Genomic DNA, 144,179 nt, shown 5'->3' with positions numbered 1-144,179 from the left:
CCCTGAGGTTTTGGAGTCAGGCATACAGAGGATCCGAGGACTGCCATACTCCAACCGAAAAGGAGATATTGGCAGCATATAAAGGGGTCCGAGGTGCTTCAGAGGTGATTAGGATTGAAGCACAGCTCCTCCTGGCACCCCGACTGCCAGTGCTGGGCTGGATGTTTAAAGGGAGCGTCCCCTCTACACACCATGCAACCGATGCCATGTGGAGTAAATGGGTTGCATTAATCACACAATGGGCTTAAATAGAGACCCCCAGCCGTCCAGGAATACTGGAAGTGATCACAAATTGGCCAGAAGGAAAAGATTTTGGAATGGCTCCAGAGGAAGAGATAACACGTGCTGAAGAGGCCCCACCATATAATAAACTACCAGGTAATGAGAAGAGATATGCCCTGTTTACCGATGGGTCCTGTCACATTGTGGGGAAACATCAAAGGTGGAAGGCAGCTGTGTGGAGCCCCACACGATGGGTTGCTGAAGCTGCTGAAGGAGAAGGTGATTCGAGTCAGTTCACAGAAGTGAAAGTTATCCAGCTGGCCTTGAATATCGCTGAACGAGAAAAGTGGCCGGTGCTCTACCTCTATACTGACTCATGGATGGTGGCAAATGCGCTGTGGGGGTGGTTACAGCAGTGGAAACAAAGCAACTGGCAGCACAGAGGCAAACTCATCTGGGCTGCTGAATTATGGCAAGATATTACTGCTTGGGTAGAGAATCTTGTTGTGAAAGTACGCCCTGTAGACGTTCATGTACCCAAGAGCCGGGCCACTAAAGAACATCAGAACAACCAACAGGCAGATCAAGCTGCTAAGATTAAGGTGGGTCAAGTAGATCTGAACTGGCAACATAAGGGTGAACAATTTGTGGCTCACTGGGCCCATGACTCCTCAGGCCATCAGGGAAGAGATGCAACATATAGATGGGCTCGTGACCGAGGGGTGGACTTAACCATGGATGCTATTGCACAGGTAATCCATGAATGTGAGACATGTGCTGCGATCAAGCAAGCCAAACGGTTAAATACCATTTGGTATGCAGGACAATGGTCAAAATATAAACATGGGGAGGCCTGGCAGATTGGTTATATCACGTTCCCACAAACTCGTCATGGCAATCACTATGTGCTTACAATGGTGGAAGCAGCTACCGGATGGTTAGAAACTTATGCCGTGCCCCATGCCACTGCCTGGAACACCATTTTAGGCCTTGAGCAAAAAGTCTTATGGTGGCATGGCACGCCAGAAAGGATTTAGTCAAATAATGGGACACATTTCCAAAACAACCTCATAGACGCTTGGGCCAAAGAACATGGCATTGAGTGGATATACCACATTCCCTACTGTGTACCAGCCTCTGGGAAAATTGAGCGATACAATGGATTGCTAAAAACTACACTGAGAGCAATGGGTGGTGGAACTTTCAAACACTGGGACGTGCATTTAGCAAAAGCCACCTGGTTAGTCAATACCAGAGGATCTGCCAAGCAAGCTGGCCCTGCTCAATCAAACCTGCTACATACTATGGATGGGGATAAAGGCCCCATAGTGCGCATTAAAAAATATGCTGAGGAAGACCGTCTGGGTTACTCCTACATTGGGTAAAGGTAAAACCATGCATGGGATTACTTTTGCCCCAGAACTGGGTGCACTTTGTGGGTAATGCAGAAGGACGGAGAAGTCTGATGTATGTCTCAAGGTTTGATTTTAGGTGAAAATAGCCAATGAATTGAACTGTCAAATAACCCTGTTATTGCAATTGGTGCCTCGCAACATCCTCCTGCCACCTCCAAAGCCTCCTGCTCCACTGACTGAGTCAACTCCACCTCATTCCTCCAGCCTTAAAGACTGTCATGACAGATGGAGCCCAAAGTTATGGACTAAATGAACTCAGTAGACATTTTGGAAAGATGGCTCATAGACTGAGGGAGTGATGTCTGTAAGACCCAAGAAAGGTGTGGTGATTCCTTTGAATGTATTTGGAACCTGAGCATAACGTAAATGGTATGGAATAAGGGGTGGAGACTGTCCTGGTTTCAGCCAGGATAGAGTTAACTTTCCTTGGGCTGAGAGAGAGCACAGCTAGAGGGCCGGGCCTGGATCGGTCATTGGATTATTCCATATCATGGGAAGTCATGCTCTGTATATAAGGGGACACATGCTCTTTCATTTTGGTTTCCATTTTCTGGTTGGTGGGTGGGACTTTTGGTGTGGTTGGAATTTCTGCTGGGGGCTGGCTGCATACTGATCACTGGTCGGTGAGCAACTGCATTGTATATTACCCATTTGGACTTAATATTATTACTGTTGTTTTGCTATTATTACTGATATTTTTTTTTTTTTATTAAACCTACAAATTTCCTTTTTTTTGTCCCTTCCCTATTTCACCGTGGGGCGAGGGGGATTAAACAATTGGCCACGTGGTGATTGGCCACTGACCGAGTTCAAACCATGACATGGTAAAAACATATATATTTCATTTTAGGATTTAATACTAGTTGCCTTATATACGCAACAAGAGCACCTAACAGCAGTACATTTCCCAATATCAGTATAAGGAATAACATTCAGCAACAGCTCTGTATTTGCTTGTTCAAAGCCTTGTTTTACGTAAGCAGGCTGGGTGACTTGTTGCATAGTTGATTTTTGGAACTAAATAGTCTAATATCAAAAAGAAGTTGTGCAATGTGGCCTAACTGGGCAGGGGGAGATGGGGAGATAAATGTTTTAGAGTTTTAGACTCTGGAGAGTTTATACCCTTTACGATTTAGTCACCTCAGCTGAGGACATCAACAGGAAAAGGATGGGAAGGCTAGATCTGGTAAAGTGATATGTGCTGTCCAATTCTAAAACAATTGTATCTTGGAAAGTCAAAAATGTCTTTGATTTTTCTTTCAGTCCTACTGCAAGTCATTCTACTATAAATTAAGCTTAAATGAGAGACCAAGACAACCCAACTCTTTCCCTACATTATACCCTTGTTGCCTCTTATGCTGTCACGCCCTTATTTTGCAATCACTTTCACAAGTACCTAACTGAATTCAGTGGGACTACTCTTGCTTAAGTTCCAAACTTTTGCAATCCTTGGTTAAACCAGGATTGAAGTATCATACAACTCCCTTTGCAGTATTATCTCACTGTCTTGGAATAACATATCCAAATCTTTTGCCTAAACAGATGTCTGGTAGGTATTTGACATGTTCATTTTTCTTAACATCATGTAGCATTTGGACATACCAACCAATTCATTAAACCTGAGTGAGTTGCACTGTTACCACTGTAGTTAATCAGGAAGCATAGCAGTTAAAAATGTTTTTTCGCTTGGACATTTTCTCTTTGCTATGATTACAAAGAGAATCTAGGTGATTTTCTTATACTTTTAAATAACTAGTACTAGTTGAGCTGATGACACCAAGTTGTGTGGTGTGGTTGACATGCTGGAGGGAAGGGATGCCTTCCAGAGGGACCTTGACAGGCCTGAGAGGTGGGCCCATGTAAATGTCATGAAGTTCAACAAGGCCAAGTGCAAGGTCCTGCACATGAGTCAGGGCAATCCCAAGCACAAATACAGGCTGGGTGATGAGTGGATTGAGAGCAGCCCTGCAGAGAAGGACTTTGGAGGGTGTTGGCTGACAAGAAGATCAATGTGTCCCAGCAATGTGTGCTCGCAGCCCAGAAAGCCAACCGTATCCTGGGCTGCATCAAGAGACGTGTGGCCAGCAGGTCGAGGGAGGTGATTGTCCCCCTCTGCTCTGCTCTCATGAGACCCCACCTGGAGTAGTGCATCCAGCTCTGGGGCCCCCAGCACAAGAAGGACACGGACATGTTGGAGAGGCTCCAGAGGAGGCCATGAAGATGATCAGGGAGCTGGAGCACATCCCCTATGAGAACACGCTGAGAGAGTTTGAGTTGTTCAGCCTGGAGAAGAGATGGCTCTGGGAGGACCTTATAGTAGCCTTGCAGTACTTAAAGGGGGCTACAGAAAAGGTGGGGAGGGATTTTTTTAGAAGGGCATGTAGTGATAGGATGAGGGGTAATGTTTTTAAACGGAAAGAGGGTAGATTCAGATCAGACATAAAATAGAAATTCTTTACTGTGAGAGTGGTGAAACACTGGAAGATGTTGCCCAGAGAAGCTGTGGATGCCCCCTCCCTGGAAGTGTTCAAGGCCAGGTCGGATGGGGCTTTGAGTAACCTGGTCTAGTGGAAGGTGTCCCTGCTTATGGCAGGGGGATTGGAACTGAATGATCTTTAAGATCCCTTCCAACCCACACCATTCTATGATTCTCTAATTTCCATATGGCATATAAATTAATTAAGGCTACCTCTAATCAGTATTAGGGTTTGGAAGTCATTGCTGTTTTTCAGGCTTCATGATCTGGCCATTATTATATTTCTATATGTTCATTAAAATATTTCACTACTACCTGGCATGGCTGCATTTAAATTAGTGATATGCTGCACAAAACATTTGATTATATGGAAAATAACAATTTAAATCATTCCAAATGCCATAACTTATTCTTTATATCCAGTGGTTTACTTCTGCAATAATGAATGAGTAAATGATTGAATGAACTTAAGGATGTTTAATTTTTCTGTACTGGAAAATCTCTATTGCCAATTTTATGTCATGCACCTAAGTCTGTTCTTTAGAAAATAAACAATATCTGTTGAAAGATAAAAATAGATCAAAGGTCACTTTGGCTTAGGAGTCTCAGTGACATATCATTTTAGCTTCATGTCAGTATAGAGAATACCTTGACAAGCAGGACACTGCAAAGACCTATTAAAAGTTTTGTGCAGCTTTGAAGTATTACAGAAGTCAGATCTGGCATGAACCACAATCACTAAGATTCATTCCTTTTCAGTACTATTTTCCCTTTTCAAGGAATGACTACTAAAAAACCTTTCCACAGCAAAAGTTGCAGTTACTGAGGTTCATTTCTTGTGAGCAGTAGAACAGGAGAAAATGATAAAGAATTGAGATAAATGTGCAGAAAACTATTCTGCAGATGCTGATCTTTCTGTATTAACGGTCAATTTCTTTGAGGGTATTATATATACTGTGCTGGCATAGAGTTTTTCATTTGTACTTTTACTGGCTGTAACTTCACAGTTCTTCCAGTTTCATCTCACTGACTCTTCATTCTCAACTCTTCCGACAGAGTTTATTTGAGAGCAAGAGAGGAAGAAAGAGAAAAGACAGCTCAGAAAGAAATCAGCTGGTAAAAAAGTGCAGGAACATAATCTGAAAATATGATTCAAACTGTCATCATGATTAATATTTCTTGCCTTCCTCTCATCTTCTACTTATCAAGACTCTTTTTGCCTGTGGTCTTGGAACCAGCAGTATCACTGACTCTTGATTCTACTTTACCTCCAGGTCTTTTACTCTTTTGCTTCATCTTTCCGATGAAGTTCTGCCTTGCTCTTTTTCACTCTCATGCTCTCCATCTTTCCCTTTTCATCACCCATAGGCCATCCTGGTGAGTTTGTTCTTCAGCACCATTCACCTGAGAGAAAAAGGTGGCTTGAGCTAGTCACTTGCTATCACCAAAGACTCTCTGCTCAGCCTGGTGACTGTTTCCCTGCTTATGCACAAAAACCACACGACCCTCCCCAGACTCCATTTCTGCAGAAAGCTGATCCTGAATGTTTCATCCTAGCCTGAGCAAACTTCCTCTCACCAACCACAATACACTTAAGACTAAACACAAAGCTGAACAGAGGTTTTGGGGGTTTAAATATAATTTCCCCGATTTTTATCCAATTACTCTAATTCTACTTTGGTAAATGAGGAAGATGATAGAGAAGAAAAGATTCTGATCAAGTGTAAGTGATTTGCAGATCTGCTCTACAGATATAACCCAAATCAGGTTTCAGAAAAACAAAAGCAAAGTTCAGGCCCACTTTGAGAACAGTACAAGAGGATAGAATAGCTTGACTGAAGGAAGTTTTCCTAACGCAACTTTTTAATTTTGGTTGGTTATAACATTTATATTAGAATGATATATCAGAGTTTGGACATAAAGGAATCATAGCTGATTATTGCATTCCAAATCAGAGAGTGGAGAAATGTCATCTTAAGGATATACTTTTTAAAATTTGTTGATTTTAATTATCTTAATTATTTCATATCAATAAACCATGAAAATCACCAATTTGCCAGCCTGTCCTCCGAGGCTTTTTAAATCTATCAGCTGTTGTAACGTAATGTAATTTCTGATCAAGCATGCTACAGCACAGCTGAAAATGTGGATGATCAAATGATTTCATCTACCTGAATCCATAACTAGCAGGTTAGGAGTTAATCTCCTAAAATAATTCAACAATAGCTAGATAGAAACATTCGTCAGAATTCAGTATTGTTACTAATCACTACAGTATTTATAAAGGACTAGGAAAACAAAAATGGAATAACATATGTAAAGGACAGAAATTATAAAAATAAACTTCTGTCTGTGCTATGCACTTCTTACAATCAATTTTTGCTTTGTCTCTAAGGGATTTTCTTCTTGACAGATCTGAAGTCTATCTAGCAAGTTAAGATGTGGACAGGCTGGAGGGCATCCAGAGAAGGGCCACAAAGATGACCAAAGGACTGGGAAGCCTGTCATATGAGGAAAGGCTGAGACAACTGGGGTTGTTCAGCCTTGAGAAGAGAAGGCTTAGGGAAGACCATGTTCCAGTATTTAAAGGGTGGCTACAAAGAAGATGGAGACTCCCTTTTTACAAGGAGTCACATGGAAAAGACAAGGGGCAATGGGTATGAGTTACACCTGGGGAGATTCCTGTTGGACACAAGAAGAAAATTTTTCACAAGATCAGCCACTGGGATAATCTCCCCAGGGAACTGGTGGATTCCCTAACATTGGATGCTTTTAAGACTCAGCTGGACAGGGTGCTGGGCCATATTGTCTGGACCATGCTTTTGCCAAGAAAGGTTGGACCAGATGATCCTTGAGGTCCCTTCCAGCCTGGGATTCTATGATTCTATGATTCTATGAACTGCTAAGGTTATGTTCTACTGCTGAATCATCTGTGGCACCATTTCATCACAACTGCACACATCTGGCAGACTGTTATACAGTTCATATAGTTTATTTGCTTGCTAAGGTAGCTAAAAAGCAAGTTTTTACTTGAAGGCATTATCTACAGATGTTCCCTCTGATACAAAAAGTGTATGTGTTTCCCAGGAGCTTCTCATTACTTAAACAGGGCTGTATTGAAGCTGTGAATTGAAATCTGAGTGCTCAGCACTAGACAGGTTATTCTGGCTGGAAAAAATGCTACCACCTGTGCTGAATAAGGCTACAATTGAATACTAGCTAGTAGAAGAAACAGGAATTGGTTTTTTTCCTTTTTTGTTGTTTTTAGGGTTTTTTGTTTTGGTAGACATCCAACCAAAATAAGTTTCTTAGATCTCCCTATATTAAAGATCTTTCCTTGACACTAGAATAAGATATAACTGGACCAGTTCCATAATGTACTGTTTTCCTTATATTCCAGGAAGATATTCTGTTCTGTGAAATCATGGTGGTTCATACAATGCATCCATCTCTCTCCATACTTCTGTGGCTGAGTTGGTACACCAAACTTAGCACAGACTGGCATACTCTGGCATAGTGGGAGCCAGCAGAAGATGACCCTATTGCCTGCAGTGCCATTTCTATCTTAGGTCTTAAAGTCAGGAGGTGAAAATTAGGGGTAGGATCCCATTTGAATAGTTCATGTCTCAACTTTCAATATGGCTTCATGCTGGCCTGGATGAGGGGAAGCAGAAAATCTGTTTTCCAACCCTCCTCAAATAACTGTCCAAATTCTTGTTCAGTTACTGGAGAAAAAAATTTAGTTGCAGAAGGTCCAGTCTGCCTTATAGACGGGATGCTTAGGGATGTGGTTTAGTGGTGGACTTGGCAGTGTTAGGTTTACAGTTGGACTCAGTGATCTTAAAGGTCTTTTCCAAACTAAATGATTCTATGATTCTATAAAAAGGGTCTCTCTTCTTCAGTGAGTTACGTGACTTAAGAGGACAAATCCTTTTGCTTAGATTTGCAAACTACTACTCTCACTGAGAGTACAAGTGACTCAAATGGAAATGTGAGATATCTCCATCCAGTCAGCATCCCATTCAAAGGGCTCCCTTACAAAGGTAACTGGAAAAGAGCAAAGGGGATGATGGTAGGGATTGAAATTTCCCCAGGGAAAGAGTCTCTTTAGTCAGTCTGAGGACAACTGTGTCCACATGCCTCCAGTTCCACATGAGTATCAAGGTATAGGATATGCAGGGTGAGAGCAATCTTTCCCTGCATCCCTGAAGAGGCATCGCTAGGCAAAGAGAATCACATACCATGATAGCAAAGAGTCAGAAGGGATGAGGGAGCCAGAGTCCTTCTTGGGAGACATCTACATGATTACAGGAACCTTCATAATTGTTTCAAAGAAAAAAAAAAAATAGGAATAATCTTGGGTAAAGGGAGGAAAATCCTCCCTTTGTCTTCCCTGCCTGTTCCTAATTGGGTATTAAAACTAGCATTGATTTACCTATTAGCTGACCTCTCTCTTTCCCTGACATTGACATGTTTTTAGGTATACATAAAAAGATGTTAGGTGTAGGAGAAAGAAACTTCAGCCTGTAAAACTTGCCTGGCAGAAACAGCTCTGAGGGAAATGCCAAGGAAGTTGAAGAGCACCTGTGGTACATCAGGACTAGGGCAGAGGAAAGAAGCTGTTCATGGTTTGCTCCACAACAGTGCTGGTACCTCTGGCCAAAATAGATCTGAAGGGGGCATCCTCTTTTAGCAGGTTCCCCAGTCTTTTCACTTTGAGTATGCAGCTGCATGCATTTTGGTTCTAAATGGATGCCTATGTTTTGATTCCCTTGCATTTTCCATTCTAGGCCTCTTGATTAGTTATTTGAGGCCAATATGTTTATGATTGTTGCAGCTCTTGGCAGCAAAATTTGCTCTGATACCTAAAATCTTTTGGAATTTAGAGAGGAGCAAATGATAGCACTTCACACTTTCTGGCTAAACTATGATTCATGAACAGTTAAAATAATAATCCTTTAGATATGTGCAAGTATTTAGTTCCCACAATACAGAAGTGAAAACTGTTTCCATTACAATGGTATTCAGTTTTCTCTCTCATTTGGGTAGCTGAAATTATCACCCACTCAGCTTTCCTGTTCAGATAAATAATAATCCTTGTATCTACTACAGCTATTCACCACTACAGTGTTAAGGGAGACCTGGAGGCAGATGGAAACTAGAGAAAAACTGCCTTTGTGGGAAGAAAACAAAAAAAAAAACCAACCTAAAAAGTATTTATTTTACACAAAGCTTTTGATCTGCTTTTATTCAGCATGACAGGACAGTAGAAAACTACAAGTTCCCGCTGCCCTTGAATTACAGACCTTGGCTCTGCTGCCATGCAAGAAGATGAGGCTGCAATAGGTGGTCTTATGGCAGTAGGGTTAAAAAAGTTGATTCAGTCACCTGTGCCTGAATAATTTCTGATGCATTCTGATGCATAGGCCTAAAGTGGTCCAATACTTCATGTTTCTCTCCCTATCCTAGGCTGCTATAAGGTCTCCCCAGAGCCTTCTCTTCTCCAGGCTGAACAACCCCAACTCACTCAGCCTGTCCTCATAGGTGCTCCAGCTTCCCAATCATCATTGTGGCCCTCCTCTAGACTTGTTCCAACAGGTCCATGTCCTTCTTATATTGAAGGCCACAGAGCTGGACACAGCACTGCAGGTGGGGTCTCATGAGAGCAGAGTAGAGGGGGAGAATCCCCTCCCTCGACCTGCTGGCCACACTTCTCTTGATGTAGCCCAGGATATGGTTGGCATTCTGGGCTGCGAGCACACATTGCTGGGTCATGTTGATCTTCTCATCATCCAGTACCCCCAAGTACCAGCCTGTATTTGTGCTTGGGGTTGCCCTGACCCATGTGCAGGACCTTTCACTTGGCCTTGTTGAACTTCATGAGGTTTGCACAGGCCCACCTCTCAAGCCTGTCAAGGTCCTTCTGAATGGCATCTCTTCCCTCCAGAATGTTGACCGCACCACACAGCTTGGTGTCATCAGCAAATTTGCTGAGGGTGCACTCAATCCCACTGTCCATGTTGTTGACAAAGATGTTAAACAGCGCTGGTCCCAACACCGACCCCTGAGGAATGCCATTCCATCGCTGGTCCACTTGGACATCCAGCCATTAACAACAACTCTTTCAGTGTGACCATCCAGCCAATTTTTTATCTACCAAGTAGCTCATCCATCAAATCCATGTCTCTCTAATTTAGAGATAAGGATGTTGTGCAGGACAGTATCAAAAGCTTTGCACAAGTCCAGCTAGACGCTGTCAGTTGCTCTTCCCCTTTCTACCAATGATGTAACCACATTGTAGAAGGCCACCAAATTTGTGAGACATGTTTTGCCCTTAGAGAAGTGCATGTTTCCTCATGTTATGCATTGCTATTTTCTTATTTAACACAAAAGGCAGGTTCTTTAATTTTTTTAAACATACACCATTTATCTCATTTATTTTATCACCCATTACAAACTGTAAGAACCTCTTCTGAAGTACCACTGTTTAATCAGGTACCTCATATGCCATATCTGCCTATTGACCCTCATGGTACTTCCTTGTGAAATTTTTGGAAAGAACAATTCCTCTGCTGAGATATTGGTACGAGACAGATAATCACACAGATGACCAGAGCTGGAAAATTATTCATAATTCATCTTATACCCTATGAATGTAATTCCTTTTCCTAAGCCTCCTTTTATTCTTCGGCTTTATCTGACACTTGAGCAGTATGATTATGTATATCAGCATACATATTTAAAGCTCAGTGAAATCATAAGACCCTCTCCTCTATCTGAAGTGTGCATTGGATCAGGATTCACATGGGTCAGCAGAAAACCACCAAGGGATCCTTTAGTTATGTGCAGACTACTATCACATGATCTGACAACAAAAGTGAAGAATAGCACTTATGGGGTAAAGCTCTACTCACAAAGGAGATTAAATACTTCTATTTATTGTTAATGGGCAGGGTACATCTAATCCATCATACATAGCATGGAGCAAGCATCCTTACAACACTCTTGGTTGGGAATCTTTCCCCTCTATTTCAAAGGTTTCTTGAGTGTCCCTATACCAAAATGGATCTGGAAAACCACTGAAGTTCTTAATGCTGTTGGAAAGGTTCTGGAGCTGACTGGTGGGCTGCTCACGGTATCTGTGCATAAAACAGGCTGTCCTGCCATAGGCTGACAGCTGTAGAAACTGCATCTGATAAGCCGTAAGTGTTTCTATTCTTTCCTGTTTTCAAATTGCTCCTTATTCTCAAGACTTTTGCTTCTGGGAGCACATGTTGCTCTCTGTCAACTATGAAATTAATCAGAACTGCTGCCCTGAAAGAATGGGCAGTCTAAACAAATAAAAGAGAGTTAAAGTGCCTGGACAGAAATCACCCAGAAGGCTGGTCACGGGATTCAGGTTGTTTCAATCCTACACCACTGCCCAATACATTATACTATTTTGCCTTTCGTCATTAGTGCTCCCAAATCCTCATCTGTTCGAAAGAAAATGCGACTCATCTAACAAGTTATCAAAGTTCAGGCTGCACAGTCCTTAGTGTCTTTACATACACTTCCCTCTAGTGTTAAAAGGGAGCAACTCAACATGCCTCCTAGAGCAATTAGCTTGCCTTTGATTATTATACTTAGTGTGAACTCCAAGTTTCTCTCTACAGTGAAAAGACATCAAAATAAATAGTGCCTTAATTATCACAGGGAAAAAGAAAAAAAAAAAAAGTAAGATACTATCATCTACTGTCTTTCCAGAGATATTGCAAGTCATGAAAAGAAACACAAAGTCAAGGTAAAAGATTCAGAGCCATAACATATTCATTAAATTCTGTCAGGCATTTGTGCAATACAGCTGTGTGTTAATGTTGGACTTGACTTTCAATCATCACCTAAAACAGCACTGTGTCTGAAGATCAAGAAAGGACATATTGACAAGTAATACCCTTCAGCATAATAACCTTGGCGAGCCAAATTTAGAGAACACATTTTGCAAGTCTTTTATTCTAGCTGTGGTCAAAGAGGTCACTGAGTTTGTTAAACCATATCCTGGCTTAAAATTTGAAATACTCTAGGATAGCCATGGTAACTTATAAACAAGAAGTGAAAAATTCTTGCTAACCAAAGACTGAACTTATAAAGAAATTTGAATATTGTGAATAGAGCACTTGCTAAAAGAGCATCTATCTGAAAACAGTCATATCTTCTGGTGGGTTAGCAAAATTCATTCAACAACAAGACCAAAATTTTCTCAATATATAAAAAAAAATCTTTATGCCTGAACCAGTGGGTGATAGTTTGGCTGGTCACTTCCTGAAGCCATTTCTACTTAGGAAATGTATTTCAAGTAACTAACATGACAAGGGTATCACCTTAGCTACACTATCCTTATGCAGTTTTTTATATCTTTTTATGTGTTAATAAAAAAAATGTTCTAGTTAAACCCATAAAAAAGTGTCTATGAGTGCATTTTAAGCAATATGAAGGCTCCTGAAATTCGCCATGGTAGTCAATATGAAGTTTTCAGTATTCTGCTTCTTTCTTATTCATCTTTTCAGCTCCTATTTGGATTCCTTTATTGTCTTGCATCCCTGCAGACAATCATGCTGATGCAAAAGAATGCAAACTATTACTATTCTGATTAGCTAGTCAGATTATTATTCTGACTAGCTAATGTTGTGGAGCAAGCAAGTGCTTGCTCCACCTATCTCATATAGCTGTAAAATCTAAAGACCAAAAACACAGGAGATTTATCTTTACTATTCACAGGACTGTGTTATGATATATTCAGGAACCTGAACACAACAGCTGAGTAATGCAATCACAGAAAAAGTCTTCTGGGATTCATTTAATTCATAAGGCTACAGCCCTGAAATTGTCTCTGCATAGATGCACTTGTTGCAGCTTTAAGACTTTGGGAAGTCACATATATACCATTTATTAGGTTCATAGTTCAAAGTAGGCAATGAAATATACATGGTCAGGTCTTAAATTTACATGATTTACCTCATGTGAAAAGCTGAAATAGACAACAGCTAAATCTGGATCTTCTGAAGAAAGGCTGGGCAACATTTCTCGGACTGATAATTTGTTGAAAAACATTTTCAGAGAAACTGAAGCTACTAGGAATTAGCAAATAGTTTTGGTCATAAAATGAGTGAAGGGAGTTGAAATATTTCTTTTCAAGAATTCCTGAGTTAAATATGTTGACATCAGCATGTGTCATGGTTTGATTAAAAAAAAAAAAGTCAAAAAGAAGAAAAAAAATAAACCTTCTTGTCTTCCTGTCACTTCTCTGGGTTTTTCTTTTGATCAGAAAGCCAAATGCACTACTGGGCTGTAACCACACAACTCTTCTTGTTTCTAACTTTCTTCTGCTTATGTGGCCTTCTAGACTTCCTCAGTAATTGGTACCTCCAAACAGATAAATCTGCAATTTTTGCATAAAATACAAAATTCTCTTGAATTCTGCAAGTACAGAAAGCTGCTTAGAGAAAGAAGGCAGAGCTAGAAAGACTTATAAGATATATTTATACTTTTATATGCATATTTATACATGAAAGTGGAAAGGAACTAGGTGACTAATGGATACGGTGGTATCAGCTGGACAAAAATGGAGATGTTCCCTCCTCAATCACTTTTATGAATGCTGTCTAAAAATGCTGCTATTGTTTCATAGTTCTCTCTCCTTATGCAAATTCTGTGGCATTTTACTCCTTGAGTAATTATCTTCAGAGGAGCATCACTTAGAGTAAACAACTCAGCAATATGACCCAAAGCATAACTTTTAACCCGCTGCACATACACATTAACAGTCTGCCAATAAAACTCCTGGTGGCAATTCTCCTGCAAGAGCTGAAATCTCTAATTTTAAGTTTAGTAGTAAAGCAAAAAATCTTTGGGTGGGATTCACTCCTTCTAACTGAAGTCCTCTAGCACATGTCCTAGCCTTGCTAATCACCCTTGGCTCTGTGTAACCAATAGAATAAAAGTGCTTTCAGCAGATGACTCATGTCCTGTCTTCCTTATGAGGGCTAAATGAAATGACCTTCTGGAGGTTAATATTTCTCTCTACTGAATGTAAAAGGACTCAATGGTAACAAACTCAGATATACAAGTCTAACTGTTAGATGACTAATTTAGGGCAGATGAACCCTCCCATCAGCTTAGCAATGACAGTGGTTGTTCTAGCCAGATGACAGACAACTCAGAAAGGCAGCATCTCTTCCTTGTGATGCACCAATGAGTTTATGCTACAGTGGTCAGTCTAGCTGAGAAATTAAGTCACAACAGACCTAATAAATCCCAAATAAATTATTAAATAATTAATAAATTCACCTGACAACGTGTTCTTTGGTGGCTAGGGTTAACTTCTGGAGAAAAGTTGCTGGTTTTTACAGGTAGGTTTTGGGAGAAGGGGTTAAACTGTTTGCTTTTTAACAATCTAAAAGTTTGGATAGAAACAAAGATAGCAAAGATCTTTCAACAGTACAATACATCTGCTTGTGATGTGAGTTGCAATGATTATAATACAGATTTTCTGTTCTGTTCATTCAAATTGAATAGCAGAGAGCATTGCGCTGTTGATACAATTACTATTCAGATTCACTGCAGATCTTCTTTTCCAGTTAACCATAAAAGTTTTGGCCTTCACTGCAACTGCCTGAGTTTTATGTGATGTACTCTGAATTTATAATTTGTGAACTGCTGCACATAATTGGGATCATCAAAATTCCAAAATATGTTTGATGCATCTCAAAAAAGGTGATTTTTTTATCTTTTCATGTTTTTTAATTGCATTCAGGAGAGGTTCAGAGAAGCTAGATGTCAGTCTGTTTTTATCAAACTTGTTCAGAACATGTCTGCAACTGCATTTTTCTTAAGACATTAGTATGCTAAAAGTAAGGGATGTTTCTGGGTAACAGGGTATAAAAGTAGGTCAATATACAAAGACATCCTCTCAGTGACAGTTTTATGACTTAAAGCAATAGAGCATCCCAGGCTACTTGTGTTTTGAATTCTAATATTGAATTTCCAATTAAAGATATGAAATTAATATGTGATCTTTCAGCATTTAGAAGTAGTAAGTTCTCTTCATTTAAATCTGTCAATGGAAATTTGAATTCTAGGTTAAATTTTTCCTAAAAATTCAAAGTTAGTGGAATCGCTGGATTATCTTATTCTTTCTTTTCATCTTAAGGAAAGTTCTTGCATCTTTACATTGTACTGAATGGTGCTCTCTCTACAACATCAAAGAGTTGAAAATGACAGGTTCAACTATCTGCAAAAACTGTCAGAAGTACAATTTTGGGGCAATTAATGAATAAGTTCATATTCATTAATGTAGACTTATACATTGTGTTGGACTTATACAGTGTTGGAAAAGGAAACAATGTTTCCAGTTGTTGATCTGATCCCAAAGTCTGCAATAGCCTCAGTAATACAAGTGCTTAAAAGCTGGGGCCAATGGAGAGCCAAATAGTTAAATTACTTACTTATTAAAGAATGTTGAGTTTTATTTCACCTTATATTTTCTGTTTGCTAAAGCTTTGCAATGCCATCTCTTCTCAGCACCTGTGGCTTATTTGGAAGCATTACTAAGGGACTAGATTTTGAATTTGTTGAAATCATTCATTTTAATTATACATTATGCTACCCAAGCGTGTTGGTATTGTTCTTATTTTCTGCCTGTGACTAAACTTTTTTTCATGTTGAATAATGAATGACAGGCAGAAGTCCAAGATTTTAATCACTAGCAGAAAAATAACACTGAAATGTTTGAGGGATTCACAGACATTTGCATACAATAGACTATTCACAGTGACTAGACACAGTGACAATGGACCACAAGACCCCAAAAAAGCCACAAACTTAGGGCAGCACCAGGTATGGGAAAACTGCAGTCTCAGATACTTCTTAGAGAAAACATGTTTCTTGACATTTCTAGGGAGTGTTACTCTGGTTGGTCACTTCACCTACTTTTTGAATCTTTTCAGATCAGTGGGTACTATGAATTAAAATATCAGTAGTAGAATACCATTTTTCTTTCTATGAAACATTCATTAATTGGTTTTCTTGCACAGTAGGAGAAAACTGAGACCTCAAGAAAGAGCTGTTGTAATATCCATGGTTATTTTTTACATTGCATCTGGGTCATGCAACTAGCATGATCTGTTTTCATTCATTATCTGTAGTACAATAAGTTCTCAAGGCTTGAAATAGAGTGTAATCCCATGGTGCTAGGCATAGCACAGACACAGAAGACAATTGTTTCACTGTAGAACTTACAATATGAAGAGGAACGTAATTGTAAAAAAAACCTCACGAAAGTATGATACAATCAGGCTTGGCAAAATGAAGTAACAAAGACTCTTAGAAGTTCAGGCAGCATAAAGTCATGGAGACACCAACTTTTGAGTTCTTCTGTGATCTATTGAACAATTTCAATTTTGATTTCCTACTTTAGAAAAAAAATGTCAATAGTAAGATATTCCTCCATTAAGAACCTTAAAACTTGAACCTACAAACTTTACTTCTGGAAAAAAAACAGGAATAAGTCATACTACAGTACATAATGTGGTCCTTTTTCTAAAAAAAGAAACTTACACCAGCTAAGGTCTCAGCTGGTGCACCCTGTCCAGTGTGGGCTGCACAATTCTTGGGCACAAGAAATCCAAAGATCACTTAGAGAGAGTCCAGTGATGAACAGTGAGAGTGAAAAATGTCTATAAAACATTTTTGGTGAAAGCTAATTCTTTACGTCAACACTGATAATCATCTGTACTGTCAAGACACGAGAAACTCTTTTGTGAATTACATACCGGCTAGCATATGTCCTCATATAGTGACCTCCCCAGACTGAGGAAGTACAACAAAATGAATGCACAGAAAAGGAAGCAAAGAAGGCAGGAGGGCAGCAAGCTGTTTCTTTCCAGAAGAGAAGAAATAGGCAAAATGTTACATTGTGAAATCCTAGTGGCTCAACTTGCTTGCCCAAGGCGTGCAGGAACAGGCTCTGGAGACAAGAAGCCAGAAGAAATCTTCATAAAAAATGCATTGAACTGTGATACCATAAGATGTGGAAGTGAAAAAAGATTAAAAAGACAAGGCTAAGAGAAAAAAGGTTTTCTTGCATGCCGTCCATTGATGAGAACATACTCTGGTGAACTGAAAGTCTCTGAACTCCAAATGTTTTTTTCCTGTAGAATTGTATATGTCTACTTCTGAATCAGACAGCAATAACTGATCAATAATATAAATGCAGCAAATAAAGTAATTAGGTTGTTAGCAAAGGCAAGTTGATTTTCAAAATGGAAGAAGGGGGTCAATGTGAGCAGAATCTGAACAGTTTAGCATTTGAGGAGTACCATGTGAGGCTGAAAAACTTCTTGCCTGAAGCTTTTGCTGAGGATGGTCTTGGGTGAAGAATTACAGAAAAGAACATTGGAAGGGACATTGGGTGGTCACTTAATTTTCTCTCTGTAATGCTCAATAGCAGGGTCCACAATATCACATTCCTCAGAGAGACTGGTTTAATATGTTCTTTAAAACCCTCAACAAACAGTGATTTCACAGCCTCCTTATACAGTCTGTTGAGTTCTTAACTCTCTGGCCTGTTAGATTTTGCTCAGTATCTATCCCAAATTTTCTTTGCTCCTGTTTAACCTTCTCAAACCTTGCTCTACCTCCAGTGTGTATGAGAACAGTTTATTTGCGTCCCCTTTGCAAAACCTTTAAATATTTTCAACTATAATCATGTCTCAAATTAGTCTCTTCTCCATATTCAACAAAACTACCTCCTTCATTCCTTGCCTTCAAGTTTTGTTTTCCTGATTTTTCTGATGATTTCCTCTGAAATTTTATCTACTTTTTCCATGTTTGTCTTGACCTGCAATACCCCACATGGACATGATACTTCAGTTGAGGTGTTATTTGTTGCAGACTAGAATGAAAGAAATATTAAATGGGCTCTACACTACTTCCTATTAATATAGTCTGCTACAATTCTTTTTCTATTTTTCCTGGAGGACTGTGATTCTTTCCCTATTTTGATTTTGTGCCATTGATTATTCCTACACATATCTAATATTTTTCAATTTTCCCTGTTGAATAGCCTCCTACATTTTAAGAATATTTTACAAATTTGTTGAGATAATTTTGAATTCTAGACCTCTCCTCCAAAGTGCCTGTGGCCTCTCCCAGCCTGAAGTTGTCTGCAGATTTAATAAGCAAACTCTCAATTCCTTCATCCAAGACTTTAATGAAAATATTGAATGGACTCAGGACAGAGTTCCATGGAACTGTACTCAATATGAAAACTTTCCAGTCTGACAGTTAACTATTGACAGCTGCTCTCTGATGACCTAAATAATTTCATTTTAGACAAATTATCAGTCTGACCATTGTAGGAAGAATTATTGAGGAGATGCTGTGAGGAAGATACTAGCCTAAAATTTTAGAGATATGGGAAGAAAGTTTTAGTAAGCAATGTAAGTTGTTATTTATAATGCTCTTCTGTATATCTATGGTGTCTTATTTGCAGTACAGTTAATAAATAGCACTCTGAAATACAAGGTCTGAAATGCCACTGAACCACCTTATTTTTATGCATTTGTACACTGCATATATGATAGCCAGACTTTTGATTAATGACCCTTTCTTTGGTGGGTGCAGCTCTGCTGAGAAAGGAGCTCTCCCGTTACTGTCCTTTCTGTCAGACCTATCTCCAGTGCCACAGGGTACAACTCTCACAGGTCACTTAGAAGGTGGCAGTAAGGTTATGAACTAGGAACTGCACTTTTTGAGAGAGTGATCTCTGCGTAGCCATAGTCCTTGCCTGACCCTCTAACTCATAAGGGAGTCTCTCTGCCTTGTTATAGTTTGACAAACTTGAGGACACAGAATGGATGAACACAAAAAAGTTGAAAGACACAAAATCAATGGACACAAAAAAGCCAGACTGAAAGTTGTTCAGTATCAGTAGAGGATTCTCAACCCCAGAAGGCAGTACTTTCCATAAGTCCCAAAGCTGAGTGCTGCTGGGTACCCCTGTCCTCCCCAATCTAACAGGCCTCAGAGTGGTAGAACTTTGAACTTCAACTCTTTCATCAAGATGCATAGAAAAGGCCCACAGGAAAATGCAACTGACACAACTGAATTTTTCTGAGCATGCATTATTCCTCTGTGAGGTTTTTCTTCCTGCTAGGAGAGAATATGGATGAACAAAGCTGATCAGAATTCAGGCTAATCAAATCACAAGTTCAACTCAGCTGTTTCTCCTTTTCCTTCATATGGCTTACTTCACTATAACATTTGACACACAGATATCCTTCTTTTACTCATCTGACACTACTCCTCTAAGAGAAGACAGTACTATTGTTCCCACTAACAGATAGGAACCGAGGTAACTATCTGGAATGGGATTAGGTTGAAGTGCTGAAAGCTGCAAGGCTCTTGCAATTTGCTTGGATCCCAGATAGAAATTTGCTGCTCAGAAGTTTGTGGGGAAAGTCAAGCATCTCCAAATAGGGTTGACAAGACCCATTATACTGAATAAGGGAGCTGCCTAAGATAGCCATTAAGGAAATGCTAAAGAGAAAGGCTTATCTAAACTCCAACTCTTTCTAGTTTTGATGCCTAACTCTAGGCTGAGGGCAGGGACTTAAAATCCCTCCAAGCTGAAGTATCTATGTCAGAACAGCATTTAAGATCTGGAACTCTCTTTCAAGGGACCTGTAGATAAGAACAGGATGACAAGGATTTGATGCCCTCCTTGACCAAGGGACCCCAGTGATTTGGGATAAGCACCTGCCAGAGCAGGACTGTAGGGGCCTGGGAAACTTCATAATTGAAATCTGCCTTTCTGAGGATTTACCTAAATGTTTTGTAGCTCACAGTCTTAAATTAATATTGAGGCTTAAAGAACCTTATATTAGTGCCAGTGGCATTGATGTAACTTGGTGTTTCTGGGTGTATGTGTCTAGACCAAAGCCACACAGCACAACCTAGAAACGATTGAAGTGAGTGTTGTAAGATCAGCAACAGTTCACCATCCCGACATTAGTTAATACCAGATAGCTCTTTCTGGGAACATCCTAAGAGCTGTCACACACAGTGTCTCTCAAGTCAGGAGTGTTGAAGCAAGGGTCTGCCTACAGACAGACAAGGTCCTGATCTGCCCAGCACCAAGCTTTCCTCCAGAGATGGAGACAACTGGAAGAATTCCACAGGCCTCGTTTTGTACAATTGCTCTTCATTAATGGAGTTGGTTTGCTCCCAGATACTTTCCACTAAAAGACTTATTGAATAAATAACAAAATGTACATACATGAAACATAATGGTAAATAGTACCAGTCCAGATCATGAAGCACCAATTAATGTGAACACAACATCCGCCACACATGGTTTAATGTTGGCTGGAGATAGGCATACCTCTGGAAGCTCATATTGGTGATTTATCTCCAGGTAATGCCCATTCTTAATTACCAGTATAAAGTACAGTAAGACATACATGAAAGTACCCTTCATGTCCAAATAGATTCCCGGTGGCTAGATGAAGGTTAAAACTCCTTTTGGTTAATTGCCTCAATTTAATACTGTTAGCAGATGCATTTATAGTTTTAAAACCCTTTTTATGATGTCTAAGTAATTGCATCAATTTGGCAACCATCTACTTAATTTTAAACAGCTTTAACATAATGCCTGCAGTTGAAAACAATTCTTTTCAATGCTACATAAATTGGCTCATTTTAACTGTTTTTTTTTTGTGAAAAGGGGCAATTTGAACAATTACTCTGCATTGAAAACAGCTTTTGTCACTGCTAAATTGAGTCACTTGAACTGTTATTTACATGTGCTATAAAATTTTATTTACTGTCAGAGGACTTTTCTTGCAATTGACTTTCCATTGTAACTCTTAGATTTTGTTTATAGTAAAATGGTGAATTTATTGCCTTTTATTATGTGCTCCTCATTGGCAGCAGAGTTATTAGAAATGGACTTTTTTTTAATAAAATTAATCTCCACTCAGCACTACTCAGGTAAAAATCATTACCATTATTTACTTCCAGACATAAAAGGACATTTTTTGAAAGCTGGGAGAGTCACTGACTGAGTTTTCATCATCTTCCATCTCAAAGCCCAGCTTCCCTCAGCACTCTGTAGACATTTCCGTTATATTCACTGGTTTTGACAGGTTTTTGTTATTGACAGAACTGCCAGGGTAGCTATAGATGCGGCAATTAATCCCAGACAAGATGCAAAATATCCACTGCTCATTAGCAACTAGCTAGTCATGATAAAAGACACCCCCATCAGTACTGACATCAGTTGTGTCACTGATATCTTGCATCTTCACAGATGAATCCAAGTGGTTGTTAAAAGTGCCAGCTTGCAAGCTTTGGTGGGTAAAGTCTTATTTGAGCAGAAAAAGATGTGACACAGTCTGTTTTCCCTGCACTGCCCTTTCAGGCTGTGTCGTGGATCAGTAGAGAGCTCACCTGAGATGAACAGTTTGTCCTCCAACAGCTTGCAAGGTCCTCTGACAGAAGGAATCAGCTCGTGTCAGTCATGGCGGGGCTGTGCACATGGGCACAGTGAAAGGTCTTAATAAAAAGAGGACTGCTGTAGTTGTCTGACATTTTAAAATATCAGCTTGCCTCCACAGTAATGCAAAACAAACGTACTTGGTTCAGTGAAGGAGTTTGGATTTCATGTGGATTTCAGCATCCTTGCACCCACTACAATGAGGCCTTTTTCGCTTGCCCTGGAGGGCAATGGGAGGAAAGCTTGATCGTGCCTTGGGCTAGTGGGTGGATTTAGTGACCTCTCTAGATCCCCTTCAACCTGATTTTCTGTGATAACTCTTCAGATTATTCTACCTCCATCCTCTGTACTGTACCCTGTCTCTCGCAACTTTTCCTCAGTCCTAGGAGTGCTTTGCCTTGAATGTTCTGTGAGCCTACCCAGCACACACATGCTCTACTTCTGCTTCTGGTTGACAGTTTCTTGGTTTGTTTCTTGCAGATCAGCAAGCTGTTTCATTGATTTTCTGATCACACACACGTTCTTCTCACTCATATTATAGGTGCAGCTTGTGGAGGGTATTGTCAAGGTCCTTTGTCCTCATCTTCTTGAGGCTGCTGTCTCAGGGTTTCACTGCAAATTAAGTACAGATCTCTGTTTGTTTTCTTCAATGCCGTGGTATGAATGATTCTCTTGTGCTAATGGCAGAACTGTCACAGGCAGAAGAATCTGTTGTGTTTACTCAACAGCAGTGGTAGCAAATTGCTGTTATTCAGGACAGTTTTACATTTTTAATGACATTATCTGTTTTGCTACCAGAATCCCAAATGTTTTTTGTCTTGGTTCCAAGGACTTCTTTGACTTTCTTTGTCTTTTTTTTTAATCTGTTTTTGCAACTGTGGCAGCAGAAGAGCCAGATGCCATCTCTTTCCTTCAGTTTAAAGAACTACAGCTTTTTCCTCTGTCCCTGCCTATGCACGCTCACTGTGTAAGCGTTCAGAGACAGGTATGCTTAATTTTTACAAAACAATGACTTACTCTGCACATTTGGGAATTTTCCAATGAGTCAGACTGATTTAAGGTGGGTTGGTTTTTTATAAATCTCTGTTTACTACCAGATCAGAACTCAGTCTTAAGCTGTACTATACATTAAAAAAATGTTCTCTTCATAGCCGTCCACTGAAGCCACCCTACATAAAACAGTGAAGCTAGTTGGCATGGTAAACCAACCCATTAATTCTGAGTCCTTAAAATGTTTTGCAGTTCTAGACTTCTGAAAATCTGGTCCACATTTGGGAAGCCTTCCTATACATCATAAAGCTGCTGTCCATTACAAGGTACCATGTAGCCCATCTGCATGTCTGGACTACACAGGCTCACAGTACATATTCAACACATACTGGTTTCAGCCAGAGGCTGATTAACCTCACATCTGGTGTCAGACAGAAGGCCCACAGCTGAAGTCTCTAGGGGATGACAATTAAGTTTCTAGCTTCCAAAATGTGAAAGGTGGTTCTATTTAATATGAGAATAAAAGAAAATCTTTCAAATATTTTGCTAAAAAGAGAATTGTACTGAACTATCCCTTGAGGTGGAATATAACAGGCATAGTCATATAGCCATAATATTGATTCAAAGTAATTTTTCTTTTACTGCCCTGATCACTTTCAACCAGGGAGGGTAGGAAATTAAATCAATTCTCCCATCTCTTCCCCTAATGCCCAAATCACCAAGCTCAGAGTCTCTGAGGAAATTTTTAAATGCGCTTCTACATTTTCATGAAACATTTTGGCTTAAATGAAACATACTTTGGAGACATTTTATCTAGCAAAAATGTTCTGAACTGCTCTGCTCACCTGGTACCCCCATGACTGGAGCTCATTCAAGTGGGGAAGCTTACCTTCCTCTTTCAAATGAGCAATAGCGTCTCTGAAACTCAAGAAACTCCCCTAGCCACCCTGCTGCTAGTTATCAGCTCCTCTGTGTCATGCCTTCCACTCCTAACCAAGCACTTACAAAAGCTACCAGTGCTCCTCTACTCAAATCTAATAACTTGTGTTTATGTTTGGCCCTATCTGGATGCAGGCTGGGCAAAACACTCGAACAGTTTTGGTAGCATGGGAGAATAGTCTGTAGCTGTCCACAGATATTGTGCAGAGATTCCTTTCCATCCTCCTGGTCTTCTGCACTGTTAATTCCATGAGGATATCTCTGACTGCCATGAGAATGATTAACAGATCCAGGTATCACAGGCCATTCCCAGTGCAGCATACATAAACATCGTCTAAAGCCAGTATGTGTTCCTATAAGCAAAGACTGAACCACATCTCTGAACAACTGGGAGTGTATATGTATCCCTGACACTAGCCACTTTGGAGTGCTTAGTTTCATAGCTTAACACTATTAGAGTATTGCTTTGTCTTGTATGATTAGCTCTAATTTGGATGAGACCCTTTTTCATGAGATGCTGTGGTTATCCTTAAATCTTTAGTGAAGTGGTAGTTTAATTTTTGCAGCAGGTGCATCAGTTTAAATTTTGGCAATTAAGCATGGAGCCCTTGTCAGACTCATGAGGCTGCATTTCAAAAACAGCAGATAGCTGAAAGATGAGAAATGAAAGACTGATTATTGAATGGTTTCTCTGTGAGCATTTCCATTTGTAGCACCTATATTTGAAAGCCACTTTAGCCAAACAAGTAATCTAAGAATATCCTGGAAAATTCAGATAGGGACTGAAAAGCCCAAAGTAAAGGGCAAAGAAGTTATAGGAATAGAAGTCCTCTCTATGTCCTTGTCATAGCCTCCTTAAATGGTAAATGCTTTTACATCTGCATGAATGGATTTTAATTAAATGTATTCATAAATAGAATACTGAGATGACACATCTTGTTGCAAATACAATCTGTCAGCATCTGGAAAAGATGGTGCTCTGTCAGCTAAAGCAGATAGAGGAAGCCTGAGTCTGTTCCCCTGTGAAGATGAGAGAAGTGCTACCTCTGTTAACTGAAGATGATCCACGTGGTCCCTTATTTCTCCAAGTTACAATGAAGGCCTGAACCTCAGATTTTTTAGACCCAGGCTGATTGGATTCTGGTAACAAATTTCTGAAACCCCATGTTAAAAACTACTCCAGGAGAGAGTCCATCTATCAGCATCCATCAGCTGAGGTAGGAAGCCTATCCTCCCTTCATCCTTCTCTAGAAATGCCTTCATGGAAAATAAAAGAAGATGCAGATATATGCCAACAATAAAATAATGTGGACATCTGTTGTGGACTTACTTGCATTTTAACATCATGGGCACCTGTTAAAGAACAGGGTCATTTTGAATAATAAATTTGAACAAACGAAAGGATGGCACATAAGAAGGATGGAGTGTGTCAGTACCATCACTGAATGCCACGCTGTGCACACACAGCCACCTGCCATATACAATGGGGGTGTTTTAAGCATGCCAAAAGCAACTTATTTTAAATTATTTTTTTCTTTACATTTTTTCATGCAATTTTTTTTGACTGACTGCTTTAAACCATCTGCAAAATATAATGCCAACAACTCAGTGTTAAGCACAAATACTTCACTGAGATTTTCCCTCAGTTTACATATCTGAGACAAAGTAATTTACATATTAGCAAGCTGTAGGTGTTCACCTTGGTACCTGGTGTGGTCTACAGTGCACATTATCACAGCAGGTCTTGCAGACTGAGGCCTCTCAGCTCTACTGTCCTGTAATAACAGCACTCACCACATCTGCATGGGTATAGGAGAAGAGAAGAAAAGCATAAACCTGGGCCCAGCAGGGATCTGGCAGTTTTTTGTGTAAGACACTAAGCAACAACTAGTGACACAAGGGTTTGGAAGATTACTTTGGTAATAAAAACAACTGCAGCTTTTGGTAGGTATATTTAATTAGCACAAAGTGACACAGGCAGTAGGTATACATTTTCCAGGAGAGAGCTATTTACTAGGCACACCAACTGTTTCATGTTATAGTAAATCTGAGGGGAAGTTGTCTAGGCTCAGCAGTACATTTCTCCATTCATTAAGACCAAGCAAGGCCCCTCCTGAAGTCTGACTACCTCTCAGTATTTCCTTTCTTCCTAAGACAGTGAGTTTACTTATCATCAGTGCTTCCACCTCTTCTTAAAAATAGTCACTCTCTTCTAAACCCTTTTGGACTTTACTCAACTACCAGCTTCTTGGAATGTCTTTCCTAACAAAACAAAACAACTAATTAATTTTTTTAAACTTGTATACACCATATAGCCAAACCTTGAAAAGTTTGCCATATGTTTTTGAAAGCATACACAGACTAATAAAAGCCAAAGCCAAATACACAGGGAAGGCATGAGAGATCCCAGTCTGTTATCAGTGTTGGGAGAGAGATAAAACATAATCCCAGAGACTGTGAAGTATTTTAATGAAGAGCATTTCTTAACAGTTATAATGTTTGACCCTTAGCCCTTTATTAGTCTTTTATTATCCATTTGGAGTGCTAATTACCTGTAACATTACCTTGAGTCTTAAATACTTCCAGCTGATTTGTCACTGTCTCAGAGCATATTCTTAAACAAAAAGAATCAGAAAAAAAAACAAAAGCAGGAACCCTGAGCATTATTACATGAGTGCAGTTATGTGTGGTTATGTTGTGTCCATACTTGCAGTGTGGCACAGTGCAACTTAGTGCTAGAGTAAAATGCAAGAGTATGTGCTGTAATTTTGATATATGTTACTGCTTGGGCCCTGCATTGCAGAGCTACTGACCACATGAAACTGCTGAATTCAGCTACAAATTCAGTATTAATGAAAACTGAACCTCAGAATGTGTATACTTATTCCTAGATATCTAGGCATATCCTTGGGGAACTGGTATCCTTTTTTATCCTTTGTTCATCTGGTGAGCTGCCAATTAGGCTTCTGGTTCCTATTAACAATTGCTAAGTGGCATATGTGATGTTTCTCATGGAAAAGACTGCAGCAAATACAGCCTGATTAGAGAGGTTCCTTTCCACAAATTTTACATTTTACCAGTAGCTATAGATTTTCAATCATATCCCTGTTATATTTCACTAAAGGCACAGAAAAGATGTAGTTGGACAAAACTGCTTTGGACATTAAGATGAGAGAGAGAGACACATCAGTTTCTTAATGTATACAAAACTAAACAACTTCCATACACAGTGTTGTCATTTCCATTTCACAGGTGGAGAACACAGGCACAGTGAACCTGAATTGGATTGCACTCCACCCCAAGCTTATGTCCAATGTCTTGCACCGGGGAAATCATAATCTAGGAGTGCAGCACAGGCTGGGATCTACCTGGCTGGGGAGCAGCTCTGTGGAAAGGTACCTGGGGGTCCTGGTGGACAACAAGCTCAATATGAGTGAACAGTGTGCTGCGGTGGCAAAGAAAGCCAACAGGATGATGGGTTGCATCAACAAGGGGTAACCGGCAGAGATAAAGAAGTCATTATCCCACTCTACTCAGCGTTTGTCAGGCCACAGCTGGAATACTGTGTTCAGTTTTGGTCTCCACCATGCAAAAAAGCTGTGGACAGGCTGGAGGGCATCCAGAGAAGGGCCACAAAGATGACCAAAGGACTGGGAAGCCTGTCATATGAGGAAAGGCTGAGAGAACTGGGGTTGTTCAGCCTTGAGAAGAGAAGGCTTAGGGAAGACCATGTTCCAGTATTTAAAGGGTGGCTACAAAGAAGATGGAGACTCCCTTTTTACAAGGAGTCACATGGAAAAGACAAGGGGCAATGGGTATGAGTTACACCTGGGGAGATTCCTGTTGGACACAAGAAGAAAATTTTTCACAAGATCAGCCACTGGGATAATCTCCCCAGGGAACTGGTGGATTCCCTAACATTGGATGCTTTTAAGACTCAGCTGGACAGGGTGCTGGGCCATATTGTCTGGACCATGCTTTTGCCAAGAAAGGTTGGACCAGATGATCCTTGAGGTCCCTTCCAGCCTGGGATTCTATGATTCTATGATTCATCTTAAAATTCAGCAACTGTCCATTCAAATGTAATACAAGCTGCACAGAAAACATGCCCAACTGCTTTAAACGCACAACAGACAGAACAAGACAGCTCTGAACACCTCCAGAGAGCAGTTTAGAAAGCCCAAATGAGGAGTTTGCATCTCTCAACTTCTCAGTGTACACAAAGACTCAAAGTGCCACTTGTCCCTACACGGCTGAGCAGGCAGCCAGCTAGAACCAATCAATAGCAAGCATTAAGCACAGGCCCTCAGCCCTTCTCTTACCATATGAAATGCAGCAGTGCCACTGTCTGTCCTCCTGCATGGCAGCCTACTGCCCAGGGACCTTTGCCAAGCAAAGGCAAGCCCTGAATCTGGACTGCTCACAGTCTGGAAGAGTTTCTGCCTGAGCTCCCTGGTCTGGAGAGGGTACCCACACATTGGAAGATGAGGCATTCATGGTAGGAATACTCCTCTGCCTCCCTGCTCAGTCCAGACTACTATAAAGCTGGGGAACATGAGGCTTGGGCTGAGAGAATGGCAGCTTCAGAAAGTCTGATTTTTACCTAGAGAATTATACTTTTAGAAGACAGCAGTGTCATGTGATGTCTTGCACTCTGTGTTATTTCTGATTTTGTCCTACAGATGTCAGATCCTTAAATACTCTTACGGGTGGGTATGACTGACCTGCAAGCGTATGCATGAAGTAACCCTATGCATCCAATTGCTTCTGCCCGGTCATTGGTAACATGACTTTCTTTGACATATAACATTACTTCATTGGTTGTATATTTGCAGTATCTGGGTCTGTGTGTCTAAAGATCTTTGTTTATGCTGTGGTACAGCAAGACCAGTAAGGGCATAAAGATCTGATGGCACTACAGAAACCTTTGCTTTGCAAGCAACAGTAGATGAGGTAAAGGCCCTCTATTGCATGACTTTAAATTTTGCTATATTAGCAGCTATTATGAAAATAGTGGATGGAGACACTGTTTTTCCTCTCCTGAACATTGTGATTCTCCTGCTGAAGGGATTACCCCAATAGATGGAAACATAAAGGAAACCAACACTTGGTTCCTTTTTTTTCCAGACTACTGTAGCATTGTTTTCTTCCCTTTACCACACAGCAGAGAGCAATTCATCTCTTTCAGAGGCTATATTGGTTTTGTTTTCTTTTTTACACACTGTATTGTCGCAGGACTTCAGTTTTAGCAGAGGATGCTCCCTGTTTAACCGGTAGCCATAACACCTCTCTGGAAATATTTCCTTCATGCAACAGAGTGTTTGACTTGCATTTTTAGAAGCTCCACTGAAGATGGAATTGTAAAGAAAGCCACTTTGATAAAATAAACAGTTACTTTCTCATGATCACTGCCATTAAACAGAGAAAAAAACAGCTGTGACTATTGCAGAAGAGCACAGATAGATAACCAGCCATTCCTTAAAAAGTAAAGATGAAAAGTAAAACATACTGGGCCAATTGAACATGAATTGAAAAGGAATCTGGTTGCTTTTCAAAGCAAAGTCAGTACACCTTAACTTGGGGGTTAATATGTATCTATATTTAGAATTCTACAGAATGGCAAAAAACTTACCAGAGAGCCTACCTGATTTCTTTACTGATAAAAAAATATATTGATAAGTTAATAACCACTTGATTAATATAATAAGACTGGAGAACTTCATTTATCCTGTACATCTTTCTCCTGTCATGGGAAACTTTATCTCAAAAGTTACTGCATGGTTCATGCAGTATGGTTCACTTAGTCTAGTTCTTTGATGATATTAGTTTACATAATGGCAAAACTGTGAACTTCGGTGCATACCTTTTTGAAATGAGATTTGTCCCCTCTTGCAACATTAACTTAGTGTCACTGACTTCTCAGCAAAGGCAGAAAAGTTAATTCCTCACTCACAGGACTTTAAAATATCCTCTTCTGTCTGTTGGTACTTCACTGTCAGTTCATCTGGACCAAAAATAACACAGTGGTATATACTGTATTTTCTGGATTGGAGCTTAAGTTATTGGAAACCTGGGAAGACTCAAATCCTATCTGCTAACGTTAATTATTCTGTAAAATATCTTGCTATAATATTAGATTATATGAATTAATTCTGAACAGCAGTTTAGGTTTCGCTTCACTGCACACAACCTGATGTACAGATTAATGAAAAAGGGTGCATGATGATACTTCAATATAAGTCAAAATTTCAGCAGTATTTCTGGCACTGATAGGCTAGCTGATTTTATCTCATAGGCTGATCACTGGATATAACCACCAGTAGAAATTTTTTTCCCCCCAGTTAATTAGCTGTATAAAACAGGAAACATATTTTTTAATATATATGAAAGACTAACTGAAGACGTTTCCCAGATGGAAGCTTCTCAAATTCTCTGATGTCTCTTAGTTATTGGCAACTTGTCCATTTTCCATTTTAGAACAATTTCATGTCTTCCCACCCACAGCAAAGAACTGATCTCATTTTGCCACAGATTATTAAAGATGTTGTGGATGAAATCCTGGCTTTATGGAAGTCAGCAGGCATTTTGCCAGTGATTTAAGCAGAGTCAGGATATTACCTGCCTGTCTATAATGTCTGGAGCTTTATAGCAAAACTAAAGTTGTTCATTTCTCCCATCAGAGATAAATCTGCTCCCCTACTCAACAGTCCAGGTCTTTGAACCATGCAGTAACTTTTGAGATAAAGCTTCCCATGACAGGAGAGAGATATACAGGTTTTTAAGGGCCCTTCCACATACAACGTTAGTTTGTGGAACTTAACCTTACAAGGCTTTGCTGAAATTAAGGAACTTACTGAATAATTATGAAGTCAATATGAATGTCCATAATAATTTTAATTAAATAAGAAAAGTGTGGAAGAATCGAAGCTTTCAGGCTGTGGATTACAAAGAATATTGGCAAGGGTTATTTGATCACAGTATAATGCTGGGTTTCATTGCATCTTCTTGAGAATCTGCCCAACTGGGAGGATTGTAAGTAATTGAAAAAAGTACTAGAATTTAAATCTACAACAATTATTCACCTATATTCCTATTGTTCTTACTTACCCCCTTGAGGTTTAATATCCTTCACTGGTTTCTTGAAACAACACATTGGAAACACACAGATTTGAAATATGTACTGGTCTCCTGAAACATGATAATGACACAGTTGCTATTACTATTCCTAATAATATATTTTTTACTTCTAATAAAAACATAAGGAGATGCAAAAGCTCTTGTCCTGTAGGGGAGATTGTCAGGTAGAGGGGAGTGGAAAATTGACTAAAGCAACAAAAGAAATATGCCTAAGACAGCTGAGTTTCCTCCCTTCTTCAGTCTCCATGCAGGGTTTATGTGGCAGGGTTTTTGGTAGCAGGGGAGGGGGTACAGTGGTGGCTCCCTGTGAGAAACTTCTTGAAGTTCCTTCGGCTCCATGTCGGACCCTCTCTGGCCAAGGCTGAGCCAGTTATCGATGGTGGCTGTGCCTCTGTGATAACGTATCTAAGAAGGGGAATCTGGGAGGGGGTTGGGAGTTGTGAGGAGGAGTTGCAAGGAGGACATGCATACAAACACTGAAATCAATGGAAGGAAGGAGGAGGAAGGGGGGAAGTGCACCGGAGCAGAGACTCCCTGTATCCCATGGTGAGACAGCAGGGCCGCCAATCCCAGCCACCCATGGAGATCACCGGTGGAGCAGAGATCTGCCTGTGGCCTGTGGAGGACTCCACACTGGAACAGGCAGCTGCACCCAAAGAAAGCCAGGATCCTATGGGAAGAAAGCCCTGCTGTTGTAGCTCGGCGCTGGGAGGACTGCAGCACGTGGGGGTGACCCATGCCAGAGCATCTCGGGAAGACCTGAAGCCTGCAGGGAGGACTTACAACAGAGAAAGTTTGTGGAGAACTGTCTCCCGTGAGAGGGACACCATGCAGAGCAGGGAGAAGAATGCAGAAGAGTGCTTCCCCCCTGAGGTGGAAGAAGCAGCAGACTGACTGCACGCCTCATCCCCTGCCCCCTGTGCCACTGGGAGAAGGAAGTAGAGATATCATGAATAAAACTGAGCCCAGGAAGAAGGAGGGGTAGGGGGGAGGTGTTTTTAAGATGTAGTAACACCTCCCACTGTCCCATTCTGTCTGTTAAGTGGTGTTGTTAGTGTTTTGAATTAAAGTGGTGTTCTTTTTTTAATTCCCCTAATGAGTCTGGCTTTTGCCCATGACCATAATGGGTGAGGCATCCCTCTCTGTCCTTATCTCAATTCCTGAGCCTTTTTCTTCATTTTCTCCTTCCCAGCCCCAGGGAAAAAGATTGAGTGAACGGCTGCATGGTACTCAGTTGCCCTCTGGACTCAAACCATGACAGTCTCTGAATAAAACAACGATCCCTAGGAGAAGACTTGTAGAAAGAGACACTGAGGCCAGGCTCCCATGACCAGGTAACTTTCAAGAATGTCTGAATATAAATTGGTATTTCCCTCTATCATGTTAACATCAGTTAACCTGGCTCAGGGTGCCTATTATGCTAGACATCATATACACAGATAAGAGAATGCTAATGCTCTCTTTCGATATAAAGCTGAATGCCTGCTTGGAATGGTCACCAGGACACATTAATCAGTACCAGAATGGCTGTTCATCCCATCTAGCATCTTACATGTAATTCCATGGCCATACTCACTCTGGTGCATCTCAGAAGCGGCTGCTGCACATGAACAGATAAATCACCCCATTCGCTCCATCTGTGCAGGCAGACAGTTGTTGCTATGCCATATGTTCAAAGACTCTGACTGGATTTTACTGTGGATGTTGCATAACCATCCTGTGCACATATAGGGTACCTATCTGGGATGATGGAGACCTCTCCAGAAGTATTGTGCCCAGGGCCTCCAAAATCCTGAATGCAGTCCTGACAGCTATTCAGAGAATCTACAGCTCTCTGTGCGTAGTCAAAAAAAAAAAAAAAAAAAAAAAAAAGATGATATGCTGGGGTAGGGAGCTGAAATTTTTAAAAAAGCAATGGAATTTAACAGAAAAATGAATCTTTGTCCAACTTGTTTCCAAGTAAAGGATGCCAATTTTAACATGATACAACAGGTGGAGGGAAGGTTGTTAGCTTGAATACATTGGTGACTATTGTCTGCAAAATGGCAATAAAGAAGATACCCAACACTTTTTATTTGTGTTTATCCAAAATGTGTTAGAGGTATTCTAAATAAATTATTAACTGCTTTGTCTGACACAGCGTGAGCAGAGACAGTATTGATCCATCCCAAACCTGTGGGCTTTTTCATCCCATTATGCCTGAAGCACCAGCAGGATCAGCCTGGTACCTGCTCTATAAAGTCTGTCTCACAATCAGTTACATCCTACACCAAACTTGTGTGTTGCTCTCACACTGCAAACAAAGCCAGCTCTATTGAAAGCTATTCTCTTTCCCTTTTGTGGGATGATCCTAGTTAGTGTTGCAAGAAGGGACATCTTGCATTTTATAAAGGTATTTCCTAAAAGCCACCATTCTAAGATCACGTATCAAAAAAAATCTATTTTCATGGAATTGTGAAGAACTAACAAAGTCCTTGTTTTCACTGCTTTTATCCAATTCAGTTAAGAGAGGAATAGAATTTCCATAGAGTGAAGAGTTAAAATTTTTCTCTGTTTTTTCCAAAATTTTAAACACAGGACTACAGAATGCTGGTTCCTGTTCTTTTCTCTGAAGAGGCAGCATTTCAGTAAACTTACTGGTCTGTCCAATGTTGGACATAATGTACACTCTAACAAACTGCCAAGCAGAGTCCAGGAAAGCCTACAGAAAAAAAAAACAAACAACCTAGCCCCCGGTCTTACCACAGATTTATGTTGTTTTAAATAGATTTATCTTGTTGCAGTACCTGAAATTCAGCTCAGGGTCTTTCACAAACACAAAAGCAGTGGCAAATCTCACTATTAGTCTCAGGGAAGAACAATGAAGGTACATCACCTGGTGGTGAACAGAACAAGTGAATAATTCTGGATAACCAGTTTATCTTTCTGCCACTCAACCCTTCTAGCTTGCAAATATATAGCTGTTGTATCCATTCTCAATGCTGACTGTATTATCAAGAGCAGGATGAAATTTCTTTTGGTACCTATATATATATGTATCTCTCAAAACACCTTAGATTATTCTCCTCCTGAAAGAAGAACAGGGCACACATTGTATTGCTTACTGGTTTTGGTATAGTGCATTTATCAGGAGAATTTCTTCAGATTACGTTTTGCATTACATTTTTCAAATATTCAGCTTCTAATAGAAAGTGGAAAATAAAAACAAGCAATAACACTAGCAGTCATTGACTTAAAAGGCAAATTTCATTTCTCTGTGACTGCAAAATAATATCTACTGAGTTTTCTTTGATCTGCTGTCTCTACGTGTAACCCCAGCTAGAGCAAATGAGTGCTAAAAAATATCTTTGGTACATATCCCCTTGTTACCCCAAATCTATCTATTTCAGTAATATCTAGGCCATCAGTTTAATAAACACAGCAGGACATAAATGTCTCTAGGTGCCAATGAAAATAAGTTTCTCCAACAGACAGAAAAGAGTTCTTCTTGGCTATATCAGCTCCATGTTATATGCATGTTGAAAGGATTATCACTTGTTGAAAAAGAGACTAAGTGGATAATATTCATGGGACTGTCAGATAACAACCCAAATGTATAAATAACAGCTTATGCTGAGTTGCTGAAGCTTCCAAAGCCAAACAATTATTTGATTGTAAAAAGCATGTGTAATTTATGCACATTTTGGTTTTGTAATCTGCAGATTCTGAAGTCTTTTTTCCTTGAGGTAGACGTCCCAAGGACGCAGGTAAATGTTTTTCCAGACATGCAGATTGTTAATGTTTCTGTTTCTAGGAGAAAAAACTGTGAATTTGTTGAGATTAATGAAAGAGATCTTTTTTCTGTGGACGGGTGGGTTGGTTTTTTTTGCACCCACTCAGTATTTACAGAAGTCTTTGCAAAGAGAGTGGACACAAGTCCATAGAAGAGTTTGGAGGTCTTTACTGTAGACCATGGCAACATTCGCTTAAAATATTTTTCACATTCCCAAATCTTTTGTGAACATGGACAAACTCTTGAAGTTTTTTCAATAGAGGATTTCACAAGCCTTCTCGAACATCTAGTGGTACGATTGCCATAATACCTTGAAAACTCTTGCACTTTACATGCATGCCTCACACACTGCTATAGGTCAGCCAGCTTCCTTATGCTCTGCCCATGACAGGAAGACACATCTAACTGTTGGATTTCCACATCAGTAATTTTCAAACCAACCTATGCAGCTAATATGAAAACATGTCCATCATTCTTAAACACTTCCCAATCTGGAGTAATGCTCTGAGGAGTCAGGGAGTTAGGTTTCCCAGTCTCCTACTTCAAAAGGCGATAACATACACAGGGAAGGGATGGCTCGACATTTGAAAGTGACCTTAAAAACAGCTTTATCTCATGGCAGGCTAAGGTGAAAGCAAGTAAAAGTGAACACAAAGCAGAAAACACCATTTGCAAAATACAAAGCCACAAATGTACAGAAATTAAAATAAATGTGCACTTATTTGTAAGTTATCCCATATTTGAGTAAGGAATTTAGCAAGTTATCTAATTTTGATGTTTTTCACCACAACAGCTCTTCACACTGTGCTGTGAATAGCTCAAACTTCAGGCAGAAGTTAACTAATACATTATATATTATATTTAAATAAAAAGTGCATCAACTATCATACTATATATATGTGTGTGCATGTGTGTGTGTGTGTGTGCCTGCACATGTATTTTTTACGTATGTTCTGCCACTTTAGATTAAGAGCAGATAGGACAGTAACCAATCACTTTGGAACAACATTTGGGGTGAGCTGTCCCTGAACCCTGTCTGAGTGGCAAGGGGACAGTCCTCAGTTCTTTTCCCTTTCCCTCCCTTCTGCTTCATTCTTTTCTCAAACAAGCCCGGCTCAGTATCATTATCTTCAGAAAAATCCACCATCCATCTCACTTCATCAAGTAGGCTGCCTGTTGCCAACTGCCTCTCATACTCAGGGAGTAGCTGATGGTACCACTCCCGGAAGGAAAGAAAAAGCTCTAGAATTAAAAACTCTCCAGTTAAGTGCAGAAAACACATCTTCTGCAACATACTTATTATCTCACAACATTCAAAAAGGCTAACATCCTGCACTATAAATGGAAACCCAGGAGCTCTATTCTAAGAAGCTGGAATCTCTTTTCAGATGCAGTAGAGAGGAGATGATTGGGAAGGACTGTAAGAAGGAAGATGGAAGTAGAGAAAGGTGATCACATCATTTCTCGGCAGAGATTTGTGTACAATGTGGCAGGACAGAAGTGAGGGCTTGACCCATGTTTTGATCAAGTGGATCTCTTTATTCTTTGTAATTATCACAGCAGAATTGAGTCTTGTGGATAATGTAAAGCCAATGTCCTGTTTTCATTAAAAGCAGTAGGAATCTTCCCGCTGATCTCCATAGACTTGGGCTGAAGCTTCATCATCTTGGCTCTGCCTCACCATTTCTGTCAGGTTTAAGCCTGGAAGGCAGAGGCTAGCCAAAGAGGCAGTAAAACAGTTCACCGATGTCTCAGTCACCTCACATCCTGGTACATTAACTTAAATTGCCGCCCATTTCTGTTGAAGGCAACATCGAGACTGGCAGAGCAGTGGCATGAAGAGATGGGCAAAAGACCTTCCTCAGCTGCAACAGCTCAACTGCCATCAAAAAAAAACCCAGTGGGCATTGAGAATGAGAGGCCAGGAAGGGGTAGCCCTGTGTGAGCCTGGCATACAGGAGCGGCATCGGGGGAAGGGCAGGCAGTGGTAAGCGAAGCAGACAAATGAGCATCATTAGGGAACTGTACATATAAAGGAAGCCAGATGAAAGGGATGAGGGAAACAGTGACATAAATCTTCACCCCCTTTGTGTATCATATTAATTTGCATGGTTGTTATTTTTGTGAGGAGATATTTTTTTCCTCGAGGAGTATTCTGTCAGTTTCCATTAGCCCCTGGACCAGCAAACCTCAGCCAGCAATGATGACCTTCAGTTCTCCTCCCCGAAAAGTGCCATTCCCACACTTCAGGTTTTACGCAGCATGTTTTGTTGTTTACACTGTCTCATAGACCAGATTGGCTGCACTTAACACAAAATAAGGGACTTGAGCCTCAAACAGTATATCTATGACTCCAGTGAGTTCAGTGGTGTTTCACTGATTTATAACAACTTGGCATCAGGCATTGTATTGCATTAAAAACTAATGGCAAAGATTTTACTGTGCCCATTAAAAATCCTCTGTTAAAGGCTTAAAGTACAACAATTAAATGTAATTAAAACTATCCACTACATCAATGCGTTTTGTTCTGTACAGTGTGTAAATATCTCTTGTTGTTCCCTCATCTTTCATCTCTTGTTTTAAAGACATTGATTTATTAGTTTACAGCTTCAGTAAACTGAGAAAGCCTGATGCTCAGACATCTTACATGTGACTCCTAAGCCTCATTTCTCAAATGTACTGCATAGTTTTTTTGACAGTTTTGCTAGATTTAATCAGGAATCAGTTTTCCAACAGTTATGCAACATTATTTTGTTAGTGTTTCCCTTTTCTATGCTGAGTTCAACATAGACTGAACTACAACTTTGAATTTTGTTTTGGTACACGTAAGGCAGTGTGACAGCTTTGACTTTATTCTCAATAAAAAACAATTAATACGCATTAGTAAGAAAATTCTTAGAAAAACAAAGTCTTTTTGAATTATAAACCCTCCCCTCAATAAAGTCTTCCTTGTTCCCTAATTAATTTAATTTTTCTTCTTCACAGAGACCTATAAAGATACTTGTAAAATATTTCATGATGATCATATAAACATAAAGGCAAAAAGAGCTGTAATGACCTTACTATAATTTGACTTCAAACAAATAACTCAAAAGGAAGTTTATAAGCAACAAAATTGCAAATGTGTGTAGGATTAATTGCTAATCTCTTTAGTAGTATCTTTAAAATGTAAGTCATAAATGTATTCCACGCTCTTTGTCCATTCCTGCACCCTCGGTAAGTTTGCAGATGAAACCAAGTTGGGTGGGAGTGTTGATCTGCTCGAGGGTAGGGAGGCTCTGCAGAGAGATCTGGACAGGCTGGAGCGATGGGCTAAGGCCAACTGTAGGAGTTTCAATAAGGCCAAATGCCGGGTGCTGCACTTGGGCCACAACAACCCCCAGCAGCGCTACAGGCTTGGGGAGCAGTGGCTGGAGAGCTGCCAGTCAGAGAGGGACCTGGGGGTGTTGATTGACAGCTGGCTGAACATGAGCCAGCAGTGTGCCCACGTGGCCAAGAAGGCCAATGCCATCCTGGCTTGTATCAGAAATAGTGTGGCCAGAAGGGACAGGGAAGGGATCTTATCCCTGTACTCGGCACTGGTGAGGCCGCACCTCGATTACTGTGTTCAGTTTTGGGCCCCTCACTACAAAAAGGACATTGAATTACTCGAACGTGTCCAAAGAAGGGCAACGAAGCTGGTGAAGGGTCTGGAGCACATGTCGTACGAGGAGCGGCTGAGGGAACTGGGGTTGTTTAGTCTGGAGAAGAGGAGGCTGAGGGGAGACTTCATCGCCCTCTACAACTACCTGAAAGGAGGTTGCAGAGAGCTGGGGTTGAGTTTCTTTAACCAAGTAACAAGCGATAGGACAAGAGGTAATGGCCTCAAGTTGTACCAGGGAAGGTTTAGACTGGATATTAGGAAGCATTTCTTTACAGAACGGGTTGTTAGGCGTTGGAATGGGCTGCCCAGTGCAGTGGTGGAGTCCCCATCCCTGGAGGTGTTTAAGAGTCGGGTTGACATAGCGCTGAGGGATATGGTGTAGTTGGGAAATGTCAGTGTTAGGTTAATGGTTGGACTAGATGATCTTCAAGGTCTTTTCCAACCTAGATGATTCTGTGATTCTGTGAAAGTAGCTGCATAGGAGTTTGGAGTTGTGCCTGGATCAAGATCTAGTGTGTGGATTTGGGTTAAAGGTTTAAAAATAAACGTAAAATATAAGTCTTCAAACCCCAGTTTGCTTCTCTCTTGAGACTGAAAGTAAATTATTGTTTTCCTAAAGGTATCTTTTTGGCTATATTTTGAAGAATCCACTTACATATTGACCAACAGACATCAAGAAATCCTTTTTGCCTATAACTGATCTACATTCTGTCACATCATGCACTTGTATATACCCTTCTGTGCTGTCTTCTGAACTGAAGAGGCATCATATCAGTTCTTCATTAGCCAGAAAATTGTGTTTCTGGGTACAGAAGCAGCTCTTTATGTGAAATGTACTTACTCCTAGGATTTCTGTGTCCATATGCAAGTAAAAAAGGGGAAGAAAAGCAAGCACACAGTATCTCTCCACTAGGCTTCACCATACCTGTCAAAACCAAAATGCAGCTACTTGACTGTTTTAAAACTTTCCATTCAAGTCCTACTGCCATAAACTTGAGGGAGAAGGTGGCAGCTGAAGGAAGGTACAAGATGCTGCATCAAGGCTTGACTGCCTTGGGATCTACTCCAATCTTCTACAGATTGGAGGACAACCCCTCCGTAGCATGTAAGGGAAAGAACCTTGCTTAGGAATTACTTGTAATGCTATCAGAATTAGGGTGGACAGTCTGATTCAAAACATGGAAACTCTTTTATCCTTGAATCTCTGTAACAAGGCCTTGGTCCAATATGGCTGTACTGTGAAGCCTCCAAATAAAGTGACATGCTGGAAACTTGCATTCCTTGTCCTTTAATTGATAAATAACTTTAAATATCGGCAGTGCATGTGTCTGCTTTTACAGTGAAGGATGGGTTAGGAAAATGTATTGACTTGTTTTCCACATCAGTAAAAACACTTTCCACACAATCTGTAGATAACAGTGAGCAGAGTCTGGAAATGCTGCTTAACAAACCCACTTACTTTAAGTGCACTTATCTGTAAATACTTTATTCCTGTTAAAGTATACTGCCTACGTAGATGTATCACAGTGCTTCAATTTTTGAAACTGGAAGGCAGATGAGCTACCCTCCTTAGGGACCATTTTGTAAAATTATGTGCAGTAGGTGCAATCTGGTCCACTCAGTCAAAAAACAAAAGCATTTTCTAAATGCCTGTCTGTGAGCCCCAGGGATGACTTGTCTCTGGCAACAAGTATTAGGTATTCAGAGAAGACAGAGAAATCATCTCTCTCATTCTTCAACTCATGAGCGTGGAGCTTTGACTCCATCACAGGACGTGCTGGACCCCGCGGCACAGCCCATGAAAAGCGGAATCATGCAAAGCAGCAGTTCTCAAATGAAGGCTTAGGTGCCTGAAGAAATATTTGAATTGATACAAGGTCTCATACCCTGTCTACGCTATCATGGCCTTGGAGAGCCACCGAGAAAATCTATGCAGAGGCAGTTAACGCTTCTGATTTTTTCAATGCAAATTATAACGCTTATGCTGACACAGCCGCCTCTGGAGGGGCCAAGGGCATAGACCACAACCAACAGCAGCAGGGAAAAGCCTGTACCACTGGATACCACAGGACTGTTTGACCACCCCCTTAAAATCTGTGCTTCTGCAAAATCTCTCAGACACAAGCAGTGGTCCCAGACCTTTCCTTCACCAGCTTGAGCATGCTCCCATGCCAGCAACAGGCACCTGCAAGATTACCAAACCATGCCATGAAGAGCCTGGTACCCGTCTCACCCCAGGGGAGACTATATATCAGGGCAATAGCCTTCCTCATCCTGCTCCCTTTTTCCCTCCCAAGTGAAGAGCAGAGACCCACAGATGGCTGCCGTGAGCTCCGCATCTCCTGACCTTTTGCCTTTTCAAGCCAGCAGGCCTGCAAGTCTCAGCAAGCCTTAAGCCTTTGTCCTGGTTTAACCAGGATAGGGTTGTTTCCCCAGCAGTTGGGGGGGGAGCTCTAACCTGGTTATTCAGATACCATGCGGACGTCACATCCTGGGCACGTCACATTTCCTGGCGCGGGAGCGCGGTGCACGCGTGGTTTTGTACATCTGCTCCTCTCACTGCTGTATTTGGTAGCTATTTTGCTCTGTTCATTGCTATCACTATTACTGTTATTGTTGTTGTTTGTTGTGCTGCTATTGCATTACTGTATTAAACCTTTCCTTATTTCAGTCTTGGGGCTTTGTATTTCACTCCCTTTGTGGGGGAGGGGTAGTGGCCAGGCTAAACCACCACAGCCTTGAAGGGCCAGCTGGCCCCAGTCCTCTTAGCTGCCATATGGCTGTGGTGGCATCAGCCTCCTTCCCTTTCCCACTGACCAGAAGACACCTGCTCAGCAGGCACAACTGGAAAGGCAAGAGAGGCAGCATTTGCCAGAGCCAGTTGGCACAGAAGACACAATCACACAGGTAAAGAAAAGGCTAAGAAAAGTGGTGGGTTTGGACACTGTATGCAGCACACAGGAGCTGCTATTGCCTGCTGCTTGGCTTTGCCCCAGCTCTCAGTCTGTTCTTCCCACCCTGCTCCCACTGTTCTCCTCCAGGCCAAAGTTGCTGACATGCTGGGCACTGGCTACAAAGACCATGACCATGAACAACCCCCACAGAAGTGCTCTGTTTCCAGTCCAGTTTCAGACCACATCAGAAAGAGAGGGCAGAACAGTTCAGGTCATCAGTGGATGGCTTTATGTCCCTTTTAGAGGAACTCAAGGGATGGGAGCCAGCATAAGACACCTCTTCACCTCAAACATTCTACCTGCTGCCTTGCACCTACCTCCCCCCTGGCTTATCCCAGGCTGATTTATGAGAGTCTTCCTCCACAGAAAGTCCACTTTCTAAGAAACATTTGGCTACTCAGCTTGAAAATGCTCATACTGCATGAATAGCTCTTGAAATGCATCTTCTTGTTCAACTGATCATGCTGACCAAGGCAAAGGAGACAAAGAAGTGCTCTGTATTCAGGCTGAGAACATCCATAATCATCAGTTCATGCCATGGGTCAGCTGTGTTTCTCTTGCTTACCCATTCTGAGATTGCTGTGACAAAATAGTGCTACTAAAACAGATCTGTCGCCTGCCCAATCTTCACATTCTTCTATGGTAGATGTATCTGCAAAATACTCATGTAATGACCTTTCCAGCATAATGCTCACGTTCTGGAAGAGAGCTAAATTGCTGCAGGCCATGTCATGAAGTACATCAATAGTCTTCGCAGAACTGAGGGCCTTAAAGAAGTGGGACATGATGTTTTCTTTCAAGGAGACGTTAGTGCTGAGAAGACTCTGTGCACTATGCTCATTTTGCCAGGAAATAGTTAAGTGCAGAGAGAATGAGAACAACAGAACAGACTGTTCATTTTGCGCAAAAACCACACCAAAATGAGTCCAAGACCTTCCCAGACCTACCTTGGAATTGACTAAGTCTGAATCTGGCTCTCACATGTGAAATGTGCTAGATCCTGCTAGTGCTGCAAACAGCTCCTGAACAAGGGTTAAAGTCAGAATGAACAAATATGAGGTCACTTGCCTGAGTTGCAAGAGAAGATGGCTGTCTTGGCAGGGGGCTAATCAAGAAAGGCAGAGCTCAGTATTTTTGAGGGTAACACCATTGCCAGTAGGTCACAAGTAATCTGGAAAGGCTTCTGTTGAAAGCTGAAAACAGGACAGCATCCAGTCTGTCCAGACTTGACATGGAGTCCATGAGAAGCTTCATCTTTCATGGAGACTTTGTGTCTGTGCTGAGGAAGCAGTGTGTGACTCCTCACAGATGTCCCCTTTCAGTGTCTTCTACAGTGGAGGAAGAAAGTTTTTCTACCCTGTCCCATGACCTGATGGCTTTCAGATGACCAAAGCTTCCAAGAATCTGGAATACTGTTTTCTTCTTGTTTACCAATGATGGTCAGTCTATGCATCCAGCCTGACTGCATGATGACGTGAATCATTTGATTTGGACCATAATGCAACACCACCTCTTGTCAGGGACAAAATTTGATCATATCACATTTGATGACATATGATGTTGTTCTCATTCATTGCCCCACAGATCTTAAAACTATCCTTCCCCGTAAGTAAGGAGGATGTAAAGACATCTCTCCTCATACTTCTTTGCTTTCAACAGCCTGTCCTGCAACACTCTACACCCATGACCTCTGGCTCTAGGCCAGGTTTGCAGGCACTCCCTGTAAGAGAGTGTGTCAGTGTCTTAGGTCCCAAGCACAAAAATGTAATGGAGAGATACCACGTCTCCTGTCAGTGTACCCCAGGATCTTTGAAGGGAAAAATATAAATGTGTCTTGCTCTTTTGAAGGCATTTGAGTAAGACAAATTCATGGAAGAAGTGCTGCACAGACATACTGTATAGACTGCCACATATTTACTCCAAGGCATGGACTGGCCTGGAAACCATGGTGCAGAAAACTAACAGCCAAAACCCAGCCCTTCACCCATATCCCACTTTCCTCACATGCTTTTAAGCCACTACTTTATGGCCTGAGCTAGGCAGAGTTTGTTAGGCAGGCCCTTGCAGGATCACAGTGTGCATGCTACAAAACAGACTGGGTCATAGCAAGAGGTAGATGAACCTTGCTGGAGACGCCAGCCAAGGGTACAATCTGTTCTGTTTCACAAGCTTTAAAATTTTGGAGTCACTATACACAATTCTTGTATATGTTCCATCAGTCTACTCAAAAGTCCCATGACAGCCGGTATGTACACCCTGTCCTAAAGCATGGAACAGAGGCATTCCATTTAGTATGCTGCACAGGTGACTGAAGTACCAGCATTTTACAAAATAGCTTATTCAGGAAAAAATTATGTATGTGTCACTGCTCTCTGCAATAAATGTAGAAAGTTTTATAGTGCATTTGATAAAAACCTTGACTTTGATTTGGGTTCTTTTATATAATTTAACTAAACTCTTATGTTTGTGATTGCTTTTTACAATACATAATGCAAATGGAAAAGAAATATGGGGAAAATTAAATTGCTAGCAGAAAAAAAATTAATAAATAAATTACGCTGGAAGTAAAACAGATGGTTGGCACCTGGTGGTTCTGTATAGCCCTGGGTGACAGCTAAGCTGTTCCTATGCTTGGAGAAGGAAAAAAGGGAAGGGAAACATATCTGTATCACTGTTGCACTCATGCTATTTTATGCCTCTTGACGTTGGAGAGTCTGGGGTTACAAGCTGTGCCTAAACTGAAGGTTAGTCTTAGAGTTCTAGTTCCTCCACTGTCCACGTGCCCCAACACTGCTGTCTTCCCATAGCCAGGAGGATGTGGTGCACATAGGCCAGATTACCACCATCACAGGTGCCTCGGGATCAGGGCGGCTGAGCACACCATTGCACTTGCCACCTCCCAGCAAAGCCAGAGCACAACAGCAGCCTTTGCTGCTCTGTCCTGCAGTCAGCTTCTCAGGGGTCCTGAGAAGAAGAAAACAATCCCAGTGTGGTCACTCCACTTATCTCCATGCCCTCCCTGCTTCTGAAACACATCTAATGTGAATCCATGCAAGGCACTGCACTATATATTGCTGTCTGAGCAAGGGGACGCTCCCTGCACAAGAGGCTCCTCTGCAGAGAAAATCTGTGTCCTCTCCAAATAACGTTGCTGCAATACTGTCTCCAGAGGACAAGGCTTCTGTAATGCTTATGGCCATATGGAGTCTCAGAAATAGGACGTTGGAGTTGTCAGTCAGCTACAATTCATCTTTCCCACAAAGCTATTGAGTGTGACAGTAAACACTCATCTTCAGCTAAGCCTGTTTTGAAAAATTACTTGAAGGCAAGCTGTTGAAAAACAGGCTGTTTCAAATGGGAACAGTGAGGCCAATGCCTGTGCTGATTTGCCTTAGGTTTGGATACAAGGTCACATAGTAGGAGAAACAAGGAGAAAAAGCAGAATATGCTGTATAATGGAATAATTTTAATAACAAAATTGCTCATTCTCATCTCTTATTCACATAGATTCATTCAGCCAACCTGGAACCTAACCTCCTCCCTCCACAGGTTGTCTTTAGCTTGCATTGGTATTTGGTGATGTGTATACCACATATATGAAGTTAACTTTTCTGGCTGTCTCCCAGTCAGCCTGCAAAGAGGCTGCATCCACCCCCACAAACTGCCTGCAGCAAAGGTGCAGGAGAGGTCCAGGTTAGGAGTGATGAAGTAAGATTTAATATGGAGCTCCTATGTCAGAAGCATGACCGTGCATGCCATGATAGTAGGTTGGAAGGATTGAGGCCCTACTGTCAAAAAGTACAACTGCAGGAAGGACATTGAGACCACTGGTACAGAAGTGGCTCCTCTCTTGTGTTGTATGCATAACGATTGCAATTCCAGTAGCTTTTACAATGGCTTTACTACTTCAGAAGTGAGCAAGAACAGTGTTCAAAATTCATCACCTTAGCCATCTAATACTGTTTTTTCCGCATAAAAAAATGTCACTAGATGGATTAAGTGTCAGATTTTGGAAGAACATTTCCAACATCTCAATTCAGGAACATCCACTATTTACTTATTTACTGAGCACTCAGCACTTAACACAATCAGATTATTTTCATGTACCCACAGAAAAATTAGCCCCTCTAGCTTGACTTCTGTAGGTGATACTGAAAACACTTATGAATAAGTGCTATGACCTGAGACTATCATCCTTGTAGTAGCATTCCCGTGACACTTGAGAAAGATTTTACTGTGTCTGTTCAGCATGTTTTAAGCAGCTTACCAGAGCCACTAGCCGAAAAGCATCCTCAGACTTGACAAAAAATGTTGCTATCTTTATAGTTCACACACTTAGTTGCTAGAACTGCATAAACTACTTATAACTTTCTTAATACTATAGCAATCAGTTCATTTACCATAGCTTTAGACCAGCATCCCAGAACTTCTCCCTCCTAGATCTGCAAACGTCCTTGAAACACTTGGCCACTAAGCATCTATTCTGCATAAGTTTTAAGTCTCTCTACTATTTCTTGACATGAACTTTTGATATTTAATAGAATTTCCAAACTCTCAGAAGAATTCCCATCAGAGTGTTTCTAAGTGAAGCACTTGGAAGCAGCTATCTGTAAGATGTTAGCAATGCATCAAAATTTAAAAAGTGAATTGCTCCTTTAATCTGTTTCAAAAGAATTAATCCTACTTCAGAGTTCAGCTATATTAGGCTGCACACTCAAAAATTCTGAAGGTTCAGGAATAGAAGTAGTCCAGAAGCACCATGAAAATTATTTCATTCACAAAAATACTTAGGAAATCCATGAATTTTGGGGGTAATAATGTCAGAAAGGATGCACATGTTCTCACCTGCTCTCTCTCTGTATTTCCCTCTCTGTTTAAGAGAGAAAAACATCCACTACAATTCCAGACTCTTTCCTCTCCCAACAGAGAAGGACAGGATTGTCTAGAATTTATTTTTGAATTCCCAAAGAATATTCATATAAATTATTTACATTAGTGACTAGAAATACTAGGTAACTACAGATACATGACTTTGGAAATAACTTCTCACCAACCAGAATATTTGAAAGTGTTGTGGTTAACAGCATTTTGTTCAAACAAGATGCTTTTATAATTATGGTTTTAATTTACTATTGATAATTAACTATTGGTGTTTACAGGGAAAACATTCTGTATGAAAAATTATATGATACGTGCAAAAAAACCAGTCATATCCATTTCCACTGTGCAGTTTATTCAGTTTCAAATTAGAAAAAAAAAAAGTACTAAGTATTTGACAATTCACATGCATAAACTCAAACATTTCAGCCCCAAAAAAAGTATTGATTTCTTTCAGTCTTGTATTAAGGCATTCAGGAATTTCACCTAGGCAGACAAGTATCTGAATTTTTAAAAAAAGAACCAAGATAGAGGGACAAGCTATAACTTAGTTTTACTTCTGTTAACAAATACAATCAAAGTGAGTCCTGGTAGTATGCCGCTGCATTCTTTATCTTTTCACTTGTGTATAGCTGATAGGAGTCAAAGTGATTGGGAAAGAGTTATCTTCAGCAAAAGTTTTCTTCAACAGTGTCTTGATTTGGAGTGCTGAATAAGCCATTGTAGTGTTATGTCTGCCAGGATAGATAAAACAAAATTAAAAACTGAACAGGCTATTTGCAGAGTGTAAAGGGACAACAGACCAGCAGGTTAATACAAATAAAAACCCTCAAACAAACACAACCCAGAAACCACAGGTTCTCACACCTAATTAAAAATTCAGTACTTGAGACTCCAAGCGGGCTTTTTTTCCTGTTGTTTTTTGTTGTTTTTAAATTATGTGCATTTTGTATCCTTGAAATATGATGACTGACATCAAATTCTCTAAGCCACAGATGAAGAACTGTTGGAAGAGCAATGATTTAAGATGACCATAAAATGAACTGTAAAATCCAGACTGGAATCAAATGCAGTGTGAGAACAAAGGCAGAAATACTGACCAGAAGGAAAAAGAAGGACAAACATCTGACAAAGCATTAAGCAGCTGTTTAGGTAGGTTGTAGGGAGTCCAAGGTCTCTGAAAGACATGCAACACTAGACTAAAATTTGGTAGCTGTAATTGGTACCCCTCCTGATACAATCTAATGCATTGGGCTGAAAACTGCAGCACTTCACAAACTGATTCATGAGCAGATTAGATGCTTTTGCCTCAAGCCAGTAACATCTGTCAGGGAGGTAGGAAGGTTGTCAGGGGGCAGCAATAGCTCTAGCCCTCAAATTTAAATTTGTTGCCACATTTATCCTAAGTTCAAGACGGCACTTCGATGAGTATCTTGGCAGCCCAGCTAAGGCACTGAGACAAAAGTAGGATGCAGACAAAAGCATTCCACGGCATCTAAAGCAAAGCTAATAACTATATGCTAATCTTCCACAGTTTCTCAAGACACAGAAACTGACAACCTTACACCTACACCTCCTGGTGAGACCAGTTAGCTGGGCTGTGGTTTGCACTGAAAAATGACTATCATTTCGTTCAACTGCATTGACATCAATCAAAAATGCAAAGAAGACAGCTCCCAGTCTTCTCCTTAACAGCCTAGTAGTTTCATCACTTTAATAAGCTAAATATATTTTCATTATAGTTTTTCATTATAAATTATATTTTCCAGTCCTTTGATCTCCCTAGGTTCTTGCCCAACTTCTTTTTAGTTTCTCAAGGTCCTCCTCAAAATATGGCACACAGTGCTCTAGTAATGCCCACACAGTGCCAAACACATGTGATATACACAGTCTGCTCCCATTTGTTATTTCTTTGGGCAAACATTCAGGAACCAGGTTACCCTTTCTAGGCACAATGTTACACTGGAAGATACTTGACTGATTCTCAAGTTAGGATTTGAGTCTTTTTCATCACTACTCCCAGGACTTCTACAAGGCAAGTGATCTACATGGTTCTGCATTAGTGATCATTCTTTTCATTATTTTCCCATTTGCAAATTTTAGCATGCTTTTTCTGCATGCCTTTTTCCTCCAGGCCATCCACACAAATGAACCAGGATCAAAACCTACTTTCTCCAGGATTCTTCCAGAAATTAAGCTGGTTTTACCAGTTTCTAGTTATAACATCACTTTTGAGATGCTCCACTGCCGATTTGATGAGAATCAAGCACTGCATTTCTAAAACCTCAATCACCTTCACTGCCCTTCACCTACACAGATTATCCTGACTATGTTGTCTTCCTCAGTCCTTATACCCCAGTCTGATCTTCCCCAGTATTTCCCTCACTCAGAAATAATTGCTGCACTCCAAGCTGCAGCAAACTTAGGTCTGGCCTCCTTCAAAGCAACATACCCAAATGCTGTACACCATTTCTAAGAGAAGCCCTCACTGCCTAACACATCCCTGCACACAGCTGACATCTCCTCCAGCCTCCTGAAGCCCAGGTGTAACGGTATAGTCTCCTCACCACCTCTCTTACCTGGTTCTCTCAGCCTGGGATGGAAATTTCCCCTGCTGCTGGGAGAAACTGGCTTTCCTCCCATCCCCTCACACTGTCTCTCATTCAGCTGAGCCCTACAGAGCTGTCTAGCTCTTCTAAGGAGTCTGACTTCCTCAAGAAGCAGCTATAAATATCTACCCAGGCTGTACCCCTCCTATTCAGCACCCCTTGTCTTAGCAGTGTGCAGGGAAGAAGGGTGGCACAGAGGCAGCATGTCCCCAGGCAACTGCTGCTGCTGGCTCAGCCTGTGCATTACCCCTTTCTCCTGCCCTGTGGAGGGAATGGAAGGGGAGAACATGTTAGAGGAAAGGGACGGGAAAGTGAAAGAAAGAGGGGACAGAGAGGAAAGGGCAAAAAGCAAAGACAGATGGCAGACAATTCCATAGGTCCTCACTGACTTCAGGATACACTCTGTGCATCTCCAGTATCTCCCGCATCTCCAGCAAAACACTTAGCAAAATTTTTTAAGTATCACCTAATAATGGAAGGCCTTCCTATTCAGTTACTATTTTTTTCAGAAGTAACACAGTTTTTGTGAGGGATTCCTTTATTTTAGGTTTTAAATATGCTTTTCCAAGGCCCCAAAGAATTAATTACTTAACTTCTCATGGAACTAAATAATTCTACAAGTGACTTTTAAATTACCTATAATTCTATATTAAAACAAATATTATTGCATGCAATATTTGCAACAAAAACTTTCAACGTAAATTGAGATTTCCAGTTATATGTTAGAGTTAGATATTCAAACCTCATTAAAATTTTTAACATCTGATCTAAAGTACGAAGTATACATTGATGATGCTGTAAGAAAAAGCAGCTTACCGATGTTATCCTTCTCTTTACAAGAAATAGAATAGCAACAGATTTCTCTGTCTTGAATAGCCGAAAGGTTTCTACAGAAAACAAACAAACAAAAAAGTAGTGTTACAACTCCCCAAAAACTGACAACAGAAATTTCCATTAAATTACATCTTCTCTGCTTTTTACTCAGTGGGTTCAATTCTATCCTCAGATATTGAATTTTTTAAATATGCTTTCTACTGCACACAAAAAAACCCCACGTTTCTTAAACTATAAGGATTATAAAGCCATTTCACAAAAATTAGAATTTCTCATTAAGTCATAGTAATGTGTAATAGTGAATAATAAGACCAAAGAAATCCATGAGCTGAAAATAACATTTTGTAGTGGCAACCAAGTAACATTACCATGTCTTAGCATTCACCTTTTACTCTTTTCACTTAGAATTCACTTGGAATTCTTATAATCAAATAACAGTATTCAAATGATCACAGCATTAATCTTCAGGATTTTTACTATATCATACTTAAATATACCAGATCTCATTCCTACTGAAAGGACACCTCTACATTTAGGAAGAAACTGATTCTTAATTAACTTCTGTTTCTTTCTGGGAATTTTCCTATCCCCCTCAGAGTTTCTGAGCACTTTGTTTTTTCATTTATTCATCCTCACACAAGTGACACAGACATGCGGGAGACAGATTACATTCCTGGAGCAGATGGGGAGAGGAGGCAACGAGAAGGAAAGAGTCCTGAGGTCACATAAGAGACTCTAATATAAAGAAGGGAACTAAATAGTGACCTCCCTGGACTTCAGGAGAGCAGGGCTTCCTTCAGGGATCTGAAGGGAGAGTACCATGGGATAAGGCTCTGTAGCAAAGAAGGGCCCAAGAAAGCTAGTTAATAATCAAAGATCATCTCCAAGCTCAAGAGCAGCCCATCCTAACGAGTCTGGAAAAAAAGCCAGGAGGCATAAGTGGATGAATGACAAGCTCCTGATAAAACCCAGTCTGAAAAAGGAAGCATACAGAAGGTAGAAGCAGGGACAGGTAACCTGGGAGTTGTACAGAAACACTGTCCAAGCATGCAGAGACACAGGTAGGACAGCCAAAGCCCAACTAAAATTGGATCTCTTGAGGGATGTCAAAGGCAACAAGAGGGGCTTCTATAAATACGTGACAAATGGAAGACAAGGGAAAATGGGGGCCCACTGCTCAATGAGATGGAGGACCTGGTTACAGAGGACATTTCCATACACATGGAAGAGGCAGATGTACTGAATGCTGCCTTTGCCTCCATCTTCACTAGCAAGGTTAGCCTTCAGGAATCCCAGGCCCCAGAGACCAGGGGTAAAGTCTTGAGCAAGGAAGTGGCACCTTTGAGGGAAGAGGATCAGGTCAGGGATACATAAGCAAACTGGACATAGAGAATTTCATGGGTGCTGATGGGATGCACCTACAAGTGATGAGGGAGCTGGCTGATGTCATTGTGAGACCACTCTTGATAACCTTTGAACGATCATGGTCATTGGGAGAACGATCATGGCCTGAAGAGTGGAGGAAAGCAAACATCACTCCTATCTTCAGAAAGAACAGGAATAAAAACCCAGGGCCTCACCCTGGCCCCTGGGAAGGTGATAGCGAAACCAATCCTGGAAACCATTTCTATGCATGTGACGGACAAGAAGGTGATCAGTAGTCAGCATGGATTCACAAAGGGGAAATCATGCTTGACCAACTCAATAACCTTCTACAACGAAATCTACAGCTTGGTAGATGAGAGGAGAGCAGTGGATATTGTGTACCTTGACTTCAGTGAGGTTTTTGACACTGTCTCCCATAATATCCTCATAGATAAGTTGAGGAAATATGGGTTGGATGAGCAGTGATGTGGATTGAAAACTGGTTGAACGGTCAGTCCCAGAGGGTGGTGATCAGTGGCACGAAGGCCAGTTGGAGGCCAGTAACTAGCAGTGTATCCCAGGGATCAATACTGGGTCCAATCCTGTTCAACATCTTCATCATGAATGAAGACCAGTATAAAGGTATTTCTAATGAATATATCAATATCTTCATAATGATCTGGATGATGGGGCAGACCGTACCCTCAGCATGTTTGCTGATGACATAAAACTGGGAGGAGTGGCTGATAGACCAGAGGCTGCGCTGCCATCCAGAGGGACCTCCACAGGCTGTAGAAATGGCTTGACAGGAACCTCATCCAGTTCAACACAGGCAAATGCAAAGGCCTGCCTGGGAGGAACACCAGTACATGCTGGGGGCTGACGGTCTGGGGAAGCAGCTTTGCAGAAAAGGACCTGGGGGTCCTCGTGGACACCAAGTTGAACATGATCTAGCAGTGTGGCAAAAAAGGCTAATGGTATCCTGGTCTGCATTAGAAGGAGTGTTGCCAGCCAGTTGAGGGAGGTGATCCTTCCCCTCTACTCAGCCCTGGTGAGGCCATACCTGGAGTGCTGTGTCCACTTCTGGGCTCCTAGTACAAGAGGGATGTGGAGCTACTGGAGAGAGTCCAGTGAAGAGCCACTAAAATGATTAGGGGACTGGAAAATCTCACATATTAGGAAAGACTGAAAGCGCTGGGACTGTTTAGCCTAGAGAAGAAAAGGCTCAGGGGGGATGTTATTAATGTGTACAAATATCTGAAGGGAGGCTGTAAAGAAGATGGAGCCCAGTGACAGGACAAGAGGCAATGGGCACAAACTGAAACCTAGGAGGCCCCCTCTGGACATAAAGAAACACCTTTTAGCTCTGAGGGTGACTGAGCACTAGCACAGGTTGCCCAGAGTGATTGCAGAGTCTCCATCCTAGGAAATACTCAAAAGTCGTCTGGACATGATCCAGGGCAATGAACTCTAGGTGGTTCTGCTTGAGCAGGTGGGTGACAAGATGACCTCCACAGGTCCCTTCCAACTTTAGCCGTTCTGCAATTCTGTGTTTCCTAAGTCCCGGTTTAAATGCTTAGCCTTTGGACCATCCTTCTACACTGAAACCTCACTTCACTTCACTTGCACCTCCTACTGATTAAAATTATGTGATTTGCGACAAAGAATCCTATTCTGCAAAATTATTGCTATACTGGCCATTTTTACAAAATTGTGTATTTTCTTTACAACTACCCTCACAATGCATCAACTTAAGTTAGTTTCAGTAACCTATAAATATATGCTTTGGATATATGCCAAAAATATCTGAATTGCTTAAATTTACAGACAGTAGTTTGAAATGGTTCTGTTCTAATATCATTCGAGCATTTAACTGCCACTACAATGTATTCTGAAATATGTAAGTGAGCCTATTGCTGTCTATAGTAGTTGGATCTTCATTGATGGGAAAACAGGATTATCTGAAACAACTTTATACAACTGAAATAATAATCAAGAGAAATTCAAATCTACTGCAGTCAGTTATCAGCCTAGATTACTATTTCAACTGTCAGCATAGCTTGAAGTGGAGTATCTGAGAATGTAAAATGGAATCTGTTATAGCTGGTTATTGCCATAGGCTACCAACGATTTTCTCTTACATATCGATTTTTACAGTGTTTCAGCTTTTTACACAGGCCAGCTACTTACAATTTCTCAATTAACTGTTTTTCATCCAGTGCACCTGGGAGGTCTCTTTTATTTCCAAGGACTAACACCTGAAAGAAATGATTCATATTCATGTTAAATCCAGTAGCAATAAAAGTTTATTTTTGTCTTTAACCATTTGTTGGCATTATTTTGGATCTTGCAAACAAGTATTCAGAATGCAATAGCAGACATATTCAAAATGACCAATGATGAAATTCCACTCCTACCTAGGGTCAGATGCTGGATGCACACCCTCTGAAAACTGGATCAAATTATTTCTGAGTGTATCAGTATCAGAAGTCTCCTCTGGAAGTGAATCTCTCCATTCCGGATGGCATTATGGGATGGTGTCAGACTGCACTAAGTGGATTCCTTTTTCATGCAACTAAACCTAGAGGACAGCATGCACCAGGTGCCCTAAAGTCACCAACAGACATTCAATTCATAGGACCAGACTAACGTTAATCAAAAGTAGGCCCCAGAAGTAGAGGCTCAGTCCTCAAGATCCAGACATGCTTCTCTCTACAGTTTTGCTTCCCTGCTTCTTAACGTTGACATACTAAACAGCCAGGCATCCAAAACATATATCACCCAACCACCAGCCAAATGGTTGATTCCTCTCCCTCGCCTTTGAACATCCCTGGTGGAAATCAGAAGGGCAGCCATTAGGAATTAAGTCTGAGAAATGCAGAAAATTTAATGAATAGATGCTGGAACTTAAGAGTTCCTACGCAATACTTAAGGCTTAAAGTGTAAATTGAGATGAATGGGTTGAGCACATTCTAACATAAAGTAAGCAATGGAAGGTTTTTCTAATTATGACTGCATTATTGTTTTCCAGATGCACTACAATTCTGAGTCAAGATTGTCCCATTATTTCCCGTGACTCTGGAACACATTAAAACTCATTACTTGCAGTCTCAGATTAATAAAGCTACCTTAAAATCTATAATACCAAAGCCTGAGTACAATAAATTGAAGGAAGATCAATAGTAGTTACTACCTATGAAATAAAAATAAGTAAAAAATACATTACTGCACCTTGGAAATTACTCTGCTGGTCAGGCTGAGCAATTGGAATGTGATATTATAACATATAAAAGGAAAGGAACTCAATTAAATACTTCTGAAGATATGAGCGACCTATCATTTCAGGAAGGAAAAGTGCAAAGTAAAACAGGATATGAAGACAGTACAAAGGACAGACAATATCACTTGCTGTGAATAGTGTGACTGTAGATTTCCATAGGATTTGTTCAACATGTACTTAACAAAAAAATACAACAGCAAACCTTATAAAAAAGGAGAGTCACTTGAAAAATTTTCCTTCGAGAATGCATCTCTGAGAACTTTATTCTCACAATGATTTCATGTTGGCTGTCTGTCTACTCATCCTCAGATGACTTTGATCACTTACACTGGCCAAACGTCCAAATATCTGCTTATAAAAAAGGGGCCAAGCAAGAGCCATCAAGTTGTGAGTAACTTCCTCCTAGTTTGTATGTATCATTGTTTTCTTTCTTGTGATCAAAGATACATACTCTTGCTTGGTGATCTCAGCATCAAAGATCAATGCTAACTCGATTGATTCCTGCTAGCTCTAAATTGGCAGATTACATTTAATTAAACAACATTAGTCTCCTACTCCATAATTCTGCGCTAGATTTTCAGCAGAATATACTGTTCTTTGACACTTCCTACTGGAGAACAGATGTGTATTTATGTTTTTTCCATACAGTTTAGTTTGAAAAACTAAAAAGTCGAGAAAAAGTCAGGACACAGAAAAAGTCAAGCTCCTCCACAATCTCTGGAAGCAGAGGACACTACTTGATGTTAGTGTTCTGACAGCCTTCAGAAAGACAAATCTCACATGCCTTAAGATACTGACAGAAACAGATCTAGGTCACTGGTTCAAACCCAGTCAACAAGGGGACTGACTGGAAGTAATTACTGTCTGATAATGCCACATGTGAAAATTATTTTTTTCCAAATCTATTCTGACCTTTAGACTAGAAAACATACAAACACACTGAAGCACTAATAAGATGTTGAGTACTCTGAAAAAATGTCACAATAATTTTTGCAAGAGAGCTCAATGTATCAAGGCTGCATCATATTAAAACTAGTATTTTCAAGAGTCCAGAGGAACAAATTCATGAGGATTTAGGCTACACTGTCTACATTCAGGTAAGAATAATAATCAAAATACTTACTGGAATTCCATGCAATTGTGGCTTATCTATCAAACTGTGTAGCTCATTCTTTGAAGCTTCGACTTTCTCTAAGTCTGCTGCATCTACCATGTAACTGCAATGGGAATATAGTTATTTATGGTATTGTCTATTACTTGCAGAAAGTTGCATTAAAACATCTGAAATGTGAAAAATGTGTTCACATTGATAACAGCATTAAAACAGCCCTGAGTTGTATAAGCCCTGCATTTATTAATACAGGAAGATACACAATTAAATACAGGCAGTGGGGAAAAAGTGGCCTGGAACATGTAATTACTTAGATACCTGAGTTGCTGGATGTGTAAAACACACTACTTTTATTGTGCTGCATCTTCTTATGTGATGCAGATGGACAGAAAGAAAAGCATATCTATATTAATAATACATATTTTAAAATACATTTTCTATGGGCATAGATGAGAAAACTTACACAACTGCATTGACTCCTCTGCAATAACGCTCCCACATGCTTCGAAACCTTGGCTGCCCTCCAATGTCCCATACCTGGAAAAGGTAAGAACACCCCAATCCCAAAACATTTTTGAACTACACAGTACTAACAGAACAGAACAAAAGAACTCTTACATGCAGGTCGTGTTGACAATGCCTAAATGTAGGCAGTTTTTAAAGTGACCTTCCTCAAAAGACTGGTCTTCTCAGCCCCTTCCAGTCAATGGAGGGGGAAAGGCATATTCACAGGGCAAGTCAGTCCTGTGTCCTTAGCAGCTGCAAATGTCCATTTGGAGAACTGTACCCTTTCCCACTCACTGCAAGAAAAGCCTCACTCAGATACCAAAGTGAATTCTGCAAAAACACAGTCTAAAACCCAGAAAGAATAGCATCATTGTATGAAAAGTTATGAAGCTGCATTTTTTATAGGGCTAGGGAGACCTGAGTTAAGAATGCATCAGGCCTTCAGCTGGATAAAGATGGCTATTAAGTAAACAAAGAGTTGGTCAGAGAGCAGACTGAGTCCATGTAAAGAATTATATACTCTAGGGAGCTCCAATACCTCCACAGCTCTCCCATTTGTTCATCAAATGTGCCTTAAAAGACACATGGATTAAATGATCAGAACCAGAAAGGAAACAACAGTGTAGGGTAGGCCTGAAGTGATTAATCAGTGAATCTTAAGGAAAGGAAGCTCAAATTCTGCTTGGGATTTTATAAAGCTCCAATCCTGCAAATATTTATGCATGCTATTAGTGTCCGGCAATTCCACTGAATTCCTTATCGTTAAAAGGCTGACACATTATTTCTCTGTATAGGAGTTACTTGCTCTGCTTTGCTTGCAAAAAATTCAGTATTTTTGGTGGATGACAATAATCCTGTTTCAAAACTGTTTACAAGATCAAAATACCGGGGAAAGGATCTAAAATATGCAGGCAAGGGCCCTGTGATGATGTAGCTCTTGCAGCTACATCTAAAGACAGTTGTGTTACAAGTAACACACCTATTAAAATAGTGATGAACACTGAAAAATAGAAGGAACTGATTTGTTCTTATGTCAAAGACAAAGAGAAGTAATTATTTCTTATTTTAATCTCATTTAGCTGTCAAAACAATAGGTACTGTATACCAAGATCTAGGAGGCATATCCATTACAGCACAAACTAAATTTGGAATTAACATATACAGAAGCAAAATTTTCTTAAGAGTTGTTTTCATTTTTGTAAATCCAAACATATTAAACCTGCTGTGGCAACAAAGACTTGCACAAAAGAGCAAGACTTATAGACCCTTGGGATAAGGCCTTTTTCAACTAATGTGGACTATATTTTTAATTCCACAAGCCATAAATCATATTTATGTATCAATTTCTCTATCATTTTCAACACCTTTTGTTAATATTTTAGAAATAAATATTTCCCAATTCACCATTAAAATCAAGCTCTGATTGATATCTTACTGTTCCTTCTGCCATAAAATTACTATATCACCTAGATGTAGATTGCTTTTGATCCCCTTTAGAAGATCAAGAATTTTACACATTAAAGACAGTTGAGTGAACTACTGACCATGAACTGGGTATCAATTATTATCTGCACTGACATTCGTAGAGCTGTTTCAAAAGTCTTAATAAAATAAACCTTTTATTTTAAAAGCTTGAAAGAGATGAGTAGACAGTTCAGTATTATAGTTAGATGGCAAACCTCACACCAACACTAATTATTCCAATAACTCATCAGGACCTTGAAACTATCAGTAACCATCTGGTGCACATCTGTGTGTCTGGAAAAAGAAACCAAATTATTTTCTTGGTAGATCAGAGAAGAAAGAAGGGGAAAGAAGACAGGGAAGGCCAATAGTAAGGTTAGATTTTTGGAGACTAACAACAATTATTCCTGGTAGCCAGAAAAACCTACAAGATGATGTAGCCTGGACTAATCACAAAATAAGTAACACAAGATAAAGAAATACTGGTTTTGTCCTTGTTTGATGATATACTATATCTATACTATATTAAATTGCACTGCAGAACAAGTATTATTCTCATTAGCAGAATCACCTTGAAACAATGGAAAGATAAGTCATTTCCAGTCAGTTTCCCTAATAAGGATTACAGCTATTCATTAAAGTACAGCACAAAGGACACAAGATAGACTAGGTGTTTTTAATAGTGCTTGGGAACACAGTTTACATCAATATATTAAGTTATAATTATCTGAAACAGGGAAAGAAAATAAATGCATTAAATAAAAAAAATCTTCACCTCTTTGCCTATGAAATTAAAATGATGCTAGTAGTAACTTTCTAATACTCTTTATTATATTGAAAAGCCAATGACAGAGTTAACTACTTTATCCAAAACACAAATCTCTGCCCCAATCCATTTGTGCTGTAAATAACTGAACAGAGAGAACTGCGAGAATACAAGAGGCACCCAGGAAGGAAAGCAGAGAGGTCTTAGCATTAAGGAAGTTTTCTTGCCTTCCATGTTTTGTACATCACCTATTTTTGTACCTCAGTATTTAATACACAGGTAAACAGTATATTCTGGGTGTGAACTGGGAGAGGCAGGAGACTAAACCTTAACAGCAGAATATACAGCTAGCTATAAAAAGTTTGCTTTGTCTGGGTGTTTTTAAAAAGAGACTGGACTTCAAATTGCTCTCGTGGCTTTTGTTGCTCCCTCAGGAATAAAATTTTTTAGTATTTAAGTGGTAATTTTATCTCTAGAAGACCAGCTGATCTTAAGAATCAGAAAATGCATACAGAATGACCAAACCAGAGAAAGTTTCTTAGATGTACAGTACCATTGCCTCAGAGATTAAAATCTCAAGGAGCTGTTGTTTAGGCTCAATTTCAAAGGCATGCATCTTATTCCTCCTGCATTTTATAAATCACTGTTTTATTTGTTCCTCTCTAGCCCTATAGAGTAGTAATTCTTATCATGCTTGCCCATCCACACTCACATAAAACAATGCAATGTTTTAATTTGTAAACTAGATTAATCACTATACTTTGGAATCATCATTTATCATACCTGTTAAATCAAATTCTTCTAAAACAAGAATCTCTCTGGATATGTCTCTTGTTCAATTTTCATACTTCATGTGGCTCTAAGGGTCCTTCTTTAGACTGCAGCTATCAGCTATGTTTAAGGAGCAAATCTTTTTCTTTTGCACAGAGGTATCATGACAGTTGAGCAAAAATGCAGCTGGGGAATACGTTCAAAGGTCTTCAAAAGCTTTCAGTTACAGGAAGGCTCATTAACACTCTAGTTGCATTTCTTTTAATTAGCTTATATTGTGGGAGGGCTTGACAGTAAGAAAGCTGCAGGAAGGGAAAAGTAGTATTTTCTAGATGTCAGTTTTACATGGGTTTTTTTTCAGACATGCTGGGTAGGATATTTCTTGTGGACAGAGATGTGTACAATGACACATTTGTATCTCAATGTCAATGCATGGGTGCAGTACCTAAGATCTCACCATAGTCAGTGAAGCCTAAACAGCTATTCAGCTGACCAGATACAACGTCTTCTTTAGGATGACAGCATTATCCTCTAGGCTTGATGGTACAGACTAGAGCTCCTCTGACTGTTATTAAAGAAGTTTAACCCTCACTGCAGACATATAGCTGTTTACATTTAAGCATCTTAACTTGCAAGCAAAATCCAACACTACAAATACCTGGACTCAGAAATATATCTTTCTGGTTAGAAATATTCAGAAAATACCAACCATAAAACCTAACCTGAACAAACACATGAGGAAATTCTAAACACAGAAAAATATCTGGGCAGGATAAGGCAGCACCAGCAACGTCCAACACCATGTTCTACACAGACAAATCCACATACACTGAGATATGACTAACAAGCTCATGCATACACAGCAAGCACAGTCATAGCATTCATAGCCAACTCAATCTGTAATGACAGGGAGTAACTGGAAAGCATGGGATTTATTTCCCTCAACTTCAGCCACCTAAAATGCAGGCATCTGATCCAAGTGATTAAAATTTCTCTGTGGCTACTGAAGAGCTCAGAGGGCACCCACAGCAGGAAATAATTCCATCTGTCTTACCCACCTTGTCTACCAGGTGAACCATTCTTGCAAAGCACGCACTGCTCTCCACCGAATTCAGACAACTGGCTCAGGCTGGCTTCCTCATTTTCACCTTGCTAAGCTCAGGGGAGACAAATCCTAAGTAGTCACCTATTCTAGACTGGAATCTTCAACCACTAATGTTCTGCTTCCCCATCTAATAAACTGGAATAATAAAAAGCGCTAAATCAAATAACCTTACATTTTTTAATAAACTGCCCTGTGGATACAAAACTATAGAGCCTTACTTGTAGTACCAGTCATGTAACCTATTATGGAAGTCAGAAAACCTTACTACCTTAGAATACTTACTACCTATCTATTATCCTATATTTTGGAAATGGCTTTACAGTTGCTCTTAAAGCTGAAAAAAATATGCCATATGGCTAAATTTTCTGCAGGTAATACTTCCCAGATCACTATGTTCTTTGAAATCAGTCTTTGTCCTTTAAAGAACCTATTGTTACCCCTTACTGGTGATAAAGTCCAACTTTCGAACATTTTTGCAACTAGGTATATTATTTTAGACATGACAGACAAAAAAAAATACTATATGCACACTTCACAGTTTATAATTATTTAATTTAATCATAGAACTTTCACTGAAGAACAGGAAATGGACTTAGATGTGCAACACAAAATGGCTGAGTATCTTCAACTCCCAAAAACAAGTCCAGAGGCTTTTTAATGGGAGGGGTTATTTCTCAATGACCAGGGTATACCTGTCATTTTGTCAGAGACACAAGGTACAATGCTGAAAGGATCAACACGTGGATTTTAAACATGACACAAAAGCAAAGTCTGCTCTCAGAAACCATTTTCTGAACCTTGTGCTGCTTACCTCCACATTGTGTTCTAAGGCAGAAGAGTACCTGGGAACCCATCCTTCAGTTGAGACATAACACACCTCTAAACAGAAGAAGCCAATCTACCCTAGCCTCAATATTGTGTCCTCCCCAAAGTAGAATGCTCTGATTCTTCATGACCACGTGCAATCCTTTGTACTCTCTTTTCATATGATCATGAATCAGTCTCTAGACATCAAAATCCAAGAGATTCTGGTGAAAGCAGGTATATAGAAGTTGTAGGCAGAACTTGCATTTGGAAGACTGAAGGCAAAGAGACAGAGGCAAGGACACTGATAGTTCAAAACAGACAATCAATAACTGTAGTGATTACTAATTTTGCTTGTCCTTGAAGAACATATAACCTTGAAAGCAAAAATTAGTATTTGCTCAATAGCAGAGAAAAGCCAGGAGGATGTGCAACAGTGTGTATGCTGGGAAAAAAAAAATCTAATACTGGTAGATTAGACAAGAAAAGGACATTCTCTCATGACAGATTTAACCCCACAGAGCAGCTCCCTGGCATTCTTCCCATGTGTCCCCCTTGGCCTCTACCTCTCAAGTCTGGGCAATCCTGACAGATTCCCAGTATGTATCAGTGAGGCAATGCTGCTGAGGACAGAGCTACCCAGGGGCAGCATTTATGGTTCCCAGGTGGCCCAACAGGATATTGGAATAGAACATATGTTTATATAAGCTGCAGATAACTTCAAGCTAGGAGTGGATAAAAAGAAAAGATCAGAATCCTGAAGTATCTAGACCAACTAGAGGGATGGTCTGAAATAAGGCAGCTGAAATTTAACACACCCAAGTTCAGAATGCTACATTTGCATCGAAGGAGCCAAATGCATTAGCACAAAACGGATAATAACCAGGTGGAGATGCAGGACAAAAAACATGAGCAGTTCACAGACTAAATATGTGTTTCAACAGTGCTGCATATCTTAAATCAGTATGTACTAGCAGAAGCATCTTATGTACTATTCCGGAAGTATTGTACTGCCCTGTCCTCAATGTTAGGGAGGCTCCTACATTGGTTTTGAGCATTACTCTAGAGAACAGACACAGGCAAATCTGAAAAAGTCCAGATAAGAAAAGAGAGGGTGAGATGTTTAAAATATGACCTATAAAGAGGGGAGAGGGGAGAAAAACCATGTTTCCCAGGAAATGGCTGCCAGATATAGAAGAGAAAAAAAAAAAAAGCATCTCAATTTGTGATGACAGCAACTCATGTCAGATATTAGGAAAAAAGCTTTCTAACACTTAGAGTGAAAGAACAATGTACAAAACAAGGGATATTGTAAAACCTTCTTCATGGAAAAACAAATTTTAAAAAACAATTACCCAAGATATTTGGGTAAATATCTGATTCACCTCAGAGCACAAGTTTGGTTTAGACGACTCCTTGAGATCAACTCCTGGGCCTCATTTTTAGGAGTCCCAAGAGTTACTCCGAATGACCAGTGAGACACTCAGCACTGACTGTTCTGACTGAGGACACTGGCTTCTGGTCCCATGTTTTTGGCCTGACCGCTGTAGAGGTTCCTATCTAATGCACGATCCTTACACTGCAGCACACAACTCCCAGCACAGATACAGTCTCCAAGGCTTCTCTTCCCAAGCTATCAGATGGGAGAGTGCTTTCATACTTTTCCTTCTTAGTTAATCATTGGTAATTCTGAGTATGCTCCATACTTACTCTCTGAGCCACTTTGTAACCCCAATTTAACTCCTTTTCACAGAATCACAGAACCACTGAGGCTAGCAGGGGCCTTTGGAGTTGCATAGTCCAACTCACACTGCTCAAAGCTGGGTCACCTAGAGCAGACTGTGCCAAGGATTGAGACTCCAGAACCTGCCTGGTCAATCTGTTCCAATGTTCAATCACCCTCACAATAAAAACAGTTTTTCTTATGATTTAAATAGAACTTCTCATATTTCAGTTTGTGCCCATTGCCACTTGTCCTGTCACTGGGCACCAGTGAGAAAAGTTTGGCTACATCTTCTGGCTACGTTGATGAGCTCCCTGAGCCTTCTTTTCTCTCAGCTAAACAGTCTCGGATATCTCAGCATCTCCTCATATCAGAGATGCTCCAGTACCTTAATCATCTTCATGGCCCTTCACTGGACTCTCTCCAGTTGCTCCACACCCCTCTTGACTGGGGAGCCTAGAACTGGACACAGTACTCCAGGTATGGCCCTACTAGTGATGAGTAAAAGGGAGGGATCACCTCCCTTGACTTGGTGTCAGAGCTCTTCATAATGCAGCCCAGGATGCCATTGGTCTCTCTGCTGCACAGGTACACTGCTCACCAACAGTCAACTTGGTGTCCACAAGGACCCCCAGGTCCTTTTCTGCAAAGCTGCTTTCCAGCCAGTCAGCCTGCGGTGGTGCCTGGGGTTGATTCTTCTCAGGTGTGGGACTTCGTACTTACCTTTCTTTAACTTCATACTGGTCCTGTCAGCCTGTTTCTCCAGTCTGTCAAGGTCCCTCTGGATGGCAGCATAATCCCCTGCTGTATCACAGCCACTCCTCCCAGTTTTGTATTATCAGCAAACTTGTTGAGGGTGCACCCTGTCTCATCATCCAGGTCACTAATGAGGATGCTAAACAATCCCTGGGGTATATCACCAGTAACTGGACTTCCTGCTGTGGATCACAGCCCTTTTGAATACAGCAGTACAGTTTTTCCTTACAGACAACTATCATAAATTACTTGGACATCCCACAAAAATTCTTCTTTATAGAAATAATCACTTTGACTTGAAGTCCAGATACGGCACAGCCTTTTCAGAGTGAACCAAGCCATATGGACTACCCAGTACTTGCTGAAACACTGCTGGAGCTATAGAGGCCATACAGAGAGAGGCTTGTATTGCTGCATGACACATGAGATGACATGACAGGTAGGATGGTTTTTAATTGCTGCTGAATGGCAGGATGAAGCATTACAAAGCAGGAGATTTCTGATTCTATGCCGATGTTTGGAGACTTGGAAACTCTACTGTCCAGAGGAGGGAGAAGTGCTGCAACGAAGGAAGCTGGAAGAGGAACGCAAGAGCCGGGATCCTCCTTCTCGCTCTCTGCCACATCAGAGCAAATAGCAATTAGCTCAGCTTCGCCCCCCCGGCAGACTGGCCTGCGCTGGCCGGGCCGCAGTTCCCGTGGAGGGACGCTGGCCTCTAGTGGTGACAGCCGGGGTGACCGCAGTCCGACCTCGGCAGCTCCAGCCCCGGAGCTGCTCCCTCCGGACTGCAATATCCAGGGGGGTGCACAAACTGGCCGGCGGGGCTATTTTAGGAAAACGAAGTGCAAGAGCAACGAAAACGGAGCTGCTGCATTGCCTGTGCATATGCGTGTCTTGTGTTGCTCTGTTTCTTTTTTATACCTGAGACTATCCTAAAACCATCACTGCAAGTATCAAAGGTTGATTAGTTGGAGCTTCACAATCATTTAAATTAACAGTTGGCGATGCAGGTCTTCGGAGGCTCTCAAAGTCTGGTTTGTTAAAAAGAAATTTTTTAGCGACTGTCTAACTTTCCTAACAGTAAATCTCACTAAAGCAAGACAACTACCAATACTGAGCTGGATCCAAAAATAGAGAAATTCCATCAAAATCCAATCACTCAGCAAACAACAAAACTTGCTTGGAATTAAACCCCCAAATTAATTCATAGATTTTTTTGCCAGAAAAAAAGTGATAGCCATCAGTTCTGTTATGAACTTCATCAATATAGTTTTAACAGATCCCTAAGTTGTAGTACATTAGATATTTTGATGCTGGAAATCATACTGTAATTTAATACCTCAACCACAACCTCTAAATCCATAAAGCTTCCTGTTTAGATTTCAAATACTGCCTGGTAAAATCTTTCCTCTTTGCCTCCTCTTTTTTTTGGAAATAACAGGTGACAGGTTTTATTAAATACATTGACAAGCCAAACTTGACAATTCATGGTTAAAGCTTTACATTTCTGATCATGCTCGACTTCAGTTAAAGAGCATGTGAAATCATCATCTTCCTACAAAATGTTTTGGCTTCCATAAATCAGTGTTTTTCTTTCAGAGTGGTTCAGATAAATATTCACACACACAGGCATGCCAGTAACCATACTTTTACACACTAGGATTAGAGACTAAACATGAGAATAAATCCACTGGCTTCTGGAAATGACTGCCAAAATTGGAAGATAGTAAAGAAGACTGTGGGATCCTCAGTTCTTGTTGCCTTCTCGAATTGTATGGAATCTAGAGATAGAACTGTAGTAAAGAAACCAGGTGGTGATGCTGCACTAGCATAGTACCTTCTTCTCAGCGGCCTACTCCAAAATACAGAAAAAAACAGATAAAGGATTAGTATCACCTACTTCCTGTTGTAACTTAGTATGCCTAAGGTCATCAGTCTTATACTTCTGGAATTGTTTTCTCACTTGATGACTTTGTTGATCCAGATGGTTTCTCAGCCTCGCTCTACTAGTAAGTTTAACCAATTCTGTTTCACAGCGTCCTCTGAGACCTTTGAAAAAGGTCAGACACAAGACCTATCTGCTTAATATGAAGATCACTCCTGCCATGTTTGAAGGACTTCACAGGTTCAGTAATATAACACTTTATCCAGGAATTTTAATAACAGCTGACAGTTGGATATCATATATTTCTATGATAAAGGTAACCTGCTTTGTTGGATAGAAAGGTTAAAGAAAATTTCTCTCTAAATCCTTTTTGACTAGGCTGCAAATAATCATCAAAGGATTCTAGCAAGAGGCATCCGCTTCACCACTCTTCAGTCATCAATGTGTCAACAAATGATGTCATTCTTCCCACAGTAAAATAATTTTGGAAACTTTACCTAGAAATTAGGCTGTAAGATTTTAACAGCTTACCTTCAGGAATAGTGACATACAAGTATTTCATCTTGACAAGCTTTTAAGGGAATAAGCATCTATACATAAGAGCCACATTCCCCTACACCTCTTACTTTCACTGTATGCTGTTGTAGCAGAGAGACCATGAGAACTGGTTAAGATAAATTATCTTCCCGTGCAGACTGGCTTCCAAACCAAGTATCATTTTTGAAACTAATAAACATACTAATAATGTTAGCATTATCCCCTTATTCTTAACAACTCTGTTGTAACAACTAGAGTATAACATGACTTTTGAGATCAAAGCATAAAACATGGCACAGTTCCACAGAAACTCACACACCTCCTCCCTGCATGAACTTGATCTTGCAGTATCATTTGTGCAGACAACTCCAGTACAAACTTATTAGTAATTTCCTTCACCTACTTGAACTATCCCGGCTCAAAAAGTACTTTTGAAGACTCTGTCTACTTGCAAATGACTTTTGTTTGTCTAGGTGAATGAACCATCAATAGCTTTCTCATTTTCTTCCACATCTGAAAATTCTGGAGCAACATCAGTATAGCACTCCAACTATCCTTATGACTTCTCTATATATAGTCTAAATCATGGCCTCATTGTTTCTATGCAAAAGACAGAAAACAAGGGAACTGAAAGGTAGTTCCTATTCCTGTGGATTATTTATGAACTGTGGTTGAATGTAGTAACTTTTTTATTGACTGTGGCATTGTCCTGGGTTTGGCTGGGATAGAGTTAATTTTCACAAGAAGTTGGGAGGAAGCACAGCCAGGGCAGCTGCCCCAACTAACCAAGGGGATGTTTGGTACCATATGACGTCATGCTCAGTATATATCTGGGGGAGCTGGCCAGGGATTGTGGCTCGGGAACAACAGGCTGGGCATTGCATTCCAGGTGGTGAGCAATTGCATTGTGCATCACTCACCTGATATATTCTTTTATTAGCATTATTGCTATTATTATTTCTTCACTCCTTGTGTTGTCCTAATAAACTTAACTCATTTTTTTCTTCTGATTCTCCTCCCCTGCCCACCAGGGCAGGGAGGACTGAGAGAGCGGGCTGCATGGTGCTTAGTTGCCGGCTGAGCTTACACCACGACAGGCATCTATGGACTTCTTTGATCAGTAGTAAACTAAGGCAGATGCAATGAAAAGTGAAGTTTAGGAGTAACTACAATAGAATTCTCTCCTGTATAAATTAGGAAGCATTGCTAAAGCTCAAGTGGAAGGTACTGCTTCAGTACAAATGTACTCTTCTGAAAGAGAAGGGAAAGCTCAGGCAGGAGGACACAGAACACCTGCATGCTGAAATAACAATAAGAAAAAAATACCCCTTTGCATAAGTGAAAACTTACGACAGTTTGACTATTTAAACTGAAACAAACAGCTTTTGCTTGTGAGTCTGCATTTGCTGCTTCATAACACAATGGTAATCACAATTTTGTCACTGGTCCTGTTCTACACACCTACCATTGATGTATCAGAGGTCAAGAAAGCATGGGATAGCCTTAGGATGCATTTACACTTGCAAGGCAGTACCTCTGATGTCCTTGTGGTAAATAAACTATTTGATTTGCTGTCACAGCTAGTGTACATGTTAATTTCGGTATAATAAACAGAATCTTGAGGGAGAAAATCTATACAATTAGCACATCAATCAGACTGTTCCAGTATCAATGCCTATTGACTTCTCCATAAATTCTCTTTCATAACTAATATCAATCATGAATTAATCATAAAGGCTAGAAAACACCATCCAAAGTTCATAAATCCTAATAATACAGCATTAAACATTTATTGTTTTTAAATATTGTCACTGGTCCATCCGAATCTAAAAGCAGCCTATGTGTGCATACTGAACACGTAATTCTGGCAGCCCTCTAGCAACAGGCAAGGGTAGTTGTGCTTAAAAGTTTGCAGCTACCAGAGTGGAAGGATGAAGGAAACATTTTTTTTCATCAAATAGAGACTGCTTACTTCCTGGCCAGATTCTGTCCTCTAAATACAGTGTTTTGTAGCTAAGTCAATCTACCCAGGCTTCCCCCAAAATGCATCATTTTGCCTGTGTCTGTATCCTGCTTTCCCACACTGTGGTGGCACCTGCAATCACACAGCTGTTTTGGGAGCACACTGCTTAGGTAATTTGACTGGGGAGAAACTATCATTGGGGCAGGTTTGGTTTGGTTGGTTGCTGGGTTTTTTTTAGAGGATGCTTTCATCTAGATTGGCTGGCTGATCTGACCACCACTTTGCCATGGGATCACTGGCGCTGATGGAAAAGGGGTGCACGGGTGCACAGCCAGGCTTAAAGCAGACTGTAAAACCTCACACCATGATCTACTTAAGCTGACTGTAAAAGCTGATCTTTAATCTCTGCCACCCTCACTAGGATGACCTGATTCCCTCTCAGGTTTTCCAGAACTTAAGTCTAGTTTGCCCCTAGCATGAGGAACATCATATTGAGGTTTAGAAGTGCTACCATGGGCAGTTTTGGGGTTTTTTTAAGAGGGGCTGGTTTTATTTCCCTTTACAAGAAAGATTCTGTTTGGAAAGCAGAATTTGGACCCCAAAGAAAAAAAAATATTCAGAAATTCTGATTTTGATTAAAAAGGCACTCTTTTGGGAGAAGATAAACAGGAATGTACCAAGCTACTGCCAGGGTGAAGTATGTCCTTTCTATAGGGGAGTTCAGCTCTTTGCTCAGCCACATATGGATGACTGTTGAGACACATTCAAGAGAGGGACCCAAGACTAGAATTTCTTTTTTTTTTTCCTCATTCACTGGCAAACTCGCTCCTGTACTAAGCAAGGACATTTGTTGCTTCCTCTTTAAGGGACAGGAGTGGGTATTTTGAGGAATGAGGTGTTCAAGGTTTGGCCTTTGTGTGTATATGCAAATGGATGAGGCACAAAGAAACCTCGCAGTGGAAGAGGGGACGCAGTGGAAGAGGGGAACGAAGAGGAGAGGCTACGGGCATGAGGAGAGTTGGAGGGAAACTCTATAGCAACGAAAGAGAGGAAACAGATCTCCGTTCATCAGTATACCTTCTTGTTATGCAGCATGAATACTGCCCTATGGCAATCAAAGCAGATGTTCTCATAAATTCAGATTTCCCCTAACTAGCCTTACCTTATATGTAGTGGACACACTACCACAAGCAGAGCTGGACACGGAGAAATGAACCAGCAGAGATGAGGGAGAGCTTGGATGATCTTGTATATACTGAGAAAAGAGGTGAAGAGGGGCCACGACCAGAAGTGAAACCTCATCATCAATGAAACTGTGTTTTTTCACCAGTTTCAAACATCGCATTCATAAGAACTAACAGAGAGCATCATGAAATAACAGTCTCCATTTACAAGAAAAAGCTGCGTAACTGTTACTCAGCAGAATATGCACCTTGTGTGCTACTTTGGTCTCCTGAAAGACCATTGCAGTTACCTTTTACTCTTTCTGATTCCTGGGTCTCCAAAATAAACTGAGCATACAGAGTTGGCTGAAAGAATTAATGCTGACAGGCTTTTGATTCTGGTCACCTACATTTTTTCCCGGATAAAGTCCAACTGATGCAGGCTTACTAATATTGCCATATAAATTCGTCTGTGTTTTCAGAAAGCTGCCCACTGTGTAAAGCAATGCTAGTCTTGACTTTTTACTTCAAAGAAGAGTTCAGACATGTTGCATTGAGTATTGCAGTGATCATCATGTGACAGTTTGGTTTTTTAAACACACACACACCTTCTACACTGAAAAGTTTAGGCTTCTATCAAACAATTACTTCTCAGGAAATGTGTGAATTAAAAACGCGATATGATGCTACTTTGTCTTCTTGCTCATCTGCTCTGTGATAAGAGGTCAGATTCTCTCCCGAAGTAGGCTCTAATCATATACAGAATCACAGAATCATCTAGGTTGGAAAAGACCTTGAAGATCATCCAGTCCAACAATTAACCTAACATTGACAGTTCCCAACTACACCATATCCCTCAGCGCTATGTCAACTCTACTCTTAAACACCTCCAGGGATGGGGACTCCACCACTGACCTGGGCGGCCCATTCCAACGCCTAACGACCCATTCTGTAAAGAAATACTTCCTAATATCTGGTCTAAACCTTCCCTGGTACAACTTGAGGCCATTACCTCTTGTCCTATCGCTTGTTACTTGGTTAAAGAAACTCAACCCCAGTTCTCTGCAACCTCCTTTCAGGTAGTTGTAGAGGGCGATGAGGTCTCCCCTCAGCCTCCTCTTCTCCAGACTAAACAACCCCAGTTCCCTCAGCCGCTCCTCGTACGACATGTGCTCCAGACCCTTCACCAGCTTCGTTGCCCTTCTCTGGACACGCTCGAGTAATTCAATGTCCTTTTTGTAGTGAGGGGCCCAAAACTGAACACAGGAATCGAGGTGCGGCCTCACCAGTGCCGAGTACAGGGGTAAGATCACTTCCCTGTCCCTGCTGGCCATGCTATTTCTGATGCAAGTCAGGATGCCATTGGCCTTCTTGCCCACGTGGGCACACTGCTGGCTCATGTTCAGCCGGCTGATCCCTCTCTGACTGGCAGCTCTCCAGCCACTCCTCCCCAAGCCTGTAGCGCTGCTGGGGGTTGCTGTGGCCCAAGTGCAGCACCCGGCATTTGGCCTTATTGAAACTCCTACAGTTGGCCTTAGCCCATCGTTCCAGCCTGTCCAGATCTCTCTGCAGAGCCTCCCTACCCTCGAGCAGATCAACACTCCCACCCAACTTGGTGTCATCTGCAAACTTACTGAGGGTGCACTCGATCCCCTTGTCTAGATCATCAATAAAGATGTTAAACAGGAGTGGCCCCAAAATCAAGCCCTGGTCGACACCACTCATGACCGGCTGCCAACTGGATTTAACTCCATTCACCACAACTCTTTGGGCCCGGCCATCCAGCCAGTTTTTTACCCAGTAAAGTGTGTGCCCATCCAAGCCGTGAGCAGCCAGTTTCACCAGAAGAATGCTGTGGGAAATGGTGTCAAAGGCCTTACTGAAGTCAAGGTAAACAACATCCACAGCCTTTTCTTCATCCAATAAGCAGGTCGCCCTGTCGTAGAAGGAGATCAGGTTTGTCAAGCAGGACCTGCCTTTCATAAACCCATGCTGACTGGGCCTGATCATCTGGTTGTCCATTATATGACTTTTAATGGCACTCGAGATGACCTGCTCCATGACCTTCCCTGGCACCGAGGTCAGACTGACAGGTCTACAGTTTCCTGGATCCTCCTTTCTGCCTTTCTTGTAGATGGGTGTCACATTTGCCACCCTCCAGTCCAATGGGACCTCCCCACTTAGCCATGATTTCAGGTAAATTATGGAAAGCAGCTTGGCGAGCACATCTGCCAACTCTTTCAGCACCCTCGGGTGTAACCCATCCGGTCCCACAGACTTGTGTGCATCCAAGTGATGTAGCAGGTCTCTGACCACCTCCTCTTCAACTGTGCTGACCTCAATCTGCTTCACCTCCCCATCTCCCAGCTCATGGGGCTGAGTGTCCAGGGAACGGCCAGTTCCACTGCTAAAGACTGAGGTAAAGTAGGCGTTGAGCACCTCAGCCTTTTCCTCACCCTTAGTTACCATGTTTCCCTCTGCATCCAGTAAAGGAGGGAGATTTTCCCTAATCCTCCTTTTGTTGTTAACGAATTTATAGAAACATTTTTTATTATCCTTAACAGCTGTAGCCAAGTTGAGCTCTAGCTGCCCTTTGGCTCTCCTAATGTTCTCCCTGCATAACTTCACTACATCTTTATAGTCTTCATGAGAGACCTGGCCCCTCTTCCAAAGGCAATAGATTCTCCTTTTGTTCTTGAGATCCAGCCAAAGGTCCCTGTTTAGCCAGGCTGGTCTCCTTCCCCACCTGCTTGTTTTTCGGCACATGGGAACAGCCTGCTCCTGTGCCTTTAAGACTTCTCTCTTGAAATATGAAGCCTTCCTGGTCTCCCATACCCTTCAAGGCAGCCTCCCAAGGGATTTTGTTAATCAGTCTTTTGAACAGGTCAAAGTTTGCCCTCTGGAAGTCTAAGGTGGCAGTTTTACTAACCCCTCTCTTTGTTTCTCCAAGGATCGAAAACTCAATCATCTCATGATCACTGCACCCTAGACAGCCTCCAACCTTTACTTCCCCCACAAGCTCTTCCCTGTTCACAAGAAGCAGGTCCAGGAGGGCACTTTCCCTGGTCAGCTCACTCACCAGCTGTGTGAGGAAGTTATCCTCCACACATTCCAGGAACTTCCTGGAAATATAAATGATCATGCACAAAGTCACAAAGCTGAGGTTACCAAGGAAAGAATAATTCTCCTCCACTTCTACTCCATTTTACATTTTATTCCATCTTCCTTTTAAGCCTTTTACAGTCTTTACCGTAGACCTAGTTTTAAGATACTCACCATCATTTATTTTTGGCAATGTGCCAAAATTTCCTGGGAAACTAAAATCAGACCAAATCATGGGTAATGTCAAGAGTTTTTATTTCAGCCAAACCTAACATGAATTTCAAGAGGGTATACAGGAAGGAGGGTTGGGGTGATGAGAGGAAATAGTTGGGTGACATTAGACTTTCCATTTCAATAGATTTCAAAAGGCTTATTAGGCACTGTAACACATAAGTAGTTGTAGAGGAACCTACTGATTATTCTGCAAGTTTAGAACACAGAAGTAGATACACAACTGAAACATACAGCTGAAGGCCCTATAGTCATGTGGAATTTTGAGAAAGTATAGGAAGATACTAAGACCAGAAACAAACAGGCAGTCATAGTATTTATACCGCTATGGTCATTTTAGGTTTAGGGTTTTTTAGTCCAGCTTTAACATCTCCCAACCAACAGAAGTCAAGTATCCCTTTTACCACCCCTTACCTGCTCACTGTTTAGAGAGAATAGGTAGACTGTTAACAACTGCTTATATTCACATTACAGGTAATTTCAGATAATCCTCCCTAGGTTTAGGAGTCACACCAAAGCAGAGGAAAAAAATATCTTTAGAACTAAGGCAGAAAGGAGAGAAAATGAAGGAAAAGGAGGGAAAAGTCAAGATAAAGGCAAAAACCTATATTCCCTTCACCTAATTTTAGATAAAGTTATGAATTCAATTTAGACTAATCAACCAGGCTCCCTTCATAATCAAGCAACAGAGAGACCTTTAACAGCACTGGAGTGATTTATCTCTATTTTGATGACTATGGAAAGAATCACAACCAAACTGGCATCATCTATATTTCTCTATAGGCCTAAGAGACAGTTCCCTGACTACTGATTTACATTAGCTGTTCTATTTCCGTATAGCTAACATTATGCCAGCTAAACCACACTCTCTGCTGAGATAAGTAAGTTAGTAGTGACGTTACCTCAGATTTTCACTTACAGTTGTGAGGGAGAGAGAGAGAAGAGAGGCACCTCCAGAAGTCAACTCAGCTCCCTTAATACCTCAGAATTTTATGACCTTTCTAACCCAAAAAAAGTGCAACAAAGCTTCTGCTTGGTATGGATCTAACGAAATCAAATAGATTAATGTAACAGAGAAATACATGACTATATGCTTTTAAAAAGTTATTTTTGAGCTAGAAAAACAGATAAATGATCCTATCATCTTAAAAGAAATTACCTACGCTTTTACATTCCAAGTTAAAATCACTTTGTCTACTCTGTATTAATTCAAACATGCATACCTACCTTTATGGTAACGTTTCCTTTTGTTATTTTTCTCATATTGAAGCCTACTGTAGGAATCATATCTTCTGTGAACTGCCCTGACTAGAATACAAAAAAAAAAAAAAAAAAAAAAATTATAAAGTAGTTGATACACAGCAGATAAGTTTCTCAATTGCAATCTTTATTTTTGTTTTTTATTTTACAACACTAAAATATCACATTAATTTTCTGCAAGAGCACTGGTCAGCACTTCAATTAAGGAAGACCATTTCAGCCCCTTTAAACAATCTTTTATTCTCCTCCGTGACAAAGATCACCCCAGAAAACACGAGACTTTGGACAATTCTTCATGTGATCCTTCAGCAAACCAGAAAGCAGCAGTCAAAATACAGAATCGTAGAATGGTTTGGTTTGGAAGGGACCTTTAAAGGTCATTTAGTCCAACCCCCAATATGACTGTATAAGAATTTTTCACTGTAGTTTCTCACTATCATTATCAGTGGTTTAACTACAAATATAATAAACAGTGAAGGAGTACGCATGTAGAGAGTGTTACGTGCAGACCCTTTCCTTCTGAGTAGGTGACTGCACAGAAGTCTCACTGTGGAAGCTTAGAGAACGCCATTAAGACAGAAAAATACAAGGTACTAACTCAACACACCATAAACCCAAAACATAAAACCAAAGTGCTGACTCCTCCCCTAGTTCACAGAAATAGTTTTACAAGACAGACACTTGTCATCATGCCAATGGGAACCTTACACACATCTACCCACTACAGAAGACAGCTTTTGAGGAGAAAGGTGAAACTCAGATCCAAGTAGATAACTCATTATTCATTCTTCATTTTCAAAATGTATTATTTATAAGGAATTGTGTCTCCTAGATGTGGTGCATTAAGACAGGCAGATGGCTACCTAACAGTTATGTCTACACAGAGGCCCAGGCACTCTCTGCAACATATACAGTAGTCCTGGTTTTCCAGTCACCCAGAAAGGAGAGCAGGACCTTCCGTATCTATCTGCCCGTATTCCCTTCACCCACCTCATCATCCCATGTGCCCTGTGGTTTTTTTGGAAGAAAATATGGGTGTGTGGACAAGGAGGGAAGCAGCCATGCTCCAATAGGTCCCTCCCATCTGAGAAGTGGATGATCAGAGCTGCAGGGTGCACTGGAGCAGCTACATGCCTCTCAGTGCACACACTGCCACCAGCTATCCCTAGTGCTATCATTTGTACATTTTCTGCAACTTTTCTCTTCGCTGTTCATGACAGAGTGAGAATACACTATGGCCTCCAGTTTGTGTTCACAAACTAAGATTAATTATTTTTAATCTGGGACTTTAAAAGCTGTATAATCTTTGACATTTACTATATCCTCTCACAGGATTTTGGGGTTTGGAATTAGATCCTTCAGGCAAGAAACATCTTCCATCAATTACCTGTTCAACTTTACCTATGGGAACCTACTTGCTAAATTCTGTACTATACAACTTCCCCATCTTTTGTTTCTGAAAGTCTTTTTTTCCCCTCTTCTTTCCTTGCTTCAGTGACTTGTCAACAGCAGTAGGAAAAAACAGTGAAGACAAATGCACCTGCAGTCTCACACAGATACATGTACCCAGCAGTGACAGAAGTTTTTAATTTGATGGAGTAAGACAAAGCCAATCCATAATGATCTCCTGTAGCAGGTCCTGGCCTAATTTGTTAAAATATATAGTACATTTATTTGTGAAGGACAGACATATAAACACATAGGAACACATAAATCTTGAGAATGCAGCATCATTACTCAAGCACGTGAATGCCTGGAAAACCAGCCAGACAACTCAGGAGGCTATTGTTTAAACAAACTCACAGAAAGTCAGGATTCCACTTTTGCCAACAAAGTATATACTATATGCAATATGCTCAACTGGAAGACAGAAATAAAAAAACCCAACACCATAATTGCTCTGGTATTGGGGATAGAACAATCAGCACTCCCTTTATTGTTCTTCAGTCATTTCCTCTAAAAATTTTCCATTCTCCTTGAACAGAATCAGCTACAAAGAAAGCATTATGTTTACAGCTCTTTATTTTCCTACACAATGAAGAAAAGAAAGTAATATGTTGAATCTTTTGCCCACATTCATCCAAAAGCTCCGATTACTCTGGTTTAAGTGCTGTAAGCACCATAAAGTAAAAAAATCTGTTCCATTTTGCTTGCTAAAGAAGTTTACATGACAAATTGCCTATTTTTGTGAATATACAAGATGTACAACAAGTTTATTGTTGCATCTCAGTAAAAAAGAGATTACATCCTGACACAGATGAAAATAACTGATGCGAAGGAGTCTGTAATGCCCTCTTTAAATGATGCTGAATATTGAGCTGACAATGAATACTGTCATTACCCCCTACCATATCAACAACCATGGGCCAGATTCTACTTTATTACATCAGTGCACATCCATAGTAAAAGGCCATTATCTAAGGTTTCCACTGTTAACAGAGGACTAAATGTGGCTTAAACTCTTCAAGGAAGAGACTGTCTCAAAGGGTGTTTAATCAGTGTTAGCATGATAGGATCTCTGAATACTACTGCAAAGTGGAAAAAAATAGTAATTTCCTACCATTTGTTTTTACGATCCATTACAGTTTGCATTTTAAGTAGCCCCTATTTTGCAACCGTTATTTTCATCTTGTTACAGTCTAGCCACATACACACAAACGAACCTAGAGTTCCCAATCTATTTGCCAGCCTGGTATCAACTGTATTCAAGAGCAAGATATAATCCATTGCCTTACCCTACATTGTTTACTCCCAAATTCTCCAACCACCCTTCTTTGGTAATTATCATGGCGTGTCATCTCCAGACTGAAAGATCCAAAAGCTACAAAACCTGCAATCTGTGCCACTCCCCAAGTCAGAAAACATGGATGCCTTGCAGAACATTCTTAAGCAACACATTTGCTGGCAAAATCAAACCTGCAGTTAACAGCAGTGCTCTGGTATTCAAGATATTAGCATGAGAGACAAATACATACGATGCCATTCCACTGGTGGTGTAGTATAAGCGAGTGGACAGTTACACGGACAAAGTCTAATACCACACACTACTGAGGTCTCTGAACTGCTGCGTTCTTTACTCCATTTATGAATCCAAGAATCGATATAATTTGAAGATTCAATCAATAACCCAAGCACCATGCCATGCTTTTTCCCCCTTCCTCAGCAAAGCTCGCCTGTGGGAGAGGAACACTTCCAATGGGCCTGAGGAGTGCTGAGGCCCGTGTTACCAAGACCGCCCGAGTGCCTAACGAACTAAACTACCAGTCCCAGGTATTTTCTGTTTATTAATTGCTGATGTCCCCCAAAACATACTTTCATTGTACACTTTCCCCACCCCATTCCTTTTTCTCCTGCTCTCCCTCCACCTCTTCACTCACACTAATTCACAATCTCCTATTTTCCCCTTAATCCACAACTGTATGCAAAAGCAAGTAATGAATACTATGTACCCATGTCATCATTGCCTCAATCTCTTTGACTTTAGGCCATACCCCTCCCAGTCTGGTGTTGATTTGTGATCTAGTTAACTTTTCAGGATAAGGACTCAAGAACATCAGGAAACCTTTATCTTGTGGCAGGTGAAGCTGCAATACATCTCACAACAGCACTCACCTTACACAAAAGGGTATGCACTAGGCTTTATGATTAGCAGCAACCACATTTACAACACATTGTTTTCATCTTCTGATGGGAAGTAAATCTTTGGGATCCACCCAAATGCAGAAGGCATAGCAAACAAGGATGAGGAACATAACTCAGCATGGCGACAAAATGGAAAACGTCACGGTAGGTGTTAGCGTTACAGAGGTACAAGGCTGCAAGGCCATCACCCCAGTGGAAAGGGAATGCCAAAATCAGCCTTGAATGCTGGGAAAGAGCTATCAAGGAATTGTGGGAGGCATTGACATTGATGCAACTGATGGGAGGGCAGAATTCAGCGACAGAGGAGTTGTGGCCTTGGAGGATGGACAATCTATTCCGAGTTATTTTGGGATACGTTGGCCGTGAAAAGCCAACTCTGAATCACGGGCGAGAGCCCGTGCCCAGGAATCTGCTTCGAGATGGGCACGCTTTGCAGTCAGACACGGGAGACATTTTCCTTCTCCCTCTTCAAACAGTTTCACACCCACCTGAGCCTGCTGTGAAATTCTCGAGGTTGCAAAAGATAAAAGAGCTGCCTGCCTCATGCCCCCGCCCGCCCCCTCCCTCCCTCCCTTCCTGACTCCGCAGCGCACCGCCGAGCCGCGGGACCTCATAACAGGAGGCGGATTCGCCGCAGGCCCCGGAGGCAAAGCCCGCACTTGTTGCCGGGGGAGCTGCCGGCTCGGGGCGGACGGCCGCCTCCAGCCCATCCTGACTGCCGGGCCGCCGCCCGCCGCCTCACCGCCCGCCGCGAAGCCCTCGCCCGCGGGCCGCCGCCCCGGGCGCCCCCCACCCCGCCCCACCCCGCCCTGCCCTGCCCCTGCCCCTGGCCGGCCGGGCGGCGGCAGCGTACCGCCAGCACGGTGAGCAGCGTGGTCTTGCCCGAGTACTGCAGCCCCACCAGGGTGAGCTCCATCTCCTCCTTCCAGAACAGCGAGCGCAGCCACTCCAGCAGCCGCGCCACCAGCGCCAGCATCCCGGCCAGCGCGCCCGACCTGCGGCAGGCGCCCAGCCCCAGCGGCACCGCCTCGCTGCTGGGCATGGGAGCGCGGGGCGCGGCGAGGCGGCGGCGGCGGGGCTCGGGACGGGGCCGGCGGCGGCGAGGCTGCGCGGGGAGCCGAGCGCCAGGCAGGGCCCTCACGTGATGGCGCCGCCGCCGCCCTTCTGCCGCTGCCACTTGCTGCAGACAGGGGAGGGGTTTGGGCTGGCTTGGCGCGGCCCGGGGCGGGGGAGCGGCGGGGGCGCCCGGCGCGGGGCCCGGGCGGGCGACCGTGAGTCGGGGCCGGGGCGAGCGGGGAGGCGTCTGCGGGGGAGGTGACGGAGCCGCGTCCGCAGCGGGGGGCGGGCGGGGCGGCTCCCACATGAAATGGCGGGCGGGGCCGGGGCGGCAGGCGAGGGGCCTCCCTCCAGTCCCGCGGGCCTGAGGTGGCCGCTTGGAGGCACCGCACGCCCCAGGGAGCAGCAGGGCGGTGCCGGGCACCGCGACGAACAGGTCGGGCACCGCGGGGATCGCCTGAGGTGAACTGCTGGTCCCTGGCGGAGTGTGGCAGGAGGGGGCGGCCCGGCGTCGGTCTGCCGCCCTGGGCTGGCTGCCTAGCACCCCGCGCCCGGCAAGGGGTGGCCCAGGGCCGCATTTGCGGCACTGGCTTGTGAGAGTTGGTGGACTTAAGTCTCCTTGACAGGATCGATTTTGTAGGTCCTTCACCTCCAGTGATGGCGGTTCTCATGCCCCTAGAACCTCATCCTCTCTTCTTGAATGTTCATCTCTTTTTTTCAGATCCAGGCCTTACCGTGGTTTTATTTGGGTTCTTCTTTGGCAGTTTTTGGAGAGTCTCCCTTGGCATGCTTCCTCGCCTCAACAGGAGATGCTTGTGACAGTGGTTTTCTATGGTGAGCACTGACAGGACATGCCGCTTCACCAGGAATCATCCTCTGCCTGCACTGGATAAGCAACATTTAGCATACAGTCTTGCCACAACACATTAGAGAAAGGCTTGTTTTCCCCATAAATACAGAGTTAATGCTTAACCTGGATCCATCTACCAGTCTCTGAAGTTGTCACTGAAATTATACATGATGCTCTAGAAGGTTGCAGTGTTGGTGGTATTGATTGATGCAGGGCTTTCACACAGGTATAACCAAGGCACTTCAAAAATTTAGTATGGCTACTTCTACTACCGAAACATAGCAAATTCATCAAAACATTTTGAAATTTGTTTTTCATGCTCTTTTTAGAAACATAATTCAGCATTTTAGAGAATGCAATTTGTGACAAATCTCACTGGCTATGTCAGTCATACCACAAAAACTGGAAGCTCTTGTGAGTTTGCTGTCAAGAGCGATTGGTTCTGGGCTAGCTGTAGTGAAAAAGTTTATGCTTTTTCATGTCCTGGTTGTAGATACAGTCAAAATGACTCATAGTGTAATTCTAAGATTTTTTTTTTACAGATACTAATTTATTTACTCATGTAAATTTAATTGAACATTTCCAGAAGGAAATTGAATGCTGGAGCTGGCCCTGCTACACAATGGTAACATTAGGGAATTAGTTTTTGTTGCTTCTCTTAAGATAAAATCTGGAGGAAAGAGACAAATGTAAGTGGTGAGTTCCAAACAGGCACCTCCCACCCCCCCCCCACCCACCCACCCCACCCCCAATAGCATAAGGTGCTTCCCTTGATACAGGTAGTCCCTTTGTCCTAATGCTATTCCCTAGCGTTGGTATTTTGGGTTAGAATCGGAATTTTGGATGCCACTCTGAGGCAATGATGGTGTCTTCAGCAGTTTCAGAGCATGGTACAGCTCTCGAAGTTTCTTGAAAATTGGTGGCACAGTGAAAGAGGAACTTCATGAGATCCTGCATTGAGGTAGAGTGTACCAGAACTCTGCTGTTCTGTTTGCTTCTTAGTAGCAGCCAGATGGCCATTCAGTACATACATAAAGCCTTGCCTCAGCCAGCAGTCACAAATTTACCGGCCATTTACGCTAAACGTAACTAGTGGAATCACTGGAGACATGGGTGTAAAGTAGACATTGAGGAACTGGGTTGTTCAGGTTGAATGGGTCATAGGACCAGGAAATAATTCACAGGCAAAACACGATTCTTTATTTTTCTGCTATGTATCTTGTTATTTTTAAAAACTGGTTTCAGCCAAAGCAATTATCAAATTTTGAGTGAATAGGTGAAATGTTTCTGACTGCCTTAAAACTGAAAAATGTAAGAATTTCTCCCGTTACCACATATCACCCAGCTGGTGATGTGTGGAATAGAGACAGCCCATTTGTGAGAGTGGTTTCTGGGAATAAAGTGGTTCTGATTACTGCATGGGGGAAAACTCACATAAAATTGAGCAGTCTCTATTTTTGCAAGAATTTTTGAATTCTGCAGTAGCACTTAAGGCTCATAGTGTTGGAAGCTTAAAGAAACAATGCATTGCAGATACAGTAACTTATTCTGAAGAAATACATTTCAGTCATATCCTCATAAAAGGCCAGCAGGTAAGTTCTAAAACATTAGTTCAGCTGTATGCTGACTGAAGTATTTTACAGTGTCTAGGGGGTCAAAATACAGTGTATGAAAAAGTCTTGGAGGGTTTGTCCAAGTTCAAAGATCTGTTACATTGTTCTAAAATCTGTTATATGTTTTGTGCAACTGTATGATTATGAAAGGCAATTCTTTATTTTGCAGACAGTTTGCTAATAGAATATTGTATGTAAAAGTATTGCTACCTTGCTACAATTAGCAGCTCAGAGGACATTTGTTCTTGCAGCTAAAAGCCTGAGTTGCGGCACAGAAGGCCACAATTCATTATCCCGTGTGGCTGTAGACAAGCCACTTAATCTTTCTGGGAAACATTTAACCACTGATAAAGTATTTCACTTTTCTGTCTTGTCTATTGAGATTTACACACTTCAGGACCAGTTTAGCATTTAGCAGTATTACGGGGCCATGCAGCACGTAGCACATTGAGTCTCTGAAGTGACAATAAAGCAGCTTACTCCATTGCAGAGACTTATTTGTGCTATAAAAATTTATAACAGTGGATCTTAAGTTTCAGATTATGATGGTGGTGATGCTATAAATGGTCAGCAAAGCTTGACCTGAACTAACACTGCATATCCAGATATTTCCACATTTGGGAAGAAACAAGCTGTTTGGGACCCACAGCTCTAGTTCAGAGTACTACCAAAGAGCTCAGATCACATTATCTGTAGTTTAAGCATGGATTTTAGTGATAGCTGAAGATCTTAATGAGAAGAAACCTTCAGCTGAGTGAAATCTCTAGAGAGGAGAGCATGAGAATAGATGATGTCTCTCTCTGGTATTTTCAGATTTGTCCTGATATACCAGATGTTTGGAAAAAAAACCCTGTAGAATAAGCCGCACATCTTCTCTGCTAATGAGGTACCACATTAGTGAGAGACTGGTCGTCTTTTCTGTTTGTAGGCCAGAGTTAAGCAGCTGCTTTGCTAAAGAGAATAGAAAGACTGTATTGAACTTTTCAGTGAAAGCATTGTAATGTACCCGCCAGTGGCTGTGTGCGTCATCCGTGCCCTCTGCTGGCTGGCGCATCAGAGACTCTTTAGTATGTAGCTTAAATTTTTGTCACGCTCCAGTGAGAGAAGAGGTAAAAAAGGATTTCTGTAAGGATTGTTACACTGGCAGAGTGGGGGAGACTAAGAACTCTGTGCTTTGGATACCTACATTTGGTATATGCAGCATGTACTGCAACAATGCAGAGGATTTACAGACAGCCCAAGTCTATTATTAGTCCAGTGCCCTTAATTACTAGCTGTCCCAGCAGTAAGGTACTTCGTACTTTGGTGTGACATTAACAATATTATTGTTATGGGACTGCAGGGTGCCCTTAGCCTCCCTTTAAATGGCTGGTTGTTAGGTCCCTGCCTCAGGAAATCATCACTTGACACTGTCAAGCTATCATCTTGTCTCAACCTGCTAGTAGCCTGAGGGAGCAGTGCACACCAGAAGGAGACTGCTAACATATGGTATATTTCTTCTGCAGGATCTTGAAGTTCTGTTGAATAAATATATTTTCTGAGATGAAAACAAAGGCAGAGAAGGGTAACTGCATATTGTCTGATGTCTATATATATATATGCTGCTGAACACGACACTTTGGAATTGTGTGGACAGAAACAAAATGTGTCTGAATGGATAAAGTAGTGATTCACATTAATTTTCATACTGTCTGTTTGTGTCAATTACTAATCAGTAAATACCTTATCAGTTATAAACTAATGGTTATACACACATACACTGAAAAATATCTAATTACTACTGGTCAAGGAGAACTATAACCAGTATACCATGATGGTAGTAACACATTAGTGAACATAATGGAATCCAAAGTTGCTCCCTTAAGGATGCTAATATTGATAGGTGCCCTTTAGCTCTTTACCCTTTACTTTCTCATATGTAACAAGGGGACAACAAACACAGGCAAATTTTGCAGTCCTGAGTACTACTGATAGGAAAGAGAAAAGTAACTGTGAAAGGTTCAGAACACCTACATGAAAGAATGTTCTCTAAAGACTCTGATCCTTGACTGGTATACATAAACACTTAGGATTGATCTTGAATACTGCATTTTTACATGACTATCAGCATAAAGAAAAATACCGTGATTCTGGGTGAAATTTCCATGGAGTCTTTGCAGAAAAACAGACAGAAGGGTCTGGAATAGCCACACACTGGGAAACATCTAGAAGTGTTAAGCGATGAAGTTAGACTAATAAGCTTTTTGAATCTGTTTCCAGCCACCTGTACAATGGTTTTCAGTGGGAAAGGAAAAAAAAACTGCCAAGAAAGAACAACAAAAAAGAATTTCTTTAAGAAAGATGAAATTGTTAAATAAGGCTGTAATTTATTTTTTTTAAGCCATGCAATAAACATTGTTTTGTATCGATGTTATTCTTTAGAATTAAACTCGTGACTGTCTTGAAATCTCAGACCCTAATTTTGCAGGCTGTTTTGCTTTGGCAGAACGGGTATCTGTCAATGCCAAGGGGCTTGCACAAGCACGCTGTGAAAAACCTTCCAAGTTTTAAGTATGTATTCTTGAAGGATGGAATTTACTTGTCTTCTTAAAAAGGTCATCAATGCTCCATAACTGAATATGTTTTAAAATTATGTAACTGTCTTTGCTGTCTTGTTGTTTGTATTGAAAAGTGATGGATAGGTACATGTACAAATCCAATCTGTGTCTGGGAGTTGTCTGGTGCATATTGCACAGGTATGAAATCTTCCACGCAATTCCTTGTTGATATATATACAACAGGGTGTCCCAGTGTGATGCAGGGATCAAAGCATATATTGCTGGACTCCTTGGGATGCTAGTCACATCCTAGGCTGTCTACAAAGTGGTCTTATTGACCTGCCTCTCAAAATCTCTCTCCATGTTGTCATATTTAATACAGAGAAGCAAGAAACTGCAAGGCAGGGACTAGACTATGATTTCACTTCTGTTCAGATTCTGTAAGTGCCAAAAGGCATCTCTCTTTAAAGTACCAGTATCTTTGGGTGACCCAGAATAAACAACTCAATAAACCAGGTCCAGATTCTGCAGATAGAGAAGCAGAATTTCAATTGAAATTTTAGCAAACTTTCTAGACATTGAAGAAGGGCACTCAAGGTAGTTAAATGACTTTCATTTAGATCATTTCATCACACCCATTTTAGCATTTCCCAGGCCCTGAGTATTGCCAGCCTGAATTCTGCCTAGAAGGGAGAAGTACAAAATAATGTCAAAGCGAAATCAACGTTCCTCTACTATTTAATCTTTTGGAAAAATACAAGAACATAAACTGAAACTGTAAGGCTACAGAGACAACTAATGTTTATAGGAAATGAAGTGAATGCAAGGTGAATTTTTTTTGGGGGGGGGATAGGGGGGATCTGCTTTAGGAGAATACAGGCTTGGCTTTGAACATAAGATAGTCACCAGCAATGCAAGGCATAGAACCCCTTTTCCTTCTTTTCTCTTTTCTTACTCCATGAAGACTGGCTGACTCCATGGTGACTCTTTAGCGTAGAATATAGGCAAGACAAATACAATACAGAGCAAAATAATGTATTTGGAAAATAGTGTAATTTTACACAGCACGTAGCTGGCCTGAATCTCACTCTGGCAAGAAGTTTGTAGGATTTAAAGTATGAATTCCAGATACATGCAGGTAATATAAGTATCTCAAATGAGCACTCGAAAGGTGGTTGGTAAAGCATTGTGCATCAGAGCACAAAATAGATAGCTATTCAGGTGTGCAGCTTAGGAAGACACATTTCTGTGGACAGTTTATTGCAAGAGTGCTTTCCTCTCACCTTCCTTTTACTTTTCTGATCCCGGGCCGCTCTCAAGAAAAAAAGAGATCGGATCAGATGGATAGGTCTAATCTAACATATCAGTTACTGTGTTCCTTTATCTTTACAGTGGGCCTCAGGGAAGGGTTGTTGATATTAAATGCCAGGTAGATAAAAACTGTTGAATGGGAAGAGACTGGTCTGTCCACATTCCCCACTGCTTCGCACTTCCTCTGCATCCACTGGGAGGTCCTGGGTGTTCTGTCTCAACTCTTCTGTGATTTTAAACTTCTCATTCCTCCTTTACTGGTGATTCCATGCTTTCCCCATCACAAATGCTCTGCCTGCTATTACTTGACTGATAGTCAAAAACATTTATGGCAAGACTTCTAGATTTTGTGAACCTGTGAGCTCTCATATCACAAAGTGCTACAGATCCAGTGTCTGAATTTCAGGGCACTAGATACAAACAAGCAAACCTCTGGAAACTTTGCCAAACATTTAATAAAGCAGCGTAGCCTTTGAACTGGAACTCTATGTGCCAATGTAAAATTTTAGCTGTGTGTCCTGGTTTAGCCAGGATAGGGTTAAGTTTCCCCAGCAGTGGGGGGGAGCTCTAGCCGGGTTATTCAGATACCATGCAGATGTCACATCCTGGCGCTGAAGCGGGACAGTCGGTTACCGTGTGTACTGTGGGATTTGCTCTGTTCTCACTGCTGTATTGATAGATATTTTGCTCTGTTCATTGTTATTACTGTTATTGTTGTTGTTTGTTGTGTTGCACTGTTGTATTAAACCTGTCCTTATCTCAGCCTCAGGGCTTTGTATCTCACTCCCTTTGTGGGGGAGGGGCAGCGGCCGCATGGTCTCAGACCCTGGCAGGGACTAAACCACCACACCGTGTTAAAATGTTCTGCTGAAAAAAATAAAACTTCATGTAAGTCATACAACATATGCTAAGGCATTACCAGTGATGTTTCCAGTTTTTAGAAACGCTTTGACAGGTATCACAACTGCAGTGTGAAAGGGAGGGACCTCAGGTACAGGAATTATGATACCATGGCTTTTGCTTACACAAGATCAAATAACCAATATCAAAGCTGCAGTTAAAAAACCATGTTTTTACAGAGGTGATCAAAACCAGCTGGATTCTTCTGTGCCGGACAGTCTGCTACATACTTATTTTTTATTCATGATTCTACTTGGAACATTAATGGCAGAAATAGCTTTGACTTATGGACTCAACACCGTAACTGCAATGAGAAAATTGTCACTTCCTCTTGATAACTTGCTTTCCAAAAGCCATAAAACATTATTTCTCCATGTTAAGTCTAAAGGCTTCATCTATTTTTCTGCATGTCTGCTATGACTGACAACCTGAAAATTCAAAGGCAATGGATATAATATGTTTTCTGCTAGATTAAGACAAGAACTTTTCATAAATAAAGGACTACTATATTGAAATCCCAGGTATTTCCATTAGTGAGGCGGGTTGTATCTGTGGGAGGTGGTGATTTATTTATGTAGATCATGTCTAGCTCTAGGGAGGCTTTTTTAATGTATCCATGCCAGCAGCCACTCTTCACCCATCAGAAGCCCAACTGTCTATTAAGCATCTGACATAATAATTTGAGAAGGTTATTTTATCAAATAAACTGCAGTTAATTGCTTCTAAATGCTTAAACTGACTATATGTAAATCATTACTAGAATCCTGATATGATACTGGGAGTAGTTTTCTTCTGGGGTATTCTGCTACTTTCACACCGCTTTTGGCAATGGAATAATATTAAGCAAATAGTGTTAGTTTTGTCAGCAGACTGGATCAAAAAGGTGGTCCTGAGATTGGGGATCACAGGCACTGTAAGTGAAGAAAGGGACTCCCAAGTCCTCAGTGCCACTCATTTGCAGCCTCTACTGCTGGGTCTCCCTGAGGAGCAAACTGATTTTCACCAAAGAGATTGCTCAGGAAATAGTCAGGCATAGTGAAAGTCCCACACTCACAGACTTTTGTCCAAATGGCACGGACAGCCCTATACAGGGCTGGCTGGACGGAGAAACTAGGACTGGTGACCAGTGCCAGTAGGGAGTACAGAGGCAGATCAGATGAGTTGTGAGTATTGTCCAGACAAAACATCTGAAAGCGAAGGAGGGGACATCTGAAATAAGGGGGAGGGCTTGGGAGAAGTAGGAAAGAAGGATAAACCACTGCAGCTCAAATTTTAAATAATGAAGCTGTAATATTTGAAGTCAACATTTACATTAAAGTTAGAACCTTCTGAAGAGTTGTGAATATGCTTAATTAAAAGAAAAACCACAGTGTCCCTGAAGATTTTGTGGAAATAGAGAAACATTACATCAATCAGATAAATGTTATGCTGTGAAGTCCCACAGATCAAAAGTTAAGCCAAATATTTTTAAGAGCTAATTTTCATATGGAATTAAATTAATTTCTGCATAAGGCATCAAACCTGTTGAGTGCTGAGACTCAATGAAATCCAGGTTGAGATGTATTTAACTGGCTTAACTTGAAGAATACAAAATGGTATTATCAAGATTTTTTTTCCCCCAAATATAACTGTTAAAAATGTAAACTGTAAAAAAATGTTTCTTATTCTGGACTATCCTTTTGTATGATATAACCAGTATATACAGACCACTATATCTTTGGCACAAATAGTTTACAGAACTAAACTGAAGAAATACGTTCAAGCTGAAGTGTCACCTATGGAATAGAAAAGGTTACCTGATACAGATAAGGCCACATGCCTTTCAGGAATGATTTTTCTTTGTAAATAAAATCTTTAGAATTTCAGACAAAGCCAGGGAGAAGAATATTCTCACTTTCATGGGTCACTTGTATTAAGGTTCTCAAAATTAGAATTAAACAAAACAGATTAAACATCCTTATTGTATAGGATGAAGAACAACTGAAAGTACGAGTATCATTTGCTTCTAAATCATATCTAGTGGCAGCTGTGTCAGTGTTATATTCTGCAGTTGTTATGTTGAGTTTATTATTTCCAAAGGTAGATGGGAAATCTTCTATTTCAGTATGTGTAGGTGTCACCTTACTCTGAGAGGTAAATGAAAATACAGTTCTGTTAGACAGGATCTTTTCTTCAGAGGCTTCGATATTAGAAAGTGAATTTGAGGATATCTGAATGCAAATATCTTCTGAAATGCAAACATGGAGGTAATGGATGTCATTTATATCAGCTCTAGGTTCACAACTGTGCCCTTCATAACAGTGGCAATCAAATTTTTCTATGAAAGTTTGCAGATCCTGAAATGCTGGTTGCCCTTGTAGAGTGTATTTTCCATCCTTTGTCATTTGAATGACAATATTCTCAGGATTCAGGTGAAGATAGTCACTGGAATTCCATTTTTTCCGTGCGCAAGCACCAGAGTCTTGGCATAACACTTGGCTACAGATTCTGGCTGCCATCGTGACATTGATGAGGTATGGGGTCAAAGTCTTCCGAAGATAGTTGTCCAGAGCTCTACAGGTGTTCTGCGAAAAGAACATCATACCTGCATAATTTAGTTTTTAATTAGTAATTAATTTTAATTTTAATTTAGGTTTTGGGGTTTTTTTTAATTTTAAAATGCTGTCATTGTAATAACAGTACCGTAGTGGGTATCTATGAATGTTTCTCCTATGGTTTTGATAATAATTATAACTGGTTGTTGGAAGCAAGTTTACCTGAGAAGTTGCTATGTAGTTCAGGGATCACAGAAAATTTATGTTGGGTAGTTGCTGGAGATGTTATGAAAAGCACTTATATCAGAAAGCAGACAACTTTCAGCTTTCATTTTATCTGTATATTTCATTTCGAATCGGATGCATCTAAACAAGTTGCATGAAGGATTGAAGTTCCTTTTTGTCTTGAATGTTTTGAAGGGATCTTGGAAAAAAAGCTCACTTCTTCAGCCTGAACAAAGAATTTTTCTATCAAATCATCTGTGTGAGACTTCAATTTTCCCCTGACCTAAATAGCTAGGCTGCAGGCATAGGGAACTTTCACAGCATTTTTGAATGGAAACCATTTTGGGAGGATGATCAAATTGAAAATATACTAAGAGAATTGACCATTCTAATTGATCATGAAGTTGGCATATGTTGTGTGTGTGCTTGGCGCAGTTTATTAACCAGAGGCTTTGGGAACTCTTTCTTTGCTTCTGATGCTATGTCTCCTTAGGGCATTTGCCTAATACCGCGTGTAGATACAGCTAATATTTACACCCGTGGAGATCACTTTGGTGAATCTGAGGTATATGTTTTTCTTTTAGGTATATATAAAAACCCACCTAGAAATTTTGGTTGATGCAATTCTCACAGAAGTGAGGCTCACAGTAATATTTCATTGCTGAAAGGCTACTGACTGTGATAGCTGTAAAAACCAAAAGGTGCAATTAATGCACATAGTCTAACTGGGCTGTGGAAACTTTTATTTGCTCACACAAATCTCAAAATTCAGCAATAAAAGTTTTTGCTCATCTATGTTCTGGTATTAGGGTAATGAGCAAAAAAGCTTCATGTGCAATTGATATCCGTTCTCAAAGGCAGGCACATACAAAAAGTGGGATGCTTTGGGGAATTTGACCCTTACAGAGCTGTGAAGGTTTATTTGGCCATGCTTTCTGTGAAAGCAGGCCCAGCGGTGCTGAAGAGTTTCAGTTCTTTGCTCTTAGAAGACTTCAGAAAGGTCTTCCCATACAGTAGTTTATTAGATCTAGTTTGCCTGGGTATGAATGAGCTAGTTTGAAAGATTTATTTGAACATCCTTGTAACAATGTTTCTCAAACTATGTATTTGACCTTCCTAAAACAAATTGGATTTTTTTTCCTCTTCTGACTCAGATCTTTCTTAAAATGAAATCAATCAAATTACTACTTACGACACACAGAACATGCTAGAGCTGAAATTTCAGACTGACTCCTCCTAGTGCTTTAAATATTATTGCTAAGTGCCCCACTTTAAAAAGCAGAAAGGTCTTTTAAAAATTGTTCTGGACAAGCACAAGTAATTTTTTCTGTAGCTCATGACTGGAATGTAGGAATTCTTTCCTTAAATTAACTAAACAAGTGCTAACTTGCCTACAGTTATCATGGTAGCTTGTCCAGTTACTCAGAGCCAACACTGATACTTTGAAAGATTGAACTCTTATTCTGTGTAGTCAATTACAATCTTCATAAGCTTCAAATAAGTAATCAGAATGCTTTATATCCTTTTCATTTTATTGCTCTTTAAAAATGTCATGTAATAATTAATCTGGCATACCTTATTTTGCGTTAAATTCATATCACCCCAGATCACAATTCCAGAAGCACCCAGTGCAGCAGATTCCCCAATGGTATTTACCAGATCATCCTGAGGGGAAATGGGCAAAGAATCATACTAATGTAAGCAAGCTATAACATAAGGGCAAAAGGTATAATGCATATAGTAAATTACATATCCAAAAAACCTGCTTTGAAGACAGCAAGCAATTATACACATTGCAAACATTCTGGTCTCAATTACACTTTTATTCTGGGATTGGGTTGCACAGGTGATGCCAGAAAATGTTGCCAACTATATGCAATTTATATGTCATCTGGTTAGAAAAACAAGGCTGTAAAACTGAGCCAGTGGTTAGGCATATGACATACAGTCCTCCAACCATTTTAAGTTTTTATTTGCTGCATTGCCTCCTGGTTGCTCAGAGTTGGTAGTAACCAGCTTCAGTAACGCTGCCTGAAGCAGAGGAGCAGAGGCTGGAAAGCACAGCTATTTTATTTTTTGTTTTTAATTTAATTACAGTTACCAGAAAGCGCTAAAGCAGAAAAGTACCAAGAGAAAGAGCTTTCACCAACAGGAATCTCTTTTCTCCAGAGAATGGCTCTGACCTTTTACAGAGATTGATTTGGGAAATTTGTTTCTGTGCAGTTCTCCTTTTAGGGTCAGCTATTAGCCCAGCCCTAACAAAATCTTAATGCCCATCTGGAATGTGAGAGAACAATGGGTAGAAAAAGAACAAGGGAAAAACAATTTACTGCAGGGCACAACACATGAAAAGGAAGAATGTAAGGATTACAGGATTTAAATTATTACCTAGAAACCCAACAGGGACCTTGACAGCACCCTTTGCTCCTTGAAGGTATCCACAGAGCTGAGAGCAATGCCTGGTGGTGCTCTATCCAGAATGTGAGAAGACACCAGGCACAATGCAGTCACCAGGACCACAACCTGTAACTTCCTCTTCCTCATGTCCTAGATGACCAGGAAAAGATTCCCGAGATTGGTGGTATCTCTGATAGGGTGGGTGTATATAAAACTGTGAAGGGAAAAGTGTATCCAGAACTGCAATAAGATGATCATCTTTACTGATGATCTTGATAAGGACATAGAGTGTATCATCAGTAAATTCGCAGATGACACCAAGTTAAGCGGGAGTGTCGATCTGCATGAAGATAGGGAGGCTCTACAGAGAGACTTGGATGGATTGGATCGGTGGGCCAATGTTAACGGGATGAGCTTCAACAAGACCAAGTGCCAGGTCCTGCACTTGGGCCACAACAACCCCATGCATCACCACAGGCTTGGGGAGGTGTGGCTGGAGAGCTGTGTGGAAGAGAAGGATCTGGGGGTTCTAACTGACAAGCAGCTGAACATGAGCCAGCAGTGTGCCCGCGTGGCCAAGAAAGCCAACGGCATCCTGGCTTGTATTAGAACTAGTGTGACCAGCAGAAGTAGGGAGGTGATAGTCCCCCTGTACTCTGCACTGGTGAGGCCACAGATTGAGTATTGTGTCCAGTTTTGGGCACCTCAATATGAGAGAGATATCGAGGTGCTGGAGCAAGTGCAGAGGAGGGCAACGAAGCTGGTGAAGGGCCTGGAGAATAAATCCTATGAGGAGAGATTGAAGGAGCTGGGACTGTTCAGTTTGAGGAAGAGAGGGCTAAGGGGAGACCTTATCACTCTCTGCCTGAAAGGACATTGTAGAGAGGTTGGTGCTGGTCTCTTCTCACAGGTAATTAGCAATAGAACAAGAGGGAATGGCTTTAAACTGCAACAGGAGAGGTTTAGACTGAACATTAGGAAAAAAATTTTCACAGAAAGAGTGGTCAGACAGTGGAATAGGCTGCCCAGGGAGGTGGTGGAGTCACCATCCCTGGATGTGTTTAAGGGTCATTTAGATGAGATGTTGGGGGATATGGTGTAGGGGAGAACTTTGTAGAGTAGGGCTGATGGTTGGACTTGATGATCCCAAGGGTCTTTTCCAACCTGAATGATTCTGTGATTCTGTGATTAGACCTTAATTAGAGCCTAGCCTTGACTACCCCATGAGATGCTGAAATACCATTTAGAAAGCTACTTGAGTACAACTAAGGACAGAATTTTCTCACTAACTCTTAAACCCTTTTTTAAGGAAAAGAAAGACTTCCTTTTATTGTTTTTCCTTATAACCTAAAAAGCAGACATTAAGCCAGCCTAGTTTTACTAAATCTCTTTGGAAGAAGTTACTCATACTTCTTTCCTCTGACCTGATGTACTAAATATGCTTTCTAGCTTTGTGATATTTTGCTACATGTGAGGACTACTCAGAGAATAAACCACTATTTGATAAATATCATGAGGAAGGTTTGACAATGTGTTCTGTTTGGTGAAATTTCTTTGATGGATTAATTTAATATTTTAGACAAAATCTACACACTTTTTTTCTGATACAAGTTAGCATATTTGCTAAATAAGTGTCACCTGGTAATCTCTTTCCACTTAAATGTGAAATATTTAAGGTCTAGCTCCACTCACCTGGGAGAGATACTCCTCATAGACATCTGTGAATACTGGACGTGTATATACAAAAACTGGAAGGGGATGAGTAGAGTTAGAGACATATGAAATTCTAATGGCTTCTTGAACTCTGTTGCGAACAAAGAGCTGGGCATTTCTGGAAGATCTTAAGGCTGTCTCTAGATAGACAGATGGATAAAGTGCTGTGCTTTTCTCCCACAACCAATTAAGCTCATTATTTCTTTCTATTTCAATATCTAAACAGGTTCCTGTATAATTATGTGGGTTTTGTTTGTAATCATAGTTATAACAGTCTGGATAAAGGTAATATCCCCACAGACGATTTGGCTTCATTTCTATGCCCAGCTTTAAAGATTCCAACATAATTGATTTTGCTGCAGCTTCAAATTCCATTTTAGCTATAGGCCTGGCTTCAGCTTCTGATAGACTCAGGTCTCTCTGCTGAACCAGTTCAATGGATTCCTGTCTATAAATGTCTTTTGATCCCCAGTTCCTTATCCACACAGGTCTCCAGTTTTCCCAGTCAATGACAGCTAATCCAAACTGTTCATCTGAAGGAATATAGAACTGGATGTCCTCTTTGGCTTTTTTTAAATGATTCTCCAGCAGTGAAAGTTGAGGGAGTCCTCCATTGAATGCCTCTCCTGTGACTTCATTTTTGTAAGGATAGTAGCCAAGCCTGTCTGGATAGAAAAGAGTGATGTTTTGCCCAATGGATGTCTTCAGTGTGCTTCCAATGAGAGAAAAAAATTTCATGTCCAGCTGCACTCCAGTCCTTTCAGTACAAAGTTCTGTAGGAGCATTCCAGATAGAAAGGAAAGGTGAATTAGAAACAAGTGGACGAGCTCTTATGTTCAGAGATGAGCAGCAAGAAACTAGAAGAGTGGCGAACACCATACTGGATGCTATAGGATATGTACAGGTAATACACATACCAAAACTTCGTATTTGTCTTAGAGTTTTCATTGTAGCATGTGCAGTGACATTAGGTGCTTCTGATCAGACAAAAATTGAATAATCTCTGGGTGTCCAGAAGGTTGGTAGTCTGTCAAAAGCTTTACTATACAATATATTTCTTCAGATTAATACCTATTAAGCAATATTCCTTAGGTCTAAAATAGGGATGTCCTTTATACGGGGTTCTCTCTCATTTCAGGCTGCAGGAAACCTTTCAACAACTTCTGAGACCTAATACAGAAAAAGAGGCAAAGTAGATAAAGTAAGAGATGATAAATATTTCATTTCTAACCATGAAACAAATACCATTTGTGATTTTGAATATATTGTAATCTTCGAATAAAATTCTCCTTTGAAGGAAAACCACAATGTACAATCATAAAGGAAATAAACTGTATATAAAATTGTATATATATATAAGCCAAATAAAAAACTGATAGCAGAATGGTATCCAGTGACTCACGGATCAGAATGAGTATGCCCTGTAGTAGTCTGGGTGCCAGTGACTGATGTCTGTAAACATGAGCAGTCTCACAATGTTTTCTCTTAATCAACAGAAATCTATATGTAATATTTCTCACCTATCTCAGAATAAAGTTCTAGGTCTTAATTCATTAATTTTGTAGAGCACTTAAGGGAAGATGCAAGATAACACAAAATTGGAACCCAGACTGTTGTACACACACAAGAAAACAATCCATGTATACTCATTTAACTCAGTGAGATATTTGAAATATTATAGGCACTCTATCTTCTGTCCAGAGCTCTTTTAAACAGTCTCAGAAGCTGAATATCATCTTCGTATATAGCTATCTGTATGTGGGTGGACGCCATTTGAGACAGGTTAAATGACCCCAAGTCTAAGTCTCCCCAGGTGTGTAATTCTTTAGGAAAGTTGAGGTGGTCCATACACCCTCAGTGAGCAGTCACACTTTTTTTTTCCAAGAACATCATGGTAGTGGTGGCAGTCATGGTGCGGTCATCAGCTTTTACATAGTAGCACAGTAGCTAAAGCATTCCTCTATGCAGTAACTCACCTGAATCCACTTTCCTCCTGGTTTTGAAAGGGTTCAAACCTGGATCTGTCACTTTTCATAGAGGCCTCATGATAAGGCTGTAGGGTATCTAAGGAGTATATAAGAGTGTGCATGAAAATACAGGAGTCACCATGAAGTGGGCCACAGGGTGTCTGGCAATGTAAAATCTCTAAGCACAGAGATTTTGGGTTGTATTTACTGAATTCAGCTAGGACTGGAAACTGCAAATCTCTGGTCCCTACCCCTTGAACTATCTCTCTCCCTCTGTCTTTTCCATGACTACTTAGTGTAAAATTTATTAGCTGTATGGGCACAGAATCATAGATCTCTTTTTCTCAGCAGTGCATACAGACAACAGGTTGCAGTTATTACCCATTTTCATTTTTTTCATCATCCCTCTGGCTGCATGATTATATTTTTAATTTGTTTCAATAAAATGGCAAAACACCTCCATCCATCAAATTGTTGCATACCCAGAAAAGTTTGACAGTATAATGAGAGGTTGATGGAGACTTTAACCTTCCTAAATCGAGCCTCAAACCAGATTCACAGCAGAGACTGTTGTAGTAGTAGTACAATGAGATTCCCTGTGTATGTTCACATAGTTTCATCATTTTTGAATCTACCGAAAACTCCAGATTTGCTATGACTGTGGGAGAAAACCATGTGTGAAAGGAACTGTCATGGGCAAGAGGGGAGACAGAGCAGTGTGACTGAAATTTAGGCCTTAGGGGGATCAAAACAATGAAGGAACCTATGTCAACAAATGGACTAGATCCTGCCCCTGGTCACAGACATCACAGTCTCTAGAGGTGATTCTGGGATTCTTCACTTGAACATGACAGAGGGTAATTTGCCTCTTCTGAAAACTAGGAGGAAGTAAAGGACAAATGCAAAAGTTGTACTGAAGGAGGAGATCTCTAGGACTTGAGTTGCCCAGAGGAGGGGTTTTGCATTACAGGGATCTTTAAGAAATGCCAGCACCTAGACATTTAGGTTCCCAGATTAGCAAGTCTATTTTGCAGACCCCACTTTGCTTCTTCTGCATCCATCATTTCTGATGCCAACAGGCAGTAGGGATATTTTCCCTTTTATTCTTTTCCTTCCTGGGCATGCTACCAGCTCTTGGTCATTGTGTCAGTGGAGAAGCATAGAGCTGCTAGCCATTCTTTTTGCCGGGTGCCCAACCTACCTGAGGAGGGAACAAGAGCCAGTTCAGTTTTCTTTGCTTAGAGGTGACAGCACATGTGAGTGAAACCAACTACTTAAAGACACAAGCGTGCACAGCTGAAAGACTGGCAAACAAGCACCAATAGCAAGGACTCCTCAAAGAGGGTTTGGCTGTACAGGAGGAATTTTTTTTCAAAACAGAAGCTTATGCTCCTGGAGTAGGAAGTGCAAGTAGAAGGGGCAGAAAGTACACCCATGCAATATCAGACATCCCTTCAGAACTCATCTGCAGGTATATGAAAGACAGGTAAGGAAGGGAAGTAAAATGTAGAATAGGCGGTGAGGTGCAATGTACAGCAGAGCTAGAACTGCAACAGCTTCCTCCCGACAGCCATGACAGCACCTCTGTCTTCTCAGTGGCACTGCCACCAAGTCTCTAGGGCCCAGTTTCTGACTATAAGTTAAGGGACTTAAAAGCACATTCTATTTTCTCTACCAGGAATGTCATCAGCACCTTTCTTCAACAGACCAGCACAAACTTTCAGCTAGGATTTTGGCCCTGTCATCCTCTTTCCCTCAACATAATGCAAATGGGTTTTGCGCCACACTGAGTGTCCACAGTGCTATGCACATACCTGCAAAGAGTTCTCCGTGTCCTTTCACAAATAGCTGAGCTCTGCTCAGATGTAGTTCTGCACTTTTTTCTTTAGTTTAACTATTTTTTTTCTCCTTTACAGGAAAGCTTTTAATTCTTTCTTCAATGGACAAGTTTTCATCAACATTTTGGAAGAAATGGAAACCAATGGTTTCAAAGCTAAACTACCAGTCAGAAAGGCCAGCCAGAAAGGAGAAGTGAAACCATAGATACCTGAGACCCTGGAATCAAGAGGTATATATGATGACTGCTTATTGCTTCCATATTAATTTTTTTTAAAAAAAAAAAAAGTTGGATTCTCTTTCATGATCAAGCTCTTTGGTTTTCTTGGGATGATGAACAAGCAGCAGTAGACAGAAGTTCTAACAGTTCTGATTTGGATTCCCTCAACTAGTCTTCAATTGTCCATTTCACTTTTATCTTACAAAAACCTTATCAATCACAGGAGGCAAACAAGTTCTTAGTATAGAAGCAGCAGATGGACTGAAGTCTAAACATCCATACAGATATTTCATCATTTCACAGCTGCCGATGTGATAACTAAAGAAACCCTGCCAAGAAGCAGTTTCATAAGCTAGACTTAGATCATAGATCCAATCACCAGGAAAAAAGGTATGGCTCTGTTCATTTAAAATGCGCTAAGAGCAGTACCTCATTTGCATGGCATCTGCTTGATGGGACTTGTAGAAAAGAGGGCTTCATGCACTTGCCCAACTGCCTAGAGTTGACAGCAGGAAAAAGCCATCTCTCTTCTGAGCTAAACAATCTCAGTTCTCTCAGCCTCTCCTTATATGACAAATGCTATAATCCCTTATCATTGTGGCAATTTGCTGGACTTGCTCCAGTATGTCCATTTCTTTCTTGAACTGGGGAGCCCAGGGGTGGACACAGCACTCCAGGTGTGGCATCACCAGTGCTAAATAGAGGGGAATAAACACATTCCTTGACCTGTTGGTGACAGACACTCTTGTTAATGCCACCCAGGAGGCTGTTGGTTTTCATTGCTGCAAAGACGCATTGCTCACTCTAGTCAGCTTGGTGTCCACCATGACCTTCTAGAGCCTTTTTTGCAACTGCTTTCCAGTCAGTTGGCTCACAAGCCTGTACATGGGGTTATTTCTTTCCAGGTGTGAGACTTTGCATTTGCTTTTGTTGAACTTCATGAGGTTCCTGTCAGCCTGTTTTTCCAGCCTGTGGAGGCCCCTCTAAATGGCTTATCATCCTCTGGCATATCAGCCACTCCTTCCAAGTCTGCATTGTTTGCAAACTTGCCAAGGGAGCGCTCTGTCCCATTGTTCAGGTAATCAATCAAGATGTTAAATAGTATTGGACCCAGTATGAACCCTTAGTGTACATCACTAGAAACAGGCTTCCAGCTGGACTTTGATGGGCCTCCAGCTGGACTTCCTGGCACTGATCACAACCCTTTGAGCCTGGCAGTTCAACCAGTTTTCAGTTTCACTGTCCATTTATCTAGCTTGTACTTAATCAGTGACACTGTTACGGGAGCCAATGTTGAAAGCCTCACTAAAATCAAGATCAACAATATTCACTGCTCTCCCATTGTCCACCAAGCCAGTCATCTCTTTGTAGAAAACTGTCAGATTGGGCAGGCATGATTTCCTCTTTGTTAATCCATGTGGACTACTTCCAATCACATTCTTGTCCTTAATGTTTGGAAATGTTTTCCAGAATTATTTGCTTTGTCAGCATCCCAGGGATTGAGATGTGGCTGTGCTGACCAGCCTATAGATCCTTGGATCTTCTTTTTTTTACCTTTTTTAAGACAGAAGTGACTTTTGCTTTCTTCTAATCCTCAGAACCCTCCCCCAGTCACCGTGATCTTTCAAAGACTATCAAGAGTGACCTTACAATGACATCAGCCAGCTTCTTCAGCACATACATTGTGCCCCATAGACTTTTGTATGTCCAGTTTCTTTAAATGCTCCCTAAACTGATTCTTCTCCACTGAAGGTAAGTCTTCCTCCTTCCAGTCTTTCCCATGGGTCTTAGGAGCCTGGGATCCCAAAAAGCTGGTCTTTCCAATACAGACCGAGGTGGAAAAGCGATTGAGTACTTCTGCCTCTTCCATATCCTTTGGCACTGGATCTCCCGCCTGCCTCATTCAGCACTGGGCCCACATTTTCCCTCATCTTCTGCTGCTAATAGACCTGTAGAAGCTCTTCATGTTGCCCTTCACATTTCTTGCCGGATTCAACCCCAAGTGTGCTTTGGCTTTTTGAACCCCATCCTTACACCTCAGACAGTGTCTCTGTATTCCTCCCAGTTCACTTATCCCTGCTTCCACCTCATGTGCTTCCTTTTTATGTCTGGGTTTTGTCAGGAGCTCCTCCTGCCTTTTTTTTTTTATTTCCTGCATATGGAGATGGACCATTTCTGAGCTTGAAAACAGTGATTCTTGAAAATCAACCAGCTCCTGGATCCATCTTCTCTCCAGGGCTGTCTTCCATGGGATTCTTTCAAGCTGATGCCTGAAGGTGCCAGTGTGTGCTCTGCCGAAGTCAGTGGTTGTGATCCTGCCATTTGCCTCATTCCCTCTTTTCAGGATCCTGAACTCCACCATCTCATAGTCACTGCAGCCAACGCTGCCCCCAGCCTTCACCCTCCTTGTTTGTAACTATGAGTCCAACAGACCGTCTCCCCCTCCTGGCTCCTACATTATCCAGAGTGACATTTCCTAAGATGGTACAGACTGAGATTTCCAGGGCAAACTAAAAGAATTCCATACAGAAATGCTGGGGGAAAATACTTTCCACTTATGCAAATACAGCTTATTAAAATTAAATAAAATTATTGTACATAAAGAGCTGAGATGCACTGGCATTTGCCAGGACAGTGATCCTTTATGTAATTGATTTTGTAATAACAAAGTGAGATCACCTCAGAAACGAGCTGTAGGAGTAGTTCAGCTTTTACTGTGCCTCTGGCTCTAGTTATGAAAGATTTCTTGCCCCCATCAAAGTCAGAAAACTACAGGACACAAATGTTATTCTTTGTTCCTGTAAGCTTTTTTTATAAGTGGATTTCAGTAATAGGCTGATTTGATGTAGAGGGAAAGAGGAAAGCAGTGTTTTGAATACTACATTTACTGTTTTAGCTTGAACTCATTTATTATTGGCTAATCTTTCAAAGTTTGATTTAACTGATTGTTGGGAAATGGTTCTCCAAATTTTGCTGTAATGTACTCTGCTGGGTATAAGTTAATAGATTATTTTATGTGATAGTTTCCAGTTAAAACGATCGCCTTTGGCCCAACCTAACGATGACAGCTCTGATAAATGTTACTCTTTTCAGTCTCCTTGAATGTAAGTCTAAGTGAGCTGAGTCATAAAGCTGCCCTTGTCTTTGTCAAAAAGTCAATATCTTTACAATATATTAACACTAATTGCTCTGGGACTACCTGACTAGAAGTACATACTGATGGTTCTAAATGCCCTTAGTCTAGGGAAATAGCTTCTGCTTTAGATTTTCCCAAATTTGGCATTTGTAAAGGTTAAATATTAGAGGAAATCATAAGGATCTTCTTAGTTTAATTATTTCATCATTTTTTCACAGCATACACTGGACTGCAGAAACACACATGTTTGAAAATGCAAGTGTGTTCCTGTATTTTGGTAGCTACATGGTCATAGATCTGGGCCATGCCATGTGACCCTGAAAAAAAATGCTCCACTTGGCCAAAGACAGTTAGAAAATAAAAGGGAGAGGAGTACTGTACGTACCCTTGAACTTCACACAGATGTTATGCTCCACAGCCAGATGATGTGTCCCATCAAAAATCATCTATTACGCCTTTTGGCTTATATTCAGGAAGTGCCACTAAATGTTAGAAGAATTCAGCTTGGGATTTTTTATGAAAATTAGACATGAGAGTCCATATTTAGCCTTGAAATAATTAGACATCGCTTAGGCAAGTCAGATCTGCTAACATTAAAAATAAACTTAAGCCAATAAGCACAACCAGTATCTGACATTCTTATGTTAATAGTCTTAACCACACTTCTCAAATTTCAAGCAAAAGTCCATAAAATCTCACACTTTCCCTGTTTTAGTTTGTACACCGAGAAAGCAGGGGTACTCTTTATGATTTCTAAGGGAGAAGATGAGTGTTACTGAGGTGCAGTATCTGGTTAAAACACTTCCAAGCCTGAGATCATCAATATAATTACCATTTTAGATTACAGATGACATAGTTTTCAAGTGTTTATTAACTGTTTCTTGCATTGCAAACAGCGTGTGTGTTACTGCCTATTAATTAATGACATAAAATAATAAGAGAAAATACTGATGTGAAAATTGATTGGTCTTTTCCCTGTGCTGAGGAAAATACGGATACAGAAGTTTGCACGTGGAACTGCTTTTTCTGAAGCAGCAGAAGAATCTAACTCTTTAAACCTATACATTCAAGTCTTTAAATCCCTGTAAAGCTGTGGTGTAAGATACATGGTCAAATACGCAGTTGAGACCAGAATATTGAGGACTTAGTCCCTATTCTTTCATTTTCATATAAACACTAGCTACGTTAGTGTAAAAATAACTCCCAACATTGCAGACAAAATATGGTACTAGACAGTGTAACTTTATAAGTTCTTGAAACGAGTTGCTTTGTATCTTCCTATATCTGAAGGCTATGAAAATACAAAGTTGTGAAAGATGTCTAAAGACTCAACTCCAGCTTCTGTGAAGAGATCAGCACTGATTCATTTCTAAGGAGAAATAGAATAGACTCCTAAGGAGCAGAGGAACGGACTAAGGATATGTTTAAGTGTTAACAAATTTAAACTTGGAACCTGAAGCAGAATCCAAAGGGGTTTTTTTTAAAAAAGGTATCAGCAATACTGATACAGTCCATAGACTTAGTTTCTCTGAATGGGATCAAAGCAGCCCGCACTGCTAGGAGAGAGCTGTCTGAGGTCAACGTTTATATTTTTCATGAGTCAGTGGAAAATACTTAATGTGTGTGACATCCCCCTGCCCTGTCCTTGGGTGCCCTTGGTGGTGCTGTTGTGAGAAATGGCCCCGTTCTCTTCCATTCTGTTCTGAAGGGGTCCTTCTTCTGAATGAAGGGAACAGCATCACTGCTGGAACTTCAATTTAGAGAGGATTTAAACCCTCCTGTTCTTTTTAGAGAGGAATGTCCTGGGCTAGAGGCTGTTTGTTCATTACAAACTGGTGTCAGAGTCATGAAACAGCCACAGAAGAAAGGGAAGAATAAGCTTGTACTTATATTGCATTCCCCCTTGGGTCATTTTTGCATTTCTAAAAGAGAAGGCAAAGATAGTCAATTAACAAAACACACATGGGTGTTTTGAGGATAACATTAACTAACACTTGTGAGGAATAGGAAGCTCCTCAGAAAGAAGGTCCACCTCTGGAGGTATGGACCATCTGTGCTGCACAGCTCATGGCAAGTTTAACCTGACCAGACATCAAGTGTGAAGGATGGTCTTTGCGTAGTAGGATGTAGCCTCGTTGTTATGAATGTGTTAAACTGCACTTGCCTGTAAAGTCAGAATTTGGCAAGCACTTATTTTGGCAGGGGTTTCTAAAACTCCACCCTTACTTGAGTATAATCTTCTCAATTGGGCTAGGGCAACTGTTTATGAGGCCACATAATGAGTTGTTCAGGTTAAAAATACCTCAGCCAAAAGAAAAGAGAGGAAGGGCTTTTTTATGACTAAGGACATGAACCAGCGAAACTGGCTAGTTTAGCCAGCCTGTCTGACTTAAGAAATGCTTGTCAAACAACACCCCAGTGCTGTGGCTGTTCTTATCATCAAGAACTGCCAAACCATCTCTTTCATCATTGCTTACTCCCATTCTTGAGTTCTGTTTCTGAGTACAGGGCAATGAGTGCATGAGGACCTGAAGCCTGAGAAAAACTCCAAACAAATTTCTGTGCTAGCATTCCTGACTGTTGCCTGTGGAGGAAATCAAAATATGCCAATGATGGTCAGGAACTGAGCATCCAGGTTGTAGACAGCCCCCCTTAAAAAGATGTATACAAAAGATTTATTCAAACTACTGTTCAGTTATTTAAATGTGAGTCCACTATATGTTTTTATTAATATGTCCCAATTATTTTTTTATAGTCTTATGATGACTACTGCAATGTTCCGATGTTCCATGACTAATTTCAAGTGTTAGGAAAACCTCTATCATCTTCATTCTCATTTTTTTCTCTTGCAAGTTCTAATTCTCAATTTTATAAAAATTCTTAATATCCTAACAGCCTGTTTATTGATGTTCTATTTTGTTTTTTAGCAAGTTAACCAAATAAACTGTCTGAACACATTTCCAAGAGTATTTGGAAAATTTCCTTTGCTGTATTGTGTATAATTAGGCTTGGCAGAACTCAGATTCCATAATGACAATTTCCATTGCAGAGGAATCAGGGACAAGATAAAGAGCCCATCACACGTCACTTTGCAGAGTATTCCATCTTGCTAAGATTTTTCTGCAGAATGTTCACTGTCTCCTGAATCTCTAGTGCTTTATGGCAAAACAAGTCCAAACATTCTCTATAGCAAGAAATATGCATTACTAGTCAATATAATATTAGAAAAATATAATCCTATATCTACCACTAATATTAATTAATATACAGCTAATTAAATCACATACCAATTCGGGAGTATATGTGGATCACATTTCTGTACTGCACTACTACTGCCCTAATGTAGAATATTGGGCAAATCACAGCCCATTTTTTAAAAGCAACTAATTGTTTTCTTTGGTTTGTTTTTAGTTAAATACTTTTCATTGTATTATACTGAACCCTCTTGAATAATTCTAATTAGAAGCCTTAAAAAAAATCCCAAAAAACAACCCTGATTTTCTTTGGTTCAGCCTGTATATTCAACCTGTTCTTTCTTCTGACTACTTGACAAAGTTGTAGATAAAATTTTCATAGAATGGTTTGGGTTGGGAGGGACCTTTAAAGGTCATTTAGTCGAAACCCCAACTGGGGACATCAACTGATTAAATAATCACCCCAAATTATCTTTGAATAGTTTCATCAAGGTAATGCTTTGAAATTCCACCTAAGATGCCCAATGTCAGCTTTTTTGCAGCAATATCTTGTATTCCATTATCATTTTAAACTCTTTTGGACACCAGTTTTTACAAAGGACTGTAGTGCAGATCACTGTACACTTGGAGTTGCAGTACAAGACCAGGCTTCCTAAGCAGTTTACTAGATCTCCTCAGTTAAGCTCTTCCAAACAAGACATTGTTATACCTACAAGTGTATAAACAGTATCAAAGGAAGCCCATAAAATGATTATAAATATGCTATTAATAAACAAGTATGATCATCATCTCCCATAGGAATATTATTTTGAAAACCAGAAGTTTGAAGTCAACATAAAAATATACAATATTCTTTCTTTCTAAACCTTCATGCAGCACCGAAATAACTGCAATACATTTTTGGACAAAGCAGGTGGCATTTGTCATCTGTGTTAAAAAATACATTTTTCCCCCAGCAAATCATTACCCTAGTCTAGGGATAAATATGAAAAAGTGATCTACACTGTACAAAAGTAGCTGTGCCTTTGGAAAAGGTGAGATTGCTCCGGAGAACATCTGCAGAAGAGACAGAACAGGCTTTTACTTAATCCTTGGAAGTAATGCAGTGTTAAAATTAACACAGCAACCAGTTCTGAACATGAAACATTTCAGTCACAAAATTATGTCCTCTTTTTTTGAAAAAATGGGATCTTTCAAGAAAGATGATTGTGGCATTCCTTTTAAAAGTAGGGGAGCAGGTATACCCCAGGAGTAAACCCAACATGCATGGATGAAATTATTCCTGGATTTTCAGTAGCAATGCTTCATAGCTAGAGCAACAGGAGGCGGAGGTTGGGGGAGGGTCCTCAAAGGGAATTATCCTTGGAAATAAATATGTATTATTAACCTCAGTACCAGATTATATATTAACATCTGTCTTCACAGTATGTGGTTTCAAGTTCTCTTGTGCTATACCTGAATGCTCTTTTAAACTTCCTCCCCTGGGACTGTAATTCATTCCGTATTCCTTTCTTCCACATGACTGTATATAAATAAATACAATCTGAGGAAAATATGAAACTGCAGTAAAGAAATGAACCTTCCCTCAAGAATAATTTCTCTTTCCTGCCGTGTTCCTTTTCACCTGCTGTTTCTTCACAATCCTCATAGTCTTTTGTTATTTTGATAAACCTACTAATACCGAGGAGCCGGTGTAATTGCCACCCATCCCTGGAGATAAGTGAGAGAGATGGGTAAGCAGATGTCAAAGTCTCAAAACAAAGGTGAATACAAAGCTATGCAGAACACTGGTGATTTATAAAGGAGACATTAGCATTATCGAGCACTGTTTTGGGAAACAGTTATGCAAAGAATCAACAGTTTCAACTGAAAAGAAGAAAGGAGCTCAGTTGGACCTTCCTGAGCAAGCATATTAGCATAACCCTTTGAGTAAGCCTAAGGAAAAGGATTTACAGTAAGGGAGCTGAAAGCAGAGGCTTGCAGCTCTGAGCAAACAGCAATTTCTGTTTGTTTGGACGTGCCACTGCTAGGGAGGCAAAGCTGGTGTAGTCCTTGCGAACAAACAGCCAGGATACCTGACCTCATCACATGTCTTCTTACTGAAATAACCTGCAAACCCTCACAAATTTTGACTAAACAGCAAAGCTGAGAGACACAATGAAGTCATCAAGTTTTAAGGATAAGAGACCTTAACATCTAGTGTGTTGAGAGAGCGAGTTTGGACCACCTGCCATGGGAGCTGGGACTCACACAGCATGTGCCATTCAGGCCTGGCTCTCACTGCCCACACCCTCACCCTCTCTCAGATTTCTCCTCCTTGGAGGATTCAGTAGAGACCCATGCCAACCCACACCTGTGCAGTGACTGCCCAGCACGCACTCGATTGTTTATAAGCAACTCTGACTCAAACCTCTTGCCTCAGATATTTTGTGGATTGCCTTGCCCATCTGTGGCTTCATATAAAAAATAGCTATTACGCTGCAACATATCGTTTACCTGAATTGAAAGGTTGAAATCAATCAGGTGTCTTTTCTTTCATCCTGACTAAAAGCATTCACTAGGTACAAATAAGTTATTAAACTTCCCCAAGCATAAGTTTATTCCAATAGACTCCTAAAGAAACAAAAATCCCTATTAGCCTACTCTTACCTGTAAATGCAGACTATTCCCACCTCCCTAGAAGAGTTGCCTAGATTAACAACTTAACCTAAAAAGCTTGAAACAAGTCTTATTTAAAGTGAGATTGTTTTAGCAATTTTATTAGTATGGAGACACAGATTTTACTCAATACCTGTGACAGCTGTGTATTTGCAGTTTATAAGTAATCTTTTGTGTGTGCAATAGTTCAATGAATCACTTGCCTTTGAAAAAAAAAAACCATGCTGAGAGAGAAGAGTGATAGTATCACACATGGTTCATAACAGCGGTTGTTACACCTCATGATTCCTGACAATCTTTCTGGAAAGTCCTACCAAAATTTACCTTCCCTCTCTGAGATTTAAATTTCAATAGTAAAAATTTAAGCAACATAAAAATAAGCAGTAAATACTTACCTACATGAATCCACAGGTCAGGGCTTGCTGGAGTGAATGAACGGGTGAGTGGACAAAATAATTAGCCTTGTCTGGAAAGGCAGGGCTCCGGCCCGGCCAATTGGGATTTGTCATTTGGTTAAAACTTTAGCATAATTATAGGGTAGCTGACGAAAGGTGTCTCCTGTCACAGCTGATTGCAGTAAGTAGTATAACAACACATTACCTGTCAGAGGTCTTACACCATGTTTTATAGTCTACTGAACAAATGCTTTGAAAGAGTTTTTTTCTTAAGTAAGAAATATTTTATAGTTTGACTTAATTTTGCTTTTTGATGCAGCAGTGGTTTGACCAATGGAGATAAAAGTTATTTTCATGGCTGTGCAGAAATGGGGTAAGGGGAAGCAAAACTGCGTTCTCTGTTGCCAGAACGTTGAGTACCCCCAGGCGGTGCATCCACGCTGGGCGGGAAACAAGGCCGCAGGAGGAGATAGATCCTCCACTGGCAAGCAGATGCTGAGGTTGTTGTGCATGGAGACCACTGAACTAAGCACCACATTTGGCCCTCTGACTGCTCTCACAGAGACTAGGGCAGGACCGTTGGAGCATCCCTAGTGGATGCTGATGTAGGGTATGTTAACACCCACATAAAGATAATTAAACAATCTTCCACTAACTGCCATTAAACTCCTAGCTCTAATTATGCCCACACAGCACTTTGGGTTCAGGGCTTTCCACAGTAGTGGAATGGCAGGCAGTGCCACAGGTTAGAGCTGTTTGGAGCTGTGGACACTCTGTTATACTTGCAAAGTGGCAATTTAAAAATTGTTTCTTTTCTCCCTCAGCATAAAAACAATTTTGTCTTTGGAATCAATTTCAGTTTCAAGACTTTCATTTCAATATTGAAATGTTTTTGTCAAATGTCATACATCATGTTTTCTTTGTGTAATATTTTTACTAAGTTTTTGGTATTCCGTGACTTATCCTTCTTAAATGTATATAGTGATAAATCCCCAAAATGACAAAATAGTCAAAATATTATCCTATTTTTTAAGGTCAGCTGTAGAACAATGATTTTAAATTATTTAGAATAAAAAATTAGGAAAAAAAATGATTTTAAAAATAATAGTTTATAAAACTATTCTAAAATTATGAGAAAAAATACTCTAATGCAGTTTGCTATGATAAAGAAGATGGAATAGAATTTTTCAAAAAATGTATTTTCGCATTATCATTCCTCAGTAGTACACTACTGTATGTTACTCTTTTTTTACATAAGAATTTTAATACAATATTGATTAGTAAAAGTCTAGAAAAAATGAAAATAAAGCTTTGGAATTTGAAATGTTAATGCTAAAATTTGTTTTGCCTGGACTGAATTCTTCCACCTGCTATTTTTGTAAAAGAAAATACTGTCCTTCTTCATGGAAAATATGGAACCAGCTCTCTGTGTCAGAAGAACAGGAAAATCAGATGAACAATAATGAGACTACGTAGGTCAAATTACTGTTGAGAGACTTATGGTAGCAAAGGCCATTGCTGTTTCAGCCCAAGTTAGACGACAAGGCTTTTCCACTTCACCTGTAGAGCGGTTTTCTCTCCTGTAGCATTGCATCTTTATGGTGCAGGATCCACTCCACAGGACTCTTGGAGACAGAATCCCACCTGGCATCTTTACCACTCAGTTTGTGGTCTAGCATTCAATTCCCTAGTCAAATAGGAATTTCCTTCCAGAATAAGCCAGCTCTTGCTGGCTGCAGTATTAAATAAGTGAAATAATTCTCAATGTTTGAAGGAAGCATTACTGTGCTTGGTGGAAGTGATGGCATGGAATAGAATGAAATCAAGGAGCCTCAGGAGATATGAAAATGAGTCTGCAGTGGTATGGGAAACAAAAGAAAAAGAAGAGGTGCAGAGAACTATGACCAAACCATTCTTCACACCTCATTAACCTACTAATTTGTCTCAGACGTCTAGCAACATCCCCTCTGGCTTCTATCATCGAACTATTTTTTCAAAACAAGACTTGCAGTCACTGGTACAGAAGGTTTCCATCCCCAGAACAACCCCAACAGGGGGGTGGTCTGCAAATTATTCACTCCAGTACTCTTGGGCATCTCTGTGGGCACTGCTCAGTGTTAAGAAGAGGCTCACTGCCTGCTGAATGTGTCCCCTGCTGAGGCTGCCAGAAAAAGCGTTAATTTTGTGTTTTTAGGATGTGGACATCTGTCCATTAGCAACTGGAGAACAGCCACCAGTGTCACACCCCACAGCTGCCAGCCCATCAGCAGACAGAAACAATTTCCAGTTGCTACTGAATGAGCTGGATTCAACCCAATAACCTGGTGCTAAATGTTTCTGTGCTCCTCCAAATCTTAAGAGTATGGCTGTTGGGTGGCTCCTGATTTCACTTTGATATAACACAAATCGGAAGGTGTTTCTGCTGGCTGTGGGGCAACAGGAGAAGATGAAAAAATAGAAAAGCCACATCTGGCAGTTAATAAGAGAGGAGATGTCTTCCCAGCTGGGAAGAGAAGCTGTTAAAGATGTGCAAATACCACTCAGTTTATATCACTGAACACTACAAATAAAAAAAATAAGGGTGTGTAACGTGCAAAGGCAGAGGTGGCCCAAAGCTCCTAAGCACTGTAGGCAAAAATTGAATTCTGCTCTCCCAAGAATAAAGCATGGAGGAATTGATCCCATTATGGCAAAAGTCAACGCTGTGATTTTGGCAGAACCGGTGGCAAGGCTAAGGGCACCCGCTAGAGTGTAGGCAGGCAGGGGGCTGAGTTGAGGGTGTGGTATCTCCCTTCCCTTCTCTCCACACATCCCCTGCTCTCCTGCTGCTCTGATTCCACTGAGATGAATCCCACCTCCCTGGCACTTCTCCGTCTCTCAGCAGAGCAAGGCATTAAGGCACCTGTAGCCTGTTTCTCAGCAGCTGTCCTCTAAGCCTCAATCATGTGTGTCAGATCCTACCCTGCACACACCATATCCCCTTCTCTAAGCCCAAGAGAAAAGAGTTCTTTTTCTCTTCCTCAATTCCAGCAGAGTTCGGGACACCCCCACCTCCAACCTTCATTTCTCCGAAGTGCCCATCTTAACCTCCACATCCCCTAGGCAGAAGGACCTAGTCTATAGTACACTCACCCACCATGTCTATGGGACAGAGCCTGTCCTCCAATTTACATCCCTCAGGATGCTCTGTTCCTTCAGCCCTTCACAATAGGGGGCTGACTCCCCTCACTCCCAGGATTCTTGATGTTGGTGTGCACTGCCCTCACTGGTAGCCACAATATCCCTTGCAGGTAAGCTATGGGAGCTCAGGCCGCACTGATAGTTTTGGTTAGCACCATGTATGTTTGGCATGCCCTGTGTGCATCTGGGAATTGCTTTCCCCATTTAGACATGACTTTGTCATGTGCCTTTGTCACGACTTGCTTCATTCTCTTCAGTCAAGATTTTCTACATATATTCCACAGTACTTTGTCAGCTCCAGCCTAAAGAATTCAAACTGCTTTTTGGAGAACTGTGGCTTAACTCCACCCAGCCCCTCCATCTGGTACAGGATTCAGCTACCCACAGAGGTGGACCATCATAAGCAACTATCACCTGTGTCCTTTTTTGCTTGAAGGAGCCATTCTAGGTGCGAGTGAAGCTATAAGTCTTACTTTTTCTAGGACTGAGATCCTAGATCAACAAGTATGTGCTATGGACATCCTCAAATCTTGCTCTCTGAGCATCTGTGGCAGGGATCTGACCTGAATTCACATGGTTTCATTCTGGTCTTTGTCACCAGGTTTCCCTACAGTAGAAACCAGGGCACTGGGGAAGAGATGTGGAAATCAGTGCACTCCCATGCGTGCCCTCAGGATTCAGGTTAAGCGTGTAACAGACCCGGGGAACTTGGGAGGATACTGTCATTTAACTTGAGAGAATATTTTCCATCCTATGTGTTCATAAACTTTCTAGGTGAAAGTATTTCCTGAATGCACCAGAGTCCTGTATTGTACTAGAGCAGTTCAAGTCACTCTGAAAACTACCACTGTCCACTGTGGCACTTGACTTCTCAGTGGGTATGTCTGTATCATGTAATGGAGCCGAGTTTCCTCTTATTTCCAAATAAGGCAGTTTACCAGCACGGTACAATGAAATGCAGAGACACCAGCCTGGATCTTGAAAGTGATAAAGCATGAAAAATTGCAGCGTATTTATTCAGCACAGAACATTTTTAGTTCGCCTGGACTACTTTTAGGGCCCGAGCTGGTCTCTGTGGATAGTTCTGCACTGCACCTTCTAAGCCTAAAAGCCCACATGGATCAAACAGGCAGGTTTCAGTCCCACACTCAGTTCTGCAGAGCAGCTATGCTGTTGCTGTCTCTGCAGAGCCTTTCGTTTGGACACAGCACCACACTCCTGCTGTTATGATTTTTCCTGTTCTGGCACGTTTGCTTATGCAAGGCTACCTCTGCCTTGTGCTCCTCCGTGAAAGCTAAAGAAACCCTACGATGGGCAGCATAGCTCTCCCCTGGGAAGCCTCCTACAATGTGGCTTGCACTCAGTGCCTTTCAGGACTCAGATCTAAGCTTTTAAAGGCAACATAGAAGGCTCTTTTGACTTTTATTTTTTTCCCCTACCATTTTGAATAACTAACTCATTTTAGTTTTGAGAATGACAGATCTAATTTACATTTAAAACTTTTGAATCCCTTGCCAAGCTGCATGACAATAGGCACTGCAAAAATTAGTACATAAGAATTTTCTTATTTACCTGATTGCCTTTCATGTCTCATTGTCTTTTATGTCAATCTATGCCAAAGCACTTTCAAGTTATATCTTCAAATGTGAAAGCTAAAAGCAATCTGAGCGAAATGGCTTTATGTCAAGAAAGATATATTCTGGTGTGTCATGTGTACACATTGAAAGCAGCAGCTTTAATAAAGGAGAGACACCCTTCCCTCACCCAGACCAAGTACAAAAAGATTTGGGAAACTAAACTCCAGCTTAAACCAACAGCAATAGCACAGGATGCTTCTGAAGCTTATCTAGTCCCAGATTCTCACCAGTGAAAATCCATACAGTGCAGGTAGCTCTGGTGCATCTATGAAAATTTATACCAATGAGCCTACATTCATTAATCTAGTGGACATTTGGGATTGTGCCTTTAGCAAGAGTAAGTCCACTGGCCTATGCATGTGCACTGATGTGGATGTCTAGAAAAGGATCCTTTCCACATGGACAGGTTCAAAGCACTTGTGGGGAGAAGAGAGTGAAGCACATGTCCTCACCACAGCAGCATAGAAAGGAACTAAACCACCCTGCATCCTCACCATTGTAAATACTGGAGAGTACAAGGAGCACTTACCAGTCTGCCCTGTACTCCTAAATTCTTGCCTTTTAGGATACCAGGACCACTGGATCTCAGCAAATCCTGCTTCTTGTTCTCAGCTGCCAGACTTTACTTTTTTGTGCCAGAATGTGTCTTATGAGCCAGAAGCTTTCTTTTCTGTTATGGAAATATAATCCACCTGAACATTATTCATGTGGTAGACATGCAAAATCCATGCTAATGTTCTCCACCCAATTAGTATTTTTGAAAATACTATTATTTTTATTAACCATAGTCACTGAGAATAGTACGGGGTAGAAAATATGACATATAATACTAACGATCTAAAAATACTAACGATACTAAAGAATAAACGATCTTTAGTAAATAATCTTGAGCTTCACCCCAAACACAGAGACACATCACTGCCCCAAGCAACAACACGCAAGGCTCATGAGGGAGGAGGCTTTGTTTCCTGGCTGTTGCTTTGCGACAGGTTGCGTACGTGTGTAAAAGCAGGCAGACAAGGGAGCAGGAGAGGAGGAAGGAGGGTTCCTGGAAATAAGCTTTCACAGCTCTGGCTGGGGTGACTGAAGGTCTTACAGTCACCTCCTGCCCTCCTGTCTCTGAGCTGGAAGCTCTCTACCTGTGCAGTGGAGACAGGTGACACAGCTGTGGGCAGCACTCCTTGGCCAAAACCACCTTCATTTCGATCTTACCCCACACAGCAGGCCCTGGACTGCAGCAGCCAGGAGCAGGCATGCAGTGCCTCTTCTGCTGCAGGTACACGTTTCCAACTATGAAAAACAGTACTTGACTAGTCAAAGTGGACTTACTTGAATTTATTTGAGAAGCCTATATTCCCTGCTAGTTTCTGTTTGTTCCTCTGCTTTTCCTTTTTTTTTTTTTTTCCCTTTTTTAAAACCAACTGGCATTTTCTGTCAAAAAAATAGTTTTATCAAACAGTTCCCATCCAACAATACTTTACAATGCATTTGATTGATAGGTTTTTGTTCTCCTCACCTCTGCATGTTTTGAACTTGATTTGGACTTTGATCTCAAGGATTTTCTTCTGAGACCTTCATGCAATTAAATTAGCTCTTTCTCCTGAGCATTCAAAACTTCTCTGCTGAGTTTGCTTTTTTCCTCCCCCCACACCGCTTGTTAAGTCAACAAGAGTGAAAAATCATTACAGCTTTGCCATAACTATTTGTACACTGGAAGGAAGTTCTAAAATGTAGGTACTTGAAGGTTACGATCAATCTTTGCCATTTTACAAGAAATTCAAGGGCTCCGGAGGGTTCTCTCAGGTTTTTTTTTTTTATTTACCTGTTGCTGGCTTACATATCAATTCTGCAGAAATCAGAAATAGATTAGTATCTATTTCTAACTAGATCTATCTAGAAATAGCCTGTCCATCTTGTACAAGCTATCAGAGTGTATTCCTTATTTGTTTCTGCCAGAGTGATAGGGGAATGAGACCCGGGGAATTTTGCTTGTGATTTCCATATTAAGAACAATAATACAAATAACTGTAAATCCACTCTAACAAAGTCTTTATGGACTTCTAAAATATCTTTGAAAAAATTCATTATTTAAATAAATAGGAACCTCAGTTTATTAGAATTCTTGAAGAAACAGATCCTACTATCTGTTACCTTCAAAAAATGAGTCCAATTTATTAAGCCTACAGAGAAAAGTGCTAATTAAAGTAGGTCATAAACATTCTGTGTGAAGGTGACTACCTGAATTTGAATTAAAACCAAAAAAAGTCAATACTTTGCACAGTAGCTGGGGTAGGCAGTTGCTTACCAGCTAGCTCCCATACCAGTGAGTTTCAACACCTAACACAGCTGGAATGTGGCCTCAAGGAAAATCTGCATTATAAACTGCCTCTGAACTGCTTCACCTGCTTGTGAAACGAATTTAAATATCTTCTGAAAGCTGCAGAGGTAGCAGTTAATTTGGATTGCAAAGCAGCATAGAAAAGGTAAGTGTCTTCCCAGGCTAGCAATCTACATATTAAAGACATAAAAAGAACTACTTGGAGTCATAAAGACCAGTGCCAAAATAAATTCAGGAAGACCCATGGCAAGTGAAATCGTGATTCTGGGCAGCAGCGTCAGTGTTCATGGGTTATTTATCTCACATAGTCTTAAAATGTTGTTGTACATTATAAAAATTACACTATGTTTCAACATGGCATTACCCAATATTTTTAGGCCCTAAAGGAATAGCTTTGGGAAATGACAATTTCCATGACAATTTCATATCTAAAGTACATTTGATTTTCAATAGTTTAATTCTTTGCAATATAGGAATAGAATTTCTGGAGGGTATTTTTTTATACTCTTCAACTAGTCATTTGAGAACCATTACACTTTCTTCTGTGCTTGACTCTACTTGGAAACTGTCTATATAAAGATGATATATGAACTTCTGGAACACCCATATAAAAGAGAGTGAATTATTTATTTCTGATTCTATCTTTCAGACCCCAACTACAAGTATTTGAACTTGCTAACAAAACCACCTGTGATCAGTTCATTATGAAACAAATAGAATGTGAGAGCAAGACAGAGATTTAAAAAATGCAAGTTTTTATGTAGGATTGCTTTAGATGGTGGGGGTTTTTTGCTTTTTTCTTGCTTCTATGTTGAGCAAACAGTAAATCATCTAGGACAGATGTTTCTCCGAACATAAAGGAAACTATTAGTTTAATGAAAAAGGGGAAAGCTCTTGCAAGCTGGGGAGATCCTACAAATGTAGGAATTCCACTCTGAGTATTATATCAGCAATGAAAAAATGTTAAGAAGCATCTCTTTCTCTCCTGATATATTACTTCTGAATTCACATGCTCCCAGATAAAAGAGAAACCTAATAATGAATTAGATACTAGTTAGTCTCCTATTTCTTAAATGGCGATTTTATCATACTTATTATTTAAGGAAATCTGAGAGAAATAATAATTGATTTTCAAAATCAATTTTTCAAAGAAGTCAATCACTTCCAGTTACCACAGGATACACAACCATTTTGCAACCATATTTAGTAGATCATCTTTTATTTGCTACTTCAAGCAGCTTTATAATGTGTAATTATCTATAAAGCACTGCCAGGTATCTCAGGAATAGGTTGAGAGTCAATTAATATACATATTCCTCTGATCCCGCTCTAAATGCCTGCTGCACCTTCACACAGGAGGAAGTGTTTATGTGATAATCCTAAAGCATATAGCATCTATCCATAGCAGAGGGAGAAAGCTGAGTCTTGCTCGTGGCCATTTTATAAGAACTTGTCCAGAGCTACTGATTTACTTTTTGTAGACTCAGTCTGTGTCACCATCTTTGGGCCAGAGTAATTGCCATGAATCCAAAACATGTCACTCATTTGAATGACGAGATTATTCATTTTTATCTTTCCTTTGGCATAAAACAGCTGCTTCTTGCTTGTAAATATTTCCATAGTGGTTAGATATGAGCAGAAAGATTATGCTGAAGTAATTTGTTACCAAGAGGGTACAGAAAAATTATCAGGAAAACATACTAGTATAAAAAAAGATGTAAAAAAGCCCCCAAATGGTAACTTTTGTTTGCTAGAGGCATGTAGCAATGTGACTCTTCATTAGTGTGACATGTACACATGTGCCTCACAGGTAAAACTGCGGAAAGTTGTACATATTTATATGTGTGTGTGTTGATGTGCACTAAAATTATGTGCCAGCTCAGCATGCACAACCTCTTCAAAATCCTAAAAGAGTCTTATCTCTATCTTCAGACAGGTGTTTATTTTTTGCTTAGCACGGCCTATTACAATGATGGCCTACAGGTCTGCCAGAAGTATGGCCTGGGATGAAAAAAAAAAAATTCATATTGAAGGAATTACAGGAAAAAGTTGGATTCAACCCGGTAGAGACATATGCAAAAATTTATACTGAGGTAAAAGAAATCAACTGAGTAGAATACTAAAGATGCAGCAGAACACAGAAATCAATAGAAACCTAGGAAATACAGCATGGTAGGACTGAAAGAAAGAAGGACATTTCTTTAAAGGAGATTATTAGGAAAATAGATTTTTATAGGCATGAAATGGGAAAAGGATTAAAAGGGTTGAAGGAATGCCTACATTCTCCATGTCCACTAGGGGTTGGACAAGGACTAATGAATCTCATTAACAAAGACTTAAATTGAATATTAGAAAACTTTGTAGTAGTAAGAGCAGATATAGAGTAGAAAACTGTGTCTAGGAGAGTTGGGAAATCTTTCAGGGAAGACATAGGTATAATTAATCCTAACTTTGAAAAGCAAGGGATAATTAGATGATCTCCAGAGGACCCTTTCAGGATTGTATTCTTTGAATTCTGCAGTATTCAAATGTCTCTTTGACTTAGAATTATTTTCTTTAGTTTGGTTGATACATAATATGTAATAATTTTTGGCTGCAGATATGTCAGACTACATTATAATTCAAGAGATGAGACACATTGCAGGATTGTTTGCTAGATAAAACCTTTAAAGGCTGCTCACGTTTTCACTCCAAACCAGTGTAGAAATATGAGAACCAAAGTAATTTTGAAAACTCCTTCCAGCTTCTGGTGCCACATATTTGTCTCCAGAGGCATTAAAAGCTCCTTATACTGCCTTAGCCAATGTAAGGCTAATTCAGAAATTTTAACTCATAAAGCCTCAACATAGTTACCTATACATTGCACCACTCAAGATTAATGACTATGTTTAAAAATATGGGCCCTTTTTTTTTTTTTTTTCCCAATTGCTCAGATGAAAAAAAATCAGGTTTAGGCTCATTTATTTCTTCCTTGAGCAAAACCAAACTTTGAATTTCTGTACACTGCAGCCAGTAACACTAGAATAAGTTAAACTTCAGCCTCACACTTGATCTTGCTTCTGCACTGCAGAACTCATCCAAGACCACACAAGCCAATACTAAGAAACTTGTCCAAGGCTGGTCTTTGTAGCCTTGCGAGGAATTTTTCAGTGTAGCAGCCAGTTGTTCACACTTGCATGCAATATGATTACAGAATTATTAGAACTTTTCAAGGATTTTAAACTCTAGAAACATAAGATATAAAAAACCCACTAAAAATTCATTGCAGGCATTGTTATCAAAAATAGGTGATCAGGACTTGAGAACATTAAAATCTTCCTGAAACCTACAATGTTTATTCCATACTTAAACAATACTGGTCTTTTCTCCATTCCTCTCTTAATGAATTCTAAGTATCTACAGTAAAATCTGGGGTTTTTTTTCCCTCTATCATGGCATCAGAACTAAGTTGAAAGTTCAGTTCCAATCTATCCAGTTAGTATCTTGGCTACCTGCTGCATTCACATAAAATTGGTATAGTGACTGTTCAGACCTCTGTCGTAAAATTTGCAGTACGTCTGAAAGTAACTGAGTTAATGGCCATGAAGACTAAGCTATTTTCCAACTCTTCAGGCAAATCAGAGCCTAATAACCTTGAATGATACTCACAGAATGTTACAGGGAACTTTGCATCCTGCTGCCTATTTTATCCTACTGGATAACCTAAATATAACTACTAAGCTGCCAAACTGATATTTCCTTTATCACTTAGGATGGAATTTCTTTCATCTGTCTAAAAGTCAGGTCCCTGCTCCAAGGTAGTTATTCGAGACACGTTTTATCATTGACAGAAAAAGACACAAACCCCTAGAGCATGACTCATCCCATCTATGTACAACATCTATCTAGTAGAGTTATCCTTGGCAGGAAATACCTTCTGCCTCTGTTGACTGAGTAAATCATGGACACATAGCTGTGTCCACAGACCTACCACCTGAATGGTTACAGTTGTAAGCATTGAATGTCATGGTACAGTTTACCCAGATAACTTCAGGCATTTAGCTGAGGTGCCTACTTTAGGAATGCAGTTGTCATAGACTGGCTCTGCAGGAACCTCTCAAGTTCATCTCAAGTCCTGAACGGTGGGTGAGGGAGGAGGAACCACCCTGCAGAAGTGCCTGTCTCTCTCCATTGTCTGCAGATGGTACCTAATGAGAGCAGGCCTCTAATTAGTGCATGAAAGGTAAGGTATGTAGATGAATTCAAGACCTAACTAGTCAGTTATTCACACAGAAAATGAAAAGTAATTTCTCTCCCTAGGAGCTGGAAGCACTTTCTGCACTATATTGCACTACTCAGGATGTGATAAAGGACAATGTGAATATCATAATACAAAATTACTCAATTTGAAAGTCAGTGAACAGTCTGAAGGCATGCTAGGGACCCACTGGGGCAGCAGCTCTCTGGTTTAGAGGCTTATCTACATTTTCTCCAAGATACTGCATAACTGAATGCTTGATGTTTAGCCTAATTTTCAATAAAATTATATAAAGATAAATTCTAACAATTAGCTACTTAAAAGGAAAAAAAAGACAAAAAGTAAAACATGGATATCAATAACTTTTCCAAAGAGCATTCAGCATTAGACAGTTTAATCAAAGCATTACCTGGACCAAGTTAGCTCTAAAGATGCCCACTGTATAAACAATTCTTATCAAATTGCCGCAGTAATACACTGGAAAAGTTATTTTTATAAAGAACAAATATAGGACATCACTACGGTTACCAATAGGGTCTGAGCAGCAACCGGGGCAGATTCAATAATGGTGTCTCAAAGAAAATGAATGGAGACACCAGTAGCTGAAGGAGTTCATACGTACAAGCACACACACATTCAAACCCTTTGGTTTTATGAGTTACAACAGGGGGGCTACAAATATAATGTTAGAACATCAGGAATGTTAACAGATCCTGAGTGCTTCATGAGTGCCATCACCAAGCACTCTCCATAACATAAACAAAAGAAACGGCTAAAAATTAATTTTTATTACAGATTAATTACCCAAAGATTGGCCTAAAATACTTTGCAAGCAGAGGAACCACCCTCTTAAATTAATTTGCTTTCAAAAACAGGTGTTAAAGCAAGCCAAAGTAAAGGAACTGCCCTGTAGAAACCCAGTATAAGATACTGTCCTATTCTACGTGGGGTGGCTGCCCTTCCAGGTGACATGTGAATGAATGCATGTTGTATCAGCCAGCCATAAAGCAGGAGGGGGATGAAAAGAGCTGGCATTTCTTCAGTCCCTTCTCTGCATCACCGTAGGTAAAAGTGTGCCTGGGAAAAATCACCCTAGTGTACTGCCCATGCCTTTTCAGCAGCACTTGAAAACACAAAATACATTTGCTGTGAGATACATTGCATATCAAAATGAAAGAATATATCTGCAAAACAGGAAGAAAAATTGCCCTTTTTTTTTAATTCATCTAAATTATAAATTGCCATCTGGAAGCAGGATTCATGAAATGTAGCAAAATAGGTAGTGACAATAGACAACCTCAGGAAGAAAAATTGTTTGCACCATCCTCACCACTGCTCCCAGGCTGGGTTCCATATCCCAGCAATGTGTCTGGGAGCTGTGGGAGCAGGCACAACTCTCTTACAGCAACTTCTTCCTTTAAAAATTAACTCACTATCCTGGATTAACAGTTGGCACTTAGCAAATAGTGTCTATGCTCTACTGATTTTACCTCCTTTATAGCTTTCTCTGTGACTGCCCTTGAGTTAATGGTTACATCATGTATTGCTAGGGTAGTGATCGTCATTCATTTCCCAACACAGTGAGCATTGTCACATGCTGGATCCTAAACAGGTCTAAACCAGCCTAAATCCTGTGTAATTAACTTTGGCCCAGCACATGGAAGCATGTTTGACAATGAGCATCATTCTCCCCATCGGTTCTGCAAAGGGAGGATGGGAGAATTCAGCTGGACGGTATTAAACAACCTGGCACCTTTTTGAAGAGAATAGTGCTAGGGTTGCAAGCGAGTGTCTCTGCATTGCACTGCAGGGATTGGAAATCTGCAGAATGAGTTGTGATGGCCTATAGTGCTTCAGTTCTTTTAGTTATCACCCAAAATAATTCAGGCAGTGATAATTTACATATTAAATATTTTATATTTTTCTGATACAAGGTGCCAGATTAACTTCTTTTATTGAAAATATCAATGATATTGAGTTTGATCTCATTCTCTGAATATAGCTGTCAGAATCTTCCAGGTGATCTAAAGTTTAATAGTTCACTTGGATTGTTCTTGAAAAATATATGTATATCCCCTATTTTACATATTCTTTCAAATACTTTCCATAGAACAAAATAATCTTACAAGTTTAATTTTACCCTAATATTCACTAGACTTTCCCTCTTTTCCTAGGTTTAATCCATTGTTTTTATTTATACCCTTTGACATCAGACAAGGTAGATTCCCCCCTTTTATTGTATCACAGCAATTTTTATTATGGCCTATGATTTTGCCTTCTTTTACCAGGAATAATTGTGTAATTAGTCTTTTTTTTTTAAAAAAAAAAATGTATATAGTGGTCTCTTCAGTTCCTGTTCATGTTCTTTTTCCCTAAATTGCTTATAATGCTTAACATATTTCTGAGGTAGGGTCCTGCTCAGATCAATGTGCAATATTGCAAATGCAGGGATACTGCTTCAGGATGTCCCACCACTACATAAAATTTAATTGGTATTTTTTTGCAGTTAGCTGAAGCCACTAGTTTGTCAGCCACTGATATTTATTATTCCCTTTTAGCATTTCTTTTCCTAGATACAACTCTTTCACTGAACAAATGCTTTATATTACTTTTCTTCAACTATCTTTCTTTCCTTGAGGGAGAAAGATTTTTCCTTCTCTGATTGTTACTACTAAGTTTACCCTATGCCCACTGGTCTGTGAAACTTGAGCAATTTACCACAACTAATTCCCTGAGAACTGCTACTAACTCAGAAAATGTACTTTTGTTCCCAGTGAATACAATTTACTTATTCAGTGGCTCTTCTTGTCTCTGAGGGAAAATCAAGCAGAGATAGTTCTTTTCTTGCTTTTACTTGTGAATAATTCTGAGTTTGTTCATGCAAGATAAAACTAAAACACTGCAGAATGGAAATACAGGTTGAAAAGAATCAACACCATCTTACACAACAAATTTTCTTAAGAAAGGGGAGAAAGGAAGAGGACTTGGCCTAACATGAGAGAATTAAGAAGCAATTCAGAAATAGGATGGAAGGGTAAAAAAGGCAACCAAATGCTAAAAAATTATAGGTTGCTAATAGAAAGGAACAAAGAAAAGAGAATAAATGTATATTGGCTGAGGAGGTCAAGTAAATATATTTACTGCATTCATTTGCAGTTCTAAACAAAAAGCTGATTAAATGCCTTGCCTAAGGATGTGATCCTGTGCCATCAAAATGAATGTACTTTTTTTTTTTTTTTTTCATTGACTGTACTATGAGTAGGACCAGGCTCTAGAGTTACCTAAAGATTTAGAATGGAAAGAGTTTAGTGGAATAGGACTGTTAAATTGCCATGAGCTGAGAGAGAGGATTACTTTGTAAATGCATCACACACAGGAACAACTGCTCTGCAGTGATGCATTTCTATGGTGAAACTTGGAGTGAAAATGTTTTCAGGAGCCACAGGAAGGCAGTGTGTAACAACTTCATTGTAGTTTTGAAAGCTTCATGTTCGATATCTGAGGAAAGGATGTATGATATCTATCAATCGTACTATGTAAACTCAGCTTAGAGCTGGTCGAATATTTTTCAGTGGTACATTATTTACAGGCAGAAAATGCTGACTTTTGACCTTTTACTTAATTCTGACCTTATCGTTTTGATTGCTATAATGTAAATGACTGATAAAATGTAAATCTGCATGTAAATAATCACAGGGGTGTTTGACATTTATAACATTTCCATCTTCAAAGTGGAGTCAGCCTTCTGTGAATGCCCTGAAGCGACTGCAAAAACCTGAATTTAGGTCAGTAAAAGATGAGATGTGGCAAGCAGCAAAATGCCTAAAGCCACAAACATTCAACTGTATTTCACAGTCCACCCTGGCCAGCTGCCCCTGGGTGGGGAGACAGGATGCTCTTTGAAGTTTCTTTACCACAAGGAGGCCACCCAGGACCCAGGAGTACCAATTTCAGAGACAACTAATGCAGGCAGTAGGCAAAGAGCCCCTCACTCTCTTTTTTGGCTGCCATGTTTTAATGGCCCAGATGCTCAGATCAGGTAGCCAGGGTAAACGGTGCAACCCAACCTGTAATTGCATTTCTTCGTGTCCCTTCAGAGGAACTGACAGGCAGAGGGCGTAAACCCACACCTCCTCACATGTTAACATACAAAAGGGCTGCAGTCAAAATCCCTGCTCTTTCAGGGTCCAAAGTGTAAGATATGAAGGGAATCACTCCAAACCTGCTTGAACTCCTCTTTTCTGGTTCCACTCCTCCTCTAATCTTGTCATTATTCCATCTTTGTCCTTGTGGACAATTGCAAGAGTAATAGCAACTATTAAACCACTGGTGAACAGTGTGTGAATTACATTTATGAAGGGAAGTGATGGGATACTGGTGTATAAAATCCCTCAAATATAGGTACTGAGTGGCTGTCATGTCCTGGTGCAAGGGACTAATCTAGTTGTCCTGTCCCCAGTGCTCACTCTGTGCTTTCTCCATCTTTAGAAATCTGGCCCTACCAGCCTGCGGTCCTGGGTAAGCTGAATTCCCTGCACAGTTGATAACCATGTTTCTGACATGTCTGTATGGAAAATAAAAGTTTAAAGATTTCTTCACAAATCGTTCACAATATTACTGGATTCACTGTAAAATTTTCCTAACATTTGACGGACATTTTTCTTTTGGATCCCTACCTTTAGCTCATACTCGGCCTTTTTGGCAATAAAATGATCATATGAACCTTCCACATATTTTACTATTTTCCAAAGGGAAGAATGTATTTTCTTTCAAAGATCATTTTGCAAGTTAATTAGTTAACATTAATACAGATTTTTCATTATGCAAATCACTTACAAGCCCATTAGCTATTGGGGCTGTTGTTGGTATTCTTATCTAGCTTAGTCCTGCAGGACGATGTGAAACAGACTCACACAAAGGTTTTGCTACAAGAAAGAAAAACTTATTATCCCTCTCACCTCACAGGGATATATTTCAGCAAAGCAGAATTTCAGAAGCAGCTGTGTTTGCCAATGGGTGAATGTCTATCATTGAACTTGGATGGATATAACCTCCTGATAGGGGATATAGGGAATTCGTCCAGAAGTAAAGCAGAAATTTGAGGAGGAAGAATAGTTTTGCTGAAGCAATAGCAAATACAACAGTAGCAGAGGATAGCAATGTTTTGTTGAGCTTTGCAGCTTGTATGTGGTAGAAAGGAACAGCTGCCTTGTGACCCTTAGAGGAGAAGTTTTTTGAGGTATTTGCTCTTTGCAGTGTGCAAACCTAACAACATTCAAGACCCAAAGGGGAGAACCTTCAATTCTGCCCAAAGCCAGTAAACTCAGTGTCTGGTTTTGTGACCTTTTTACATGTTAGACTTTCTATGTTGCCTAAATTGTTGGTTATAATATAAAATCTGATGTTCATATACATAACTATAAATATTAAAAACAATGTTTTCATAAATAAGAGGAAATTCAGAGACCTGAATATTCAGAAGCTTTGTTCAGCTTACAAAAAGCTGTCCAGCTGTAACTCATCTAAGTTTCCTGAACCAGGCAACTTTCCTAGGTGACGTTTTATAATGCAACTGCCAGTAATTTATCTGTTCTTGATTTTGGTAGGACCATCAGAGCAGGATATGTTCTTGCATTTTTTTGCTATTTCTATTCCCATTAAAAAAAATAATAAATTATTGCAAGGAGCATGGACTGTGAAAGAAAACTCTCTTTTTTTTTTCTAAGAGTTCAAACTTAGTTTTCTTTAGGTTTTGGGGTAAGGCTCACTGAAAGGTGCAGGTGACTGTTACTAAACCTGCTTCTTTAGCTCCAGTTCTCACTCAAATTTGGGTCATATTTCTTGTTCCTATTTTCAGTGGTGTAATCCCTGAATTACCAATATCAATATAAATTAAACAAGAGGGAGTAAGTTTTAAGCCCACTGAACCCTTAAGCATTTAAAGGATTTCAAAGCCTGAATTCTATTTAAATCAGTTGGAGCTGTTTGGTAAAATACGTTCTTAAACACAGATCATAGAGTTCGAAGTGTAAATGTTAGAAGAAATATCTCCATCCTGTTTATTTGCATTCTAAACATCTCTGGCTTTGAGATGTTAAAGACCCCCTGCATGGGTGGAAATGACCAAATGATATGTAGCATTCTGCAGAATGCATTGAGCAAATGTTTTAAAGAGTAGTTTGACTTTAGTATTTAAAGTGCATGAGGTAGATATGCTAGAAAAGCTGGTTTGCATTAAAAAGAACACTACTTTTAATTAAGCATATTTCTGAGACTCTTTAAATTGTTTACTTTTTCTCCAACATAAACTCTCAGTAAAAAAGGGAAAGTTGTAACAATATAAAAATATTCTGGGAAAAAAAAAAAAAGTTTGTCATTTCAAATTATTTTTTATTTTCATTTTGATTTTATTTTTACTTATAAGTTAAAAAGCTGAAGGCAAAATCATTTGCTGAAAATGAAACAGCTATAAAAGGATTTTTTCATTTCCTGACTGAAAAAAATTTTGAGTCTTTAAAGTGATAGCCAGAGAAGCATCTGGGTTGTATTATCTGAATCTCTTGGAAATAAGAGAACATAACTGCTGGAAAATGCAGACAAAAATTAAGATCTCTCACAGTCATTCCAAATATTTTCTTTTTTCCCCCAAGCCTTGTCTTTTGCCTGCAGGTTACTTTCGGAAGCCCTGATGCTGCCCTGGCTCTGAGGGTCAAACCTGGCCCAGGGCACCGGCACCTCACCCTTAGCAGAAGGAGGATGAACTCCTCCTCTGGGTTACTCCTCTACAGCTGGTGGGTGTCCTGAGCTGGGGTCATGCCATGGCCAGAGCCTTTCACTTCAGGGCAATAATCCAGGGGAAAAGAGATAGAATTCCTGACCCATTGCCTGCATTTCTACCTTACCTGTTGCACTTTTTTCTTTTTTCTACGTATCTCCCTAGGAAAAGGAGAAGATGTATTTTGATAAGTGACATTTTATTTATGATTTAATAAAAAAACAAAAAAAACCCAAAAAAACCCCAAAACCTTGCATTCTTATTTCTAAAATCTTGTTTTGTTGATTTGTCTTATGGGCTGCTTTGTGCTGTTGAAGTAATGGTAAAAACAGATTTATCATAACCTACGCGCCCCGCCAATGTATTGATAAACAGAAAGACAGCAGGCCCTGCTCAGGCTGTAACATGTTTTCTTATGTCAAAAACATGTTTTAACAGCTGAAAAACTATTCTATTTCATACATTGCTCAACTGCATAAAAGATGATTGTACTACCTTGATATAAATACTTCCAAATGACAGCACTTTCTTTATTGCCATTAGCATGTGCAAACACAATGAGCTGGCAAAGATTAACAGGCTCTACCATTTTGTACCAACAGAGTTTGTCTACCTGCCAGCATCATGTTCTTTCATTAATTGTGTCTCTCTAGGAGAAGAACATGACTTTTTGAAATCTCGCTACCGTTACTATTGTCATTAATTTAGTAGAAAGACACCATCTTGACTATGCGTCAATTCTGAGAGTTATTTTTGGTATTGTATCCCCTACTTATGGTCTCTTAAAGAGATACTTTAATGCATACAGTGCCAGACTGGTGGGAATTAATGTACACAATAAAACTCTAACACAGTGTTGTTACCAACACTAACACTGTTAAGAGCAGTAACCAATGCTGTAACGTTTATAGCAGGCCTGTCTGTGTACTTTTAAGTAAATTTGACAGACTAAGCAATATATTTGTGAAATGATGCTCAGTATCCTCCAGAACATCTTTTAGTAGATATTCCTCACATAGTTCAGCTATTTTTTTCCCAAAAGAAACAATTTATTTTCAGTTGCTTGCTATATCTGTGCATAAAGCTCTTGATTTTGATTAGAAGCTTTGTGCTGAAATATGCTAAAATGAGGGGACTGTACATAAACAAATGCAATTTGATGGTTTTTAGATGCTAAGTGATTTGGAGGGGTTTCCAAACTTGTCAGCAGAGAATCTGTGTGGTAGAGCTACTCTTTTCCTTCATTTCGCTTGTTACTGAAGGAACCATCAAATCTGTTTTCATTTTCCTTGTACTTCTATTTCTCTACATTCCTGACCTCTCTCTGTGCAATCCTAAGGTTAAATGAGGCAGACAATGCTTTAATAAATATGTAAATTCCAGTCAGAAAAATAAATTGTATTAGGAGTAATTGGTGCTAATATTTCCAAAGCAGATCTTATGAAGATGATGAGTTAAGAACATTTTTGAAGGTGAAAAACAATCATAGACTTTTGTATGGCCACAAAATATGTTAAGGACCGAAGCTGTTTCCAAGATGTTTTAATCCAACACTTCATCCATGGCCTGCAGAGCTCTCACCTTACAGGGAGGGACCTGGTTTTAAATTTACTACTTGTAAGCTTCAAAAAAACTCTCTTGCCCTGCCTTTCTTAAAATAAACACCCAGCTAGGGCACACTTCTGGGAGTTCAGGGAATTTGAGCCTTTTTCCTGCTGCACCAAAGTGTTAGGAAAAGTACCTATGTCACAGTGTTCAAAGCTTCTCATGGATATGGCTCATCTCATGCCTGGAGCCCTTATCTTCCACGTTTTGGTGATTGTTCGACAAAAGGGGTTCAAACAGATCTCTGTCATGGCCCAGAAGGCACTGATGGCCTTTCTATCCCTGCTCAGCCTCCCCTGGGGCCTCCGTCCACCCCAGCCTATGGCCCAGGAGCCCCATTTCAGCTCAGCCTGGGGCTCTTGGCCCTTGCCCCAGAGATGTTGCAGGGGTTCCCAGCTCTAGCCCTGTTTCTGGCCCTGTCTCCTGGGTCTAAAGATTCACCTAGCTTTGTTAGAAGATGCAGGAGGCCTGGGTTTAAGTCTCTGCTCCCAAACAGGATCACCAAAAGGTCTTTCAGACACATTTCCTACAATACTAGCCTGTTGAATAAAATGAGATAGAGTTGGGGTTTATCAGTATTAGCTGACTCTCCCTCAGATGTCCTGGAGATACGCTTTAAGGACACTTATCAAATCACCGTTTGGCAGTCAGACAGATGAGACTTCCAGAGAATCCCACCAAGACGCAAGTGTGAAATAGGTCTCCAGGTAACCAGGCTGCAAGAGGGGTCAGGTGATGATGATACATTACTAGGAAAGCCTCATGGGCTGAAGGAATGTAGAGGTCTATAGAGTGCTAGGAAATACCTGAGCAGAGTTTTTTTAGGAGTTCAGTAATATCTGCATGATAAATGTAAGTATCTTAGCACACTGTGGTTGCTACCAGTGCACATCTATTAATAAGCATAGCAAAACAAACCACCTTTGTGAGTGTCCCTATGCATTAGGACATACATTTATTTTCTAAATGCAAATTTATGCAGACTAAACCCCCCCAAAACCAGTGGAAACACTTGGTGATGTTTCACTTGTTTATATATAGTACATTATAACTGCCCTGTTCTTTCACAGGTATGTGGGTTGACAGGTATGACACAGGATGCACAGGAGTCCCATGTCCCTCTGGGACAGCAGCTGGAGGCCATGTGGGATATACCTGAATCCCACCCTTAGCTTAGGAATGACCCAGCTCAAATAGTAGCAGGCTTAAACCAAAATAAGCAAATTCATGCAGAGTTTTTTTACCTGGTTCTGATGAGATCTGCTGCTTACAAGGCTCTACAGGACACAGCTACCAGAACTGCCTGTTCCCAGGCTACCTTACCTTTATACTGGCTGGCAGAAATCCAGTTCGTCCAGTCCTTCCTTAAGTGGCACAGAATGAAGTTTGTGGCACACCACTTATGCCCACATTCACTTGTTACAGCATGTACTCTTTGGCACGGTAAACAAAGCGATCCCAACCTCCTCCCAGTGTTTGAAATCAGGAGGGGTGAGGGCTCTTGGTATGCAGGCGGAAGCATTCAGTGCTTTGTAAAAACTCAAGTCCCTGATCAGATGTAAAGAGATGTAAAGAGAATGAAAACAGGCCACTGGAAAAGCTGCAAGCTTCTGAAACGTTGGCATGTGTCAGAAGTGTGACAGACAGCTGGAGGCTTGAAGTGAGTGTGTTTGTACCTTTCACTGGACTCTTCTTGAACCAGTGCACCAGGCCTCCTCAGCCAAGCAAGACATAGCTCACTAGTAAGAAATGCTATGTAACAGCAGGCTATGGGGATGCTTGGGCAGCCCTAGCACGTTTACGAAAGCCCTGCCCGAATGCCAGTGTGCTGCTGCAGACCCAGAAATGTTCTTTTCTGGTTACTCTGAAACCCCGTCCAGCAGAAGCAGGGCAAAGCTGCAAAGGACCTGTACAAATCCTGCTCCTCACAAGCAGGAGTGAAGCAAACGGATGCCCACATCTGCCAGTGTAAATGGCCTGCATTTCTGATTCCCTTGCCCTGTGTGGCCAGGCTAATCGCATGGAGGAGTTTGTTGACCCTGTTGCTGTGTGGCTTCACCAGCTGCCCAGGCTTTGCTCACAGCATTACAGCACAGGAAGGGACTTGGAACCATCCAGAAAGCAGAGCCCTGGAAACCAGAAATGGGGCACAGAGTTAGCAAGGCAAATACAGTCAGAAAACATCTTTTTTTTTTTTCCTATCTCTTGAGTCATCCTGGAAAAAGATTTGGATTGCTTTGTCTAAAAATACATACTCAATAACAAAGTCTGGAATAAGGAGAGGTGATGTCACTCTTCTATTTTCAATCACCAGAAAGGTTTGCCTTATTTTGGAAGTGGTCCTTTCCCAGGAAATAATATGAAAAAGTCATAACTCTCGCTATATTTGTTCATTTCTACACCATCAAATCTTCTGCTGAGCAAAGAGAAGATTAGAAATGTTATCTTGCCATGTTTTTCAAAGCAATGAATTGATCAGTGCTACAAAGTCTATTTGAGAAACTAGGTAATCACATTCCTCTAGGCAGATTTCAATAGATATGTGACTCTGTTCATGACCCTTTTCTGTCTGTTTCCAATTAATATTTTAATGAGCAAGTTTTCTTTGAACAACCTCTTGAGGAAACCACAAATTTTATTTGAAAGGAGAGAAAATTTCTAAAAAGTAAATTTTACATTTTTGCCCATTAACACTTGCCTTGAAGCTTGATTGAAAGAATTTGATTGATCTGGTCAGAGAGATCAGGTCACTCAGATAACATGATAAAACTGTGGCTATTATTCATTAACCTATCCCAAAAAAGGACAGAACATAAAAATGTAAAGATTTTAATGTAAAATTCAGGTACTGCATTGTATTCAAGAAGTAGGCAAACCATGTAAATAAAGCTAATCTACTACAGCTAAAGGAGATTTCTATTTCATAGGTTTGGTGGCAATATAAAGAAATACCTTTTCACAGACTGTAGTTCCTTTATGTTGAATTCTGTATATGCAATAACATTTTCAGCAAGTAGACAAGACAGTTCTCAGAGTGCTTACATGTCTGTAACTCATGTTTTAATACTGTGAACGAAATAAACATTAACCAGACACCACACGGGAGGTTCACAGCTCTCCTCCCAGTGGTGCCATACTCCCGAAGGTGTGTGCCCAGGGAGGTTTTGTTCCCACCGCTGGCGAGCGGGCTGTACAAGATCAGTGCTGGTCCGTGAACAGGCTGTGGCAGTGAGACTGGTCACCAGAGCTGCTCACTTTACAGACATTTTAGAGACGCTTTTCAGTTGAGTTCCTTCTTGCTTTCTAGATCTTGAGCCTGGGGACCATCTTTTGCAGCTTGCTTCCACAGGCTCAGGATTTAGTAATTTAGGACTTTTCTATTCAGCAGCTGGAACTGGGAGCAGGCAGATGGGGAGAGCTGGGAATGGTGCTGTGAACTAGGCAAAGGTGTGCATTTAAAGTGAGTGGGACTGACTATATTAAAACCCTCATGTAGCACTTCTATTCAAAAGTAAGGGGCCCTTGCTCAAGTTGCTTTAAGAGTAAAGGGAGACAGGCTGAATTAAAGCTACTTTTACAAATTAAAAAGCATTTAAGAAAGGATATGATGTTTATTTAAACCAGTTAAGACAGATAAACTGCTCAGAGCTTCACTTGGCAAACTCTGAAAAGCCCTGCTGATTGGAATTCACATTTTTCGTTCTTTTTATTCAAGTCTGTTTGTGATTTTTTTTTTTTTTTAATGAATGAAAGCACCAAGGAGAGATAGACCATAGGTCGTTTTTAGTACCATTCCTCATGTTTACCTGCTTTTGCTGGGAACAGATAGGATCAGGAGTTCAAGAGATGTACGCTGCCATAACTGCACTGACTTGGCAAGAACTATGCCAGTGATTTTAACCACAAGCACTGAAAAAAGCATGAGAAAGACCCCAGAGGAAACATAGATTTCTGAGGCAAAGAAAGGACCACTTGTCCATTGGGGCCTCCCTGTGCTGTTCTTGGGATGTCTTCTTTTGCAGGACATACAGTTGCAATAGTTTGTGGTAAGGTGGGATCCTGTTCATCCTTTGGCTTTGGGGGTAGCACATTCATTTGGCATCCAGGGGCTCTTGTCCTGTTCTTGGCTCAGACATCAGCCAGCTGCAAGACTGTCTCTTTGGACTACAGTTTGACTACCTGTAACTATGGTTGTTTATGACCTTTGTAAAGCATTTCAAGATTCATAGGCTGGACATGGTATAAAAGAGCAGGTATTTATTGTAATATTTATGCGAGTGACTTAAAAGCCTACAACTATTACAAACAATAGGCATTAAACTCTTACTGACATTTGGCTTTATGAGTTTTCAGTCATTTCTCCACACCACATAGGTTAAACCTTGTGTGGCTTGAGCAGTGGTCCAGCACTTCTAGGAGATGTTTGCTTTCTGGGGCAAAAGTTTTGTAGCTGATCTGCAGAGAACTTCTACTCTGTCCGAGATAGATACATTGGATCTGCAGCATGCACAAAATAGACATGTTGTTTCTTGACAGGGTCAGATTCAACGCTCAAATGTTACTTATCTGATCTCATCTGTAGCCATGAACATGAATAGAAATGCCAGACAAAATTTTCAGTCAGAAAACGTGGGCATGCCTGGAGAAACCAATCTACAAGCTAACCCCAGCCAAATGCTCTCCTTCAGAAATGAAAACCATTATTTCTTCTGAACTCTATATTTTGCCAGCCAGCACTGGAGAAAATCCTTCGGGTATTGAAAAGCAGTGATAAATGTGCAGGGGTTAGTTAGCAATGCTGGCCAAGCCAAGGAGTTATCTGATGGCAACCAACAAGTAGCCCAGTAACTCACCTGCCAGTGCTTCACCCCACTGCAGAGCACATGCAGCCCTAGAGCCCAGAAGCCACATCTCACCCTCACCTTCCCCTTTCCTCCAGAGCTTTGCACTGTTCAGACATTCCATTTGGACACAGCTCGGATGCATGTCATGGCCATTCCTTTCCCTGCCCAGGAGATCACTGACATGTGGAGGGTGGCAATGTTGTGGGCCAGGGTGCAGGCAGCCCAGGGTGCAGGCAGCCCCAGAGAACGTGACCTGCTTGCAGCACTGCACCCAGGGCCTGACTCCACAGTGATGTTTGTCACTGCCCTTGCTGATCTGCCTTCAAATGCCACCACAGAGTACAGTCCCAGCACTACAAAGCTGAGAAGTGAATGTGTTCCTCTAAAACTCTGTCTGCCATCATTGCACAGGGCCAGTCATGCTGATAGTTCATTATGAAGCTCTAATATGTATTTAATGACACCAAATTTTGTGCAATGCCGGTTGGTATTTTAATATCCTTAATAATAGCACATATTAGTAGCATTATTACTTGCTTGTGTAACACTCCACCTTCACTGTGCTATGCCAGCAGTAACTAAAGTATGCACATTCTAGGAAATTCATCCACCTGAAGCTGATTTTTCTGACTAAAGCTTTAACTTCAGGGAAATGGGATGTGAGCTCAGTGTGGGAGTGGGTATAAGAGAGATTTCATGATCTTTTGGAGTTACAGACCAGCTTCCAATTTCTGCTAATGCAGAAATCAGTTTAAAAATAGATAATTCCACCTGGGCCATTTGTGTGCCTGCTGCTCCAGACCCAGCCAAGAACAGCAGACCCATTGCACAAGCCAAGATGCCAGGAGGTAGGAATCCAAGATGGGGAGATGCCAATGTACCATCTTTCAAACAGTCTTCTCCATCCATCCTCCACATGACTAAAAAATTATTAGCAAGAACAGATGAAATTAACAATATTTCTGGGTTACTAGATCAGTTTTGGGGTGTCTGATGAGAGCAGCTCACCAGCAGCCTCATATACGCAGACACTGGGGAAAAGTAGAAAACCAGGCCTAAGATTATTTTAGGTCTTCTGTTTGGCCTTGAATGTTCTGCGTTACCCAAAATACCATGCAATCATAGGCCTAATCTATCAAGTCAGAAAGATAAAAAGTTAGGACTACAGCCAACAGAAGCAAGAAGAAAGCTAAATTCTACAGCTTTCTACTGAAATTGGCCCCAGCCCCTGGGCAAATGCTGTAACTATTTATAGCAAATGCTACAAATGCTTTTGAGGCGATTACTCAAAAGGTGGTTGGCAGCACTTCTGATAGAAGCCTGTACTCGGATGGTGCTGTGGACCCTCAGTGGGGGCAGATGTTGGCCAGACTTGTGCTGAGTACTTGTCCAGGTTGGGTATTTGACTTTTGCTATCTTTTATATACTTGGTCCACACACTGAGCATCAATACCTTGACATCCTACACAGATCATCTTTTACTGGCACCACCCTTCTTCCTGTGCCTATTTAGGAATCTGGTTAGCATCAGAGAGCTGGTGCTAATTTTAGACACACTGTTATGCTAAGCAGGACCTGTGTTGTCTCATAGCAGCTCCCAGGATGACGTGTATGGGATATCAGTTCGACACAGTCACCTGGGCTCCTTCCTTTGGCTCCACATTGATAGCCAATCCTTTGCCTTTCCCTACCCATGTGCTGAGAGAAATGATTCCAGCACACAAGTCCCATATGGCTGTATTCCCATTTCTCCCCCTTTCACATCCTTCCTGGCTACTTCCCTCCCTGCCCCAAAAGCATGTGAGGCCATAGCAGCTGCTTTGAGAAGAACCTGTAACTGCTACCTGGGCAGCCACTAAAAAAGTTAAGACAATTTTCTTTGCAAAAAGGACCTACCAGAAAAGCCAGGGACTGAACTGCCAGTTGAATGTTTTTTTTCACATACTGACTGAAAGTTTTTCCTATTGATTGGCAATTAGCCTGTTCTAAAAGACTCAGGGTCAAATTCCCAGCTGGTGTAAATCAGAGAAGTGTCACTGAAGTCTCTGATTTATTTTCCAAATAGTTTAAAAATTCAGCAGGAGCTTTAAGCTGCCAATGTTATACATCAAACAGCTGGCTAAAATTCAGAAAGACAGCATATTTTCTGTAATGCTCTTTGACGTTAAGTATTCCTAATGGACCAGATATAATCAATATAAGTGCTAGAGCAAACATTTTGAAGGTTTAAAAAATCAAACAAACAAAAAACTGTGGACCTGAGCAACATAAGTTTTAGGAATAAGAGTTAAAATGTGGTATAAAATTTTGCATTTTGAGCCTTTGCTAGCCTTTACAGATGTATGTTAGTTATCATAATGAATAAAACTTAAGTTTTAAGAGTCCCACACTTCTCTTGGATGGAAGTTTGACACTCCTGTCAAAGTGAGTGGAAGGATTTTACTAGCTTTTGGTGGGAGTGGATTGCATCCCTTGTGAAGCCCAGTTCCCCAGCAGGTGTAGATATTGCCTATGTGCATAGCACAGTTGTTGCATTTTTGTTTCCTTTCTCTTTTCAGTTCTACTTTTCAAAACATTTAACGTGTTGCTGTTCCAGACAAAAGTTCTAATGAAACTAATGGCCTGGGATCTGAAAGGCCTTGGGAGAATTAGGCAAAAAAAGGCAAAGGAAGCTGCAGAATCTGCCTTTTATCTGGTAACAGACAAAAACTTTGTCTTAGGCGATAATAAACATTGCCTGGACTTGCTTCATAACTTCTGGGAAGTCTAATGTCAAGCCTGCCTCTAACATCTATATATTTTAGGAAACTTTTGTGAACCTGGTAATTCTGACTGCAATTTGTTTCCTTCAGTTGCCTAACGAAAGAGAACTGGTTTGGGGCTACTGTTCTTCAGTGTACACATCTTATTTCTGGACATGAGTACAGCCATACTAAGTTTTCTCCATCTGCTCCACATTGCTGTTCAAGCAAGCTGCTGCTACTGAAGTCTATATTGTATCAAGATAAGATCATGATGTATGTGATATAGGGTGGTGATATTTCATTTTACCAGACAGAAACTCTAATAACCATTTAGATAAAGGCAAGACTAGGCTGTAAATTACACATTTTTTTTATCCTGTATTTATTTAAAACATAACCAAAGTGTTTTCTGACTATAATAGAATCAGATCCTTTTTTATATTTAAATACAATAAATTACAATGCAGAATACAAAAATGTGTAAGGAAATGTGTGTTATTAAAATAAAAGCAATATACTCAGAAAGAGGAGAAAATTATTTTTATCACCTATAGAAATCCCCACTTCTTCCCTCCCAGCAATTACAAGTAAATTTTTGTATTCACGTTGCCTTAACTGAATGCTAGTTAAGTCTGTGTTGCTTTCTGATAAGGAGTGAATTTCTTGGTAGTAGAGGTGTGTAGTAGTCTTTATTTCAGAAAGCCAGTCTTTTAATCAAAGGACTTTTCCCTAAATGCTCAGCTGCCATCCCTTCTCCCACTCTCTGGAAGAAACAAGCCAGAGTCCTGTTTGTTTAAAGTAGATGGATCTGATAGATACAGCCATGATGACTAGGAAAGCCTTTGCCTTCAGTACTGTGATCGTTTCAATGACCTGTGCCTGAAGATTTGGAAAAAGGCTAGGCTTTTCTTTGCCAAAAGCAAATTCCCCACGTAGCAGGAAACTGCAGAGCTGCTCCAGCTCTAAACAAATCTTCAAAGAATCAGTGGTCAAGCCTTCGCTGACCACATCCAGTGAGGGTTAAAGAAAGAGCCACATTTTCTGCAGTCGCATCTAAGGTGTAACTGCAGCCAGACCCAGCAGATTTCAACATAATCTTGCTTGTCCGCTGAGACAGAAACTTTACAGAAACACGGATTTCAGGAAGAGCTAATAAGATCCTGCTTTCAAGAACTACTGTTTACCCAGAATCCTACCAGAAAATAGATTCATTGCCATCATTAAGGCATATGGTTATACTATCCTTGGAATAGCAGAGTGTTGACTTTCTGTTCAGGAGGCTTACCTTTACTTTAGAGAAGCATGGGCTGAATCTTGTTTGAATAAGGATCTGAAACATCTTTTTTGGATAGGATGGTGTTGTGACACTTCTGTCAAAACAAGGACATAACTTGAATCCAAATCTCCTGCTACATGTTAATAGGTGATTATCAGCTGTTTTAGTTCATACTGTATTCCTCCTTTCCCACTCTCTCAAAACATTTGTAGACAAAACACATACACAAATTCTCAAAGAATCAGAAGAACAGAAAAGTCTGTAACAACAGCTAATATCTCACTTTTAAATACTGAGAAAGCCAAGTGTAGCTGAGACTTCATTTTCTGTAGGGAGTTCGTAGGGTATACCAGTCTGTGAACAGTGATCTGAGTAAGGAATCCCGCTGGCTAAGTTCACATAGCAGAGGAAAGCCACAACACCTCTGAACATTTTTCAAAGACAGACCTGTTCAGAAATCCTGCATTAAAGTGGGAGCCCAGTAGAAAATTCAGGTACTAATTCAACAGGTTAGGATTCAAGATAAATAAATATTTAACTGTAATTCTGACATTTTCAGAAAATTACATAACCAAACTTTCACCAGTGGAGCACAAGGTGGAAGTATATGTAACAAGATACAAGAGATCTGTAATTTGTTCTACTATTCTCAATACAATGACAGTGATGATTAAATTATTCAATATAAGCATAAAATAATCTGTCATAACTGAGAGTACTAGGGCTCAGATAGGTAGTTACTCTTTAGTGCTGTCTACATGGAAATGAGAATAGAAACAAACTCCTAACTACTAATCTGACTCATTAAGTATATTTAGGAGCCATATTCCCATCAATTTCAGTACAGAATACAATTAAAAATGAATGTGCAATGCAATCTGTACAATGTTTAAAATGCTGTATTTAACAGTGATATTGCTGAGTTTAGCCATCATTTGAGGGAGTTATGCACCTGAATTATGCCAAGGCAAATCTATTTTGCACTTGACTGTCAAACTGATTTGCAGCAAAGCCCAAGCCTGGGATTAAGATCAACAGCCAGACATCTGGAACTGGTTGAGTGATAAAGAAAAATCCCTGTCTGTAAGACCAAGCAGCAGAAATGGGCAAGAAGGTGCAGCATTACCCTTCAGCTGCCTCAAGGCTAATGGGAGGAAAATAGTTTAGTACTGAATAAGTTAGGATGACTGGGACAAGGACTGCCTATACCAGATCAGAATTTCTGGTTTCATTTGAAACACTACTTTAACCTTGCTGTCACTTGGATCTGTACCTCCTAACCAGCTACACATGCAGATGGGGTTTGCCTGATTGGATCTAGATGAAGGAACAAGGCCACGAATTTTACTGCCACTTCATGGTATGACTACAACCAGGTGCCAGCTTCAAACATCTGTCCTTTACCAGGATGACAGTAAATAGAAGCAAAAAGAGAAGATATCTTTGTCAACATAAAGCCAGTGAGAAATGTGGTAAAATATGCCAATGCCAGAGAATTACTACAAATGGAAGTTCCAAATAACCTGAAATCCAGAATTAGTACCAGTTTTCCCATTTCAAAGTGACTCATAAAAGAGCCTAGGAGGGAGATCAGCAGGTAATAATGTCAGAGCAGTTTTCTGTTTGTCCTGTTCTCATTCACAGCTGAAAACCCATTTCAATAACCTTGTGGCTTCTGCTAAAAGACTAAATGTACTGAAAATTGTACATGGTTTCAATTATTAGTGAGATACATGCAGATATTTAGCTGACAATCTTTTGGCTAGGCAAAAGAACAGCTAAAGTTATTCTCATGCCTTATACCAATAACTGTTGTTAAATACCAAATCACATAGGATATTTATTGGTTACCTAAATGCTTAGTAGCTTATAAAAACCTTTAACAAATTAGATAATAAACTCTATTAGATGCTCTTTAGATATCTTTTGTATTTAGGTGCTTCTTCAAAATTTGTTTTTGCTTGTATTGCATGCCTTCTGATCTATTTTAGGAATGTTCTAGCATGGAAGACACACCTATCAAGGTCTCAAGACCCTTGTGGTGTAATTCCCTGGGAGGCACCCCAGCTTGATGCAAGGCCTACTGAAACCAAGGGAAGCTTACCATTGATTTCATATGGCTTTGGGTCAGACCATCAAAAGCACTGACTAAAATATTTCTGTGCTTATCATCTGTCCTCTGATTTTTATTTTCATATATTATTATTTTCACATGATATTACTAAGAAATGTTTAGCCTCATAAAACATGAAAGGGAGAATCACAATTTGTACTATAATAAGAGAAAATATGTTTATTATAATTAAAAGCATCCATTCTCAGGGATGTACAGAGATTAGTTCATTTTATCACTACCAGTTAGTAGGTATAATAACATAAATTGAACTTTAATCCTCTGCAGAGAAAAAGCCTACATCTAGAATAAGTTTTTCAACCATCATTTTTATTATGACATACTGCATTACATTCTACATACCACATGCAACAGTTTTAACCATGCAGCTGCTGAGAGTCCAGGTGCAGATTTTCAGGCCTGTTTAGGTGTCTAACTGCTACTGAAATCTGTAAAATAATTTAGTCCCCATAATGCTCAGTTTTGGCATACCTAAATCTTAAGGGTATGGACACTGAGAGGAACCCACAGTCTGAAGTTTAAGCAGTTTGATTCTTTATGGGAAGCTCCATGACAGTTAGATCCCAGGAAAGACATTTGCAAATACCAGCACATCAGTCGAGGATTGCAAAATATAGTCAACAGGAAACACAAAGAAAAGAAAACAGAAATCCAAAAAGTCATAAAACTGGAAATCAGAAGTGCTCCTCACAGAAGAGAACAAAGTGGTTTGATCTTAGAGGTGCAGCTAATACAAATTTATACCAGATCTCACAATGCCTGAGTGTCCAGCCTCGAAAGGAGAGGGATGTTAGCAGAGGAGTCAGAAGGAACACCTGGCTCATCTTTCCCCATGAAAACAGACTGTGTATGCGGGGTACCCTGATGTGGGGTTGACCTGCTCTGGTTGGGAAGTATCTCCTCACTGTACTGTCCTGCAGGTTATTGCTGCCGATCTTGGCTACTTGAACCTCACAGAATCATTTGGCCTGCCAATACTGCTGAGAGAGATGCCATCTCCAACAACAGCTGCCCAAGGGCTACTTACCTCAAAACCAGCTAAACCCCACTGCACCTGAATTGGTCCTCAGGTGGTGCCCTTCCCCCTGGCGGGTTAGCTTCTAATTTAGTTGTCTCACTTCAGTGAATATATTGGGTGGGAGAAATCTGGGCCTGTGTACCCGGATGCATGTTTGGATACCAAGGAATATCATAACATTTATATAAAAAGCATTAATGTATTACACACAGTTGCTAATTTAACACATTCACAGAAGAGATTTAAATTTGATTTTATAAAACACTTTCTCTTTCTCATTGTTTAGTTGCTATGAGCAGTAGGATATGACCTTAATGAAGACAGCAACAAGAGTCAAAGCTAACATCTGATCCAATGCTGCTCAGAAAACACTGACATTTTGTTTCCAATTAGTATGTACTTCAGTCCTACAGCACAAGCAGAATATCAAATGAATCATTTTTACACCTTTTCCTTAAAAAATCCACCACAATCAGCACTTTGATTTTAACAAACTGCATTTTTCTGAGAAAACTGTTCCATAAAAAAAAAAAATCAATCAAAATATCTCTAGTTTTCTTCACTATAAAAATACGCTTTAGAAGATTTTTAGTGGATCTCCTGCATTTATTTTTTTAAAAAAATAGCCTGCATTTCATTTATATTTTGTTCTTTTAAAGAAGGATCATTCTAAACCCAGTTTATTTCTTATTGATTGGCTGTGGTTTAGTCACAGTCTCCCCTAACTTAAATGGAATTTAAAATATTTCTTTCTACAATGAAATTCTGTCATAAAAATTAATGAAAGTTCTTCTCACTTGCCTTCAAGAGCTCTATTAACATAGTGTTTGTTCACCTTACAATTGTTTGTTTAACATAGTTATTATGGCAATAACTCACTGAGGTTAGATATGAGGATAATAGCATATGTTTGAAGAATGAAAAGCTGCTAAGAGGTGCAAAATCACAAAGGTCTAAGCCTGATGGGATCGTTAAGGTTCTGGTACAAAAGGAATAATGGAGGCCAGTGGGAGTTGGATAGTATGTTTCAAATGTTTGCCTCAGTCAAATAGAAAGAAAACAGAGAACTCAGCATAGGTCTCAGAGATTCCTTATGGCTATTTGTGTATTCTTTTTCCAGCTATAGAGGATCTAATATAAAAACACAATTATTTCACATGTATGTTATATGTGTGCATATGCATCTTTTCATGTATATTATTAATAACCAAATAGTTTGTAATTGTTTCATTCAAGTAAATTCTCTTTCAAGAATACTTAACCCCTGGGAAGCTGGGAAGCTGAGAAGCTGGAGGTTCAAAGAGTGCCTGGAGCCATGCCAGTTATGCTTTCTGCTTATGGTCATCTCTAGAACATTCTTGTCCCTGATGACAGGAAGAAGAGCCCCGGGAGCTTTTCTACCCCCTCCAGAGGACAGATCTTACAATGGCATTTGGGGCATAAATAAGTTTCTTGTCAAAGATGGTAAACTTGCCTGATCCTTGTTGATTGCATCTCTATAATAGCCATGAGGTGCTTTCATTAGCTTTAAATTTAAAAGTCGTTGGAATATTATGATAGATTTGGGATGGAAATAGACCTGGCTGAGATGAGTTGCTGCTCCCAGCATTACTTATTAATTTTATTTTGAATTGTCATGGCATTAAAAAAACACAGGGAGACCCTTTGGTGTTGGATTACAATATATACATTCTTTCTCATTAAATATACTAATCAGCAGATTGTGGCTTGTCTTTTTCTTCCTGATCTCCTGACTCTTTTATTCCTTTCTACCTCATGGGGGGCTCAAAGTATGAACTTCTCCATCACATGGGACGTGAAAGAGGAAAACGGGCGCTTGAATTCACTCAAATGGAAAAGAAACTAGAAACCTCCTCTCATCTTTAATTTTCTGGGAGGATGCTCTATCCAGTATGCCATCCAGTATGAGGCAGATATGGGTAGACTTTTTCTCTCTTTGCAAAGGGAGAAAGCGAACCTCACACTATTTTTTTCAGTAGTAGCAGGCTTCTGCTGTCCTGGTTGTGGCTGTCAGATGGGCAAAAACCTGGCTTCTAGCCTCCTAAGCAGCCTAATCTCAGAAGATGGGATTGAGGGCCAGACATATTCCTATGACTTGTATGGTTTTGACTCAGCCTTCAAGATGCCCCATCCTCTCCATGCCTTACAGGCATTAAAGTTTGGGGTACAGCTGCAGGGTTTGGATTACGTCTGGGACCATGACATGTCCAGTCCCCAGATGCAGAACATGTGAGACTTTTTGTTGGATCCACTCTACCATCCCTCTTGACTGACTGAAACCAGCTATTTGACTAAGCAGTAGTTAGAGAAGACTCATCAAAGGCAAAGGAAGCAGTCAGATTGCTGCAAATCTCCTGGGTGAGACAGAGCCTGCAGAGTTCACTGGATGGTCATCAGCAAGTTTAACTTTGCCACAATCAGTTCCTTCATAACCCTGTTAACAATGTCAGACAAGTGTCTCTGCCATTATTTCCAGATGTTCATTTGATGCTTTTCCTCTCCCAATAAACTCTTGGTCCTCCAAGGCATCTATCCAGAAGCTCTTAGGCTTCAAATGTAGATCTGTCAAGGCTCTCCAGGTTCTTTGCACATGTCATCCATTATCCTGACAAAGATGCCTGCTGCACACCTCAGCTGCTGCTGTGACATTGATAATGTAGGGCCTTAATTCAGAATCAGCAAATTCTTGCACTTCTGTGCAGTTGCCCTGTTAATGGGAGAAAAGAAATTTTAGCTCAGGTGAAACTAACCTCTCTATTTTTTCCTTTTACCTCATGAAAAATATGCAATATGTAAGCAGCCTGCATTAATGAATTCATTCAGGATAACTTAAATTTGACTAATTTAAAGGATTATTAGCAAGTTTTAAACAGAAAATATAACCCAATTAAGGCACAAAGAGTTTTAACAACTTGTACTCCCCAGAAAACACCACAGTCTGTAGATCTACAAAGAAGCCATGATGTACGCTAGAAACGCAGGTGATGACAGCGTGGTTGTGTGACAAGACTGTGGGGGTCTAGAGCTGATGGAGATGCTCCAGGGCTTGCCTTTGTCACTTGACCGAGTTGGAAGGAAGTTCACCCTGCTGTTCACATTGACTCTGACAGAAACCACAGCCGAATACTTACAAAAATTGGCTGAAGTAATTGAATTTGCTGGGGACAACTGAACACTTATTTCAGCCATTCATTCTCATGCTGGCTGTGTTTTCTATACTGTCTGCCAGGAGAAAGACAGCCCAGAACACTCATTTCACAGAGCTTTAAGGACAAAGTCTTTTCTCATGACAAAGTTTGATGTGCGGCTTTCTGAAAGTTCCAGGACATGACAGAACCTCAGAAATCAATCTTTGATTGTAATGTGACTAGGTCTGATATCACATAATACAAAGCCTCTCCATTTGCTCTCAACAGCCTGCTTCATTTTGCTTGCCTACACAGAGACACAAATAGAGTTCCCATAACCTGACAAATTGCTGGGCACCATGGGTACACCCAATCTGGCCTGACTGATGTGCTCATCAGGCTCTAGATGCTTTCCTAGTGTTTTATTCAGCTGGAAAGGAATCTGACCAGGATGATAACTATTGAGGAACTGTCTTCCAAAATGACTGGTGTTAGCCATTGGCTTCCTTCCTTACCACTGGTTGCCTGTAAGTCTCACAGGATCTTGCTGAGCCAGGAAGAATTGACCATATTCCATCATCCTGACTGGGGACAGCAAAGACTGGTTAAGCAGTCAGCTCTGCTGGTATTGAGTACTCAGGACTGGTGCAGTCAGACAGTGTCTATTAATAGGGTAAAATGAGGATTTTACACATTGCATTTAAATCAGGCACAGGCTTACCTTTGAAGAAGTTAAATTCATATCTCACCAAATAACAATGCTTGCAGTTCCCTGGCCACTCTCTCCAATAACGTTAATAAGATCTTGTTATATTGAAAAGAGTAAAGACATCACTGTCAGGCTAATTCAGCATTTTGCAACATTTCTAAAGTAATCCAATGGTTTGTTATGTAGTCTGGCCCTCAGACTACATTTTCTTTTCATTCTGGTCCCTATGAACTATATTTTATTGTGGCTAAAGGTTTGCTGTCAAGAGTACAAAGACTATTAAACAAAAGTTACCACGTTAGGTACTGCGTGAGATGTTGGTAATAAGCAAGTGAACAAACACTGGGAAAAAATGCATTTTAATTTACTTTGAAGCAAAATTTAATTATAGGTATTTTAAATCTCATCAATTACTAGAAGCAACTAAAATCTTTTCATTAAAGTGGGATTTTTAACACGAAAATTCCCCAGAGCATTCCCTCAGTTCTGTTTTTGTTGATAAGGGGAAGGAGAGAGCCATTCTGCTATGTCAATCAGCTGTTTTCCACTCCCTCTCCTATTTGAAAGCTGTGATTCCAAAGACATGCATTGTTCTAGCTGCTTTCCCTAGGAGCTCAGTCAGATTCTTATAAAAATGTTAGAAAAAGTGACTGTAAATAGGCACACACTATACGAGGCAGAATGTTGGCATTGTGCAACCTTAAATGAAAGAGAAAATGCAACACTTGGCAAACCTTAAGAATGTCAGTTTCAACTTTCATGCTCTTTCTAGGTTTGTTTCAGAGAGATGTCTTTCACTGTACCTTTTCCTCACATCACAAGACTGTAAGGAGAGAGTATTTGGTCCTTGGATGTTTATCCTTAATTTGAGCAGTGATTAAGGATCAGCAACAAGTGAATTATTATGCCACAAGCACTGAAGATGAAAGACCATTGATATGCAAGTAACTCCCTAGACAACATAATCGATCTAAGGGAGATTGAGGGCCACAGCACATCAAGAATCAATGTAGAAAAACTTCACAAGAATTAGTTGCCTGAAGGGGAAAAGAGGCAGAAACTGGGCATAAAATGGCAAAGGGAATGCACACCAGCTTGCAGCAGTTACTGATGTCCACCTATGCTCTTGCAAAGCTAAGGAAGGGCAATCTGGATAAAACCACCAAAGCAGGTGTCTGCACCTCCTTTAATGCCTAAGAATAGGCATTTGCCTTCAAGATGGAGAGAAGTGCAGCTCCTTACTGGGAAGTGTAGTGAGTGATGGCAGTGCTAGGGGAGTAGTGGGACCTAATAAGAGAGAGAGCTCCTTCCCAGACAAGGTGCCAGCTTCAGACTCTATACCTGGGCTGAAAGACTAAACATAGACTTTAATAAGTGAATGCAGCTCACTTGCTAAACTCTGAAACAGAAATTGAGACCTGCTGGTCGTGCAGTCACTGTCTACAAGGGAGAATGAAGCCAGGGTTGTGACAGATAAGTTATGTTGCTTTTTCACAGGAAACCTACTGTCTTCATCCAGTTTCTGTGAGGATGTCCAAAGTCACATAAAGAAGGACTAGGGTAAGACACTTATCTTGAAAATACTTCTCTGTGTGTGTGTTCAGCTGATGCGAACAGTACTCCTCAGTTCTGGTGCACCTTTTGCTTGCTCCAAGGGAGGTATAGGACTAAATTAAATGTTTTTGAGATGGATGCATGCAGAAAGACCACTGGTTTCAATTTCCGATTCTGAGGTAACACAGAGCATGTTGCTAACATCTCTGCCTCAGTTTCCCTTCTATAGAAGGGGCAGCTATGTGGGGATTAGTTAGTGATTGCATACCTAAGCAGAAGAAAGTACATCAGGGAGGACTAATGTATTAACTGCCTCCTATGTACTACCTCAAATTGCTGAAATGCTTTTAATCCATTCAAATGCATGTTGGAGTATAGCTTAGTGATGAATTAAGGCAAAAAAACAAGTATTTGAGGCTGCCTTTTTTCTTCAGAACATTGAGCTCTTTAAAGCATGTGGACAATTAACATGAACCAGGAGAGTTGGCCAAGTAGGAGGTTTTCCATCCTGATGCACCATCTGCAAGAATGGTTAAAGCATAAATGCAGCCCACATTGTTCCAGCAAAAGCTTACCATAGAGAGAAATAGTAAAGGTTCATCTCTATAACCTAGTCAAGTATACACAAATATGGGCAAATAATCTTAGGATGTCATGGAAGAAATCCTTATGGATTCATTCAACCTAAACTGAGAAAAGTGCAAAATGTTTTTGACTGTTTCCAAGGGGTTTCTTAATGCCAGTGGGAGGATACAGGGCTACACGGATATCCCAGAGGCAGGAAAGATCATTGTTCCTCAAAGCTTCACTTTTGGGGCAGGAACCAGTGTAGTTCTGATCACAGAAATTGTAATTATGACAGTCAGGGTATAAATAGTATCCCCACAGGCCCTTTGGTCTGCTTTTCATTCCTAATGCAATTGTTTCCTTCATAAAAGCTTTTGCACTTTCTTCAAAGGAAACTCTGGGTAAATGTTCAATATCATTTACTGAAATATTCCCTTCCATTTCAGTTATGAGTTTTCTGGACTTTCTTCTGTAGACATCTTTTGCATCCCAGTTGTGGTCCCACTGAGGTCTCCAGTGTTCCCAGGCTATGAGAGCTAACCCACTGAAGTCCTCACCTAGGATGTAATAGTTAATGTCATAGCCATATTTTTCCAGATGAGTTTGCAAACTGAAGTTCTAGGGTAGACCACCATTAACAAGGACTTCCTGTGATGTGTACCAGGATAATAGCTGAGCCTATTAAAATAAAACATGGTCACATTGTGCCCTCTTACTTTAGCTAATGGGCTTCCAATCATATGGAACATTTTCAGGTCCAGTACAGTGCCGTACCTCTCAAGGATCACAGGTCTGTCAGTCATTCCAGGTGGCTATGAAAGCCTTCCTCTCCCAAACTGGTGTTTGGGCTGGTTTCATAGCAAGGGGAGTCCAGATGAGTTCTATGTGCAGCCATGCCAGGGGCTGAAAGGTGAACAATGCATAACAGTGTCCCATTTTCAGGCAGTACTTTCACAATTAAGAGAAAACATTAGGCAGCTCTCCCAGTCTGTCTGCAGAATGTAACAGAAGAGGAATTAGCACTTATTTCATG

At 40.5% G+C, this 144,179-nt stretch overlaps 3 protein-coding genes across 4 annotated transcripts; all 3 read right to left on the bottom strand.

Moving 5' to 3' along the window:
• Window positions 1–46,293: 46,293 nt before the first annotated feature.
• On the bottom strand, window positions 46,294–78,075 carry LOC141923843 (ADP-ribosylation factor-like protein 8B). Of its 2 annotated transcripts, XM_074825482.1 has the most exons (7): window positions 77,691–78,063; window positions 73,163–73,243; window positions 55,622–55,695; window positions 55,171–55,264; window positions 52,958–53,025; window positions 49,385–49,455; window positions 46,294–46,693 (listed from the first exon to the last, which is right to left on the bottom strand). In XM_074825482.1, exons 1-7 carry the CDS (start codon window positions 77,877–77,879, stop codon window positions 46,644–46,646), a joined length of 627 nt encoding a protein of 208 aa, XP_074681583.1. In that variant the 5' UTR covers window positions 77,880–78,063; the 3' UTR covers window positions 46,294–46,643. The 2 variants fall into 2 exon arrangements, with proteins under 2 accessions (XP_074681583.1, XP_074681584.1); XM_074825483.1 differs by lacking the exon at window positions 49,385–49,455 and having other exon boundaries at window positions 77,691–78,075.
• An 8,294-nt stretch (window positions 78,076–86,369) lies between these two features.
• SPAM1 (sperm adhesion molecule 1) lies at window positions 86,370–105,394 on the bottom strand. Its single transcript, XM_074825481.1, has 4 exons — window positions 105,380–105,394; window positions 91,953–93,143; window positions 89,439–89,528; window positions 86,370–87,668 (listed from the first exon to the last, which is right to left on the bottom strand). The coding sequence occupies exons 2-4, from the start codon at window positions 92,919–92,921 to the stop codon at window positions 86,967–86,969; spliced, it is 1,761 nt and encodes a 586-aa protein (XP_074681582.1). The 5' UTR covers window positions 92,922–93,143; window positions 105,380–105,394; the 3' UTR covers window positions 86,370–86,966.
• Window positions 105,395–139,523: 34,129 nt separating this feature from the next.
• HYAL4 (hyaluronidase 4) lies at window positions 139,524–144,082 on the bottom strand. Its single transcript, XM_074825898.1, is given in 6 exon segments — window positions 139,524–139,895; window positions 141,038–141,126; window positions 143,157–143,289; window positions 143,291–143,811; window positions 143,814–143,947; window positions 143,949–144,082. Coding segments are annotated over 6 exon segments (1,383 nt in total).
• Window positions 144,083–144,179: the final 97 nt, after the last annotated feature.

The sequence above is a fragment of the Strix aluco genome, chromosome 5 (assembly GCF_031877795.1).
Source record: "Strix aluco isolate bStrAlu1 chromosome 5, bStrAlu1.hap1, whole genome shotgun sequence".
Lineage (NCBI taxonomy): Eukaryota > Metazoa > Chordata > Aves > Strigiformes > Strigidae > Strix > Strix aluco.
Note: the sequence above shows the minus strand (reverse complement) of the source record. Positions and strands in the feature narration are given on the sequence as shown.

What these genes read in the sequence shown, in the direction of transcription:
- SPAM1 (XM_074825481.1), bottom strand. Translation starts at nt 92,921, where the DNA reads ATGAAAACTCTAAGACAAATACGAAGTTTTGGTATGTGTATTACCTGT. An exon ending in ATGAGGAGTATCTCTCCCAG is followed by an intron (nt 89,529 to 91,952) that starts GTGAGTGGAGCT and finishes ATTTCCCCTCAG; the next exon opens with GATGATCTGGTAAATACCAT. An exon ending in TGAATTTAACGCAAAATAAG is followed by an intron (nt 87,669 to 89,438) that starts GTATGCCAGATT and finishes TTCTTTTCGCAG; the next exon opens with AACACCTGTAGAGCTCTGGA.
- LOC141923843 (XM_074825483.1), bottom strand. Translation starts at nt 77,879, where the DNA reads ATGCCCAGCAGCGAGGCGGTGCCGCTGGGGCTGGGCGCCTGCCGCAGG. An exon ending in AAGGAAACGTTACCATAAAG is followed by an intron (nt 55,696 to 73,162) that starts GTAGGTATGCAT and finishes TACCTTTTCCAG; the next exon opens with GTATGGGACATTGGAGGGCA. An exon ending in CACAATTGCATGGAATTCCA is followed by an intron (nt 53,026 to 55,170) that starts GTAAGTATTTTG and finishes CATTTCTTTCAG; the next exon opens with GTGTTAGTCCTTGGAAATAA.